Source organism: Vanellus vanellus, assembly GCF_965231255.1.
Source record: "Vanellus vanellus genome assembly, chromosome: 6".
In the NCBI taxonomy this organism is placed as follows: Eukaryota; Metazoa; Chordata; class Aves; order Charadriiformes; family Charadriidae; genus Vanellus; species Vanellus vanellus.
The window spans coordinates 15,507,459-15,631,365 of record NC_138911.1 but is presented as its reverse complement, the minus strand read 5'-3'; the positions used below and the strand labels follow the sequence as shown (position 1 = coordinate 15,631,365).

Sequence of the window (123,907 nt, the reverse complement as noted above, 5' to 3'; positions counted from 1 at the left end):
AGCTTGACTGAAGGAAAAGATTTGAAGATACCCTTCCTACCAAGTAAAATGTCAGAGGAAAGTTTCGTAGTCACTGTTAACCCAGACTCTTGTTCTATGTAGAATACTAGAGTATTAGTTGCTGTAAATCAGTGTAGCTTTAGTGGCTAAGACCAATCGATGATTTTTGTAAAATTGTGTTTAATACCTGTGCATAAACTAACAAGCAAGGAAATAACTGTCACTGTTATTTTTGTTTTCATGTCCTGTATATTTAGCCCTACTATTCCCTCATCAACAGTCAGTCCCAACACACAGAGAAAGGTTTTTGAAGGCAGTGCACCCGTGTACAGACAAGGGTATCTCCTGCAGCTGTAGCCACTGCAGTATTCCCTCACGGTGAATAGCCAGACCTGGGTTAACATGACTGTCCATTGTGAGGCTGCGTTATTTTTTCAGCATGTGCCTGCCTGCGCATTGCATGCCACGCTTGCTTTTGTTCCTGGCATGCTGGAGTGTTCTTTGGGCTTTTGCCATGCCTGTCCTATTAAAATATAAGTACTCAGATTCTACTTCATACTGTCCCTTAGAGGTCCTCTGCAGAAATGGTTTATCATCTGCCAGACTACAAAATAAATAGGCCCTGCCTAAACAAGTAGGATGAATCTAATTTTTTTTTCCTTATCTGTGGACCACTGCTGTGGCTTTGTGAATTCATAAGTATATAAGTAACTACAAATTACTTCCTTGTTAAGGCTTGTCCAAAGAACAAGTTTCCATTTGTACTGTATGACAGTGTGCCTGTAAATAAGTATTCATGACTGGTTTTCACTGAAGTTTGCCTGTGTTAATTTGTCGCTAAACAATGGGTTTGTCCCAAAATTATCCTTGTGTCATAAACTCAGTTTACTGTGTATGGCTTCTCTATGCTGTAATTACTGCAAGTACAGTTGTAGATCTCTAGAATAACCAAGGTAAGATGTCTTGTTGCATGTGCATATTTGTGGTCTTAGTTATTACCTACAATACAAATCAAAATGACTCATCTGAGATCCAGTTATATAAAGTTGTGCTTACCAGAAAGACTAAAAATTGCACTACAGCTAAACACATCTGTTTCATTATCTCTTTTTCTTTTTTTTTCTGCAGGACATTTTTTTAAAGAAGGCTACACTGGAGAAATGAAGTCTTTCGCCTGCAGAAACCTGCTGCTCTGTAAATTAATAGGAAATCAATGACCACATGAATTGCATCTTTATTTAAAAGAAATGTGAGCAATCAGACCTATAAATTGAACTAAAGACTTAAGATTCTTCAGGTAATTGGAGTCATTTCTAGTCATTCTATACACATACAGCAAGAAATTTTTGCAAGATCATTGAGAAGGACTGCCAGTGAGCATAGTTTGGTCTGTGAGAACTCAGTGTATTTGTTGCTGTTTTGGGGGGGCCAAATTCTGAAAACTATCTTCCAATTTTCCTGGAAATAGACATCAAAATGGCAAACGAAGATAGAACACAGATTTCTGTTCCCACATGCAACACTTGTGATTATATGTTCACAGGCCAGTTTGGGTGTGAAAAAGATTATATTTTTACTCCATACGTAGTGATTTTCCCTGGGAAGATGGGACTGTATATAGGTAACTTCTGTTCTCACTCATATTCTTCTGGCTGTCTTAACGTCCACTTCTGTTACTCAGTTGTGAGTTGTTTTGTGTATAAAAACCCTGCTGGTGGAAGAACCAGTAATACCAGGAATGCTAGCATTATAAGGAATAATTTTGGTGATGCTTACACAGTATAAAGAATCTTCTCTACCAGCAAAGTAAATAGCTAGCAAGTAGTCCAGATAAAATTGTTATGTGTAGTCACAGTTATACTACTGAGTATTTGTATTGGTGGGAAAAATTATTCCCTCGCATAGTAATGGGTGGAAAATCTGGGTGTGATTCACATTCTGCAGTTATGTACTTTGTTCTTAGTGAGGCTATATGTGTGACTAAACTGTCCAAGAAGTCACTAAGTGTAACATTTTGTTCTTGATGACAATATGTCTTCTGTTTAAGTAAATTGCTCAAAACCATCAAATCTATACTAATCTGGCTTTAAATAAGTATGATTACAGTTGTAGACTTAGTAATTTTGTTATATTATCAAGATATCTCCTTAAGAATGTCATTGTCTTCCTTCCTTGTATCTGCCAGTTTGTATTCTGTTTTTCATCTTGTGTTTAGATTTTCCTTACCTGGACTAATGAGATCCAGTTTATAGGTCCCTGGCATATCAAATTCCCACTGAAGTCTTGCCTTTTCAAGGTTTGTAAACCCTCCTTTCTGTAACACAGAAAAATATCAATTATGTTCCTGAGAATTCTGTACTTAAATGGAGATGATTAATTACGTTGACTTTCTTCATATGCAGTATTGTTCCAGTATGCCAGTTAATGTGTCTGGCAGGGTGCATACGTTAGAATGTTTAAAATTTTAATTCTTACAACTCCTTCATAAATAAAACTGCATTTGCCAAATGGAAGAAGTCTTGTTTCCTCTTTGTTTCTGGGTTTGTACATCATAATAATAGTTAACCTGCTAAAGTACACAGATTTCTGAGTTGATCTTTAATAATAGACCCATTTGCAATAGAATGCCACCTTTGTGGAATTCAAAAGAAAATTCACTCTGCACAGTAGGGAATTGTCACTCAGCTGAGCTGCAGTAATCTTTTACTGAGTTTTTATGGGAAAATCTGGTCATTTGATAATTGGCAAGCTACTGAGTGCAGCTGCTCTGGTTTATTTCATTTGCTAGGTCTTTGAGTGCATCTACCCAGGGCTGTAGACTTCCTAACCAACAGGCTAATCTAAATGCATCACGATTAGCACCAGAGGGAAAATTGCAGCAGGATGTACTCCTGCTGCTTTGGTTCCCAGTTGCCTACATACTGCAACCATCTGGGCTGTATGACAATGCAGATAGATGAGCAATGCTATCAAATTTTCTCTTAAGGGATGCTCTGAGGCTATGTACCAGCAAATAGAGAGCCATGGTAAAGAACCAGTAATGAACTTCAGCCTGCAACCAGTGCTTGATTGTGCTAATCACTGTCTTGGCACACTAAGAAACATAATACAGAAAACTTTAAAGGTTAGATATTAGAAATATTTTTACTGGTGTTGTTTTTTCAGGGACAAAAGGAGCACAGAAGACTGAGCTGGGAAATCTGTGGGAGTACCAACAGTTGAGTTGTAGCCTTGCTTCTTAGTCACAAAACAATCTTTCTTCTCCCCATCTACCCTGTTAACTTGATTTAGCTTAAAAGGCATGAGAGGCAGTTGAGGAAATAGTTACTGTGGGTTATTTCACATGTATAAGAAAGTGTTACTTCGTGTGTTCAACCTGTGTTAGGATGGCAGAGTTGCTTTAGGCAACATAAGGAGGCAGTGTTAGAAAAAAGGAGACTGACGCTTCTGAAATCTTGAAATTATGTTAAGCCATTCGTCAGGTAGTTTTTTTACTTTATTTCTGGCTTTCGGTGCCCTGGGTCTGGATCACATCTTCCATTCGCCAGCTAGCTCAAGGAGTTGGAGAAACACAGTTTTCAAGCAATTTCCCTTTCAGTCACTTTGGTGCGTGTAAGCATAGTATCCCATATGTAAATCATTTAAACATTTGAGTTGCTACTGCATTGTTTTCTGGTGGCTTTAATTGTTGCTACATGTGCCCATGCCTCACCCCTCTTCAATCAAGCCAGCTGTGAAAAGATAACAGTAGGGTAAATGGAACTTTCTCTTTTTTTCAGCCAACACATAGTTTTCTTGGGGAGTATGGAAACTCTGAGCTGATGCACATACTTCACAGACAGTATAATGAATGCTTCAAACTGCTTTTAACATAAGATGTTTTTTTGTTTTTTAATTTGCTGTAATCTCAGAGGGAATACATCTAGTTTCTCAGAGCTGTTTGTTTGGTTAAGACCACTAAAACTCACTATCTCTGTCTCTATGGGATAATAACCCAGAGGAAGAGTTTCTCAGAACTGTTAACAGTCATTCTTATTCTCTCAGGAATTTGTTGGCCCTGTTAGTCACAGCGTTGTTTTCAGCATACCCTTACAGTTGCTGAACGGGAGCATCAGTTACATTAGAGACTTGTGACTATCACATCTGTTCTGTGAGCCTGTGCGTGCCTGTGTGCAGGCAACAAAGGGAAGCCTTGTGCATCAGAACCATGACATGCATTACAGGATAGGAAATACCGTTGTTTATTACTCATGGGTATTAGCATTGGGAAATCTTTGATCTATTTATTACTGCTGTTCTACCACTTTAAAAACTTATAATTTGGCCATTATTTATCATATGACCATGGCATCTTTTAAAACTTGTAAATAGGTTTCAAAGAAGTTACAATTTTTAAAACATGCTCTATTCATAAACAATCTTATATAGATAGAGGAGTATATAAATGTACACACACTAAGATTTTTTTATTCAATTTAATTTGTGTACCACATGTACAAATAATATCAGCACTTCCCAAATATGAGATTTAACCTCTGAATATAAATAAGCTATCATAAACTGTCTTGCCTTTAAAAACAGGACTGAAAACTGTGGTTTCATGTCAAATGATGTATATCTAGTTTTAAGGAGCTTGATACGCAATAGCTGATACATGTTTTCGGTATGCTTTAGCTGCATGTTGACTTTGATAAAGCACGGTCAGACTCAGGGTAGCTGCTGTGGAATTCTTAGCCACTTTTCACCAAAGAAATGTCCCCCTGGGATCTGTGCTGGCGTGAACAACCTGTCAACTTTATACCATCTAAGGACCAGGTCTAGTGTAGAGAAGCCAGCGTCTTCACTGTAAGGAGCTGACCCTTAGGATTATAAATCAGATGAGTCTAAAAACCCTTATTATAAATTTATGATAATGTAGTAAGTGTTTGATCCCGATACTGAGTTTGTCCTCTAGTGCTTTTCTACCCATCTGCCCATTTTATCCTTTGCCATTGTTCTCGGGGAGGGTTCTGTTTTTAATGACCTTCAGAAATTTCTGAAGCAGATTCCAAAATTCCCTTCTTGCAGACTTGAAATCTGAGGCATCTCCAGGTGGGCTGCTCAAAAGTCATGCAAACAATTACCATGGAGATTGACTAGGATGCTTTCTTTCCTCCTTCTTAAGGAAGGCAGCAAAAAGTTTGCCACTGCTGGAATACTGGGGGCCTCTGCTGGAAGGCTTCTTCCTCTATTACTAGATCTGCATTTGCTGCATTATTGGAGAAAACAGATAACAGTACAGCACTTCAGTGGGGCTCAGGGTCTATCTATATTTACAACAGGGTAACTTGGGCTATTTTTGATCTTCTCTGAAAGCATCTAAGATGAAAGAGGAAATGGAGACAGACATAGGAAAAGCAATCAATAACATTTCTGTTCTCTATAAAGGAACTTTTTGAAATGTGAAGCAAGTTCAGCTTTAAGAGCATCATGGGTTACAGGTAAGAATTTGTTCTCTGGACTGTGATACTGGATGTGTATGATAATGTCCAATGAAGACGTTAAACTATTAGTGTAACAACCCCTGGAAGGAAGTTTTAAGGAATTAATTTCAAACAAGTACATTGCAGACTGGCAGCTCTTGGATACTTAGGTCTGAATGGCTGGTGTTCAACTCAGACTGTTTTGTCCACATGGAAAAAATGTGGGATCCGATGTACTGCAGATAGCTGCTTCATCCAGTATCGCAAAACCTGCTGCGTGATTAGCCATGGATATCCCTTACACATTTGAAAGGTAATTGTGCTTGATAGATAACTTCCCACTTACGGTAACCATAGACTAGAATGAGCAAGGCTCTGATCCAGCAAAGCACTTAAGTATGTGCTTAAATTTAAGCACATGAGCCAATCCCATTGACATAGGTTGAGTTCAATACTACTACTCAGGCTTAAGTACTGTGCTGGATTGGGGCCGGAAGTCAAACTCCGAAGGCAAAGGATGCCTTAGCCCTGGAGATGCTTGTTATGGAAAGTTGTTATTGTTAATGCTGAGGTTGTAGTATTCGTATTGAATCTCAGTTCCTCTTCATTTTCTCAAATAATCTTTAAAGGTTGTTCCTCCCATCAGCTCCCACTGCCCATTTTCTTGGCTTGTCCTCCTCTTATCTTTTCTCACCATTTCTCTTCCAGACATCAGTAGAACTCATTAGTCTTCAATAGCTAGAACAGAGTTTGTTTATATGGTGCTTAAAAGAAAGTTTGGAAGAGACTGAGAACCTCCCACCATAAACCGAATAAGATAGAAATCAAAGAGGTTTTTTGAGGGCAAGGACTTTTCTAAACAATAGGGAAGCGAGAGGGAAAGTGCAGCCGTTATTCTTTATATAAAGCTACCCCACACCCCGCTCCGCTCCACCCCCAAAAAAAAAAAAAATTTAAACTACTTTTCTCTGAGTTTTTGTTCTCTTCCCTCTGACTTTCACCTATGCAGTTCTGGATGCTTTAGCAAGAGAGGGACGGAGACCCCATGTTAATGCTGGCCACAGCTTGAGACTTTTGAGCCTTAATGCCACTTAACAGAGAGAATGTAAATAAGACTAGATAGAAAATAGTTGATTAGAAGCACTGGGCACAAAATAAACATTGATTAAAATCTTGTGATAAGTATTTCCTTGACAGGGTGAAATAGCTTTTCAGAGTTATCCTTTGAAACTTAGTAGATTATAATTTTTCAAGTAACAACAATCTTTTGTGTTATCCTCATTCCACCTCCCAGTATAAAACCTGAAATTTTCAGGAGACAGACCCAGGAACGCTTTTTGATCTGCAGCAATTCCGGTAACAAGGAAGGACAGAGAGAAAGAGAGAGAAGGAGAGATGCGCGTTTCCATTTTGATTGTCGGCAAAGAATTGTGATGAAGCAGATCTTTGAATGTGAATATCAACCTGGTAGGACAGAAGAAATTGCATACTGTTCCTTAGTGAAAATCAGGCAGATCCATCTTAGTGCAAAGGAGTGACATGCATAGCAGGAATAAAAAACTGAAGAGTTATACAAGCTGAGTGAGAGAATTCCAGTTCAGAGCAATCACTTACAATCAAGCTATTCATGCAGAAATTGTAGCCGGTGAAGAGAACAGAAGGAACTGGGAAGACTGAAGAGTGTTCTTTGTGCTCCTGATTCCAGGTTGCTTTTTTCTTCAGACAGGGGAAGGCAGCTTCCCCATTACATATCTCACACATCTGAGTATGAGTAAATTTTCTAATTTAAAATAAATCAGCGTTGTTATAAAGAAGTCAGTGCATGTGACATGCTGTGTTCTACAAATCATGCAATTTATCAAGACACAAAGTCCAGATTGAGAGAAAGACAACAGAAACAAGTCTGTTCTCCAACCAGCATAAAAATTTCGCAACAGTGATTTCAGAATTAACAGGTGGGTACAACATACTTTATAATGTTTTTTTCTCCTTGGAGTAGAGAGTTTAATTGCAACAAATTTGTGTTAACGCTCATAGGGCAGATTAAAGTAAAGTGGGTGAGCATATTTTTTGGTTGGATTTTCACAGGGAAAAGTTATTTGAGTGTATTAAGTTCCCTGGCCTACTTGTAGTGATTTATCCTAGATTGTATTGCTGCAGGAAAGCTGTGTGTGTGTGTTTGTTTGTTTGTTTTTGAAAAAAAAGTCAGTATTCACATTTCTATACGTCTAGCCAGACAAACAGATGCAGAGACATTGTTTTCTGTTGTGTCATTGAAGTGCTTCATGAATTACATACCTTCTTAATGATAAAATTACCTAGTACCGCCTTTTCTAATGGTATATTTAAATATCTGTGTACATGAACAGATATGTTTAAAATACTGTAGTAAATAGATGGAGAAAAGTGGCTAGATTTATAAATGATACAAACGGACAAAATGCTTACTTTTCTGTACGCTAGTACAAGGCAAGTGACTTTTATACGAGGCATGTCACCATTTTCCTAGAAAGCAGATTACACCCAAGGATTAAATATCGGCTATTCTTTCTTTATTATTGATGTAGTCTCTTAATCATGGGGCGATGACCAGTATAGTCAACCGTGTTCTCAGTAGTGGAAGAGAGTGGAGTTTTTATCTAATTCTAGCATGATGCATTCCTTATCTTACCATATCCTAAGCCTTCATGACCCAAAATACAAATGAATGGGGAAATGGGCTCTTTTATGATGTGGTGATACCCTATCTGAAAGAAGAGGCAGTCAGCATTTCTTAAAAAAGTCCTGGCCAGTTTCAGGATTGGGAATATGTAGAAAGCAGTCTTACTTTTTCTGCCCAGTTACATTGAGCATGTGCTGAGGATGCATCCCTGGCCCACGTGAGAAAATCATCACTTGTCAGTGCTCTCCAGCTGGATGTGGTTGTTCTTCTTGTCTCCACTGCGTTGCTGTTATGCTGTAGATGAAAAACAGACAGCAGATGATTGTACGTGAAAAACTTCCATGGCTGAGCCTCAGCGCATGACATCTCCCTTCACACTTGGACTGCTAAAACACAGACATGCAGAAAGTTTCCACTAGCTTGTATTGCCTTCTTATCAGAGAAGACAAATATAGCCTGGGGAAAGCATTCTGAGACAGGCTACTTACAACCATGAGAAAAAGAGAGAATTGGGAATAATTCCATATAGAAGGGGAGAATAGAGTCTGGGAATTGTACCCTACATAGGTGGTTCTGATACATCCACTTGTGGTATCAAGTGGGCAGACAAAGTGTTTGTACCTGCACGTGGGTTGCCCAGGTGCCTACTGAGGAGCCATGGACGTAGGCTGAGAAGTACCTGGGACTGTATTAGGGCATCAGGCTCCTACTGAGGAGACCCTGCAAACTATTTTCTACAAACTCTCTAGAAACTAAATCCTGTAAAGTTAGGCATTTCTCTTTACTGTTTTACAAACTGGTCTCATAGGCTATTCGTTCTAAAAATTATAAAACTGAACACAATGTTCGTTAATTTACTTATCCATTCTTATTATATTCTCAGCATGATTTTAGCTTTGTCCATCACAATTGTGTGCAAATTCAAAGCTTTTGCAGTCTTAGCACACTGCAAATTGCCCGTTGTGCTTGTGAGCCATGGTTGTTTTCTTAACTAATGCTACAGAGTGGAAGAGTGGAATATATGCTGTTATGAAAACATTCAACTTTGAGAAAATAGATTCTTTTTTTTTTTTCCAGAAAATCTTCTACAACAAAAGAATAGGGCTTCTCTTCTAAGAAGAGATGTACAATGCAAAGCATTATCTTTAGCATTGTGTTACCACCAGTCAGCAATTAAATTTAGCATTAAAACTAACCTGAATATTTACTATTCCCATCCACTTCTTATTTCAGCCACTTAAGAAATTCCTAGTTGTAAGAGTGGAGTAAGAGTACAAGGGCAATACAAGGGCAGGATCATTCCCTGAGGTAAGTCCTCTGGGTTATTCACAGCATGAAGGACCTGTAGCATTAGCTTGAACATCTGAGGTTTCTTTGGTATTAACAAGAGCCTCTACCTCACTGACTCCTAAGGACAAGCTATTTGTTGATCAGGGACTGGTAGCCTGGACCCTCTCAGTGAAGCCAGTTTTCTGTGTAGTAAGAAGATTGCTGTGGTGTTATGTGCTGGTCAGTTGCTTTAGCTCCTATTTGGAATTTTTCCTCTTTTATTTGGCAAAAAAACCCTAATTTAATGTGACCCCAACTTCCAAATAGTTTTAGCCCCCTCAATGCTGTATTATTTTCACGGAATCATGGAATTTTCAGAGTTGGAAGGGACCTCTAGAGATCATCTAGTCCAACTCCCCTGCTAAAGCAGGATTGCCAAGAGCACATTACTCAGGAATGCATCCAGGCAGGTCTTGAAAATCTCCAGAGAAGGGGACTCCACAACCTCCCTGGGCAGCCTGTGCCAGTGCTCGGTCACCCTCACTGTAAAGAAGTTTTTCCGTGTATTTGAACGGAACTTCCTGTGTACTAACTTGTGCCTGTTACCCCTCGTCCTGTCACTGGGAACCATTGAAAAGAGCCTGGCTCCATCCTCCTTTAACCCACCCTTTAGATACTTGTACGCCATAATAAGGTCTCCCCTCAGCCTTCTCTTCTCCAGGCTAAAGAGTCCCAGCTCTCTCAGCCTTTCCTCATAAGGGAGATGCTCCAGTCTCTTAATCATCTTAGTTGCTCTTCTCTGGACTCGCTCCAGCAGTTCCCTGTCCTTCTTGAACCGGGGAGCCCAAAACTGGACACAGTATTCCAGTTGTGGCCTCATCAGTGCAGAGTATGGGGGAGAATGACCTCCTTCAACCTACTGGCCACACTCTTCTCTATGCAGCCCAGGATTCCATTGGCTTTTTTGGCAACAAGCGCACATTGCTGGCTCATGGATAATTTACTGTCTACCACGACCTGGGCCTTCTCCTCAGAGCTACTTCCCAGCAGGTCCGCCCCTAACCTATACTGGTGCTAGCATTCTTCCTCCCCAGGTGCAGGACCTTGCACTTGCTTTTGTTGAACCTCGTTAGGTTCTTCTCTGCCCAGCTCTCCAGCCTGTCCGGGTCACGCTGGATGGCAGCATGGCCCTCTGGGGTGTCAGCCACCCCACCCAGTTTGGTATCATCAGCAAACTTGCTGAGGATACACTCTGTCCCCTCATCCAGGTCATTAATGAATATATTAAACAAGATTGGACCAAGTATTGGCCCCTGGGGGACACCACTGGTTACAGGCCTCCAACTAGACTCTGTGCCGCTGATCACAACCCTCTGAGTTCTGTCCCGCAGCCAACTCTCAATCCACCCCACTGTCACCTCATCTAGCCCATACTTCCTCAGCTTCCTAATGAGGATGTCATGGGAGACAGTGTCAAAAGCCTTGCTAAAGTCAAGGTAGATGACATCCACGACTCTCCCCTCATCCAGCCAACCAGTTATAACATCATAGAAAGCTATCAGATTGGTCAAGCATGATTTACCCTTGGTAAATCCATGTTGACCACTTCCAATAACTTCCTGTTCCTCAACGTGTTTGGAGATGACATCCAGAATGAGTCGCTCCACTACCTTCCCAGGGACAGAGGTGAGACTAACCGGTCTGTAGTTCCCTGGCTCCTCCTTCTTGCCTTTTTTGAAGATCGGAGTGACGTCAGCCTTCCTCCAGTCCTCAGGCACCTCTCCTGTTCTCCATGACCGTTCAAAGACGATGGAGAGTGGTCTAGCAATAACATCCGCCAGCTATCTCAGCACTCGCGGATGCATGCCATCAGGGCCCATGGACTTATGAATGTCCAGCTTGGCCAAGTGGTCTCTGACCCGGTCCCCCTCAACTGAGGGAAAATCTTCCTCTCTCCAGACCTTCCCCTTTGCCTTCAGAGTATGGGATTCATGAGGGACAGCTTTAGCAGTGAAGACCGAAGAAAAGAAGGCATTCAGTAACACTGCCTTCTCTGTGTCTTCCACCACTAGGGCACCTGTCTCATTCATCAGTGGGCCTACATTTTCCCTGGTCTTCCTTTTTCTATTGATATACTCAAAGAATCTCTTCTTATTGTCTTTAACTGCAGTGGCCAAGCTGAGTTCTGATTGAGCTTTGGCCCTTCTCATTTTCCCCCTACATAGCTTTGTTATATCTTGATAGTCCTCATAAGTTGCCAACCCCCTTTTCCAGAGAATGTAAACTTTACTTTTTTTCCTGAGGTCCAGCCAAAGTTCTCTATTTAGCCAGGCTGGTCTTCTTCCCTGTCTGCTCGTTTTTCGAGACACAGGGATGGCCTGTTCCTGCGCTTTTAAGAGCACCTGCTTGAAGTATGCCCAGCCTTCCTGGGCACCTTTGCTCTTCAAAACTGCCTCCCAAGGGACACTTTGTCCAATTTAAGGGTGGGGGTTTGTTTGTTTTTGTTTTTGTTTTTTTTTTATAGTGCACACTGATTTGAGGGTTTGATATTCAGTTAGACTTATCTATTGTTACAAATTTGTGGGCAGGATCTGTGGACACTTAATATTGAAAAAATCTTTTTCTCCCACTATAGAGGCCAAAGAGTAGTGCCAGGTTTCATTACTGGAGAGAGCTGTGAAGATGTCCTTTTTTCCCCTTTTGCAAAAGCTACTCAATTCCTCCTAAATACTGACAGTATAAAGAATCCCTATCCAGAGTAGATGATCTCTGGCTGGTTTGAAGGCTGAGGGTGTGAACTACAAGTGTGTTGTCATGAGAACATTCAGGATTTGCTGCTGCCACCTAGAAGTGTCACAGACTACAGTTATTTCTGTGCAAAGCTTCCATACCAACGAATGCAGGTACAGCACTTTGCTATACACAAACAAAACTGTACTACTCCAAGAGACAGAATGACTTTCAGGTTAAAATTGTCATGGAAAAAATGCGAAACAGTAGGGGGGGGTGGGGGAAGTTCCCACTGGCTGGGAGTTCAATTACTAAGTAAAGTTAGTAAATTAATTTTCTTTATATTTTGTATGGGTATTGATTGTTTTAATTCCCTTGAGCCTCTGAAAATCCCAAATGTAGTCTGCATGTAGGCTGAACTCAAAAAGAAAGCTTCCTGGAATAGGCCTTTGACAATTACTTAGTTATATGATCACAACGGAGAATAAACAGTCTTGGCTATACAGGATCATGCATTTTGTACATACTCGGGATCTTTTGTTGTTGTTGTTTTTTTAACTAATCTACAATGTGATTTTTTTGTCATTGCTTTATTTTAAGAGCTAAAACGAATGCTACATTGCAATCTATTCAAAATAAATAGAAAAAATTGTAGCGCAAAACCTCATTAAACTGCAACCCTTTTTATTTTTGTTAATATTTTGTATAACTTTGTCAAATAGCGGCACAGGAAACATACATTCCACATCCAAGTCCGAATTGATAGCTTTACATTCTAATTTAATTGTTGTCTCCATTTTACCTACTGGAACAATTGAGGATAACCTGGGACAATTCCCAGGTGGTGAATAAACCGATCAACTAACTACAACTCTCTAGTGTGCCTGAACAGAAAACCGTTTTCTATTCTGAAAAGGAAAGATGGTAGCTTCCTTTTGTTTCTAATAATCTTTAATAAATAATTCAAATCTTAATTTTCAGTCTAGTTCCTGTTTTTGGAAGAGTTCCTAGAAAGGCCAGTGACTTTTAGCCCTGTTATCTTTTAGAAATTAATGCTGGTTATGTGTTTATTTGTTAGTGCGTGTGATTTTTGCAGTATAAACAGGCAAAGTAATCTTTTATATACAAGAATCCATATACAAAGCAAGCACCATGAAGGCACTTAACTGAGTCAGTAACTAAAATAACATTTGCTGAAAGATACCACACTGGAGCCAGCACGCGAGTTGTTTATTGGCATGAGTTAGTCCACAGCACTCAACTTATTCTCCTGGGGAAAACACAACACTTGTACTACAAGTACTAGCCAAGGAGGACTCAAAATATTAACCATTGAAATGCTGGAAAATCAACTAAGGTGCAATGTGATCAGTGAGATCACAGGGTGATTGTAAGAGTACACCTATGTACAAGGATAGTCAGGAATGAATAAGAAGTTGGTGTAGGCCCAATTGTTCAAAAATTACTGCTACTTTGGTTACCTCAGCATTTCTCAGTGAAGCTTAAAATATTTTAAAGTGTTGAGCACCAACCAAACTAACTGAAGCTGGGGTAATTAATTGCCTTCCAAAACATTTATAGCATGAATCAGAGCTGTACGTTCAGTAAATAAGTGTGCAGGTAAGAGGAAAAGCAAACTTTTTACTTAGAACCTGCCTCTTTTGGGATGAGGAGTGAATGCCCGGAGGAGAGAGAACTGATGAGCGTGACAGTAACCCCTCCGCCTAGTGAGAGCAAGATGCAGAGTACTGTCACCCGAGGAAAGCACTGTAGCTGGAGCATATTGTCCTCGTTGTTGTGAAGAATCCTGGTGATGCAGGAGGGCAGTGGAGCATCAGGTGTATTCTTAGGTCACACTAGCAAGGGAAATAGCCTGCAGTCCTTCAGTTGATTCACCATGCATTTTGCGAGGTATCACCAAATGCACGAGCATTTGCTTAACACTTCAAAGCAGTGAGCGAAGAGCAAGCCTTTTCCCCAGGCTTCAAGTGCCACATGGTATGGCCAAGTCAGCACTGCTCTGGCTGTATTGAACAAGGAAGGTAGCGTTCACCTGAGGAGCTAGTTCAAAGCAAGTATAACTGCCTGAATGTTCTGCTGTATGTTGGAAAATGTGCTTCATAAAATGACTTAATGATAGAGGTCATGTATGTAGCTGAAGCAACAAGATGCCTGAAGAGCGTTCAAGGACTTAAGTATTTTTTGCCCTACAATAACATAGTGTGGCTTCTTCAATCATAGGTAAAGGAGAATGGCATTCTGTGAAGATCAAATGGAGAGAAGAAGCACTGATGACTATTCTTGCCATGTAAAATATGGGAAACAAACTGAACCTTTGAATGAGTGATATGTATGCTGCTTTTTTTGATGATGTAACAAGTGGATGCAGAAGAGTTCCCATTCATTAGTTTCAATGGAACTCTGTGGCACACACTTAAAAATAAGCTGTTCTAATCTAAAACACTTATCTGAGTGTTTGCCTCAAGATGATTGTCCAACAAAGAGCTTGTGTTTTGTTTCCACTCTTAAGATAGATATGCCTAGTCGTAAGTTCTTTCTTCATTTTTAATGAGGGAAAACAATTAAAAATTAATAAGGTTTATATAGAGAAAAACAGCCATTTCTGTGAACCTCTACAATATTATGCTTATTGCACAGTTTCCAATAGTAGTACTTTAGACAATTTTTACAAAGAAATTTCATTTGCTTTGTTGAAGAAAGAAATTTCATTTGCTTCTATGAAATGGTAGAATGGAGTTCTTTGTTCCACAAGAATAAAACAACAATTTTCTCTGGAGGTGACTTCCTCCATATTTTTTTTTTTCCTCTCAACCTTTCCAAATGTACTTATGAAAAGGATAGGTACTTTCCTCCCATTCATGGAAATTGCTTTCCCTGTCTACCTCCAAGAGCAGAATTTAATAGGAAGCACAAGTCATAGATCAATACACCTAGTTTAGCAAATTCTAAATCACAATAAACATTTGCTTTATTAGTTTGGGTTTTTTTCTGAATAAGATTTCCTGTTGATACTTTGTCCCATGAATGACTTTAAAATACACAGGAAAGTGATTTTTTCCTGCTTGATGCCTAAACTTATATGCCTAACTAATTTTGAACATGGGCTGTGTCTGTTCAGAACTTTCAAAAGTTTATTTTTCTTTTATATCTGTTTCTATGTGCAAACAAAAGCAAAAACCTGCAGAGTGATATGCAGTAGCAAAACATGATTTTTAGGGACAGACCACTTCCCCTACATAGCACTGTTGAGAAAGAGAGGTCAGTGCAAAACAGATGAATAAGAGGAGCAAGAAACAAATGACAAAGGTAGGAAAGAAAAATGAAAGCTTCCACTTAAATGAATATTCTTATCTGTTAAAAACAGCTATCAGGTTTTAAATTTGGAAGTGTCAATACTTTACTGCAAATACCAAAACCTGCCTGCATCCTGAAGACAAACTCAAATTCCAAGGCAAGCACAAAAAGTGATTTTTTTGCCTTGAATTAAAAATATTGCCCTTATCTGTCTGGAATTCAATTTCACATGATCAAGGTGCTTCCAAAGTATTTTCCAGACACCTGTTGAATGCGCTGGTGGCTGTCAGGATCTAATTTGATTTCTCATTTCTAATGGATGTGCTGAAACAACGAAGTAGAAAACTGACCTCTTGTGATATGGAAATACTCATAAAAGAGTAAGGGAAACAAGATCTAACGGGACTTCAGTGAAAAAATAGGTTGCATTTGCAACCTGCAGATAAACATAGATCTCTGCCTGTTGCTTTCATACTGTTCTTTGCCTTTTCTGTACTTTGAGAAGAAATTCTGTTCTCACAAAGCTTTAAAAAAAATACAGCTTTGAGAAAAATCCTATTCCTTTGTGACCTGCTCCAAAGCCCACTGGACACAGGACTAGCAAAGATAGTCTGGGTAAGTAGATTCAATCTTTTGACACCACAGGCCATCACATCTGAGTTTTTCATAAAAGGATCAAACTCTGCCTCAAAATTATTTTGTGAAGTCACAGAATAGCTTTCACCATTTGTGAGCGAAAAAAGAAATTGTCATTTGATGCTTTAGTGAGTGTAAGCAGCATTGGTCCAAATTCAGCACTCTGGATTTCATTATTAACAGCAGGGACAAAATTGTGGCACTGCTATTGGAAGTGTGAGTTCTTTAAAGAGTTTGCATGTGTGCATGGGTGTGTTTATTGCTAAGAATGCTCAGTTTACCAATTTCTGTTTAGCAAATGTTTTGATTTCTGTCAGTGTGGGTTTTTTTTCAGTATTTCATTAAGTAGTTAATTGTAATCCAAAACTCTTCCCCATTTCATCTGTCACCTTTCTGTTCAGGTTGCCAAGACATTTCTGACTCAACTTGAGCTCTGTGATGGGTGCACATCTGTTCTAGCACCCGGACTGAGACCATTAATTTTAAACCACCATGTTAACTGTGTAATCTTGGCTGCATTTGAAAACCATTGAAAAGATGAAATTTCAAATTGCAGACTGCGGAGTCTCCTGCTGTTTTGTGGTTTGAGAAATATGTTTTTAAAAATATGGTGATTGACACCTTGTAGTAAAGGAAGATGGTTTCAAGGTTCAGAGACTCTGCAGGGGCTGGGGATGGGAGCTTAGTTCTCTGATTCCTTTAGCAATTTTTGGCAAACTTCAATTTTTGTGTTTAGTTCTCCATACATAGTGAAGGTGATGATGATTCCTCCCCCAAATCTTACCCCATGATTTCATTCTCTAGAGTGTAAACTGTCAAGAGTTCTTCACTGCTATTTGTTCAGCTGCAACATAGAGTCTTTGTGTTACTTAGGGCCTCAGGAAATACTTAAATATAAATGATTTTAAAATTATCTGCATGTAAACTGCACATACTGTTTATTAAATAACTACTAGGATAACAGACATGAGCCTAACCAGAAGCTCAGATGAATGCTGGGTTCTGTCCAAAACTTAAAATAATTATAGTCTTTCCAGTGTGGGTGTAACTTTAACATTTCAAAATACATATACGCAGGATTTGGCTGGGGGTTTGTCTTTTAATTATTATACTTAACCACACTGCTGAAGCCCTAAAAGATCCTATATAGGAAATAATATGCTGCATGCAGGGGATTACTTTTTCTTTCCTCCTGTCTGACAGCAAGATCAATAAAAGCAGCATGACAAAAGTAATTTTCAGGTCTATTAGTGGAGCTGTCTGTCCTAGAAATCGAACGCTCTCTCACGTTGAGTATCCATAGCTTGATCATTAGCGGAAGAACAAAGAAATCTTTCATCTATGGGGTCATCTCCCCAAGAAGCATTTAGCCAGCTTGTCGCTTCTGCAATTTGAAGAGTTAAGCCTGGGTATGTGAGTATTCTTGGTTTGCGTTTCTGTTTGTAGGATGTGGCAAGTTGTATTAAATACTCAGCTAAGCAATGGGTAAGTGTGACTGGGAATGAAAGGAGCTCCAAGGTAAAGGATTTGGCTACGCATCTTAATGTTGAGTATTTCATAGCTCCATACCAGAGATATTTGAACCTCAGGCCTTGACTCAGCCTGTGCTTGGAAGCGTAAGCCAGGTGCAGACTTCTGATGTGATGTTTTACTCTCCAGTATTATCCACCAGCATGGATGTATTTGATTCGAGTTTTTGTTTGACTGTGGCTCAGCTGAGCATGTCTCCTGATCAAGGCAAAAAGGGTTGAAAAGTTTGATTTCTAGATTATTTCGGTATATATAAAATTGCTTTGGGAGTGATGCAGAATCCACTCAAATTAATGGTCTGATTCCCACAGATCGCAACAGTCTCGGTGGGGAAAAAAAAAAGTTAGGCTTGAACTCATTTTAGGGGTGAAAAAAGGTAAAGCACGAACGTAATAGCTGTTCAAGTTATGATGTTGAAGTCTCCTTTGAGGACAGCATACAGCTGTTTACACGATTAAATCTAATAATATCTTCATCACAGTGGAGAGAAAAAAGTTCAAAGCTGACAAGATTAAAAAAATATACTTTTTGTAGTCTACTGTTCCTCTGTCATCACTAATTTAGTGCGCTTTTTTTTTTAATGTTTTGTCTTATTAACGACGCATAAAATGCTGAATTATGGAGCCCCAAGAAACCTGGAACACTACTTTATGTTGCTCTAAGGTAACCGGGGGCGGTCACGGGGCTTTCGCCATGGTCTCCAGCCGTGTCAGGAAGGGGACACGACTCCTTGCAGCCCCCGACGCTCCCCAGGCCCCCTCCGAGCCTGAGGCCGAGCACCGGCCGTTGGGGGCTTTACCTCACCGGCCCCTCTCTCGGCCCCGAGCGGCGCGGGCCGTTAGGGCGGGGCCGGCCGTTAGGGCGGGGGCGCGAGGGGCGGGGCGGACCGTTGGGGCGGGGCCGGGGCCGGGGCCGCTCGGCGGCCGCCGCCGCTCGCCGACAGGTGCGGGCAGAGCCACCGCCGCCGCGCAGCCCGCGCCGGCCCCGCCTGGATGTGCGCGGAGGCGGTGCCCGGCTGCGCGCAGGGTCCCGCCATGGCCCTGGCTTTCTGCGGCGACGAGGGCAACTCCACCGCCTACAACGTGGACCACGGCGTGCTCAACAACGGCTGCTTCGTGGACGCCCTCAACGTTGTGCCGCACGTCTTCCTGCTCTTCATCACCTTCCCCATCCTCTTCATCGGTGAGCGCCTGCGGAGCTCCCTCGCCCTGTCCGCCTATCCCTTGCCCTCTACACCCCCGCACGGCTTGCCTTGTCGCCTCCCCCCCCCCCCCCCCCCCCCCCCCCGCTTTGTTTCGCCTTGCCGCGGGTTTCCCTCCCCCGCTTTGCCGTGCCGTCCATGTCGCGTTGCCCCCGCGTGTTCCCTTGCCCTACCTCGCTGTGTATCCCCCCTCCGGCCCGGCCCGGCCTTGCCCTCCGTGCCCTCTGCCCGCCGCGCCTCAGAGCAGGGAGGCGGGAGGCTCCGGGGAAGCGCGAGCCGCGGGATGCTCCGGCCACCGCCTCTCCCGCCCGCACCGCCCGCTCTCCGGGCCTCTCCCCGGTGATCGGTTCTCTCTGTCGGGGGGCTTTCCGAAGTGGGGCAGCCTGTGGGGCTCCATGCAGGTGAACACTCCCACCCCCCTTGCGCAGGGGCTGGATGGGTGCCGGAGGAGACTGCAGGATTTGCCTGCGGGTTTTGACCAGCGGCGCGGGAAGCAAAAAGAAATGTGCTGTTGAAAACCAGAAAACCTGGCAAGTAGGTCTTGTGTTAACAAATAATACTCCCTGTAATTACTGAAGAGTTACAGCAGCCGGACAGCCCTCCTCATTACTGGTAACGACTAGGGGGGCTGCTGTAACTCTTGCCGTATCTGCAGCAGATATTATTTGATAACATAAAACTGGGGTTACCAGTAGGTGGCCCGGTGGTTTAATACATGGGGCTGTCCCTGCTTCGGGTACCGTTCTGCCCAGCCTGGTCTGTCCTCCAGATAGCCATGGCACGAGCTGAGGGATTTAACACTCGCTTCTGCTGATCATAAAAGGTCCCGTGCTGAAATAACAGAACAACTGTTAAAACGGGGTCAGCTGAAGAACTGCTTAGGGTAACGTTTTTATCTGGCTTTTCTCTGTGTTGCTAATTTTTATCTAGATCAAGAGAATGAAGTACTTTAAAAAAACTGTAAGATAAGGATAACCCTTTAATTAAATGGGTTGAAGCGAAGAAAAAATAGTCTATGTATGATAGTGTTTGTGCGTATTTGTCAAAATGTTAATTTGTAGTTCATTTAAACTGTTAATGTATTTTAAAAATGTTTAATGTGTGTAAATTACTTGATAGTAATTTGCTAAAAGTGTAGGAATTTAAGGCTGTGTCCTGTCTGCATTGTTGATTTTATTCAGTATGAAGTGAAGCAATGGGGACACATTTCTGAAAATACTCAAATATGTGCATATTTAACAACGCAGTTTTGTCAACTTTAGTACACTGGTTTGTTACACATATGCTTTTCTGTATGCAGGAGCTTTGTATGTCACTCTTGTTGTTAAGAAAACTCCTTATAATTTTCTTTTCCTGTTTAGGATGGGGAAGTCAGAGTTCCAAAGTGCATATACATCATAGCACGTGGCTTCATTTTCCTGGCCACAATTTACGCTGGATACTGACTTTTATCCTCTTGTTTGTGCTGGTGTGTGAAATTGCAGAAGGCATAGTGTCTGATGGGTAAGTGTATGTCTACCTTCTCCTGGTAGCACTGAGCATTTTAAAGGCTTCATGGAAGGTATTTTCTCCCTAAATTCTCATCTAGACCATATTCCTTGTGGTTATAAATATGTAATCTGTATTCTTGGTGATTAACCTACCGACCTTGTATCAGAAATTCCACAGACCTTGCCAAGTTATGTACACACGCACAACTGACCTTAATCATTTTTAGTTCAGCTTAATGACACTGTCTTTCCAAAGAGTAATCGTAGATAAATCCTAACAATTCAAGCCAATGGTGGCATTTTTGTGGTATGTTTTATGTCCAAGGACCCAGTCCCACAGTCCTTACTCAGGCAGAACTCCCATGTGCACATTAGGTCATCCCATTCCCCTGCAAACTGTGTTCTGTTCATCTTAATAAAAGGAGTGGATCTACTGGGCCTCATCTCACACCCCACAGAGTTTCTTCTGATGTTTCTGCAGTACCTCTGATCTGTTACCTTGAGCAGAGTAGCTCATGTTATATGAGCACGATCCATCATCTGTTATTCAACTACGGATGTCTTTAAACAGTAATTTGTGGAGAAAAATTATTCCAAGTGAAACAAGTGATACAGGAGAGTGATTTATCATGAAAAAAGCTGATGTTGTGTAACAATGACTATGATAATCTTCCTCTGAAGAAAGGTCTGATTTTCATAACTATTAAGAATTTGCAACCCAAGGATTATGAAGTTGAAGCTCCTTGTTAAATAGAAAAAGAGTTCTCTGTTTAGCCACCTATATAACTGTTCACAAATAGCATGAAAGGCACTGCAGTATTCTGCTGTAGAAGCTGATATCATCATTATTATTATAACTTCTCTTAAACGTATATAAATAGGATGTTTCTCAGTGCCAGTTTTTTTAAAAAGGAATTTTTCTCATGCTTATTCAGAGTTATCAGAGTGTGGGATGCTCAGAGCAAAATCTCCTGCTTTGAGTTTTCTGTTTTATTTTGCTCTTTAGCAATCCCTCTCATTATGTCTGCTATTTAACTTGACTCAGAGTGCTGCTGTTAAGTAATAAGTGTCACCTGATGAGAATCAAAACTCCTAGCTATACTGGGGGAGTGCCAACCCACAATCGTGCCTCCCGAGCACTCATCGGGCTAGTGACTGCTCCAGTGAATAAAAGCACATTTTGAGACTCATCAGCTAAGACCAAAATGGATCACATTGGTAAGTCCTTTGATACCAATTGGGTGCCGAAGGCTTTGGGACCTCAGCAATAGATGCAGCCTATTGGATATATGGTTATATAGGGGAATTCTAGCAACGTCTGTCTGTGTAATAAATAAATTTTTTAAAAATCTCCCATTCCTGCAGTGTTACCTATTGAAGCTTAGGCTGTCTGAAGAAATCTGTTCTTGTTGCTTGTTTTTCCTTGCTGAGAATTCAGCACGGGTGTACCAAAACCCCTGGCATTACTAGGAATTCAGAGACTGGAGAATCTTTTCTTATTTTGCTGTATATACATACAAGTCATTGTTACAAGAGGAGTTAAGTGTGTATGCCACAGGTTGTCAGCATGACTCCAGACAGCTCTGTAGAGTTCACCACAGTGTCCGTGTGAGGGAGGGCTTTCCTTTCCTAGTACAGATGCAGTAAGTGGTCCTCCTGAGTTCCTACAGAGCTCCTAGACAGTTGGGATGTTCTGCTCTCAGACATGTGATGTCCTATGATGATCTCCAGCTCCCTGACAGCACAGCCCCTTTTATTTCTCCAAACTACACAAAGGTAGCTTTTGCTGCAGAAAGAACAAATCCGGAGATGCTAATTTATTTTCCATGAGGTTCAGAGGACAAGGTGTGAATTTCCCTGGGTGTTTGTGTCCTGAAGACTTTGTCTTCGTGCCTCTTCTCCTGGAGCTGGTTCGGAGACAGAGGAAATTGTACCTCTTGACAGCACAGGACACTCCATTACTTTTGTGAAAGAAAAGGGGAGGAGGAGATGGCAAGTAGGAGGGGAAACATGATTCTACCCACCTCTGCACAAACCAACAACACTGTCCAACAATTCCTGTATTCCAAAAGGGCTGTAGTTGGCAGGACCCCCTCTTCTGCTACCTGAAGCAAAGTGTCCAGAGAGTTTTGCTTTACAGGACAAAACTTAAGGGTATATGATTCTTTTGTAGGTTTTGTTTGTTGACTTGTGGTTACTGAAAACAGAACTCACTGTAAGTAATTCCCATGCTGGGGTGCTGTTCTTTCTCCCAAACTGGAAAAAGAAAATGAAACGTTTCCACAAAATGCTTCTGTAGAAAATCTTAAACTGTGCTGTCAGTTGGTCTGATATTTTGATGGACAGCTCCCATTTAGTTAAGCTAAACTAGTTTAGCTTAAATTAACTTCTCTCATTTTGGGGCTGAGCTGCTTATCTTAATTTAAACAACGTTCCAATTGATTTCAGTAGGAAATAGGAAAATGAAAAACTTCATTTTCAGTACAGGGGAGGAATTTGAAATCCAACTATGTGATTTAGGACCATAAATCCGATTGAAAATTGGAGAGCTTTACATCCATAACTCATTCTAGATAATCCTACATCAGGGCTGGGTACAGGATACAATTAAAAATTAAAGAGGAAACATTTAAATAGCTAAGAGGGCTTGTTTTTAATCGATGTTCACTCTTTTCTTTTTAAGGGTTTCAGAATCACGCCATTTACACCTGTACATGCCGGCTGGGATGGCATTCTTGGCGGCCATCACATCAGTTGTCTATTACCATAATATCGAAACATCCAATTTCCCGAAGTTGTTAATTGGTACGTCTCACAACTTACAAGACTTGGAAATGTGATAGTGGTGCTGTGTGTGTCTGTTCATTCTGTGACAGGTCATTGCAGTCTTGGTGCTAACTTATATGGATGAGGCTACACCTATATTCTGGTCTAAGTTTTCCTGACACAGTTCATAGAAATTGAAAGCATTGAAAACAAGTAGTATTCTCTATATGTTCTCAGGGATCCAATGGGCCAAAGACTTCTCTAGGAAAAACTGGATGTGTGGGAAAAGTAGCACATCAAATTCTTAACTCTAAAAGCTATCCAAGTTCCCCTGCTTGTTAGCATGTTGCATTTAAGCATGATGTAAGATTGAAGCCATCTTTGTGTGTGTGGTCTATGGAAATATGCAGAGTCAAGGGAAATGAATGATATCATTGCCTTTCAGTATGACCCTGGATATATTACTTTGCCTGCTTGGTTTTGCTTCCTGTTCCTAAAATTCCTTTTGTAAACTGCTTTAAGACCTTTTGAATGGAAAATGCTATGTGTAAGAACTACCTAGCATACTATATATTTTCTGCAAGATTGTAAATCAACTGTAGCTAGCTATAGAAAATCCATTACTGCTGACAATCATGCAGTTGGTGATGTGATCTTTACTGCTTAAGTAGGTTGCAGACTGGATGTCTACATGTTTAATCATTGTTAGTTGTTATTTCTTTGGTGGTCCTGGCTCATGGAGTTTTGTTTCAGCTGGTTTGCTGTATTAACGGATCCTGCTAAGGTTTGTCTTGTGTCATTGTAGCTCTGTGTATCAAAGTTCTGCTCTAGTTTGTGTCAGGTGGTAAAAAGTCGGTAACAACTGAATTTGAGAAAGCTTTTAAATATTTAAAGATTATTTTGAACTGCATGTTGTGGTAAGCAAGCATCCTCTTCTGCAGAAGGAGCCTGTAACTTCTGTATAAAAAGAAAAAAAAGTCATTCCTCTTCAAAAACTTCATATTTCTATTCAGGCTTAGCAACATTTTTGTCTTCTCATTTGGGACTGCTTTTCTTCTTGTACTGTTCATTTAAGTAGGATCTCTTTTGTCTTTTATAACCAGGTGGGGTAATTTAGTTACTTTTTTAATAAGTCAACATCAACACAGTCTATTTAATGCCTTCTCACAGGACTAGATGTTATGTCTCAGGAAAGCATTGCCAGCCTGTTACAGTCACCCACAGGAAGGAGGCAGTGATTTTCTTGGTGTTAGGGTTTTTTTTTGTTATTTCAGATGTGTAAAGCAATGCCTAATAATTTAGTGTCACTACCACATTCCAGCTGTTAAGTCATTGAGAAGGGTAGCACAAATTTAGAGCTGGTAGTTGATTACCCATTTTTGCATAATCTCTTCTCTGTAGAGATTTCTTTTATGATAATTTTGTTCAGTATTTAGAGCACTGTTGCTGGATAAGATCTGGACGATACTTGAATAATAAATAGTTATACCAATGAATACAAACACTTAAGTAAGTATTATGGATACTAAAGTTAATAATTATGAATTTTCATTTTGCAAGAAATTCCAAGGAACAGACTCCTTTAGAAAATCTAATCTTAATAGCTAACTCTTAGGCAAAAAAGAAAATCAGACTACCAGAGTCTTTCCCACTTGCTTGGTCTGATTTGAATTCACAAGCTAGGAGTCTTTGATTTTTATTTTATTTTTGGCTTTATTTTTCTTTTAATTGTCCTGTGTTTGTGAGAGAACTTAAGACAGGTGTTTCTGGAAGTCTCCATCCTTTATTCTTGACCGCACAAATTTATTGTTATCTAACTGTCAGGATTGTCACCTTTCAATGTTGATTGCAACTACTCTGTATTGACAATTGGGACTAGGCGATGGTAAATGTTATGTTAGCCCAGTATGAGATAGTTAGATTATACCTATACTCAGCTATTGACCCACTAGAGTGCAGTGTGGCCATGAATCAGCTTTCTTTTAGAGCCTAATGCAAATGAGGTAAATGGGAACCATGAGGGAAAGCTTAAGTTGGGGATAAACTTTTTGCTGAATTTATGAGAAAGGAAACCAAAAGAGGGTTTTCATTAGTAAAATGTTGCAGAGGAGATCTAATATTACACAGATAAAAGTAAATGACTTGACGTGGCATCTTCTGCTGCTTCTGAACAACATTATTATTATCTGAACAACATTATTTGAACAACATTATTATTCAATATATTCATCAATGATTTAGATGAGGGAATTGAGTGTACTATCAGCAAGTTTGCTGATGACACTAAGCTAGGAGGAGTGGCTGACACGCCAGAGGGCTGTGCTGCCATCCAGAGAGACTTGGACAGGCTGGAGATTTGGGCAGGGAGTAACTTAATGAAATACAACAAGGGAAAGTGTAGGGTCCTACATCTGGGCAGAAACAACCCCAGGTTCCAGTATAGGATGGGGAGCTACCTGTTAGAGAGCAGTGTAGAGGAAAGGGACCTGGGGGTCCTGGTGGACAGCAGGATGACCATGAGCCAGCACTGTGCCCTTGTGGCCAAGAAGGCCAATGGCATCCTGGGCTGTATTAGAAGGGGGGTGGTTAGCAGATCGAGAGAGGTCATCCTTCCCCTCTACTCTGCCCTGGTGAGACCGCATCTGGAATATTGTGTCCAGTTCTGGGCCCCTCAGTTCAAGAAGGACAGAGAGCTGCTGGAGAGAGTCCAGCGTAGGGCAACTAAGATGATTAAGGGAGTGGAGCATCTCCCTTATGAGGAAAGACTGAGGGAGCTGGGACTCTTTAGTTTGGAGAAGAGGAGACTGAGGGGTGATCTTATTAGCGTTTATAAATATATAAAGGGGGAATGTCATGAGGATGGAGCCAGGCTCTTCTCAGTAGCAACCAATGATAGGACAAGGGGTAATGGATTCAACCTGGAACACAAGAGGTTCCACTTAAATTTGAGAAGAAACTTCTTCTCAGTGAGGGTGACAGAGCACTGGAACAGGCTGCCCAGGGAGGTTGTGGAGTCTCCTTCTCTGGAGACATTCAAAACTCGCCTGGACACCTTCCTGTGCAACCTCATCTAGGTGTTCCTGCTCCGACAGGGGGATTGGACTAGATGATCTTTTGAGGTCCCTTCCAATCCCTAGCATACTGTGATACTGTGATCGGTGAAGTCCCATGTAACTGCAGGGCAGCAACTGCCACAGCTGCAGGATCAGTGCCTAGGCTTGCAAAGAGTTGGTAGCTGTATAAAGCAAAGGATAATGGATCCTTATCCAAAAATACTAAATTCAGTGGGGAAAATCTTATTGATGCAATGCAAAAGACCCTTAAGGGTGTGTTCATTAATTCTGAACAGGATAAAATTTTCCAATCCTGTGAAACTTTGAGATGTTTTATTTTTTTTTTAAGTCTTTTTCACAGGGTCCCAGTTGAGTGTCCAAACCATTGGAATGGTTTGATCTGGTCCGAATCTGTTTTTCTCTGTATGGTTTTGACCTGTAATTGTATTTCAGCAATCATAGCTTTTCCAGTGGAGCACTGTTTACCAGGGGGCTCTTGTAATAAGGCTAATTTTGGTGCTCTTTGCACAGTGCTGCAGAATGGATGCCTAACAGTTGTACAGTTTAGCAGGACAATTTTAGAATAGTTTTCATACTGAATTGGAAAATCTGCTTGCTTTCTTGATGTTCAAAATACGTAGTTGAATAGTAGCATCTGATTGCACGGGGTTTTGAGTTAGTATTTATTTGCTTTATAGATAGGTAAACCTCAGAAATTAAAAAGTAGGAGAAAATTATGAAATAACAATGGGATTTTGAGTGATTAATCTGAAAGGGATAGTAGTATGGGAACACATGATTTTTTTGATTTAAGAAAATTGTCTTTTTTTAAATCCAATCGTAATTATAGGACTGCCTTTACCATTCTTGACAGTAATCTAGTTTTCTAATTTAAATTTCTTGTACCTTGACATTGTAGCTAATTCTGTTGGAATTAGTTTATCTTTTAGAATGGAACTTCCTGTTGTTGTATAAATATAATGCGTATTGCTTAATACACAAATTTTCCCTCCAAACAGACACAGGTTAGTTAATAAATCCCATCCAGTTAAGTGTGTAATTTTTTGGATCTTGGGCTTAATCCAATGAAGATGTAGAACAGTTTGAGTTTCACATTGCTAAATTTTCAGTGGTCTGGCCCCAGGTGAGAATCTACACCCCAGCGTTGTGGCTTGAGGTAGCTTATACGGCCCAAGAAAAAATAAGGTCCTTTAGGCTGCAGGCATCTAGAATAGATCTACAGCAATCAAGGAAACGAAAGCATGCCTCTGTGGTCTGATCATTAGGTAGTTCAGGCCAGTGGAAGTTCTTGGTGATAATTTCTAGAAACTCTCAGCCAATATGCACTCACCAGCCAGATGATAAAAACACAGCTTAAAAGAAAGAGCTATAACTATATTTTCCAAGGAGCCTTATCTTGAGGGGCCTGTGAACATCTGACAGATTAGATTATATACATTTGTATTCCAAAGCGAGATGCTGAATAAGTTCAAATGCTTCTGGGAGGCATGACAGTGGGAGGTCAGTTATCACTTGAGAATGCTGTGGTTGGCACTTTCTAAAACTTCTTAGACGAAAGATAAATGAATGTTCTAATAAAATATTAATTTTTTAAAAAATCATATAGACCCTTATTTAAATCCTAAATAGGAGAATGGCCCTGCTAGTTCTTATTTCTTCTTCCAAGAGCTCTGGATAGGTACCAGTTGGGTTGGTTGTTTTTTCAGGTGTCCTCTGCTGGTGCAGGTTTTCAGTGTGCTATGCTTATGTAAGTCCTCTTATACTCTGAGAAGGATGTGTTCTCAGCCTGTTGTAAGAAGAATGAGACAAAATACCAGGATTAACAGATAAAGGTAGTTAGGAGTAGAACAATGTGGAATGTATTCTTGGATTAAGGGAGATTTTTGGAGTTGGCCATATCGCAAATAGGAAGGAATAGTGCCTCAAAGGTAGGAAACAGTCTGGAACAAGATGAGAAGATTAGATTCAATGCAGTATAAGTTGGGAAGATGGCAGGAAGCCTCACATAAGAAGGCTACAGTTTTCTAAAAAGGATTCTGTAAATATATCTCTTAAATCCTCACTGCAACTGCATCAGCCACTAAAATACAGTGCTGAAATACCTGACCTCTTAGTGCTTTCGTCTTACAAACTGGCCTATTAATTTTAGAGGAAGATAGACTCTGTTGGCAAATGTCCTAATGCCCAGTGCTCCTGTATTGTTCCATTTAGTCTCCTCATTTAAATGAGTTTTCAAATTGATTTCCGTAGAAGCAGGAATGGCAGCCCCAAATTCCATATGGACTCACCGTGTTGAATTTAGTTTTGCTTGGAAAGGATAGCTCCACAGTACATCCCCACAGAGATTTCTAGGGTGCCTCAAGGTAGCTGGAACCCCACAAATTCTTTGAAATTTGTGCAAGTTCCTGATGATTATCCATATTTGTAAGTTATACTTGCAGTTGCTAATGTCTTAGTTGAAGACTCTGGTGTTGCAAGACACTCAGAAAGCACATCCACATTTTTCTTGGCAGTTAGAGCACATTCCAGCGGTTGCACCATGGCAGATACAGCATCAATGAAAGATTCGGGTAAAAGAACATAACCCTAGAAGGTAGTTCCTTATGAATGGGGAACAGGAGCTGGTTTATGGTGTGGTGAATGGTATGGGGTGTCTTTTTGCATCACCAGAGTTTACTGCAGGGATTATTTATCTATAACTGACAGTAACGCTTTTAGATAAGAAATTCAGTAGAACTCCAAAAAATTAAAGTTGCATTCTACAAATTCCAGAACATCCTTCCTTGATGTGTCTGTGTATCTGCATTATAAATTACATATATGGAATTTGTGTTGAACAATAGAACAGCAGCAGTTTGGAGAAGATACTTTAATATCTGTTCCTGCATACATCCCAGAGATCTGCAGCGGGAAAGAGATACATTTTCCTTCAAGCCAAATTCATAGCAGTCTTGTAGCATTAATCAAATTTGAAGAGCATCATTTATGGCCACCTTCACTTGTGGGGCAACTCCCTCCCTTGAACTCATCATTTGGACACGTTTACAACAGATGGAAATTTACTTCAGCAGACTTTACTTTGTGAAACTTTCCAATATTGCCAAATCTAATAGGAACGGAATGTGGAACTACCATTGTCTAAATATTTTCATGTTTGTGGAATTGAATTAGTTTTCTGTTTTGACATGAAAAAGGCCACTCTCTGGTTTTATATATTATTGTGGCATTCTTTCTGAACGAATATTTAATACTGCTATTGTATATTTTTGCAACTGTGGCGCTGATTAACTGTTGTTTTTTTTTTTCCCCTACAGCATTGCTGTTCTACTGGACTTTAGCTTTCATAACTAAAACCATCAAATTTGTGAAGTTCTGTGATAATGGGGTTGGATTTTCTCAGCTTCGATTTTGCCTCACAGGACTCCTGGTTGTTCTATATGGAATGCTACTAGCTGTAGAAATCAATGTCATCAGGGTGAGGGTAAGTTAGTATCATAAAAGTCTCCTGTGTTTTTTGGTTGTGGTTTTGTTTTTTTTTTTCCTTTATTCCCCTTTCTGGGTGCTTAGTGTGAAATGCATTTCTAAAGGAGAAAGAAAAATCCAGTTCAAAATAGAAATATATTTGAGAACCGAAGGTTAATCCAATTTTATTAGGCCAGATGAATCCATAATTTCAAAAAATGCCAGACTCCATTGTAGTTAAATTAGGATGAATTTCATCGGTTCAAGTTTGTTCAAAAAATGTCTCTTATGATTAAGAGTTTCAGACATCAGAAAAGAGTATTTCTGATGCAAGGAAATTGGGTGAAATTGTCTGCTCTGTCAGAGAATATCTTACGCACACAAATAACATCTCTCATTTTCCAGGAGGCAGTCACAATAAGTGATTTACTGGGGCAACTGGGGTTGCTATCTAGCATCCCAGCTATTTATGTTTTTTGGTTGTTTTTTTTTTTTCCTCTGTGGTGTCTGCAGTCATAATCCAAATTCAGTGGTGGCTTTAGAGACTGCTGGATAGATAAATGCCAAGGTTCTTCCCTTCACCTGTCCCTCACTTAACTATGTGTACAGATCAAACTTAGTCTCAGGAGGGAAAGAAACTTTTACATGTAAATTTTCTTGTTCCCTCACATTAGTATATGAACAGCAATGTGAGTTGTGTTTGTCACGTGTTTGTGTTTTTGTGATTTTCTTGGGGGATTTTGTGTGTCTGTACGTTTAATTGATAACTTAGGACAAAAATATGTTTAAAAGCAGCATTTTCAGTAACATTTTTGAAAGAAAGAGTAATAAAAACTGCAATGCTGGACATTCAGTATTTATATCATAAATTAAAAACAGTGGCTTGGCTTGTGGGAAAAGTGAAATTCAAATGTGACATAGGAGAGATTTGCTCATAAACTTCCTCATAATAGAACTCCATAATTAAATGAGATTTAATCACTGTGGAATTCTAAGTCACAAAGAAGAATAAAAATTGTCATTGCCTATTGTCATCTTTTCTTTTTTTTTTTGTTGTATTTGTTTGGTTTTAATTATTAAAGGATGTCATTGATACATAAAATGAACTAGCCAGCGGTGTGGATTTTTTTTACTGCCTATTGTGTTTGTGGCAGAGTTTGGAGAGCCAGGCTTGTTGCTGCAGCTGCTGAAGGAAAGGATTGGGATGTGTGGAGAGTTGGCCACTGCTGAGGGGGAGGAAGGGTAGGGGAGAGAGAAAAAGAAAATAAAAATAAGGGGTGAGGCCTCTCTGCTAGCAGAAAAAGCAGATATTGGCCTCACTTTTTCTTTTTTTTTCCCACCTGCCTTCCCCCATCTTCTTCCAGAAGACAGAAAATTGACTTTTTTGACTTTCAATCCCAACTGTACCTTCTCCCTTTGTTCTGCTCTTCCCATTGTTCCTTGAGATGGCCTTTCCCAACCCCATCACCAGTTTTTCTAGGATCTGTGAATTATTTCTCCATCTATGGTTGGAGAAAACATAGCAGTGAATCATATCCAGAAATACTACTAAACTTACTAGGATTTAGGTACAGTCATGAGTAGAGTTTGAATGAAATACGTGATCGAGTACTTCTCGGAAAGGAAAGGTGTATTTTTAAGAGGCTTGGCTTTTCATTCCCAAAAATGAGCAATGTCTGAAAAAGCTTTATCTTGACAATAGGAAATCAGCAGCAGTCTGCTCTTGCTCTTTTGGCATTTAAGACAATGAAAACCGTTTGTTAGTGCCATATGCTCTCTCTAATTCAGTGGTTTCCCAGACTCATTCAGGAGAGCAGAGGTAGCTCCATGTTCTGAGGTAACTAAATGTGAGGCAGTATGGTATGGATGATGAGTCACTGTGATAGCCACAGGGCTGTGCCTAAGCTAGTATGTCCCATGTTGTGCTGTCTGGAGCTCAGAGCGAGAGGCTGGGGCTGTATTATTTGAAATGTAAGGTAAGTTTGGGTTTTTCTGTTTTGTTTTGGGGTTTTTTGTTCTTTTTTTTTTTGCAAGTATGCAAACTTGTATCCCATAAACAAAGTAACAGTGAATGTTTAGGATGATTTATCTCTAGACTGGTTGCCTCTAATTTTCCTCAGTACCTGGGAAAACTGGATTGCTGTATTTGTTGACTTTGAATGCTGAAGTTCCTTGGGTGCTTCTGAGAAACCGAGACTGATTCATTGATTATCTACGATGTCCTTTGTCTCGTCTGTTCTTTATGGACTTTTATTTTCTATGTGTTTGGAGTGATTCTTTTGGTATTTTTCTGAATTTCAGAGGTATGTTTTCTTCAAAACTCCCAAAGAGGTGAAACCTCCTGAGGATCTCCAGGACCTTGGCGTTCGATTCTTACAGCCGTTTGTGAATCTGTTATCCAAAGGAACGTACTGGTGGATGAATACATTCATCAAGACTGCCCATAAAAAACCAATAGACTTGAAAACCATAGGCAAGCTTCCTATTGCTATGAGAGCTCTGACCAATTACATTCGCCTTAATGAGGCCTTTGAAGCACAGAAGGTATGCAAAGCATGGAATTATGTCCATCTGCTTACTCAATGCTTGCATTTTTCATTAGTTTTTATGCTGTAAGCTTAATATAAAATTATATAAACAGATATGATGCAAATGAAATATCCATTAGCATACTTTCCATATACAAAGAGATGACATACTCAGTTGTACCGCATACAAATAATGGAATTTCTCTACCTAAACATGCATGTCAAACACATTGCTGGTTAAACATGTGTAAAATCCATATGGCCTCTGTTTTGATGTGGAAGGTAATTATGGACTGTATTCACCGAAGACCATTATTGTTCTTCCTAATAAGACCCTGGAATCATTCAATTACAGAGTCAATGTTGATGAGGCCTCACAGGACTATTCTTTTCTGTTGATTTCAGTTCCAGTTTGTAGGAGAATTCAAGGATGAAACTACCTCAGCTCAAATTCTGTTTGACTCCCTGGTGGGAGCTGAGTGTATTCAGGATTTAAGAGATGTCTTTTGCATCCTGTCTAGAAAGAGTGTAGGCTTCCAGTCTCTATGTTCACAGGAAAATAAAACCTGTCAGTTCCTGCCCTCCCTTTTTTCTTTCTCTCCCAGCAAGCCACAAACACCACACTTATTTGATCCCTGCTAAGGGTAGGAAAGAAATCATGGTCCTTTTTGTGAAGTGGAGGAGAGTACAAATTAATGGTCTGTTCTGACTCTACAAAAACAAATGAAATAATAGTTGTACTTCCTGTGCTTTTGTAGCTCAAAGATTGCAGGTGATTGTCAATGAATTAAAGCAGAGATAAAAATACCAATAATTTATCAAACATGAGGTTAATGTATAACATAACCCTTACTATGTTTTTTTATTCTGAGCAGAACAAAAGGTCGTCATCTCCACAAGGATCCAGGTCAATTTGGCGTGCTCTCTGCTGTGCTTTTGGAAGACCCTTACTTCTCAGTAGCACATTCCGTATTCTGGCTGACTTGCTTGGATTCGCTGGTCCGCTCTGCATTTCTGGGATTGTTCACAATGTCGGAAAAGGAAATAACACCATCCGCCCACAGGTACTGTCAAAATGTCATCAAGATAGCGGAGTCAAAAAAAGTAATGTTATGACTGTGTATTATTTGGCCTTAGTAAAGAAAGTGACTCTGCAATGTATTTGTGAATGCTAGAAATGACAGTATGTATGTACTGCCTATTATCCACTTTTATACCTTGACGGGGAGCAAAATATGTTACCCACGCATCTAGTCGGGCTTGCATTCTGGAAGATAACCTCATTCAAGATAATGGTGAAGCATATCCAGAATCCCACCAGTATCATAAGGATTTTAGGTACAGTCTTGAGTAAAGATTGAATCGAGTATGTGTCTGAGTGCTTTTCAGAAAGGAAAAAGTGTGTTTTTAATAGGCTTGGCTTTTCATTTCCAAAAATGAGTGATGTCTAAGAGGATTGAATCAGGCTTTTGTCATCACAATAAAATGCCAAGTAATTTAGCTGTGACAAAGAAAGAATTTCCACTAGTGTCTTTGGGGAGGTTGGTTTTGAAATATCAACTGAAACATATTTTTAAAGGATGCTACTTGAATGAATGTTCCCCAAGAAGAAACAGAAGTACTTCTTGATCAACCAAAAAAATAAAAAAATAAAAAAAAAAAAAAAAAAAAAAAACAAAAAAAACAAAAACCCAACAAAAAACTCTCAAACCCTCAGGAAATATCTTCTCATTATAAGGTGAGGTCACTCAGGCTGGCATTTCTATAATAAAGATCAGTTTATATCTGCAGCTTACTGTTTGATGTAAGACTTTATTTCCAAAGTTTGTTGACACTAATGGAAAATATACCCATTCACTCAAGTACACTTTGGATTAGGTCCACTGTAAATATTGAAATGCATCAGATGTATCGCAGAAAATTTAACAAAGACCTCAGTCTAAAATTAATTGTTTATCTATTTTGCAATCCTTATCCTAGTATTTGGAAACTTGAATATAGCAAGTAGATTCAAAGGAAACCAGTTAAAGAAGGAAATGAAAAAATTAAGACTTCAGGGCTATGTTGCAGCAAAATACCATGGAAACTTTTGAGCTTTGCTTCTGGATAATTTGTTTGGAACGCTGTTTCAGCTGAAATTAGATTGAATCACAATTTAAGGGTTATCCTATTTAATTTTCCTTTTAATGTATCAGGTAGTGCTTCTCTGAAAAATGTTCAGGTCTGGTCCAAATAGGCCCTAAACAGAGCCCATCCAGCCTTGGCATCCTCGCTGTGCCTAGCTAAGCAGTGGCCTTGTTGTTGTCATTTGCACTATTTCTCAGTATCACCTAACAGCCATATTCACTGATGGTGATAGTCCATGAGTGACGCTTAAGGGTGTGTTTTACCTTTGCTAAAAGGTCTCTGATAGGCTTTTCCTTCTGTTTTGACCTGGTTTATACACATTGCTTTTCTGTTAAGAGGCTAATTGCCTTCACATTTGAAAATTTCTTTTGCTGGATTCGATGAAATATCTTTCTAAAATGTACTAATGCTTTCTATTCAAACTGTCTGTAAACACTCTGGGGTGTTCAGGAAAACTCCCACATGTTTGCACATACCTATCCAACTGTGTCTACTCTGGGAAAAAAATACACCAGCTCTACTGCTAGGAATGTTATATCTTTACTTGTAGTGAGTCAAGAAAGAAAAATGTTGCCTTATTAATTGTTTGCTCCTGAGAGCTACGTAGGTGTGAGAAACAAACCTTCTAAAACACTGTCTTATGAAGGAAAGATATGTTGGGGGGAAACATTGTTTGTGTCTGACGTGCTGCTGAGTTTGAGGGCATTGGAAAGAATTGCCATACAGTGGGACAGAATCGGACAAGCAAAGCAAGCTGTGATTACAGTGGAGTGTCTTTTACCCATCCCTTGAAGTGATATTTCTTCAACTTAAATAGTTTGGATTGAGGAGATACTGTAATGACTCAACTACATCTTTCAAACAAATTCTGTTTGTGAAATCGAAGGCAAAGAGATAAATCTTAAGATATAATATTTTCTCTATTCTTCAGGCCCTTTGTGACAGATATAAACTGCAGTGGAGCTGGAACTCTGAGATCACGTGGGTGTCACGGGCAATATTAACTGCTTTAGTTGGTGCTGCACTTAGAGCACGACAGCATCTTAAATTCTGTCACGCTCTTCATGTTTATTTATAGCTCCAGTATCAATATTTATGGCCATCCCTGAATGTTCTTATGACATGAATTTCTATGAGTGTTAATCATTTCACACCGAAGAAGAGACTGACAGAATGATAACCTTTATATTTTGCTGGTAGTACCTTCCACATTGCAATGTTAGGATTAGCAGTTCCAGTATTAGGAATATCTGCTGACATAACACATTCAAACGATACACCAAACCTACAGACTCGTTATTTAAAACGTTCTAGAAGTCCTAGGTCCCAGTGCAGCAAAAGGCCCAGTATTGACATTTAAGACTCTGAGTCTAGGGTCTTTAAGTATTTAAATAGTGGCCTTTTGCTCAGCCTTTTACTGGTTAGAGCCTACTGGCACTTTTAAAAAGTGGTATTATCCTGAAGTTGTCAGGAAGGTGGGACACTGAATGTCCCTAAAGCCATTTCTGAAAATAAAACATCTAATTAGCTTCATCAACTTCTCAAACAAGGTTATTTGCCCTATATACAAAAGTTTCAGCAGATGTTATTTGCTTGTGTTCCCTGCAGGCTGACAAGTGTACTTAGACAACTATTGTAGTTTAAACACATAGATGCTCAGTCACTTTGTAAACCATAATGGCCTGATAATGCATATGAGACTTGGCAAAGGTCCTGGTGCTTTCACCAAGTGTGTTTGTCTGTGATGTTTATCTATATGTTTAACTCCTCCTTTTCTCTCAAGTAGGTACTAGAAAAAATAGAGACAATATTCATCTCACTTTTCCTCCTTGTTTAGTATATAATGTTTCAATGTGAATCAACACTGCACCAAAATCTCATTGCTAGAAAAGCATGATTTGTCAAAACATGATTGTCTGAAAAATGGTGTTCTTTTACATACAGAAAAAAAAAAAGTGGTATTAGCTGCACTAATTAGCAGTACTAGCCAGATGTATTTTAGTGTTTAAATTGTGCTCCTTCTGTTACTGCTTTTGATGTGATACTGCACAACCTGTAACCTTAGTGGTTCACGATTGTGACAATGCTCTAGCCTTTCTATTTCCTGTCATGTTATTATCCCTGACAATTGCAATTTCCCAATGTTGCACACTTGTATGTTGTTCTAGCTTTGTCTTCATAAGAAGCTTTTTTTTAGTTTTTAGCGTGTTACAGTGGCACCACTTTTTCCTGGATAACCCTGTATTGAAATAAAAAGAAATCCCAGTGAAGAACTACTAAAATAATAGCTGACCTGAGAAAGGGTAACTCAAAGGAAAGATTCTTACTGTTGCAAGTCAACAAGATATGTCTGAAGTGAAAACATCACAAATGTTAATGATCCTGGTTTTCCCCCAAATGGGCTTTTGATTTTCTTCTTTTTTTTTTTTTTTTAAAAAAAAAAACACCAAGTTTTGCAATTATACTGTTTTGTATTCCATTTTGTATTTGAGTGTATATATACTCTGCATAGGAAACAATAGGTGGCTGTTAAACTTGTACAGTTAAACACCAGGGGCAGTTCTTCCACCTTACGTGTGCCTAATGCTTTATGCTCATGAGCGTAAATATTAAAGAGTCTGAAAGATAAATAGGATGCATCTAATTGGCTGTGGACTTGGCTAGTTTTCGAATTTCTCTTCTTTTCCTCTGTCAAGGTCTTAAAGGTAGGACAGGAGAAGACTTGGTTGTACTTGTAATTTTCCAGACATCTGTGGTATGTTTTCTAAAGCTTCCAGGCTGAATGTAGAGCCTTGGGTCTTCCTTTTTATTCTTTGGAGATACAGCAAGAATAAATTTACAACCACAGTTACATCTTGCAAGGGTCAAAGGCAAGTTAACCTGATTTGAAAAGCTGAACTTGTAAGGCTGTAAATCATCTGGAAGAGAGACTCACTTTTACTGTGTCATAGACTTTTTGTAGTATATAATGCTGCTGTAGCCTATTTGAATGACTATAGCATAAGTAATAATTTAGCTCTTAAAATCCTCTTAAGGTGCAAATAATTAAAACTGTAGCTAAATGTCTCTTTATCTGAACATAATTGCTGACATGTACTATAATTATTCAGAGTTTTGCACTTGATACAGATTTAAAGAAGTATGCCCAGCAATTGCTTGTGTTCTATTGATTTGACTGTGAAGACTATATATGCTTGAATGCTTTCTCAGAGGGCTTCTCCGAGGGCTAATTCCTTATTTAGTTCTGTGGCCCTACAGACTGCAGCAATGTTTGTGTTCATCAAATCTGGTTGAAGTTAAAGTACCTAGCTGAATTGGAAAATACTATTGTCTGACAATTTACCTTCGAGATCAGGAAATAAATTATTGAATGAAATAGGTTTTTATTTCCTGTTTTCAAGGCATGAAACTCAGTACTGTTGAGTCTCACTGATGGAAATTTTCCATATTCTTGTAAGTTCTTGCACTGTATAGTTACATAAAAGTAGTATATGACTGTCAAGATGCCTCCTTATGGAAATAAGGAACGTTTGCATGAACAAAGATTTACAGAAATTGAATCATAATTACTTGCTTTTGTTTGTGTCCAGCCTTTGTCTGAATCTCAGTAGCATGTAACAAATGCCACCTAAGTGGCACCTAAGTGGGAATAAACCTAAGAAATCCACACAAGTCCATCTGTGTTGTGTAGTAGACAAAAGTCCTTTGATGGCTGCTTAGCGTGGCCAATGATTGAAGAAGATTCACCACGATTCATTTGGAAATGATCAGATATTTATGGAGAATGACTCCTTGGTGTTGATGAATGATATCCCAGGCAGCTCAACAGATGGTTAAACTGTTACATGGACAGATCAGACTACTTTCCTGTCAAGAGAAGGAATATTGCTATATGAGGTGGGAGGCACTGTGTCCGGAAACTTGTACTTGTATTCTTGTAAGCATGCACTCCTCTCATGGAGTAAAACAAAGAATCCTTTCCAAAACTGTTTTGCTTATTATCTTGTTTACTTGTTTGCAAATGTAAGTGTACATTTCTCTGCTTTTAAGCCTATAAATTACCCTACTGATGTCAATGGGATAGATAGTGTGCCTACTACTGCAATGGCAGGAGCAATCATGAATGTCAAAAGTGGACTAAAAAGAGATGGATGGAAAAAGTACCCTAAGGGTCTGGTTCCTCAAGAAGATGAAGTGACTTGTTGGGTTACCACTGCTGGAAGGACTTGCTCTTCCTCCTTTCACATTCCTTGTCACCCTGTTCCTGTTCCTACCATTGCTCTAGCTCTGGCACCAACTGGACACTTTTGTGGTCCGATATGGCCCATTAAACTAAAAGAAAAGCACCAGATTTTTTTTTTTCCTGGGCTGATTTTCTTCTGCCAGTGATTCAAATTGGTTCAGAAAGAGATCTAATAAGCTCTCAAACTAGCGCACAGTAGGCAACAGAAGCATGCAGCTTGGAGCAACCCAGGTGCAATTAGGAGGAGGAAGTCTGTTCCTCTTTCAGCTGGCTCAGCCTCATCTTAAGAAACATAGCTTTAAAAATTAAGTTTAGCCTTTGTGTTAACTTGTCATGTGGGGTTTCTATAAATAGTTAGCTGCAAGGTGCAGATCAGATCTAATAAAATGCACAGACAGTGAGAGTTTGTGAAGTTCAAGTGTTAGTCTTGAAAACGTCAGCAGCACAGAAACTGCGTAGATGAGAAGAAATGTGCTGAGCAAGGAATAAAACAGGAGTGTAAATGACAAGAAGCCCTCTGAGAGGGAATAGAAAGAGACCTCTTCCTAACTTTGCCTTTAATGGCAGCATAATCAGCAATAAAGTTTAGAAGAAGCCAAGGGCAGAAAGACGAAGGCAGAGATACTTTAGTTTCAGAAGGCTTCCCAGGGTGAGCCAGCCTCTCAATTAGCTGTGGCATCAAAGGTGTCTGCTTGTTAAATATAATCTAGAATAAATGTGGTGTTTTCCCAGTAAACTGTAGACATGCTTCAAATTGCACTTCGGTTATCTCATGAACTTGCTAGCAAGTAATGACCGTAAATAAAAATGCTGAACAAACCTGTTGGTTGCTGCACACCAAAATAATGTACATAGTTCCAGGAGTCGGAAGGATGTGTTTTCAGCACGGTTGTGAAGGTCACTTTAGTATTCAGTAAAATGAGGTGCTAAAATAAGGAGACTAATTTCTCTGAAAGAATGTTAACTGATCCTTTTTGACAATGGGCAGTGCACATCTTTTAGCAAATGACTATATGGAGTTACTCAAAGTGTCCTAGAGTTTTGGAAGGATATCAGAAATCCTATAAATGTCATTCTGCATTTAAATAAAGCTTTCTGAGCTGGGGCATTATATGACTGTTTACTTGAATTGATAAACTGAGATTTCAGGTAAGGTTGGGAGCACTTTCAAAGTAATAAACTTATTATCTCTGCTTATTAATTATGCAAAACTGGTAATTAAATTACCATTGCACCTGATTTCTAACTTTCTTTTTTTTTATAGACTAAAATTCTTGGTGTTTTCTTTATTTCATCTCAAGAGTTCCTGTCCAATGCTTATGTTTTGGCTGTACTCTTATTTTTTGCCCTTCTATTGCAAAGGACATTTCTCCAAGCATCATACTATGTTGCTATTGAAACGGGAATCAACTTGAGAGGCGCAATACAGGTAGTCAATATATTATTAATCTATTTTCATAGAATCATATGTGTATTTGTAGATACAAATTATAATTATAATCATTAAATTCTGAAACGCTTCTTTCCTGAAATGTATTGAGTGTAACCGTTGCCATTAAAGATTATGTTAACTTAGACCTGCATTCTCTTTCCTCTGCATCTTATTTGATGATTTTGTATAAACATTTATTTGTAATATCTACTGCTGTATTTCTTCCTACCTTTGAGCATAAATTTACTGATGGTAAAACTGAATGTAATTTTTGAAAGAATTTAGGTTGTGAACTACACCTCTCCCATCTCAAAGGCACATTTTTGTAACATCCCATGCAAATAATACAGCTTTAAAATGTCTTGTAAATATACTTTGGACAAAAAGATAGGTTGTATTCCTGATGCCTGGAGTAGTGTCTTATTCCATGGGTCAGGCCACAAAATCTACCAGGCACTGAAGAGTTTGTAATTACTGAACATAAGTAAGATTGGTAAAATGGAGTCCATAATCATTCTATAACTGTGAACAGCAGATCAAAGTTTTATGTAGTATTCAAAGATCTGTGCCTGGAAATGAGAGAATTAGGTGTAAGATTACAATATGATATTGCCAAGTGTACTGGCTGAAACCTACCCTCTGACAGCTTGAAAGACAGCCTTATAAGTTACACTATTTATCCACTGAACTACATAGATCCTGTGAGAGTTTGTGTGATAGATGGATGCTTTCAGGGCAGCGTAATTGTTTAATCCTCTTTTGATCTTACACTTGGTAGCACTTGTCAGCTGCCAGACTTCTGGATTCCATCCATTGGTTTTCCCTTATTAGAGTGAAGTAGAAAATTCCTAAAGAAATACAAATTTGACCCAAAATATATATGTATATATAAAATGGCATGTCTTGTATCAAGCAGAAGAGCTGCAACTAACTGAAAAATATATGGACCACAGCAAGTATGAAAGTGAAATTTTTGGAAAATAGTGATACATTACTTTTGTTTAAGAAAAGCTTTGTGTTCTCTGCACTGGATATTACACAGAGGCTGAGATAATGCCAGCAATCGGACCATTCAAACTGGAAAATTTCTGGCCATCGCTCTAAGCAGCAGGATTAGTCTTAGTGGCAGTCTCTGTGCCAGTATTTTTATACAATTTTTTTCTGATAATTTTTCCGTTTTCTTTAAACCTTTTCTGTCTTATCCTCCCCTGTGTAAACCTGCACCTGTTCAAAGTGCCCTTTTTGAGTTTATGCTTCATGATGGACAGTTGATCAGGGTGCTGCCTGTCAGCTAAGTCTCATGACTGCAAAGCATCACCATGTAGCCTTTTACCAAACCAGCTGGTAAAAGTACACTTTCATTATTGTGTATTAAATTATTTTTACACACGGTGCCTGATTCTGCATTAGGCAACTACTTAATTCAGTACAGAATTGGATCCGTTACATTAGTTGTCTGTGAATTAACCTTTGTAATGGGACTGAGTTTTCTAGCCAAAATGTAGCAACATTTTCAGCCACGAACACAGTTCTGAGGTTGGATGGGACTTGAATTCATTGCCAAAGAAAAATAACAACGATTATAATATATTATTTATTAGCACTAGTTACAGCAGGGGCACTCTGTGGAGAAGCTGGAGGTATAAATCAGAGTTGCTAATATGGTTCTTGGGTGTGTCGGGCAGTAAAGGTTTCATTCTCTTACTGATCCACAGGGATGGAAAAAGGGAGTACTTAGACAACCATTATGTATCTAATTGCGCTGTGGTTTTCGGGGGTGAACAATAACACAGTAGCTTAAAATTTTTCATTGTAACACAAAAGGCCAAACTTTAAACTCTTCATTCAGGTTACTGGGAGTGTTGGTTTCCCTCAGCATGCTGGACTAGGCCTGTGTTTTAGATGGAGCTAGAAAACTTATTTTAATTGCTATATGCCAACACCTTTTGATCTCTCTTCCAGACAAAAATATACAATAAAATTATGCAGCTTTCAACCTCTAACATGTCTATGGGGGAGATGACTGCAGGCCAGATCTGTAACCTGGTTGCCATAGACACAAATCAGCTGATGTGGTTCTTTTTCCTCTGCCCTAACCTTTGGGCTATGCCAGTACAGGTAAGGAGACTGAATGTGCCTTTGCTATTAATGTGCAGTGTAGTGATTGATGATTGCTTATGAATTTTATGAAAGTAGAGATATTAAAGAAGTTAAAGAATAATTTGAAATAAGATTTCAAGCTATTAATATCTAGAAACACTGTAGGTAATATATTTCACATCCGTGACAGGACTCTAGGTATTTAGGATTGCATTAGGATCTTGACTGCTGCCATACATGCTTTGCATTTGTAACAAGAATTTATAGGGTACAGCAGATTATGTTATTCCAGTGCATTCATTTATTGTATCAGTGGAGTTAACTAGAATGTATTGCAATTATTTGTCTTCTGAATCCCAGCAGAAGCACAAGAAGCAGCGGCTTATTCAAAAATATGATCGCTTAGAGATGATCCTTTGGACATTCCTTAAAATACCACTGCCTCATGTATGACAAAATCTAGTGTACAAAATTCCACAGATTCATTTGTTATATGAAGTAGTTTTGCTACTTTATCCTCTCTGGTGTCTTTGTCCTCCTGTCTCTAAATACCAGTCATCCCTTCAATCTCCTTTCCCACATGCATGACACAGGGCAGATCACCGTTCAGTCGCCTGTGACTCCTGGTTCCACATCCTGTAGCCTCATAGCATGTGTAATGCCCAATGAAATACAACTGTGTCTTTTCAAGCCTTTAAGATGAGGAAAATAGAGTCCCATCTCCGTGGGTACTTTCATGATTGCTTTAAATTAATATAAACCCGTTTTCTTACTGAAACAGGAGTTTGTATGTGACATCCAACATGGAAACGTGATATTTTTACCTCCTTCATTGGTCCAGCTCTATAGATTGTGCATTGTGTCACATAAGTTTGTGGAGCTACTGAAAAACTAATCTGATGAAAACTAGTCTTTTTTTCAGTGGGGTGGTATTCTTCTGAGTCTGTGAAGTGGTCAGCCTCACTGGATGGCCATGTGATTAAGTTTATGCTAATAAAAGAGTAGAGCAGACACAGAGTTGTAGGAGGTCAGAGTGATCTCAGTACAACCTTGGATCATTTTTTCAAAGTTCATGTTTACTGAAACAGTGGAAAAGTGCAAATTACTGGACGAGCCAGTACTTAAACCATAGCAACCTCCTGCACTTCAATTTAGGAATTTCCTGAGAAAACTGACAGTAAAGCACATAGTTTCATCTGATATTAATATAGTACTCAGCAATTCTTTCTGTTTTCTTCCAGCTATTCGGTGTATTTTTGTTGAGAGTGCTTCAATGCTAAAAGTAAATACAAACAAAAGAGGCAACAGAGTTTAAATTCACTCAGTATTTTCTAAAAGTATCATTTAATTTCAAAAACATGATGAAAACTCCATTGTATTCATGTCACAAAGATGGTCTGGTTCCAGCACTACGCAGATGCTGGTTTGGCTCGTGTGGAAGTCAGAAACCTGTCAATAATTGACCCAGCAACTTTGCATTTTGAGTTGCCTGCTCCTGGCCAAAAATGTAATAATTTTCATGAGACTTTATATGGACTGCAACTGGCAGTTCATATTTCCAGTCAGTTTCTAACATGGCTTTAGGAGTGTTGCTTAGGAGTTCCTGTGTCCATCAACATCTGATATTAGTGATTTTCTTCTATAAGATGTTGAACATATACATTGAAAAGTTGGGGATGGGGAAGAAAAGCCACCTATTCAGGTGATTATATAAATGATATGAATGTCCTTCAAGAGTAAGGCACCATCAGGAGATCTGGATTCTTTTCTGACAATAAAGATACATACTAGAATTGAGCTGTATATAGCTATACCTGTTAAAATATTAAGATTTAAAATTATTGTATTCATATTTATACAGGTCATAGTGTGGCTGCATTCATATAGTATAAATGCATTGATCTCATTCTTGTGCAGGAGTAGCTGCATTGGGGTATATACCAGCTTTCCTGGTCTACTCTGGAGAGGCTTAGATGCCAATTAAAAACATTTTATTTTCTAGATTTAGAAAAGGGATGAATATAGCATTATAGCATTATTATAACATTATTTTAAAGTGGGGGGAAAAAAGCAATCAAGGGACTTGTGCTAATATTGATTTCTAATTGCAAAAGAGAAGACAACTATAATGAAAAGAAACTGATATGAAATATCATATGAAGTATGGTTACAGGTTGGCAGTTTGTTAGTGATTGGATATCAGGGTATTTTTTATCCATTTACTGGAAGTACCCTGCAGTAAGAAGTCAGCGATTGTATACTGCTAATGATATTGCTGAAAGAGCTATGAGGCCTTAAGAAGATTCCACCCCTTTAATAATAACATTTAGGGTCCAGTTATCCCCCAGGCTTAGTCTCTGTTGTACGTCTGTTAGTAAAACAGGCTATGTAGGAGGTACCAATTTCATGTATGTTTTTTGTAAAACCACTCTGGCAGCTCAGTGTAGCGAGAGCTTTAGTGCAACTGAGAATTAAGCTGATTTCATGGCAAATTCTGTAACATCTTGCTCTAATGTGCCACAAGTCACGGACTCCTAAAGATTTCCTGACAGTCTTCTGAAAATATGATTATATTTGCATTAAAATTCACCCTGCAAAGCTCCTTAGCAGATCAGGACTATCAATGTCAAAGCATGCTCCTGTTTTGTGGGTGGTGCACACATTGCAAGGCACAAATCAATGAGTCATGGTGGTCACAAAGGTTTCTCCAAAACGTGTTTCCGCAACACTCATTCAATACCTTGTTTTGTGAGGCAGTGAAAGCAATTACTTGGATGCTCGAGAGATGGCTAATAAAAAGTCGAACAAGCTTCATTATTATTTAAAACAGGTTTTTAATTGTTTTGTAGCTCTTAACCTAACAATCAGCATTTCAGCATCTGCTGTGGATTTTGTAATTATCCTTGACTTAGAAGACCTCGCCATTCATAACAAGTTAGGATTTCTATACAGTCTAGATAATTTGAGCCCCATCTTTGCTCCGACTGGAGTCAATAGGAGCTTTATCATTGCCTTAAGTTACTGTTTGAAGGCCATTGAAATCCATGAAAAGAGGCCTGGGGATGCCCATTAATTGAAAGCTGCCCTCAGTAGGCTTGGCTCAAACCCTGGGAGCAAAATGAGGCCCTATAAAGGCTTTCCCCCGCCTCCATTTTATAAACACCCTTGTTTGATTTCATTGTGATTATTTAAAAATCCTGTATTCTCATATCTCTGGTTCATTGGCAGGGATAGCTTACAGTTGTAATGAAAGGATGTTTGTCTCTTTCAAAACTGGCCACAAAGCAGTTTCTGGCTGAAGGTATTTGCTATCTCCAATAAATAATCAAGACAAAATACCCAGAGCTATTGCTGAGTTTCTTGCTCGTGATATATATCTCTGGTAGGTAAGAGCTTTGGGATTTTAATGAAAGGGAAGCAAAGTGTTTCATTACACAGTTTTTTTTAAAAAAAAATATCATTACCTTCTCAGAAATATTAATGAGAGTCTTCCCATCTGCCAGATACTGTCTTCCCGCAGTTCAGATATTATCTACATACAGTTTATTCTTGACTGTGTAGTACACTGTACGATAAATATAGAATTACTTGCAATAATGCTTATAGATTTCAGCACTTTTCAGATACAAGTATTCACATACTTAATTTAAGAATATATATTTTTGTCTCATACATGATGAATATATTTTAAGTTTGCCCTTATCGCTATAGAAAGAAGATGAAAATGGGATCCTTTTTAATCTGTTGAAAACAATTTTTATTGCAAAGACTGACTCTTTCAATAGCCAGGATGGGGAAAAAAAAAATAACAGCTGTGAGTTAGCGACTCCCTCAGGATCCAATAGCTAAAATAGCTTTCCCCTTGTCTATGTGAGAAGCTGAGGCTCTGTTTCTAGAACCAGCCAGTCCCGTAATGTCCTTGACAATCAACAAGCGGTGAGGGAAAGCAGGGGGTCAGTGATCTGAACATCTCTTAACTCTGCACTGTTCAGTGCTTTCCTGTATTTTGAGTGCCTAGATTGTCTGCCCAAGAAAAAGGAGTTGGGAATGAATATAGTGATCTGTAAAGACCAAGACCATTTCATGTTTTGGAGGGGAGCTCTGCCAGGGCTATCTGGCCTTGCATTTTTCCTTTGGCTTCGTACACTCATGGATTTCCTGACTTCAGGAATTAAGGATTTAAGCAGATTGCTCACTTACTCGTCACTAAAGATTTTTAATTTACAATTTGACCTTTGCTCTTACTAGATTTGTGGTTGTATATACAGTAGGACTTTACTTTCATATTACTGCATGTTTCCTAAGTAAATACTGTGACTCATTTCAAGAGTCACATTTTAGATTAGTTCATCTGCAGAGAGGCATCAAAGGATTGTTAAGAAAAAAAAAAAAGCTCTATTTTCTCTCAGTGTGCCTTAAATTCATGAAAATGTCAAGATGGAAATGTGGAATCTAAGGACTCTGGTTCTGTTTGCATTTTTTTTTTCATGGAATCACCCAGTTCCCATAAATTTATGTGGGAATGGATATGCTGATGACTACTGAGCTTTGAAGTGATGGAAGATAGTGCTTCTGTGAGGGTTACGAGAGTATGCAGACACGCAATTATAGCAAGAATAGTAGATAATGCTTTAAGGAGATTTCCTTTTTTTTTTTTTTAAATTAAGGGAAACGATGTATGAAATTAACTTTCTATTACTATGTCTTCTGATTTAATTTATCAGCTTATACTGATAAATATATAGAATGTTAGTGCTCCAGATTGTTCAGGAGTCAGTCATTAGAACAGTGGTAATTAACATTAGCTTGTATATCTTGTTTGCCTTTATTGAGCTGCTTACAGTATCCCTTTCCATCCAAACTGTGGCTCACTAGATTCTCATTTATGCAAAGACAAACCTTTTTTTCTTAAGTAGTTTCTCTAACCTTTTTTTAGTAGTCATCACTGATATGTTACTGTGCATCCTTAAAACAATTCCTTGCAAGTTTGTGTTAGAGTTTGTTTGAATTGGATGTTCTTAGTGATATGATTTATGATGTTCCTTTTTTATGTACTGGTCAGCAATAATGTCATGTTAACATTTAAAAGATCAGTTGTATTTTTAATAATATTTCATATTAGCTTCTATAGTAAGCAAAGAAGCATTACTTTTTTATGGAAGTCCCATGTTTTGTAGACTAGTGAGTTCTGATCAAACTGGGAGATGTAATTTCTTCCCTGGTGTAAAAATGCTTAAATGTCAAAGAGGAAAAAAACAAACAAACAAACAATCGTAAGTCAAAGAAAAGGCATGCTACGTCATCTGCCCAGTGGGGAAAAATATTTAATAGTGACTGTAAAAGGAATATCTCAATGTGTTACTTGGATGTATATTTTAAAATAACTTTTAAATTTTATTTAAAGTGTTTTTCATAAATGTATTTTTAAGTAAAGTTATTTTAAATAGCTGTGGGAGTTATAGAAGAAATGCAAATCTGTACAGCCTTCTACTGTTTGTAATGGGGAGTCCATGTAATGGAAATACACAGAACCCACAAGCTGGGGAGGAACACTAGGTGGATGTATTTGGTCCTCTGACAGAATATCCTGACTGATCAAACTCCACTATGTCAGCGATGCAGAACATACGACGTTTGGGGGTAGGGTTAGCTGCAGTGGCTGTTGGTTTTGAACGTGCTGTCCAGTTACCCTGCGATTGGTCTTTGTGGTGCATACACAAAGTGAAGCCCTCCCAAGCCTTCCCCTCCCTTTCTTTTCTCCCAACAGATAATTGTAGGAGTTCTTCTGCTCTACTACCTTCTTGGAATCAGTGCCTTAATTGGAGCAGCAGTAATCATAGTCCTTGCACCTGTTCAGTACTTTGTAGCAACAAAACTCTCACAGGCCCAGAGAAGCACATTGGTAAGTGTCTTCAAACTCATATGTGGTATAAATATCATCTTTGGTAATTATGCATTGGTGTGTGTTTGAAATTACAAAGCTAACCATGAACATTGACCAAGAACTGATTCACAAACATTTTGTAATGTTCAAGAATGTAAAGTTCAAGAATGTGAAAACATGATAAGTGTAAGCAGTGAAAAAGCAGGGTTTCGGGTTTATATTTTTCAACAAGCATGTGTTTCCCTAAGAGCAATAGTAAATGGTTAGTAATCATTGACAGAAATGAATGAATTGTGCAGCGCAAGCTGTCCAAGGGGAAAGGAACTAGGAATGCTATGTCCAAACTCAGACCCCAGATACATGTGGAAATCTATCAAACTGATTTATTTAAATAACCTCTGGGCAGTCCTAACTCCCACAGCATGCTCCTCACCTTGGGAGCTTACAGGTCTGCTAAGTCACGAGCCGTTCCTTGATCCCTCACTTGGCTTGTTCTATAGTTTGAATCGCTTGCATCACCGCCGAGAAAGTTACCTTGGTTCATAGTAATCACCGTGCTCTGAACCTTATCCCCGCATGAACCTGTAAGGGGACCCAGACAGCTTGCTGAAATCTCTTCCGCCACAAATCATGGGTGGTAATGAGAGGTATTTGTGCACATTCCTGTGTAAAAGTAGTGCCTCCACAACAGTATACACCATTCTAGAAATGTAGACAGCATTCATCCCTGTAGCATCCAAGCAGACATTTAGCATCACCTAGAAATTCCTGCAGATGGGAGCAGTGTGTTTTGTGCTAGAAATGTCTCCACTGTGCAGCATAGTGCGGTACAAAGATCCTTGAGCTGGCCTGAAAACTGGAAGCAGCATAACATCCAGTTATGCTTTACTGGGAGTATGACTTTACCAGTGTATTGTTGCCCCCGAGCCAGCTGGCCCTGCTCAGAGCCAAGGTTCCCTACTGGATCGCAGCTTCTTGCTAATGTGGCCTTGCTGCTTTGAAGCCTGCCATCGATGTTTCCATATCATGTTGACTGGGAAGAGCGGTGTGCCCGGTCATAGCTTGTCTGCACGTTCTGATCTCCTCTGTACGTTGTCAGTGTGCCTGATGAGAGTGCTGCCAGTGTGCTGGGCAGTAGACGTCACGAGAGGCTGCCTCGCAAGTGATCGGAAAGCTGACAGCAGCGTAAAATTTTCAGTACAAGCTATATGATTTAGAAGTGCAAACCAACTGCCTGTTCACTTGAGCTCTAGGGAAGCTCGCTTTTGTGAAAAACAGTAACAAACCATCTGAATGGACAGAACTAGTAAAGTATACCTGACTGATTACAAGGGGCTGCATAAATTTTTTGTGTGATCCTTATGTTTACGGGACAGCTGCTTTAATTACACTCTTTAAGTAAATACATATGTAAATGTTGCAGGAGTACTCCAATGAGAGACTGAAGAAGACAAATGAGATGCTTCGGGGCATTAAGCTCCTTAAACTCTATGCTTGGGAACACATCTTTCACAGCAGCGTAGAGGAAACGAGACAAAAAGAAATGACTAGCCTCAAGTCTTTTGCCCTCTATACCTCCATATCCAGTAAGTCTCTTCTTTCATCCTAATCCACTGCTCAGCTGAAGTGCTGCTGCATTATTAGCTACTAATGAGTTTACCATTTCTCTGTTGAGATTGTTTCAGTTGCTTTAGGCTCTGATCCGTACTCCTCACTTTCCTTTTAGTCAGACTTTCCATTTAATTCAGTAGAATTTTGCCCGTATGGGAAATACGCTTAAAAGAGAAAGTTAAGCATTAGCTTTTCTGGAGAAAAGTGTTTCACAGGCTGCTTTCAGCCAGCAATATTCTCCTCTATAACATTGCATTCAGGAAGAAGCCTTTGTTGGTGGTTCTTTTTCTTTTCCTCCTGCATTTTGCACCATACAGTATATCATAAGATGTGACAGGAATTGTCTTTGCATTGAAGCTACAACAGATGGTACTTCCTTATTCAAAATTTGGATTTCTTATTAAAAAAAGAAGGATTCTTAAGAGCATTTCTATATCCTAAAAAGGTAAAATATGACAATCCTGGCAATGTCATCATTCCATATCCAGATTCTTTTGTCTCATGTTATCTTTCAAGCTGCTTTAAGGCATTTATCATACTTTTTAAAAGACCTAGGGCCAATTGAACTCTGTATTTGAGGAGATAATATGCAGATAATATGCAACACCTGTATAATTGCTACTGTAGTACTTTAGAAATAATTAGTAAAGTCATATCGAAGAACACTGTTTGTATAATCTGTAAGATATTAATGAAATGGAAATTTTTAGTGAGAAGTATTCAAATGCCACAAGCTATCTGTATAAATACCTTCTAGACTAATAAGGAAGGCTACTCCTTAGGAAAATAACTTCCAGTCTGGTTAGTATTATTTGATTTCATTCACCCAAGAGGCATGCAGCTGACTTTCTTCCTGCCAAATTATCATATAGGAAATGTGCTCTGAGGGAAAGATCCTGATCCCACTGAATTTAACTGACATTAAGTGAAGGTTTTCATTGACTTCTGAGACCAGAATTTCTCTCTGGGGATCCTGAGCAATCTGTGCATGGAGAGTAGTTTCCATTTTGACATAAAACAGAATTTAGCTGGAGTAGATTGTGTGTCCGGAAACTCCATCCTACACGCAGATCAACACAGATGGGCTCCCTTTGTTTGCATTGCTTCATGTGGCATTAAAATCTATTTATAGTCAGAGCCACAGGTTCAGCTACAGGACTGGAGGAGCTGTGGAGGCTTATTTGACTTTAAATCCTCACAGTATCATTTGTAACAGCTACAAAAAGGTGCATTCATCCCAAGAGTACTGACTATTCTGGTAAGAAATGGTGACATAAATATGAAACCATATTATTAAAAACAATTCTAAATATGTACTGATGCTTCTTGAAACAATTTGCATTCTTCTTTGAATTACGTGTCATATTTACATTTATGTAAGACATGGCAGATCAGTTTCTCAGCTGGGGTAAACCAAGAGAACTCTTTTATATTGTTACTGCATATCATTTTGGCTTATAAAGAGATCCTGTAGTTTCAGCCTGGGAGTTCCTTACGCACTCTGTCTTTAGCAGAAATTACACTGATCTTTGCAAAGTTGCACTTTAGCAGACTACATAGGGAACATAATATAGGAGAATTTGCTGGTTTTCTTACTATAAGTATAAATAGAATGTCAGGCATAATCAGCACAAAGTGTGTTTGCTAATATTGTAGTGAACTTATGATTTCATATTTTAAGAAAAAAAAAAAGAGTGAAAAAGGCAGATGACAGCCAAGACTATGGATTATTGATTGATAGGAAGGCAGACACTTCCTAGAACAAAAAGAAAGCAGAAATGAAGATTATTTTTTTTATATATACTTTTTTTAATGTACAGTGTTGAATAGACTCTGGAATACTTTTCCAAGTATACCAAGCTATTAACATGAATGAAGGAATGTGGTGGGAGCTACTTCTAGTCATGAGGAATAGATTTGCATTGGATTACAGTAAATATACGTACAAGGTTTGGGGTAGTGTTGGCTAGACCACAAGAAAATTCCATTTCAAGACCACATAGAAATTGGATCTCATCTGCCTCGCTCCTGTGCCTGGATCCAGTTTGTACATATATGGAATTGTTCATGTGTACTAAAAGAGCTATTATAGGCATTAGCTCTTCCTATAATTTTAATGAAATGTACCCACCATAATCAAAGCTGGGTTGCAAAGTTGGTAGTGACACCTTTTGAGTTTTGACAGTGAATTCTTTTAACTGTAGTAAAGAAGATTCCTATGTGATTTTTTTCATACCAATTAGTAAGATTATCCTATGTTTAGTTTTTCAGGATTTGGTATACACTATATACTCAGAAAAGGCAGAGAAAGAAAGGAATGTTTTTTCTATTTCTATGAATTTTTACCTAATCTGTCAGAAGCAAAGTAACTCCAGGCTTGCTCACAGGAAAAGAACAGTAGTTACTATCCTAAAATATTCAAAAATGACTGAAAACATGTTTCCCGGTTTTCAGTCTGCCTTTTTCCAGTAACAAAGTACTTTACACCAAGACACCAAAAGTCTTAGCTGCAAAAGAAACCAAAAGTCTTAGCTGCAAAGAAAGTTTGTTAGAAAACATTTTATTATTGTGGATGCTTGCATAATTGAAAAAAATAAAAATAAAAATAAAAAAATACTCAAATTCCAGTGGCTCAATAATGCCTTATGTGTTTGCTTGAAAGAAGAAGCTTGAAGTGAAGTCCTTAGATGTACTTTTGATCTCACAGAATAGCAAAATTCAGATCGACTTCTTGGGAGCCACCAAGTGATCCCAGCTGTCTTAACTGCAGTGGGCTTTGCCCATCCTACAGTATATTTAATCTGTGCAGCTTTATATGTGACGGGTATGACCTCATACTGTAGACAGCAGAAGAGCAGGCTCCATCTCCAAGAAGTTTATCAGCTTTGCTAGATTCCCCATCGGATTCATTCATAAAAGCAACTTCATGTACTGCAGCAGTCTCAAAGGCAAATTATAAATGCAAGGATTTAGTAGAATTAGGTAGTCCATAGTTGCAAACAGCAAGCTTCACTTTTTCAAAATTTCTATATCATAACTACCTCAAGTTTATACATACTGTGAAAACTGGGCAGGAAGTAGAATCATTAGGAGAAATGAGAGTCTGAATTGAAGCTGCTTTTTATTCCAACACAGAAAAGAACATTTTCCTCAGAATTTTTTTTTTTTTTTTTTCCCTAGGGTGAGGAGTAAAATAGGGATTTCTAGGCTTTGATACATATGCATCTTTCAAAGGCTAAGTTTTTATTTTGGAAATATATATACATATATACCTATATTTTCAAACACTCTCCTCTGTCAAGGAATTAGAGCTACATGAAATAACACAGCTATTTTATTTATGCTTGAATACAGAGTTTACAAGTATGGTATGGGATTCATTAAAGACCTTCTAAATGTAGGAAAAAGAAACATCTGACAGTATGTTAAGTTCTTCAGGGGGTTTATGCCCAGAAAAGGATGGCCGAATGGTTAACCAGAAGTACTTTTGGGTCAAATGCTGACGCTCTACTTCAGATAAAGTGACTGGGGAGTGTTTTTACTGTCTGAACATTGGCTGTACCTGGTAAGAGAAAAGATCAGGCATAGTTTAAACCAAAGAGAAGTTGCTAGCTCGCCTTTTTCTTTTTTGTTACACGTGTAACATTAATTCTATTTTAGCTATAGATTCTATATTCTTTCTATTGTTTGCTTCATGAAATAAAATTGAGTGAAGGTAAAAATGAAAGGTGATGATTAAATAATATCCTCAGGTTGCGACAGAGGGGACTGACATGTAGGGTAAGATTGTAGCTCTGGTTCTTACTCAAGCTCCCAGATGGATAACTGGTTCTTATTGCATTCTTAACACATATTCCTGCCTGATCTAAAAGAGATCCTTATACAGAAATGGTATTTGCTTGCTTCTCCCCATCCATCTGTTTAATAATGTCTGAATGCTGTAGTCTTTGAGTTGCTATAGTGAGGGAATCTGGGGCACCAAGGCAGACACTGTTTGAGGTCAGGGAAGAAACTGGTTCATTGTTTACATTTTAATAACTCAGGGCCCAGCTGAATTCAAAGCTTTACCACATTTAGGTACCATTAGAACCTGTATTGAGCTCCTGAGGGTATTCACAAAGTAGCCAAGCCTGACAAAGCAGGAGTAATTATGAGTAAATCCTCCATAAGAATAAACTAAATCAATGATACATCGCAGGGTTGCCAGTCTTTCCTTACCCTTTGAACTGCATCCTGAAACCTGAGGGGACCACAAAGCCATGTGCTTAAGAAGTGGTGCCCCAGAAGTAGGTAACAACTTGACGTACGTGCCAGTGGCTCTCCCAGGAGGTCCTGCCGCCAGGCTGTAGGATGGGGCAGAGCTAGGTGTGCAGGCAGCCTGCAGGGCAGCCCCAGTGCTATGATCTGTGCAGCCTCTGCTGGGTCTCCTTTCCTCTTGCTGTCAGGTATTCAAGTCACCCACCAGACCTTGTACCAGCTCAGCCTTTCTGTCCATCATGAGATGGAGACCTGCAGCGTCCCTCGCCTGAACTGTGTGTGAGCTGATCGCTCACATGATTGTTGATTAGTCATCTGTGGTAGGGTGCACTGCTGGATTCTGTCTGTTCTGATGGCGTGAAGGGGAGCTGTAGGCATTTTAAAACAACGTACTGATCTGTGTAGATAGTTGTGCACTTTTCCTATCTAAAGCATAGAAAATACCATTGTAAACCAGTGCTAGTAGTATTTTAACATTTAGCATGTCTGAATGGGAATTGTTTCTAAATGTTCCTACGTGTTTTCCTTCACAGTCTTTATGAATGCAGCAATACCAATTGCAGCTGTACTTATAGTAAGTATGGACTTTTCTAAGTAGTGTTAATTACAACTGCATTTTCAAGTACAAGTGATGTGGAAATGAGGAAGGAGGAGGACAGGCCGCAAACCTGCTACACATTTGCAATTCCTCTGGGAGAGAATGGAAAATGCCCACTTGTTGTCTGTGACCAGAAGCAGCCATGAGTATGCCGCACTCCCCCAAACTGTTAAGAGAAAAATTCTGTTAAGATTCTGTAAATGAATGCTTATGAAATACGGAGTCTTTGTGCATTTCTTTCTTTATGACGAAACACTGATGATGTCTGTATCTTTATAGACATTTGTGGTCCATGCTCATCTGACAAGAAAGGCTGACTTCTCCCCATCCGTGGCATTTGCCTCCATCTCCCTGTTTCATATTCTTGTGTCTCCGTTGTTCCTGCTCTCCAGTGTGGTTAGATCTACTGTCAAAGCATTAGTAAGGTGAGAACTGTAAACTTATTAACTTTGCTACCACCTCTCTGACTTTTGAGAATGTGTCTATTGCTCGTTTTCCAAACGCAAGTTTAAAAATAGCGTAGTGGTTATTTATGTTGTTGCTGTAAACTGCTTCCCAACTTTTTACTGTGCGTGGTTCCCTTCGTTGTACCATGTGGGTCATGTTCTTTGCTGATACAACTGTCACAACCAATATTTTGTGGTCCACAGCTAGTACTTCATTGTGTAGAATGAGCTGAGCTATAGTGGTACTGCATGCAATATATATGTGGTAACAAGAAAGGAAGTGAAAACTTACTGAAGATTTAGTTTTGTAAATCACCCAAATTTCCCTCCATCGAGCATGTGGAAGGGAAAAAGGTAATCACAGAAGCACATGTATTTCGACATGTATCACTTGGGCTGTGCTCGTCCCCCACCCCTCTGCCTGAGATGTTGCCTGTTGGTGGAGAGTTAGACTTAAATAAACAAACAAACAAAACCCATAAAAATCACTAAGTGTGGGAGTAAGTTCATGACTAAATGTCTGCTCCAGACTTGATGAATTTTTACTTTCTTACAAACATGTTAGTCTGAGTATTCAAAAATTGAAATAACAACCAGTAGAACTGCTGTTTCATTGTGAGTCTTACTTTGAGTATCAACAGATTTGTGTAAAAACCTCTTAATGCTTTTCCTATGTGGTGTAACTCTACCTGACTGATAGGGGAAGAAGAGAGAGTTTGGGCTTCTTACTTTATTAGGGCCTCTTTTTGACCTCCAGTATAGCTGTCTTAAGAGCTTGTCTAAACTATGGGACAGATACTGGATGCCAGCCCTGGCTTAATTGCCTTTGTGTTGCTTTGGAAATGGAAAGGAGACTACAGCAGGAGGCCAACATTGCCCTCACTGTTTTGATATTCCCTGACAGTGCAAAGTTGCAGCTGTGTCCTCTCTAACAAGTGTGAAATCTGAGAGCATCAGCGGCTGGCATGAAATGTTTGCAGCCATTCTGGTAGTCCCTAGAGTCATGGCTAAGATTGCAGCCAGCAAAGTATCTGGGGGCCCGCACTGGTAATGGACATTTATTTTGGCTTGTCTAAGAATTTATTTGTAAATGAACTGTGTGCCTGTTAATGCTGCAGAAACAATTCTAAAGCAATTAGTATCAACCAAATATTACTTGTTGCTAGCCAGGAGTTGTTCATGAGTTATTCTGTAGTTATCTTCTTGTTAGGAGGCTATTGCCCTGCCATTCATAGTACAGACAGGAATCCCCTGGTTCAAACTCTGTAACAGAGTTGACATGATCCTTGCTTTCCTGGCTGTCTTCATCACAGTAACCCAAGTAGTGTTCCAGAGTGCGTTGCTCCTTTGCTGGTGCTACTCTAGATGTATCTTCTGAGTGCCCCATCCTTCAGTGCAGTATTTTGGAAGCATGTGTCAGGTATTTTCAACCCATGCAAATACATACTTGCTTAAAAAAATCAGTGTAAAAAGCAGGCAGTTATTCAAAAGCTGTGTTTGTGCCAATTGAGCACAACTAATGTTCACTTTCTACAACTGCATCTTGCTGTTACACTTTTCTGCTAATAAGTAGCTCGTCAGTAAGATCGAGTAAAGGTAACCTAACTTGATAAAGTTGTAATTCAGCTTTCTTTAGGCTAAGATATTCTAATTGGTTTTAGCATGTGTACAAGACAGGTTCTGTAGAGACAGAAAGGAACTGTGTGAGTGAAGATGATGCAGCAGTGAAACCAGCACGTTACGGATACTAAGAGGGTGTTACTGGCTTTGCATCTCAGGCACTTCACAACCCCTGCTCTGTTAATATTGGCTACAGTCTCTGATGCCAGATGCTATTAAGGACAATAATCTCCACAAATAAACTTGTCAGTATCTTTTATCATTACACATGTGCCCAACTGCAAAGCATCCTCATGGATTGTCATTGACACTATCAGAACAACTGTGTGATTCATTGCAATGATAAAATAATTTAAAGCTTCTGTTCCACATAGGGCCCCTGCAAACTTTTCAAGTTATGAGGCCAGGGTATTTGCTTCTGGGAGGGGAATCTGTTGAAAGTTTTTAGGAAGGTGAGAAGCTCTGTTATGTCTCTGAAAAGTTGGGGTTTGAGTTTGTTGGGGTTTTGGGTTTTTGTTTTTTTTTTGTTTTTTTTTTTTTTCAAAAGAGTGTTTGTGCCATTGAAAATTAAAACTAAGCAGCCAATTGATGTAATTCTTAAATGCGAGGTCTTTAAGGACAAAGGTGCAGTGTACAATTTTCCATTAGCAAAGGTCAAGTAGCAATAGTGGCTTTATGTATCTTACTGGGTTTAATATGAAACTGCTTTTTCAGTCAGCTGTGCAAATAACCATGTTTCAATCAATATGTCTATTCTGTGGCTTAAAAATAAGCTCCCCCGTGGAGATATTGGAATACTAGTGAAATTGTGAAGTCAGCAAGAGCTCTGCAGAGAATGTTTGTGGGTTGTTTTTTTTTATTCTTTAACAGTGTAGAATGGTGTGGCATTCTGAAATACGAGTTGCTGGCTCTAACAAAAGATTTTCTCACAGCTGTGCTGTTTTTCCTCAGTAATTGCCACAGGAGAAGCAATTCCAGCATAAAGCAGAGCATTGGGCAAAGGGCTTACAGAGACAAGTTTTGGCACTTAGAGTACAGCCACCTTGATATGTAACCAGAGAGCAAAAACCAAACTATTAGATGGTCTTGTTTGGGTATGCATGGTCCAAGAAGATGTCTGCTGTTTTCTTTTCCTCCCCCTCTAGACCCTGGAGCAGATACACAGTGGACTTTTCTATCTGCTCTTTATACCTTCAGAGCAATTATTGAAATGTCAGTGTAATTCTCCTATGGAGACTGCAGGTGCAGCTGAATACCGGTTCCATCTAGGCAGCATCCAAACCATCATTTAGTCCATTCAAAGACATTTAAAATGTTCTTTTAAATATCTGGTTCACTGAACAAAAAAGGTAAGATCGTTCCTAGCCCTGTTTTCCAGAGTTTTGTGCAAATAGATACCGATATCTCTAGTGATGGGGCTTCTAATTTCTTCCTTTGGTATAATAGACCTTCCCATTAAGAAATTTTGGTCCTGCATTGAGCCTGAATTAATTATTACTCCTCTTGTTCCATTCCAAATAGTTATTCTCCCCCTTTTCAGTTGAATATATTGTAGCACCTGCTCTAGCTAAATTCACCCCACTGTACATCTTAGTCCTCAGCGGCCATTAGCAAGGGGGCAGGTTGGCAGAAAAAATGTAGTACTAGTTCTCTCCTAGGGAGTCCCCAGGTGGCTTCCATCTCTACTTGCAGGACAAGTGCTAACTGTACAGGGAGTCCTGGACTGCCTTGGTCCAGGCACTGTTTTTGCACCAGTTTGGTATCTCATGAGGGTCTTAGAGGAAACTAAGTCTTTATCTGAAGAAGTCGTCCGTGGCAGTGGAATGTGAAATAAATTCTGGGGGTTTTATTTTTATTTTTTAAGATTTGCATACTGACAGATAGCCACGTATCACTATGCTACTGTAGCATTGTTTGCCTGTTTCTCCCCAATTAGCCTAAGGCTAAATATTGAAATCAATCTTTTTAGTGCTTGTCCATAAATTTATTTTTAGGAACTTAAGGCCTTCTGGCACTTTATCATTTTGGAGACTGATAGTTAACTTATTTCCAGCTAATTGAGCCCTTTGATGTTGAGTTCATGATTCAATCCACTTCCTTTACAAATTTCATTTGCTGTCCCTGTGAGTAGATTAGACATACATTTTATAAAGTCAGGTACAGAGATAAAATTGATGTCATGGTCTGTTAAATGTCATCATAAAGGCACATTATCTCTTAGCTAATTAAATCTTAAGCAGCTTGGGAAGATTTTATGCATTTTCCTTTGTTACTGGTCATCAGGATTCCCTTTATAACTCATCTGTTGAACGCTGCTCTGTTAAGGTATATTCCTTTATCATGTTACCTCGTACACTTCATATTTCATCGTAGCTGGTTGATTTTAACTCATGGTGTACTGATTTCATCAGACTCCTGGTGTTCATAAGGCTGTTCAGTAGAACTGTCTGTGCAACACTTCAGTAACATGAGTGGCATTAACTCTACCTCAGCATGTGGCTTCAAAATGAGCTATGTTGAAGCTGGTCTGCATCCCACCAAATGCCTGAAAAAAGTCTTTTGTGTAATCTCTCTGGTGGTATCAGAAAACAAAGGACTTGAAAAACATCTGCACAAACCATTAAAATATCATAACTGTTAGTAGGCAACAGAGCAGGTTTTGTCAACTTCCTTGCAGTAACTTCTCATTGCACATTTTCATACGCCTGTAAACAAAGTGAAACCAAACAAACAGTGGTTAAATACTAAAAGGGCTGTTCTATAATAAACATTGCAGTGAACAAAAGTTTTGTATTCCAGGTTGAGGTGTAATTCCATTTTTTTTCCCTTTTAGTGTGCAGAAACTGAGTGAATTCCTGTCAAGTGAAGAAATTGGAGAAGAGCATGATAAATCTTCAGAGTTAAGAAGTGCAGATAATCACAGCAAATACCAGGCAGTGGTGAGTAATGATGTGTAATTGCAGGTGAAGCAGATGAAGTAATTTGTACCCAGAATAATTTTTTTACTTTCTATTTCCTACTGATTATTTCTTGCAATTGCAAAAACTCTTTTTAATACCCTGAACTGTATAGGTCATAACATGGTTGCTTGTGTTTAGGACGTTTTGCTGGTACTGCCACCAATTACTGCATATTTCTGTCTTTCTGATTTTGCACAGCCACTCAAGGTCGTTAACCGCAAGAGGCCTGCCAGGGAGGACTGGAACAATTACAGCTCTCACCTGAGAAGACCTATTAACATCACAGAAGCAGATGATTTTTGTGTAAAGGTGATATGAAGGTCACTCTGATAACACTTACTATAGTTTACTAATTGTCACTTTTGTATTCTGATGGTGGTTTCAAATTCAAGAATCAACATTTGATGTGAACTGTCAGACACTTGTGCTCATGTCAGAGCTTAACCTCCACCTTTCTTTTCCATGTCTTCCATTTTAAGAATTGACTGCTGACCTCTAAGTCATTATTAGCTGTGTATATCCCTCTAGATTTTGCTCTGCAATTTTCTGTTTGAGGTGTTTAAGTCATTAGCTCTGTTCTTATGACATAAATTTCCAACTTGGAACATAGAACAGCCCAGGTTGGAAGGAACCTTGAAAGATCATCAGGTCCAACCTTTTACATGTGTCAGACTCTTTCTTCCATTTCCAGTGCCTATACAGAAAAATGGTATAAAGAAAATGGAAAAGAATTTTTTTTAGACATTCCTAAAATAATCTTGTCATGGGTCTTCCCTTCTTCTTTTGGAATTCCTAGTGGCCTTTCAGGATGAAGTTAAAAACCCCAAAGACCTAACTTATTTGAAGAAAAAATTAAAATTACCCACACCACTTTGAAGACTGTTCATCTTGATTTGCTATAGAAATAACCAGAAGTAATAAAAATCCTGTTGGTTGTTATAGTGATGACACTGTTTATTTAGGAAGTCTATGGCATTTGCATTTCCAGCACAAGAGAATGAATAATTCAATTTCATGGGACTAAGTAGGACAACTGGTAGTGCTTTCAGGGTGGTTTGGGTTTTTTTGTTTGTTTGGTTTTGGTTTTGTTTTTTTTTTTTTTTTTTTGGAGGCTGTCATCTGACATGCTGCCTTGGTGCAGGTTCCTTCTTGAATAGACTTCCAGGAAAACAGGAGTATTTGAGACAGGGGTTTGGCTAGGGTGTTGGATCAAAAGACAGCCTGGAGTGACGACAAAGGAGTTTGTCACAAAGGAGAGGCCAGAGCAGTAACCTCTGTAAGGACAATGTTTATAAGTTCTTGAATAGAAAGCCAGGACCAGCTATAATCTTTGGCTCCATCTGCTGACATTGTTGGCACTGGCGGCACCTGGGTCGGGGAACTTCTGCAGTTATTAAATACTGTCTGTCTGTAGCTGATTGTCCATGAAGAGGCATTTGTTGAGAGGATCCTCTGGCTGCCTTCAGTAATCTAAAGGGAGGAACACTGCACTTTCTTTTGCTTGTTTTTTCAGGTTGTTTCACCAGATAAGAATATCACTTTTTTTCTCCAGGGTAGGATAAAAGCGTCCCATTCCACTCTTCACAGATAAGAAAATGTTGTACCTTGCATTGCTGAAAGGCTTTGAAGGTTTCAGTGGCTCTGAAAAAGTGAGAGAAAAGGGTCCTATATAAATACAGGCCTTTTAAAATTGTTTCCTGTTTCCTATTTTTTACAGTATCCATGGAAATCTCCTCCATTTAAGGTCCTGAACAGGCTTTGTTTCTTGGTTTTAGTCTTTTTCAGTGAAAGATTTCTGTAGCTAGCAAAGTCTAGGTTACCTGAGAATCATATTGGAAATAAAAAGGCAAATACTATAATAGGCAGCAACGTCTAATTTCTGTGGAAAGTTCTGCAGATCAGCTTGGAATTTGGACCGTGTAATTGCTGTATATGCTGCAGTGTGTCTAGAGTGACATTCACTGCTCTTCAGATAGCAAACCATGACTCTGTACATAATTTAATCGTGTTAGAATCATTTCTCTTATTTCACGTGCCTACCTTACAAATAACAAAACAAAAGAAACCCTAAATAACCACTTCTTTTTCCTCAGGAATTTTCCATAATTTTCTAATTGTGCTTCATTGAGTTCAGAGATTCTTGCACATCAGAATACAGGCCCTTACAGAACCAGTCACTTGAAGATGTTTCCTGCATTGAGCAAAGGCTAACTTGGTTCCTATGCTCAGTGTAATGAAAACAGAAAAAGCATCTCTGATGTTGAAAAAAGTCAGCTCTAAAGCTGGTTTTCTGTTTCTAATTTCTCTCATCTTGGCATAGATCACAAATGGATTTTTCACTTGGACACCTGAAGGTCCTCCAGCATTGTCCAACATTGATATCCGAATCCCTCAAGGTACAAAATGGCATCAGATATACAGAATGAGATGTTTTTCCTTGAGCATTTGGTAAATCGGGAGCTTATATATACACCTTCCTCTCTCACAGGTCAGCTAACAATGATTGTGGGACAGGTTGGCTGCGGTAAGTCATCTCTCTTGCTAGCCATACTTGGCGAGATGCAGAAGATCTCTGGGAACATATTCTGGAGCAGGTAGTGCTATTTAAAAATTCAAGCTTAAGTTGAATAGTAATGCAGAAAAAAGCCAAATTCTACCCTGGGAACCTGTTTGTGGAGTCGGGATTTTGTAGGTGTACAGTCAAAATAAAAACCTTACCCTAAGTGGCAGGGGAGCACATGAGAGAGAACCCCCAGCCAGGGTCAAACAAACTTTCTGTTCCATTAATAGGAATAGATAACCATCTTTGGGCATTCTGCACTCCAGCAAAGTAACCTGAGTGAAATTATAACTAATTTGGAATCAGAATTAATTAGCTGAAAGTGTTGTGCTGCTACAGAATGGCATTTGCACTTTCAGGCCTGAGCTCGTGTCTCTGAATGGAACTATAAAGGGGTACTGGCTCACGAGGAGTAGTGCCTGGCTGTGCTTTTAGATGTGTGCTTCATCCCAGCACTGGTCTAGTGCCTGAGAAACTGAAGAGGTTTTCTGTAGGTGGCAGTGACCTCAGGGTACTCCCCCAGTGCATCCTGCTTGATTTGACAAGAGGGAGATAGTCATGTCCTTCCCTCCTTTCCCAAGAGGACACAGCAGCTGTGCTCTGACAGCCAGTTATAGCTTATACTTGTGTCTAACTCTTGTGCTGGTTATAAAGGGAAGGGAAAAAAGTGCTACAACTCCAGCAGCTCTACTGTTAAGGTTTAATGTCTTGGCCCTCAAACTAAATGACAGGTGGTATAATATATTGCAACTCCTGTATGTGGTTTCCAGTAAATTACTGCCATCTCTAGTACACTGTCTGATCAATGCAGGTGAACATTTTTGGCTCGTTTATTTTACAGTACTAGACTTCCTAGCCACACAGGCTCTACTTTACCTTTTGGGATACAATTATTTGTAAGTAAAGCTTGACAAATTGTAGAAGAAACTAGAGAAACAATTAATTTTATTTCCAACTGGTTGGGAATGAAGGAACAACAATGCAACTGTAAGTCAAATCCGTGCCCTCTGATGGACAGAGGGTCATTGTTACCCAGTGGGTTCTGCACTGATTTTGTGAAACAATTCTCACAAATTGCTTGAGTGTTTGTAGAGACACTATTTCTATCCAGCCTTCATGTGTAAGCCAGTCACACTATTCAGAATTGCACGTACTTTAATAGTAATAGTATATGGAGGGAAGGTTCCCTATTTTGTAGGTGGGAAAAATGAAACATAGGAAGGTGACCCTTTCAGCTGGTGAGGGAGACAAGAACAGAAGCCAAAGCTGCAGAATGTGATGATCTATCCGTTAAAACATACTTCCCTAAGCAGAAAATCAGAATATAGTGAGGAACTATACAGAATCCCTGCAGCCTTATTAGGTGAACTAATTTCATTTCAGCAAGGCTGTAATTTTTTACAGATGACATAACATGATTAAGAAGTGTAATTTGAATGTCTGATGCTAAACTAAAACAGATGACATGATGGTTCTGATCAGACTGTGTTTTTAAATAGCACTTGTTTAGAAGTATGTGCTTCACACAGTGGAAAGGTCAACTGGTTTTCATGTCTTCTATATGTGCCAAAGTATCACAAGGTAAACTTCAGTTGTTATCACATTTGCTTTGCTATCTGTCAGATATGTATAAAGGGGGTTGTGGCTGAAACAATCTTAGCACTGTACGTGCTGGCTGCACTGGGTCAGATCATGTTTTGTTTCATCTTTCAGAGCTGCTGCCATGTGCACTGGTTTATTCAGAATGATAGATGCAGTCAGTGTAGGCTGCACACCTGCGTTGTAAAGCTATCAGATGAAACCTCCCTTAATTTGATAAGAAAATATTAATGCCCAACCAGGTACATGCAACATTATCCCGGGTTCAAGGAGAGTAGTCTTATCAAGTAATCACCAGAGCTCGTAGCCTTAGCTCAGTCAATAAAATGTGTTACCAAAATCAGCAAGATCCTTGTTACAGCTCTTTCTTTGGGGTGAGACGAATGCTTGGCTTCAGTTATTCACATTACAGAGTAGTCCTGAATTATTTCATTTCAAATTTCCTTCCCCTTCCCTTCCTCCAAGGTCACAGCTATGAAGATGAAGGATACATCCTGCTGACATGTCACTCAGTGCTCAGGAAATCTGGATTCTATTCCTGGCCCTTCTCTTGGTCTAATGGAGAGCCTTGCACAAGTCATTTCCCTCCTCTGTGCCTCCATGCTCTATTCATAAAACAGGATTAACTGCCTATCATCTTTATTTGGTTACTATAAAAATTATTTGTTTCAAAACATTAAAAAGAAATGTAATTTATTCCAGGTCTAGGAATTGGCTAATGAGAAGTGAGTACTGGCTCATTTGTGGTTTTATTTTGTTGTTTGTATTACAGTGTGTGCCTGGAAGATTCAGCTCACAGATTACTGCCCCTTGTCCAAAGCAGTCTGAGAGCATCTCAGCATAAATATTTTATAACATGGTTAGAGATTAACAAAAATAGAGAAATCATTATTTACATTTCAAACAGATGGTAAATAGTATTGATTTGACTGGTTATTGAGTAAATAAATATAGTACATACCATGTTAATTTCTTGTGGGCAGTCTCTCACTTTAAATAGTCCCAGTTCAAGTCGAGGGGGCAGTTTATAGAAGTCTTTAGAGTAAATATCAGCAAATTGACCTAAATGAGAAATAGTTTGCTCAAACAAAATGTCATTTGTTTCTAAACAGACATATATACTTCCATGTGAATCTGGAGTCCTTATAATGTGAAGGAAGTGCTAGATTTTTTAAGGTTGTTAACAGTAGATTTTCTTCTACTTGATGTGGAGTTGACTTTTAATGAATTGACAATATTTTTAAAGTTATTTTGATGCATAAAAAGTACATCGATTTTTATAAATATGTGTTGACTGGAGTTTTCAGAAACATCCAGGTACTTTATTTAAATTGGAAATAGACATCTGAAGGCTTAGAAATCTCAGTAGGCACCTATTTGCATCTTTAGACATCCATAGGCCTTGAAAAATGAGATCTAGACCTCATTATCAAGCATACATTACTTCAACATTTCAACACTGGTAGGAGATAAATGCATCCTTAATTGCTGGGAGGATGCAGGAAAAGGGGGAAAGGAGGGATAAAACAACGTCAAAATGGGGAAAAAGTGGGTTGAAATGGCTGAGCTAAAACTCCACATGGAGAATGAATTTTTTTCTAGCTACAGAACAGAAACATGGATCAGGGAATTGATCTATGAGTACTTGCATACGAAAATTGTGGCACCTGTGGCTGTATAGCAAAAGAACATGGTTAAGAGAGGAAGTCGGGACATTGCTGTGCACTGCTGCACCTCGTGTTACTTAGAGAATCAGTCGTGCCCTGTGAGCATGGCACCTTGCCCTGCTTTCTGAGCAGAAACTGGAGCAAAGTTGCACACCCACAGTAAGCACAGGTAAATTGTGCTAGCCACCAGGGACCCTGCCTGATCTTTGCTTCTTGAGCTACACTGATGGATTATATGAGCTACGCGATTTTCTGCCTCTCTTGCAGGCTGCTGTAGGAAAAGAGCACAGTGGAGGGGAGTTACTGTCATGCACAAATACTACATGGGGCAAGTTGTCAGGGTGTTCCCTGGTAGAATGGATGCTTGGCCTTCTTTGGGGTGGTCCATGAAGCAGGAATTGATGTTTGTTGTTCAGGGTCCTTGTGTTGTGCATGGAAGGGCTGAAAAAGATATTCCCTATTTCAGCCCTGTGATAGTCTCTGTAATGACTGTGTTGCTTCTTAATGATATGCAACAGGTTCATGGGTTTTTGGAGAAGGTGCCACTGAGGTCACACTGTCACTAAAGACCAGTGGAGTGTGAGGCAACTGGAAAAGCTTTGTTCGGTACACTGACCATTGGAATAAAGGTGCTAGTGGCTGGCTGACTCTCTCAAATTCTACAGTGAACTGAATTTAGATACAGTCATATTTGGAAACGTCTCAAACTTTTCAAACTGCAAGTGTAGTTTTCTTTCCTGGATATTTATAAGCAAATGGTGTTAGCATAAAGTTAATGAGACTGTTCTCTTTAGAGCATGAAAAACTTTGTTCCTCCTTGATTTTGTTTATACCACTTGACATGCAGATTTTTCATTCTTTTCAATGGAACTGAATTTAGCATCAGTAGTAAGTATGGCCAGTCATCCTGTCAAAACAACTCTCTGTGAACATCTTGGTACATGTTCAAAAATAGTGAAAACAAAACCTATCTGTCCCCAAGACCTGCCCACGTTTCCTTATACAGGCACATCCCCCCCCAAGGACAGGGCTGATACAGAACGCAGCATATTGCAAGTCAACTGAAGGCAGGATTTGGGGTTCAAAGTAACCCATCATATGCTGCAAAGTTGCAGTTACTGCCATGGAAAAACACAGTATCACAAATTATCCGTTTGATTTCCCTGAAAGTGTCCTTTTTTCAACTGCATTCTTGTCACACTAGGACTTCTTAGTTCTGTTAGCAACTTCAGGACAGAGCGGAGGTGATTTTATTTGTTGAGTCAAATTAAATGTCTATAAGGAAAAAAAACTGTCACCAATTTTTTTTTTAGCTGCTAAAATCAAGTCAGTTTGTGTAGAACGAACAGATGCTGTGCTGCAGCTCTGTGATAAATACTGTTTGCAGTCTGTGCACTAAGTGGAATTTAATAGGTTTTTTTTTCTGGGGCAGATTGCCTGTGCTTACTTAAATAAACAATCTTTGCTTTCTATTTGTGATGCAGCTGTACTTCTGACAGTGAGACGGGGGAAGATGTCAGGTATGGTATTGTATACGTTTATTGGTCTTCCTACTAAATTAATTGCAATAAAAGGAACCAAAGGTTTCTAAAATCTATGCTTAAGATTTTCCGAGTCAGAATTCTGAAAATCAGTGAAACTTTCACTGTCTTAATTAGTTTAGGATACAGTTTTTGAAACCACCTATGTGACTTATGAAAATAAGAGATGGATTTCCTTTATGGAAACATTGCTGTTTGGTAATTTTGAAAATTATATTGTAACTTTTCTGTATGTCTTTGAAAATCCTTCTCTTAAAGTCTGAAACAGATTATTCCCTAAAGCTACACTTTAAACAGTAGTATCAAGTATTGCTTTAAAGGTTTCATTTATTAAAGTAAATTCTCCCCATTACCCTTCTCTTAATTCTTTACAACCTGTCATAAATTTATTTTCTCACCTAGCATTCTTCAGGCACACACAAACTGAGAAGTGTGGGGAGTAGCACATCAGTCCATCTGATGGGATCATTGCATGGAAATTATTTTCACCCAATTAACATAGCTCAGCTTGGATTTTGGCAATAGCTACCAAATCAACTGAGAGCAAAGCTTTCTGACATGGTTGTCATTTTAGTGTGGCACACAAACCTCCAGAATGGTAAACCTTGTAAAAGTGACAATCGTATCTCTGCTGAAGCCAGTGAGAACTTTGTTACTGAAATCAGCAGAGGAAAAATGTCATATGATGTCCCTTTTCTTGACTTATGCTAAACTGTGTGTCTTCTACTGACCAGAATATTTTCTTGGTTTTGTGACACACCAACTATTCTACTGCCTTTTCTTTAGATTTATCAGCCTCTTCTGTCCCATTTACCAGACTTGTTCCCTGGTTGTCAGACCAAGTCCTGCAAAACTTCTGCTCCCATCCATGTGTAGTCTAAGAGGGAGTTTCAGATATCTAACAACTAAGCCTTATGGTAAAGGATACTTGGAAATCTCACAGTTCTTTCTGTATAAGAGAGACTGCAATTTCTGAGTCAAGGTAAAGTGAAACCATTTGAACCCATTAAGATACAAGAGAAATACGATCAGAATTAGTCATTCACATGTTTGTTATGGGGATGGAGAGCAAACAGTAAGATAACATGCACAACAGTACGGCAAGCATATTAAAAAGTAGGAAAGAATATTAGACTGTGCGAAACAATTACATTATCATAGGCTCTGGGAATCCCAGTTATGTTGGGTAAGTGCTGTGGTGATATGTCTTATGGTTTTGTTGCACTAGCATCCTGTGGGATGTTTTTTGTGTTCTCAGAACAGAATATTTTGAGCCAAAGTCTGGTGGGGTCTTGAGCATTTGCTCATAGATGTTGAATACTTTCTACAGGGTTGTTTAGCCCTTCTGAAAACTGAAGCTTTAACCATACCTTTTTTAGGTCAATGTCACATACTGCAGAATTTTAGCATACTTCAGAGTTTTATTTGTTATTCCATCACTTTGTTGCATTTTTAATTATAGAATAGTGATAGTATTTTAAGGTATTATTTGCATTGTCTAAAATAATTGATTTTTAAAAGAAAAACCTCTTGTGTTTGTTTTCTGCAGCCCAGAGAGAGAATCTCCTGTTGACACGGAATTCAGGTATAACACTTTAAAAGCTAATGGGAACTCCAGAGGTCCCTTCCAACCTCAGTCATTCTGTGACTCTGTGAACATTCTTCAGAAGTGTCTGCACTTAATGAGTTGTTCCTCCTTAGAAGGCAAATGGGTTGTCTCTGTATGCAGCTGCTGCAAGATTTAGAAGTAAAAACAAGCGAGTGACCCTTGCAGTTTAATAATGGCAAAAAAGTATGCTTTTGAATACTCAGGACTGGCAATATCAGAATGTTCTATTACCTATTATCAGGCTGAAAATAATGGAAGCTTTTTTTTTTTTTCATGCAGTAATAGTGTAGGACAGGACAGTACACTTTTCTGTCAGATCTGGAGAAAATTTGATTTTAAGTTGTTGACTGAGAGTAGAAATTCATGAATTCTGCAGAGTAATAAAGATAAAACTGTAGTCAGCAATTCAAAACACACAGGAAAGGGTCTGCAATGTGTTATTTCCTCTGCCATTATAATTGTAACTCTATTGCATTTTAAGTGCATCTATTTTCTTTTAAAAATCACCAACATTTCAGACTGGGTAGGTTTAAGGCACCAAGATTCATATATGAATGTCCCTTAACTAGTTGTTTAGTGATCTTGAACACGTACTGAGCCTACTGGACTTAACAAAATGAATTGTGAAGATAGAGTTAGACTAAAAACTTTAAACAAACAATCTTGACAATGTTCTTTCTGATTTTAAATTAATGAACAGGCTTAATCCTATGTTAGCTAAAGCACAGGGAGCTCAGGGAAGGTTTTCCCTATTTATTCTAAGGTTGAATTTTGCTGTCTGCCTCTGTGATAATTGAGAGGCTAAGGTCAGTCTATCTTGTATTATCAGAGAAAAAAAAATATATTCCATTGATGAAAACACATGTTTATGCAGTCAGGGGGTAGGAGGCAATTATTTCCGCCTGCAGAATAAATTCCTCATAAGTCTTTGTCTGCTAAGCCATTTGTTTGCATTCAATCTTTTAAGTATGAAACCTTAGGTAGGCTCAAGGTAGGCTTTAAGAGGAAGTGTTACACGCTCCATTTCAGAATATTTTGTTCTCTGGATTTTTGGCCACATATTTCTCATGGTTTCAGTAAAAGTTTTGTTTGATTGCCTCTTTACTGTAAGAAGTACTGTAGACATGCAATAGATTTCTTATATAATCAAAGACTTGCAAGCTTTTTGCTTCTATCAAAATATGATGTGCCCTGATATGTCATCCTAGTGTCAATTTGCAATTAAGATTAATTTAGAGGGGTTTGCTAAATTCTAAATCTGTAGTGAATTTTGGCAAGATCATTGCTTGTTCCCAAATTGCTTGCAGTAATTAATTCTCACTGACAGCCTAAAAGCAGAACGTAAGCCAAATGTGAACGGTATTCCCAGACATTGTGCTGGTTCTCAGCATGGAGTACATCATACTGGCAGTACCTGTATCTTCACTGAACAAAAGAACACTTTTTATAAAAGTTGTAAAAACTTTTTCCTTAAAACTTTGCTACTATTTTTCAAAAAAAAAAAAAAGAGAAGTAACTTTTCAATTGCATTGAGAATTAAGAACAGCACTGTTTCAAGCAATGAAAAGGAGGGGAAGGGAATACATATTCAACTCAGAATGCTCAGAACAATTTTTACTCGGTCATTGGAATGAGAATTTCATACTAATTGAAAAAATGCTTTCCCTCTTGAGGCAGAACTGAATTAGATTTTGGGACTGTGGGCTGCACTGCTTAGGAGATTTTCTTTCTTTTTTTTTTGTTTCTGTTTCATTTTTCAATAAAGAGAATTCATAAAACGTAATTAAATTCTAATGAGCCATCAGACATTTGAACTTGGAAACATGTTAGCAGGGTAGCATAACTGTGTGTTCTTTCAGGTCATCAAAGAAAATTGGATCCTATAATGACTTCTAAGCAACCTTGGTGAAAGCCTGAAAAAATGAGCAGGGCAAGTGACCTTAACTCCTGATAAAAAAAGATAAAGTGTCTGATGGCAGCTCATAGTTTGAATTGCATTCAAGTCCATCTAGAAAGAGGCTGCTGTAATGGCTGACTAGCAGACAAAGGCTACGTTTGGGTGAGAGGTCCTATCTTTTTATTGGATTAGCTGATACAGCTGAAAGGAAAACAGATATGCTTTTAGGTGTATGATCCCTCTTTTGGCCCTTTTCTGGAGAAACGGTGATATGCCAATGAGTTTTCCAACAGTATCAGTTGCTCTAATAAAAAATGCTGCCTTTCTCTTAGCTCTGCCTTACTCTGAGGTCTTTAGTGCACAATAGCCACAAAAGCACTGCTACTTCACTAGCAGGCACATACTTTTATTCTTAAATAGCAATAAGAATAAAATATGCATGGTGAGAACCTGTTGACCATACCCTTCTGATGGTACATCATGGGGTCAATTCCACAGGGGGTAATTTAGCAAATATTTTTTGTCTGTGTTCTTTTTTTTTTTTCTTGTCTTAAAAGACATAGAAAGATTTTACCTACTTGTTTACTTTATGACTCAAGTTCTCTTCTTAGAATTGGGAAAATAAGCATGTTGGGGGCAGGGGGAATTGCCTTTGTGCATATGTGAAGCTTTTTTTTTTTTTAAACACCTTAAAAATATCTTTTTAGAATGTCCCTCCTGAAATGTGTGGCCTAACTAGTGATCTGCTGTACATTTTATTTTTTTATTAGTCTATCCAAAGAGCTGAGATTCAGTCTTTGGTAATTTTCTTCCTGCCATCCGTGCTGCTCAAGAGGCAGCTTTACTGAGCTAGCCTCTCCAAAACCCACCTCACTGCAGAAAAAGAGGGAACAAACTAAAATTCAGTTAAGTGAACAATTTCAGTATTCTGTTGGAATATTAACATCTTATGTATTTCCTTGATGGGAGAGATATTGATTGTATTGATTTTCCTAAAGAGAGAAATAAAAGAATGCGTTTTTGAAGACTTATTACCAGTTTCTTCCTTTACAAGAAAATTGTTTCCAAAAACGTCTACTGTACTGGTAAGCTGGAAACTCTGGGATTTTGGGTTTTTTTCCAGGAAAAGAGGATCAGTGGCCTATGCATCACAGAAGCCTTGGTTGCTCAACGCCACGGTGGAAGAGAACATCACATTTGAAAGCCCTTTTAACAAACAGAGGTAACGGGTTTCAGCGCTGCGACGTGCTTTACTCCCCTTTTAGCTAAATAGTGGAGTTGCACAGGCCTCAGCTCACACACGAGTCCCCTTCTCCCTCTAGTAACATAGCACATACTGCACCTGCCGGAATGTGACAAAAGACCTTGAGTTCTGTGCAGTCCCCCTTTGACCATGGTTTTCCTGAAGGAGGCAGGAACAGAGTTCAGTCTTACTTGAACTTAAGCGTAGAAGTGTTTTCATTTCCAAGGACTGTGTTTGTTTAGCATACAGTATTCTATTCTTACACCTAATTGACTGGTTTAACTGTCTTAGAAGGACATTAGCTGTTTGGGAGTGGGAATGTTGTTTATTACAGTTTCAGTGTTTGGTACATTGTGAAGGATTAATGGACTGCCTTTTTATTCAGTATAAGTGCCCTCCGAACAGTCTAAAATATTTAAAAGTTAATTGCTGGTATTCCATCTCCTCTGCCCTTTAAGAGAAGCCGTTGGCTATGTATTCACATCCTACACACATTTTTTTCTGTCATCCTTGGATATTGAAACAAGAAACAAAGGCTCTGGGCATGAGGAAAGCTAAATGCTAAACAATAACGATATACCATGGAAGAAGTTGTGCTTGTTTTGCTGGTTTTAACTTGTAAATGTTTTTAATTAGGAAGAAGACCTAAGATGCTTTTTCTTAGCTGAAATATTTACTTGCCTGTGACTGAAAGAGATCCCATTAGAACAATTAGTGGCTAACAAATATGTTTTCCACTATGTGATTTTTCCAGCTGGTTAATTTTTGTTCCTTTGCAGGTAGGAAATGTGCTTCTTTAGCAGTATCTGTGTGGATTTTGCATTACCTTTTTTGTTTCCACAGGTACAAAGCAGTAATTGATGCTTGTTCCCTCCAGCCTGATATTGACATTCTCCCTCACGGAGACCAAACCCAGATTGGAGAGAGGGTCAGTAAACAGCTACAGGCTTCTATTTTTGTTTTAAATATATAGAGGAGTTTTTATTATTTTGTTGTGTTCTTAAAATCTTACTGGTTATTTGGCAACAAGTGTAATCTTTTAGTTAAGTGTACATTTGGGTCATTAGTCTGAAAGCTCGTTGCTCAGTAAACATGGAAACACTGTCATTTATGTGAGATGTGATGATTTAAATGTGCTGCTATCAGAATGTTTGACTAATTTTGAGGCCACAATATCAGATATCCTGACTTCACAGTGCATTTTTTGGTTTCTCTAGGAGTAACATAAATAATTCATAGATTTGTAGAGCCCCTTCATTTAAAAAAGGGCAGGTATTTAATCAACGGCAAACTAAGCTTTATCACGTCAGGGAAGATTAGGGAGTGACAAGAAAGGAAACAGAAGCCACAAATTTGTAAACAATTTACTCTGGCATATACTGGCACTGTCACAAACAAACAAAAAAACCCCAGAACCACAACAAACCACCCCCCACACAAGTATACATTTAAGGATACATTTCCATGTCTAATCTCTCCACTGGCTAGCATGTTAATTTTACATGGATTAGTTTCTAACCCAATTCATTGTGTAGCCAAACAAATGTTTTTTGACAGAAGGATAGAAGTGGAGGGGAGGGAGGGGAGGTAGCATCTTTTGGCAGCAGTACTGGCTTATGAGAGTTTAAGGTGTTTATGAAACTGCAGGTGGATCACAGGAAGTATAAGGAACTTAGAGCAGGGTGGTAGCAGGGAACTAAGGGCTGAAAACAAGAACAATAGCAACCAGGTAATGTTCACCTCGCCATGGTCTGACCTCCCAGCTAGCAATTACTGGTTACAATAGATAAGGGAGCTGATACAGTGTGACAGCATACAATTATAAAAATAAATAAATAAAACAAGACACGGCCAGACTCATAAGGCTAACCTTTGAGCTGAAGTCTAGTTTAGGCTGCCTGCAGAATATCTATGCCACCTATACCATTATGTCACCACAAACTATTAAACGTTTCCCGTCCCTCTGCCATGTATGGAATAAAGCTCCAGACAGAGTGCTCTGGCTTTTCTAACAATTTGTGTGCTGTATCCCAGCTGAATTGCAGGCCCACTCTTGAAAAATTTCTCTGTGTTTCTTTGTCCAGAATGTCTTCTGTGCATAATCTGATTAATATATGAATATTCAATTGATGGTTTTATAACTGTCTGATTGTTTTTTTCCTTCATATCTCCAGGGTATTAATCTGTCTGGAGGGCAGCGCCAACGTATCAGTGTGGCAAGAGCACTTTACCAGCAGACAAATGTTGTGTTCCTGGTGAGTAGGTACCATTGTGTTTATGCTGCAAATGGAAGCATGAGATGTGAGCATTGAAAGTATTTCATGGGTAACACAGAACATTGTGCTTCACTGAGCTAAGCCAAATGTGCACTGTTTATTTTATACCCATTGCAGCTCGCCTGCAGGTAAGCATTTTGCAAGTGCTGCAGACAGACAGGTAGATATTAGGATACAAATTGAAATGCTGATACTTCCCCTTTCTAGTCTATTGAAATTTCTTTTTGACCCTTGTGTTTATCTTTGGTACTAAGAAATTTAATAGTCTGAGCTATATTCATGAAATTCCTAATGTATCTCAGGCCTAAAATTAATGTCGTCCTGTGTCTGGGGTGTTTCCTTTCTGCAACAAACTAAGCTGTCTTCCCACCCTGAACTGCTTGCTGTATATCCTGTCCCAACTTCAACAGAAGTGCTATGGAAAAAGGAGTGAGAGCAGGCTCTAAAAACAGTAGGTGGGAAAACAGATGCATCCTACACAGTTACTAGTAGTGAGCTTGATAACTTTCCAATTTAGGATTTCCTTCTTAAGCTCAGTTTTCAAGAAGCTTTGAATCCAGCTGTTATGACAGCCAGACACGAGTCGCATAGGATTAGAAAAGCTGTGCACATTAGAGGTCATCTCTAAAAGTCTGCGAGGTTACCTAAACCTTTCCCTGTAATGAGGGTGATCAATATGTGCAGGACATTTCCAGGCAATGACCAGAGTGCAGAAGGGCAGAGAGCAGCTAGGCCAGGTGCTGCAAATCAGCAGATCCAGTATTGGGCTGTAACTTGGCTTAGTCACTGTTATCCTTTTGCGCAGCACACTCAATAATCTCCTAATAGTAGCAGGTTCTCTTATGGCTTGATAATGTAAAAGTGTCTACAAATAAACTTTTTTCCAGTTATTAATCTTTCAAAAATAATCAGGTATCCTATACGTTAGTATTTGCAAACACTCACTTCTTTTAAGACTGATTTTGTAAAGAAATGCTTATGAAGCTTCTCTCTCACGAGTGTGCACTTCATATTCAATAACCTTTCATATTCCCTAAGCTTCTTGTGATCGTTGTAGATGTGAAAAAATGTCATATAATAATTCATTACATATTTTATTAATGACATTCATTCAGCATGTTTAATTTGTTGCATGTTGGGCTAGTCCTGTAGCATAAACTGATTTTTTTTCAGGTGTCTTGTAATCAATGTATCATTATAACCATATATGGTGAGTGCTGCCTTAATAAACAGCCTCATCTGACTCTGCAATGCAATGTCGTGTTCTGCAAACTGGCATTTACAGTTTGCAGAAGTGCAGCATTGCATACGAGGTGGCTGTGCACAAACACAGTGCTCAGAATGATGTTTAGGTCTGTGCCAGATCAGAAGAGTGCAGCAGTAAAGCTGACAGCATACATCCTTGCTCATCAAGCACAGTGCACACACAGTTACACACGCACTGCTGAGAATAAATTCTGTATCACAGTCTGAAGTTACTGTATTTCCAAAGCACTTTTTAAGTGCTCTGTGTGATGATGCTCTGATTTATTAGAATTTCAGTCCTCATATTTATATTACTGTAAATTTCAGGTATTTTGGGGTTTGTAGAAACCAAAGTATTGTTGCATGAAAGCAACAATGCTAAAGTATCTAATGCAGTCACAATACAAATTGTTGTAAAATTGAGGGGAATACAAGTTCAAAGGGATTTTCTGAAGCACTCATTTTTGTTTATACCTCTCCCTAATTAACTGGTGGTAATGATGTCACTCAGAAAGCAGAATTAATTCAAATTCAACCCTAAAAGGGTTTTTACTTCCATATAAATAGGATTAAGTAAGCAAGTCCTGCAAAAAGATGGTATACATTAGTTTATGCCTAAATTAATTGCATATAATTAATTGATTCAATAAAATAACCTAGGCTGTAAATCAAGCATCTGAGCAGAGTCATCAAACTGATCAGTATTTCTCCTATTGTGATTCTTTGTTAATAGAGTTTTGATTTATGGATTAAAAACAAACAAACAAACAAAAAACAACAAACAAAACAGAAGGCAATTATGTACAAGAGAAATAAAAACGTGCTCTTTGTCACTGTCCCTGGAGCAGTTTGTGTAATATATGCCGGAGACATATGTTGCTGCATTGTCTTGAGTCTGACAGAAACAATGTACGGCAGTTACGTGGGCTATGAAATGCATCTGTTAAGAGAGGAGCAGTTCCCAGAAACCCTCAGGAAATCATAGCATTACACAGCTGATGTTACTGTATGTCTGAGTAGTCATTGCAAAAAGACAATTTAAGGTTTGTTGTTATGGAATTTAACAGAACCGTTCCTCAGAATTTTGATCTGATGGCCTCATTTGATTGCCTATATTGATCTAAATTGTTTTACTGGTATTAAAATCTTTCGGTTTCCTTAAATCCCATAAATGCTGGTTCCAAAAGCTGATCTCTTTTCCTCGTGACAGGATGATCCATTTTCTGCACTGGATATCCACCTGAGTGACCATCTCATGCAAGAAGGGATCCTGAAAATGCTACGGGAAGACAAGCGGACCATTGTGCTAGTAACTCACAAGCTGCAGTACTTACCCCATGCTGACTGGGTAAGAAAGCTTTTCCCATTTTTTCTGAGAAGGCAAGAATGTGGCATGAAATATCTTGCTACCATCAAGGCTTTTGCTTCATCTTTCCACCAAGTGGTAGTTTAGTGAGAAGAGGTATAATAAAGATCTTTTGAAAAATAACAGTATTTCCTTGCAGTTAGTACTTTCACCCTTTGTATGTTGGCAAAATGTTAAGAAACATGTAGTATTCAGTTGCTTTGTTAGGTTTCTTTGTTATACCTTGCAGTTTACAGAAAAAAAAAAATGCAGGTATGCTTTCTATAACAATTTGCAATTGCAAATGTCAAAGATGAAGCAAATCAAGATAAGGAGGTTTGGTTTTTTGGATTTTCTTTTTTTTATTTCATTGGTTCACACTAGCCTTGCACGTAGTTCTCCTACAGTTATCCAGCTACAACATCACAGGTCTTCTTGCCCACAAGGATTGATGACTGCAGTTATGCCTCCTAGCAGGACTCCTCTCATTTGCAGCTTGCACAGACTATAGCAGCAGTTACTCTGTCTCAAGAAATAATCATATTTCAGCTGCTTTCTCTTCTTCAAGTTGACTTGCTATAAAGTTGCACATAGACATTAAGCTTGTTATGATCATGTTTTTGGTGGGCAGCATTTATCCTTTATGGTGTTTGTTGTGACCTTGTCCCTCAGTTGTACACCTTTAAGAATTGCTACTGTTCTCAACACAGTTCTGGTTTTCCAGTTAGCGTCTCTCAGGCTACAGGAATTTTCTGTTTTCTTCCCCTTCCTACGAGCTCCATCTTGGCTTTTTCTTTTTCAATTAGAATATATTGGCATTTTGTTTAATATGCACAGCTATGGCCTTGTATCTGTATTATCTTTTCCATTTTCTTTATGAATGCCAGACCCATTTCTAGGTGTTTGTGTTTTATGAGATACTCTGAGAATTATTTTCTTTTTTATTATTTTCTAATGGGGTTTCAGTAATGTTTTATGAAATATACTGTTCCAAAGAGCTTGTAGGACAAGAAGGATAATTAAGTTTATAATTTAAAAATATTTATTAAGAAATAGCTCAGGGGTTTTTCCTCAGCACAGGTCTCATTAAGCCTTAGCAAGTCTTACCCAATGGAGTGCAGCAGGAATACTTGTTTTATTAAGGAATTTTAAATAAAAAAACAATTTGAAGCATATCTGATGGCCCTGCAAAACCCTCAGAAGAATTCAAGGTCCATCCCAATTACAGGTTTCCTCTATTAATTGACCACAAAAGGATCCTTTTTTGCTTTATTTTTTCTTTTTCTCTGGTGTAAATTCTTAGCAATAAGTGGAAATCCATGGAAATTTCCAAGTTTCCAGGGAGAGAGAAAAATAAATACCGCATTAACTATTTTCTAATGATGTCATGCGGGTTTACAATCCACACACCTCATTTTCCAATTCCCCTTGTCAGATCTAAAGTGAAGGTAGTTACACTGTGTATATTATGTAGTTACACTGATATAAACCTGGAAGCCACACCTTTCAGATTTTTTCTTGCATATATATTTTTTTTCAAACAATGTCCACTATTTATGCTTTTAAAAGCTTTAGGGATTCAAATTCCCTAGCTTTTCCTTATCAGGCCCGTGATACCAAACAGACGGTGGAGCCAGCATGCTCATATCTAATTGCCTGAATGAGGGCAAAACAAGCTGTGCATAGTGTATTGCTGAAAGCCTTTTCCTTTTAGGAGTTAAGGGAACTCTAAAATCTTATCTTGCTAATGACTTGTATTTAGGAAGAGTAATGCACTCTCCTGTCTGCTGATGGGGACCCATTCTTCTTTATTAAGTAAACAAGCCTTCCTTTCTCAAAGCATGAAGTACAGGAAGTTTCTGGTTTTTCAGCATCTTGAGTAAAGGGGATAGAGTTGTTGAGAGATAACTTCACTGTCTTTTAAATTAAAAGACAGATTTGTTCGTGGAAATATTCTTTATTTAAGAAAAGAGAAAATTCTGTCCAGGTGTGGCAACATAGCTTTAAAATAAATAGAGATACGTGGCTATCTATCTCACCACTTGTGTTTCTAACTTTTTAGATAATTGCAATGAAAGATGGTAACATCCAGAGAGAAGGAACACTCAAGGACATTCAGAAATCGGAGACTGAGCTCTTTGAACACTGGAAGACATTAATGAATCGGCAAGACCAAGAGCTGGAGAAGGTTTTTGATGGGCAGGGCAATCAACATTTGCAAAAAAATTGACAGTTTTTTTTTTTTTTAGGTTGAAAGCATTAGCAAGGATTGACACGTTGTGTGTGATTTCTAACTTAGTATGAATGTAGTATTACTATTACCATTATTACTGGTCTATTAAGAGAAGTTCCTTCATCTGGACATCTCATACTACCTTGATGTTGTTGCCTCTGACCCATTCTTGTTAGTGAAATCCTGACAAAATACTCTTGTCTAAGGAATATTAAATATGGCCATTTTAGGGGAAAAGCACAGGTAATGTGCAATACTAACAACTACTTCTATAAATATGCATGAATTTACTCATTGCATTGGGTAGAAGTTTTTCAGATGTGCATACATCAAGCTCTCTAAATCATTAACGCATTTTGTCTTTGATACTACAGCACAGAGAGAATATTAATCTTAGTTCTCTGTAATTCAGGGATGTCTGTCCAAGTTAAGATTCCAGGAGAGTTGGGATTGACAACCTGAAATTAATGTCAGATATCTAATTTATGTCCTTTGGTTTTACCCAGAGGTAGCAAATCCATCACTTATGACTGCCTGCTGTAAGATTCTCACTTTTCTTTTTCTCTGATGTTCTGATTGGAAACAAGTTTTGTCACAGCTGTTAGGTTTTTTTATTAATTCTCTGGTTGAAAACACACAAACTATTTCTTTTTTAGGAGACTATTATTGAAAGAAAAACTGTTTTGGAAAGAACAAATCTCCGGAGGACTATGTATTCCCGTGAAGCTCTGCTGAAAGATGATGAAGAGGATGAAGGTAAAAGGACACCCTTTTAGCCCAGTACCACTAGATTACTGTTTCACATTTAAATTATTTTAGAATGAATTAGCGTAACTAAAACTGGCAAGAGAATATAATCATTTTTCATGTGGGTCATGATTTGGAAGAGTGGTGTTTCCATTGAGTTTACCTCTGGACTACAATGATTTCAAACATCCAGAATGCATAGCTTCCTCCAAACTTTTGAGGGTTTTTTTCTTATACTTGAACATGATTTGATAACAAAAGAGGAATAATATTGAATAATTTATGCAGGATGAGCTTCAAACCTGTCAATAGCTAAGCAATCTTGTTTAAGGTTTTACTGAGGGAAAAAATGCAATTAACTTTATTCATGCCAGTACTTTTAACTTGCAAAAACATGGCTGAAGACATGCTTTACCTGGTGCTAAGGTTTTTTGCATCTTTTTAGCATGCATTGCTAATACTTTAGCAGGTTAATACATGCATGCCTGAGCAGGTAATTTCACCTCAATGCCACTCTTTATCCTGTGTAAGACAGCCTGCTTTGTAGCTGCCACTTGCCAGTCCCTATGAAAGGTGTGTACGGGTAAGTCAATGTGGCTGTACATTTTTCATGCTCATTGCAGAAGAAGTAACAGAAAGTGATGATGAAGACAACCTGTCTTCAGTGCTGCATCAGAGAGCAAAGATGCCATGGAGAGCCTGTGGCAAGTACCTCAGCGCGGCAGGAATCCTCCTTCTGCCACTGCTGGTTCTGTCCCAGCTGCTGAAGCACACAGTGATGGTGGCCATTGACTACTGCCTGGCACGCTGGACCTCGGATGCTATTTCTGGGAAGACAGAGCTAGAGCTGAAAAACTGCTCTCGCTGTGAGGTATTCTTCTTATGATGTAACCAGTGGTGATCTCCCACTGTCAACCTCTGCTCCAAGATTTGTATGCGATGTGCTGTATTTCTAGTGATAGAGCCACTCCAGAGTATTTTGAAGGTCGATGCATTTTCAGATACACAGTGCAATAAAACTAACAGCTAAGTTTTGTGCATTGTTCTCCTTTTGCTAGATTTATTGTATTTTCATCATCCAGCTGATATGCCTAAACCTAAAGTAATTTTGATATCATAGTTCTTTTTTCTTTTTCTTGTACTGTTGCATTCTCACTGCAAGTAGGGCTTTCAGGTTTTGCAACATATGGAAAACACAGACTTTTAATATTTTTTTTCTTTTTTTATGGTGAGCATGCTTTTTTAGTTGATTTTTATGTGAATTCCACATGGAACTGACCACAGTGTTACTTAGCAGGGTACCCTGTATTTATAAAGCAGTAGTGGAGGGATTTTGTTAGAACTGGGATTGTTTTCTGTATCAGCATGTAGTGCCTGCAAATCATCCGCATTAATGTTTGGGAGGTGCAGTGTATGATTTCACTGAAGTCACACCTTCATCTCTGAAAGATGCATTGTTGATGCTGGGTTTTAATATTAAATTAGTATATTAAAATAGAAACTATTATATTCTGTTCCTATTCAAAAATAGACTAAAACAACAAAGCCGTAATAAATGCTTTGAAAATGTTTTTTTCCTTCAGATGAAATTATCAAATATATCTTTTCAGGATGTTTTGTAGTATTCTGTGATTTTTAAATTTCTGATTACTTTTTGATTTTCATGCAAACACTCCTCTCTCCAAAGACTAATAAATCGTGGCTTAAGATGGTTGAAAATCATTGGCAGTTTAATTTAGGGAGGAAAAAGGATTTACTCCTTGCATTTTTTCAGTCCTGTGTTTGTGTTTTTACAATAAATTTTAAACATAACTTACAGTGAATAATTTTTTTATTCTTTCCTTGTTTTTTAGGATTTCAACCATTCTCCATATTCAAAAGTTTTCAGCATTCTCTGCTGTCTAGGGATTGTATTGTGTCTTGTCACATCAATAGCAGTGGAGTGGACTGGTTTGAAAGTCACCAAAAAGCTACACTCTGCTTTACTGAATAAAATTATTTTGGCTCCAATGAGGTATTACTGGGATTATAATACAAATTGTATTGTAGTCACTTTGTGTTTCTCACTTCAAGGCAGTTCTGTACTGTACTTCGAAGCATAGTTTTTATTAAGAAATGACTGTGAATCATGTTTTCTTTTAATGTGTCATTGAAAATCACCAGGTATCAACCTACTGACCAATTTTTGAAAATGGTACCCGGGTTTCTCGGGTTCCTAGCCACTAGTCAAATGCCTCTCCTGCCTGACTCTGACTTTAGAGATTTACTTCCTTGCGTGTTTAATTTCTCTTTGCTGTTTTTAATTAGGGACAAACCACAATTATTAATTCATATGTTGTACCGTTCATTCATAGCATGGATCACAATCTTAATCATTGGAAATATTTACTGTCCGGCAGTGATTATGCAAGCCTATGAAAGATAATGAGCTTAGACAAGTGTCATCACAAGCATCATTAGAGTACACTGGGATGCACAGATACCAGTAAAGACCTTTGTTGTCCTGCATAAGTTTTCTTTCTAATGCATGAAAGGAAAGTTGTAGCTTTATTCAAACCTGCATCTGTCACTAAACATTAGGAAAAATACCTTCTTATTTTTAAGCTAACTGTATTTGACCAAGAAATCATGGAGAAATAATGTACGTGGAAAATCTCAGATATTTTTTTAAAAAAACTTTTTTTCAGGAGAGAATTAGACTTCAGGTTCAACATGAGTTATAGAACAGTTAACAATTACAGAGCAATAATGAAGTTTGCATTTTCCATATCCAAATATAAAGGAAAAGTCTTTTAATATATTATTCCAACAGTTGTTCTTAGTTATGCATTTCTGTTCCCAGAAAAATGCAAGACTTGTGATTTAACTTTGTTTGCATTTTTCATGAATTGAAAAGGCCTCAAATTGCAAATCTGAAAAGATTTTTAAAAATGTAATCATGTGATTTGCATAGCTTAGGCAGTAGAGGGAGCTGAGGACATGCTTGCTGTTGTGGGGTTACATTCAAGACTGCCATTTTATTGGAAAGCCATGGTTACTGGGAAAAATGAGAAGCTTCACTGCGGTTGTCAATTTGCTTGTGTCTGTGATTACAGTACCTAGCTCAAGGAAGACAAAAAAAACCCCAAACTATTCTACTATCTTTCCCAATCCTTGTCTCATTTCAGGTTTTTTGAAACAACACCTCTGGGAAGTATATTGAACAGATTTTCAGCTGACTGCAATACCATCGACCAGGTACTGCATAAATATATTCAAACTCCCAAGTTATCCTATCTTTCCCAGTATAAAAGACTGGATTTTCACTTCTTAGAGACTCATTTAGACGAAGTTCACTGATGATCTATAATTTTGATTACTATATCAGTTTGCATCACAATTTCCTTGGTTCAGAATGAATTCCTCATCTTAAATGCACATTGAAAAACCATTTATTTGATTAAGATGCCCTGTATAGAAAAGGGAAGCAAAATTAGATCAATAGTGACATCCCCAAGTTAAGAGAATCTACTTTTTCTAAAAGTGAGTAAACACATTCACTTGAAGCACATGAGAAAATGAAATGAGAAAAAGGCAAATGCTGTTGCCCCAAATAGAAATGACTGAAATTCAAATGGTCAGTATTTACCCCAGACTGCACTGCTAGTTCATAGGTCTGATGCAAACGCTGAAAATTGTCTATTGCATCCCATCTATAATCCTCTGACAGGAGGATTGTGGTCCGCAATGCAGACGTGAAGCAGCCACACAGAAATCCCTTCAGACTTTCCCCAAACCCAGCAGTCAATTCAAAAACAGACCTGTATACTTAGTGCTTCAAATCCTCAAAATTTTTTTCCTTGTGTAAGTATATATTATGGAAGGTTCTGTGTGCTTATTGTTCTTTATCTATACAGCACATTCCAGCTACCCTGGAGTGTTTGAGTCGTTCCACTTTGCTGTGTGTATCAGCTCTTGCTGTCATATCATACGTCACACCAATGTTTCTCATTGCCCTGGTTCCCCTTGCAATCATGTGTTACTTCATCCAGAAGTACTTCCGAGTCGCATCAAGGTAAGAGCATAAAGCAGTATCATTCTGGCCATAGAAACATCTTCTGCAATGCATGATTGCATTGCAGAATTGCAGTGCTGGGGAACTTCCGGTTTAAATTCGGCCCCGTCAAAGCCATGGCCCTGTCTGAAAGTGAGCCAAATCCACTATAGTGAAAATGTGTCATTTTACAAGTGCTTTTCTCTGCAGCTCTTCCAGCAGAACTTCTGGGAGGCATGAGCAGGGTCTTTGTCTATGATCAAAGTTTCTTAGAGTTCACAGGACACGAAAAAACCAACCGGATTCTGTTCTCCCCAAGGGCTGTGTGCTGGGTACATTCAAGAAAATGTGGTGACAGAACAGGGAAACTGTTGTCTGCCTATCCAAGTGAAAGTGAAAATCTGTAAAATCAGGGAGAGGCTGGAGAATGCAGTACAACCATGGTGGTACTGCTGCCCTGGTACTGCTGCCCTTTAAGGATCCAACATGCACGAGCATGCATCTTGCTCTGGATGACTTTCAGTTTTTAACATGTTGGAAAAATTTAGCCATATCTGGTTTTCCTCCTTCTACAGTCATACAGCTTCAGCCCCAGTGGCGCTCAAGAAGCATTTGCAGCAATGCTGCATTTATCCCTTCGTGTATGCATGGATTGAGAGCAAGTCTGCAACCAATTTACTTCCTGCTGAAAGGAACCAAGACTAAATAGGATTTCACCCCACATGTGCTTCCACCAATTTGATGCCTAAAATTGAGAAGCACAATCTAATGAGTGTGGGCTCTCAGTTACTTTACTGAGTGTATGAGTTATATAGCTCAGTGAGAAGTTGTGCTGTCATCTGGGGAGAGAGAGGGGAGAGAGAGGAAGTTGCATTTTGCCTTTTGCTTAACTAAAGCTCTTGTCTGAATCTGTTTCAAGAGAATAACTGCACAATAAAACTGGATTTTTACAAAATTCTTTTCATAACCCTCTCTAGGGACCTGCAGCAGCTGGATGACAGCACTCAGCTACCATTACTCTCCCATTTTTCAGAGACTGTTGAAGGTCTTACCACCATCCGAGCCTTCAGGTATAGTTTTTTAAGAAACATACATTACCTTGCTTTTGAATATTTATCTCTGATTCTGTTCTGCAGTTATAAGTAATTGTTATTTGGATCACCTGGAAAATCCAGAGTTCCCTGGTAAGGGGGAACTCCAAAACATTGAAGAACTTTAAGCATTTTGCATGGAAAGGAGTTACTGTAGAAAAGCAAGCTAATGTGTGTCAGCTGCCCTGTGGTAACTCTCCATACACTTGCACACAGCCTGAAAAAACACTTGTGGCAAATGTGATTTAAGAAGCTAAATTATCTTGCAATTACCACAGCATGCAGTCTGGCAGACAATGCGTTTGGACAGTTTCCATGGAACAACTAATATGCACTAACTTGTTATGCCAGAGTAATTTGTGTATGAGTTGATGTCCTGGTAAGATAAACTGCACGTAATAGTGACTTCAGAGGATGCAATAGCACCCGAAGTTATTTTTTAGGTTGCTAGTTGAAAATGTGGTTGTTTATACTGATTTTGAAAATACACAAGCTGGAGACAAAATCTTTCATCACCTGTTTAGTTTCATTTTTCTGTCCTCACAAGCTCAAAGGAGAGCAGCCCAGGAATACCTGATAATGTACCTGGGTTGTGTCTCTGTGCTACAAAAATGGCAGTCACGCTGATACTAGTAGAGATATCAATAAAACTACTGGTGAGCTTACCAACTGTTTTCCCTACACTAGTACTATTCTTGTCTTTTCCCAATTGACTCAAATGTGATCAACTCTCTTCCACACCCATCTCTAGAAGTCGGTTAACTTTTGTTGTTTTGTTGGCTAATTATTACTGTTACCATTCGATCTTTGAAATGGTAGTGCTTATTCCCCCTAACCTGTAATGTTAATTTTATAATAGAACTAATGCACAAAGTTAGCTTTTTTGAACTATTTTGAATAGGCTATAAATAGCTCAATGAAAGAACACCCAATTTAAGAGTTTGTTTCTTTTTGACTGAAAGTAGCTTCCCAAAGAGTGGTAGAATAGCATAGTATTTTTCATTATTAATTACTGTTACTGGATATTTAGTTCGTTAAGTGCCAACAGTGTTCTCTAGTTTGTAGCTATGTCTATGTTCAGTTTTAAAGAAATCCAGTTTCTAACTGCTTTTATCAATTATCCGTGTATTCTTCTACTTCATCAAGAGATCTTTAGAGTATTATGGCTGTATATTTTCAGGTGTTGCTACAATAGATAATACTTAATGCCATCTAGCTAATAGTTTCCAGTCATTTGGAGTATTTCCTCTTGATTCTTCCTGTAACCTTGAAATGAATTCCTCTGTCAAAGAATTGTTTGGTGCTTCCTTTTTCTTAAATCCTGCAGTAACTGATGTGTGTCTGACCCAACAGCCACGTGCATGTGCATTCAGTAAGTTCTGTATTCCATCTGCCTGCCAGCCTTCAGCATCAGCTGGTAACCTAGCTATTTTTAGGACTGTGTAGCTTTTCAGCTGCCTAACATATTAGCAGGAGTGGAGTTTAGACTTGCTAGCTTGAGCATCCCTAAAAATAACACTAATTCAGGAATCCAGTCATTAAGTTAGGAGGTGCCAGTTGTTCCTGGAGTGTCCTTACCCTTGGCAACTCTCCATCCTGCACTTACTCAGAATGTGTAAGGAAAGAAATGTACAAAAAATTCAGGGGGAGATCAGAAAGACAGCTACTGCTGCAGCTATAAATACACCTTTCAGCAGATGCCCTGACCTGATTTATAGTTTGCTGTCTGGCACTTCAGATAGCGTTGGTGCTAAATAATCAATAAAAAGTAAATGTGAAGGCTTCTGCAAAGAGTGGTCTGTATTCGGCCTGGTAATCCGAGGACACTCTGAAGAGAAACTCTGATATTTCTGCAGTACTGCACCAACAGTGGTAACTTTGTCTGCATCCACATTCCACATGCATATGCATGACTGACTCATGATGCATACCTCACATCTTCTAAGGCATATCTGCATCACATAATAGCTCATGGTATAGAGATATGAAAGTTAAATGTGACTGAATTGGTTCCAGAAGCAGTACAGCCATCTCTGTATGGTAGGACATGAGGGTAATTAGTCCTGAGGAAAGGCAGGGCTCGCTAGCTCTGACACCGCGTGATGCTAATGCTTGCTTTCAGGAACAACCATTCCAGGCTATGCAAACACACCAACACGTTCAGAGCCAGCCCAGGCCATTCTCCATTGCACACAGTAGACATGTCTCTTACGTCTGGGCACATGGCTAAGTTGTGAACAGCTAAATTATTTCTACAAAGTGGCACTTATTTCTTTTCTTCAAAAGCATAATTATTTATGTAAAGTTGTGACTTTATTATACTGTACTCAGAAGAAGGATTAAGATACTCTGCAGTGAACAAATTTGAAAGCTTCTCTAAGCCATGTACTTCATACTTAAACATTGTCATATCTTTCTCTCATAACAGTATAAGGAGAGCTGAGTTTATAAATGAGTAGTGCTTGTTGCAGCCATAATAGCTCAACGATATAAAAAGGGTAAAGTTTTATGTGGGGAGATTAGCAAGTTTGTTAAACTTGCTAATGTAATAAAGGGGGAGAAAAGGCAAGCTTTGGGTGCTTAAACTTGATCCACAGTGTGCTTGGACTTCTGTTTTCCAAAGTGCTCCATTTGTTTAATGATAAGGACAAACATGTTTGTCTAACACTGGAACTACTATGACTGCAGGTACTTTGAGTTTATACTTTCTAAATTGTTACAATTTCTAGGCACTACAGTAATATAAATTTTAAAACTTGAGCTTGTATGATTAAGTGAGAAGAGGAACTGCATTCTGCAGCATTAATACTTCTTTTCTTGTATAGAGTTTTAATTTTTTTAGTTTCAGATTTGTTTCTCTCACAATTACCATGTCATAAAATGCATTTAGAAAATGCCCAGTGTGATCCAGAAGTCCCATATAGAGTTTCATCAATGCAATAACATCCATTTACTCCTGAAGATACTGTACAAATAGAGTTTGCATGTGTCCAATACAAGTCTATAGATGATGTCACTCTGAACTATTGATAGGCTGATTTAGAACCTGCGTCAAATTGTCCATAGGCATATACCCCCAGAAATTAAATTTTACTTTTCATTTTTCCAAGCCCCCAAGGCCTGACACGCTTTCTTTTTCCTGCTTTCTTTTTCCTGCTTTCTTTTTCCTCCTTTCTTTTTCCTCCTTTCTTTTTCCTCCTTTCTTTTTCCTCCTTTCTTTTTCCTCCTTTCTTTTTCCTCCTTTCTTTTTCCTCCTTTCTTTTTCCTCCTTTCTTTTTCCTCCTTTCTTTTTCCTCCTTTCTTTTTCCTCCTTTCTTTTTCCTCCTTTCTTTTTCCTCCTTTCTTTTTCCTCCTTTCTTTTTCCTCCTTTCTTTTTCCTCCTTTCTTTTTCCTCCTTTCTTTTTCCTCCTTTCTTTTTCCTCCTTTCTTTTTCCTCCTTTCTTTTTCCTCCTTTCTTTTTCCTCCTTTCTTTTTCCTCCTTTCTTTTTCCTCCTTTCTTTTTCCTCCTTTCTTTTTCCTCCTTTCTTTTTCCTCCTTTCTTTTTCCTCCTTTCTTTTTCCTCCTTTCTTTTTCCTCCTTTCTTTTTCCTCCTTTCTTTTTCCTCCTTTCTTTTTCCTCCTTTCTTTTTCCTCCTTTCTTTTTCCTCCTTTCTTTTTCCTCCTTTCTTTTTCCTCCTTTCTTTTTCCTCCTTTCTTTTTCCTCCTTTCTTTTTCCTCCTTTCTTTTTCCTCCTTTCTTTTTCCTCCTTTCTTTTTCCTCCTTTCTTTTTCCTCCTTTCTTTTTCCTCCTTTCTTTTTCCTCCTTTCTTTTTCCTCCTTTCTTTTTCCTCCTTTCTTTTTCCTCCTTTCTTTTTCCTCCTTTCTTTTTCCTCCTTTCTTTTTCCTCCTTTCTTTTTCCTCCTTTCTTTTTCCTCCTTTCTTTTTCCTCCTTTCTTTTTCCTCCTTTCTTTTTCCTCCTTTCTTTTTCCTCCTTTCTTTTTCCTCCTTTCTTTTTCCTCCTTTCTTTTTCCTCCTTTCTTTTTCCTCCTTTCTTTTTCCTCCTTTCTTTTTCCTCCTTTCTTTTTCCTCCTTTCTTTTTCCTCCTTTCTTTTTCCTCCTTTCTTTTTCCTCCTTTCTTTTTCCTCCTTTCTTTTTCCTCCTTTCTTTTTCCTCCTTTCTTTTTCCTCCTTTCTTTTTCCTCCTTTCTTTTTTTTTTTTAGGTACGAAGCCAAATTTCGACAAAAACTTCTTGAATACACAGATTCCAACAACATCGCTTCCCTTTTCCTTACAGCTGCCAATCGCTGGCTGGAAGTCCGCATGGCAAGTAATTATTTTTGTGTATACACAATTTATTTTACTTCATTGCAAGCAATCTGATGAGGCATCCAACAGTTATCCAGACTCATCTGGATTTTAAAGCTATACCTTTGCCTTTTATATCTGTATCTCTCTATCTGTAATGAACACGTGCCCAACCCATCCTGGAAACTGAATGGAGTACAAATTTTCCCCATAGCCTGCAGCTGTTTCTCCAAGACAAGAATAGTTTTTATAGGTCACCTTGACTCCTCTGTGTGACGAGTGATCAGAGCTGGTCGAGCTGTGTCGCCAGCCAGGATGCCTTTATGGGACTGGGTTAGTCAATGTCAGCAGGCCTTTGCCTTGTGTCTCCCCAGGAACATTTCAACATCTTGGAAGCTCTCTTAATAAACAAGTTTGTTCCCATTTTTGGGTCATCTGCCAAAGAACGCCAAAGATTTTCAGGTGCCCGTTTCCCCAGTAAAGTGGCCTGACATGAGAAATTATTTATTAAAAATCATTCCCTAAGAAGCAAATCAGGAATTTTATGTTGTGGATGGTGATATTTGTATCAGACTTTGTTAGATGCAGGTGTAATACTGCTGTTGGGGTAACATGGGCTCATTTTATATGTGCTAAGTGTATGTTAACTCATTTTTCATGTCACACTATATACCTCTGTTTTGGACTCCATTTTAGCTAGTTTGTTTTACTACTTAAATTCAGATATTTATTATGACTTAAATAAAACGTTATTACCTTTTAATATGGTCAGTCCTAGACCATCTGAAGTCCTTAATTCTGATCAATGCCTGTATCACTAAACAGTACAAACATAAACGAGTGACAATTTCCCTCCTACACAGTTTGTTTTCTAGTCTGTTTCATAATTTTACTCAAAAATTTGTCTGTGGGAAGTCAAATCACTAATGGTTTAAATTAAAGCATCAAAAGCCCATCATGGGTGGACACAGTCCAACTAATAGATATGTGCTGTGCAAGAACAGTGTGTTTTGACAAATATGGATGGTAGCCACCCAGCAGCAACTGCAGGGCCTCCCAGCAGTGAATAATCAGCTGCAGAGAGGATTCATTCACAGAGGGGGTCACATGAGCGTTTCCCTCCTACCCCAGGTAACATCAACTGCATGGTTTCAGCCGCCTCCATTACATGCTTAAGATATCTGTGTTGCTTTCTCCAGAAGAAGATAAGGAATGTTGGTACAACCTCTTCTGTGTACAACAGTGTTTCCAAACAACACAGCCATGCTAAAGGCAATGAGAATGGGTTCCTAGGCAGGGTCTGTATGGAGTTAAGTGGTGTTTTCTGCCTGTATTTCAAACTGTGCAAAGTTATAAGAACGTTTTAATCATTTGTCGACTTTTAGTGATGGAGCTTATTCATATTCCTTCAGGAGTACATTGGAGCATGTGTGGTACTCATAGCAGCTGTCACTTCTATTACCAGTTGCCTGTATAGTAAACTCTCTTCAGGACTTGTAGGCTTGGGACTAACCTATGCTCTTATGGTAAGAATCTCAGGACCCTTTTTGTCTCTCCCAAACATATTTTTGTAATTCTTCAGGGCACAAAGATGAACAGGAAGATCGAAGGTGTCTGTACATCTATAGTGGGTACTGTAACATCACTGAAACCATGTGTTAAATTCAGTTCGCATTCAATGGCTGACATATTTGAGTGTATGCTTTCTTCAGGTTTTAGATAAGACATTCATTAGTTCAAATATGTCAACAAAACATAACCTAATTGCATCATATTTTTATATTGTCTTCCATTGTGAAGAATATTTTTTCAGTGCATTAATTTTAATTGTGCCCCAGTACATCATTCTAGACTGTGAAACCTTAAGTTACCAAGATGATGTGTTTTCACCTGTCTTTACTATTCCCCTCCCTCTTTCCTGTTGGTGTAGCTCAGATCTCCATAGTACCGAAGTATCTGTGCGCTGCAGTTAGGAAACCTGTAGTCATTGTTGTCACCCTGTTGATGCGTGCCATACAGTTCATTCACAATTTCAGCTTATTAAGGCTGAACAAGTGTTACTACAGAGGAATATAAACTGCATGCTGGTCAAATGTTGCAAACTACTAAAAATCTGGAATTTAGTAGTGTATTTGCTTTACATCAGGTGTCTAACTATCTGAATTGGATGGTTCGTAACCTGGCTGACATGGAGATCCAGCTGGGTGCGGTGAAAAGAATCAATGGCCTTCTCAAAACAGAAGCTGAAAATTACGAAGGGCTACTTTGTAAGTGCAGTTTTGTGCAGCATGCAGAAAGAACTTGCTGAAATTTTAATGCTTTTGTAGTGTATTGCCCTGAAAAATATAGTAAATCACTTAATGAGCTGATTAATTTATTATGAGAGGGTTAATTTGGGTTTTGAGGTTTTTTTCCCTGTGCTCCCGGTATAGCTTCCTCACAGATTCCCCAGAACTGGCCAGACAGAGGAGAGATCCAAATCCAGAACCTCAGTGTCCGATATGACAGCAACTTAAAGCCAGTGCTAAAGCATGTCAATGCCCACATCTCTCCAGGACAAAAGGTAAAGAACTGCAGTGATTCTGAGCAGCTCTTTAGACTAGTACATCATAGAAGTCACAAAGTTTAAAAAACATACTACAGTATGTTTTGATGACTGAGTTACAGATAATTTTTTTCTCTAAAAGAATGCAGTGCACTAGAAAGGAGCCTGTGGGTTTCTTAGTTTGGTGTGTTTGGACATAGTTAGAGTAAGACATTAGAACTACACACCACTTCTCAGTATCCCAGTGCCCTGCTGTCAGCACACAGTGCCAAAAGATGCAACAGTGAGCCCTTACTGTGTTAGACCCACTTTCCATCAGTCCCGTGTGGCTCTCTTGCCTTTATTCCCATTGCTGCCACTCTCCTATTGTTCCTGTATATAGTACTGGCCTTGATTTATCCCTAAATGCTAATACCCCTAAAGACACAGAGTGAATTTAGGGACTCTGTTATGGCCAGTTCAGTTTCACTGAACTGTCAGGAGGACATGAGGATCATGTGGGTCAGAACAGTTCCTCCATCCACTCATCTTAAGTGTCAAATACAGACATTGTCCGTTTTTGCTCACCTGATGTTAATCTGCTTTCTGTGTCACAGATTGGGATCTGCGGTCGAACAGGCAGTGGAAAATCCTCCTTCTCTCTTGCATTTTTCAGGATGGTTGACACTTTTGAGGGTAAGGTTGCATTTTTTTTTCATATCAGTCAAGCTTAGCACCTGAAGGTCCTTTGACAGTCCTTTCCTTAACAGCAGCACCTTTGAAGTGTGATTTTTGAATCTGCAGGACACACTCTCTGGCCTTGTTTAAATACAGTATCATCTGTCACCTAACAGCTGTGCCATTGATAAGCTGGATCAATAAAAATTCTACTTGGCAGAAGCAAAAGTCCTTTTGTGCTGTTAAATCACAACAGTAGGAGCAAACCATAAAAGGGAAAGGTGTTCAAGGACAATGAAGGATCCAATGAAAGCACAGATAGGACCCACTGGGCTCAGAAAATTCATCAACTGGGGATTGCAGTTTGTCCTGCTGCCCTGGAATTTCCTGCCGTATTTCCTGCAATGTGTGCCATGTCCATGTACATCATGGAGTGTCTTCGTGTGCATCTCAAAAAATTTTAGCCTCACTTTCCCAGCTACATCACCCACAGGACCCTTATGCAGAGCCAGACAGTTGTACTTGGAGGTAAAATTTCAAAATGCTCAATAGTAACTTGGCTTTCTGAAACGCTTGTTCCCCCTGGTAACAACAGGGTAACAGTCCCTGGTTGAAGTAATCTCTTACCTTGTTGTTTGATAGATGTTCATAATGGTCAGGCAGATAAGTAGTGTGTCTAATCATTCATAAAATATTACAGGTATACTTTGTATTCTTCCCAGCTGAGGCTTAGTCTCAAGACAATTGTGCATGCTGCTTAACCAAAACTTGTTTCATTAGTGAATAAGGAGGTATGCAATTCAAGGCTAGTTTCTGCTGTACTGTATTGCAAGCTGAAACTGAGCCATGCCTTTGCCAGCAGCTGTGTGGCATGATAAACAGTCTAGCAGACTATCCATTTTCTTTTGAATAGGAAGAATTATCATTGATGGTATAGATATCGCTAAGCTTCCCTTACAGACGTTGAGATCCAGGCTGTCAATCATTCTCCAAGATCCTATTTTATTCAGCGGAACAATCCGGTAAGCATTAAGTACCAACAATAAAAAACATGTAATGACTTATATGCCATTATATATTATAATTATACCATATAATGATTTTTACAGAATTGCTGATAGCAAGCAGTTCAATTCCAGTCTCCTCAGTTGGAGTAGGGAGGATCACTGCCTTCTGTCTGTGGTTCTTGCCCACCCTTGCCAGACTGCACCTTCCCAGCGCCTGAGGCTGGTCAGCACGCTGTCAGCAGAAGGCATCTCATGCCTGGGAAGTAGTGAAAGTCACTATTTATTCCTCCAGGATCGAGTAATCACTTTAGCTCACTGATCAAATACCTACAGCCACCCAGCACTTCTTGAAACCTTCTTTCTCCTACATCTATTTTCACCTGTCTGCCTTAAAAAAAAAAAAAACCAAGATGGAAAAAAAGCAGACTAAAAAATTAATGTAGAAAAAGAGGAAGCAATAGAACAATATGAGAAGTACTGGGGGAGGTCTCAGTTATTTTAACTGAAGCCTCTGTGTTGCTTTTCTAGTCTTTGAGACATTCTTTCATCTGTGAGAATTTCTGAGAGAATCCTCTTTCTCTGAGAGGATGATGCAGTAGAATCAGTGGCAAAATGCACCACAGTTTCCAACAAATGTCCTTCCCTATGTCCATGGCATTTACCTTAGAAAGGAACAGTGCAATCCTCAGTGCAGTTACATCACCTGCAGTTACAGTTTCTACATAAGTCATTAGAGTTCACTGAAAATGGTATAGGCTTCTGTGGTTTGCTAACTCCACACAAATACTGTTTCCAAGATTATCTCCTGAACTTGCCTGAATAGAGCATGATTCATTCATGTCAGAAGATGAGGTGACTGCATACCTTTGTTTTATTAATTAACCTATTAAAAAATGTATTTAATCCAGCATTGGTCATTCACAGCACATACATTAGGAGTAAGAAGTAAAAATAACAAGTGTTACGCATCATTGATTCTTTTATTTCTGATTATTATTGTATATATTAATATGATACGAGATTCACATTTATTGCTATAATTTCTGGGCTAAATTAAGATAACATTCATCTGCTCATAAATCCAAGATTTGTTCAGTTGTAGTAAAGACTTGTATTTCATAATTCAGTATGAAGCTTGATTGTTCTGTTTAGCATTTCTATAGCAGCAAAGAACAAAGAGACATTGGATTAAAAAAGAGAGATGGTAGAATTTTGGCCTTTGTTAAAAAATTAATGTTAATTTAAACTGATTATATTCACAGCTTTTTTTCTTCAGAGCTTTTTCTAGTAAAACATGAGAATTTCTTTACTTTATTCAGAACAAAATAAATTCTAAAACCACAAAGATATCTGCAAAACAGGAAGCTTTTCCCATTCTGCTCAACTGAAAGAGTCAAATTCTGTTCTTAATCGCATTGGTATAAATGTTGACCAACTCTGCAAAATTCAGTGGATTTATAGCGATGACAAATTAGAATCAGGCCCAGATTTTTAGCATATTATTCTGATTATTTGCAAGTTTGTTTCCAAGCACGCTGAAAGAAGAATACATTGCAGAAGTTTATGTTGACTGATGTTCTTGAATCTCACATGACTGTAGGTTTAACTTGGACCCTGAGAAGAAGTGCACTGACAGCATGCTGTGGGAAGCATTGGAAATAGCACAGCTCAAGCATGTGGTGAAAGCACTCCCTGGGGGCCTAGGTAATAAGACTTCTGTCTTGAGAAGATTGCTTCCAGTGGTCACGACACTTCTGTTTCATATTTACTATTTATTAAAAAGGTAGTTGCCGAAGAAAAAGCTTTTTAGGTTTATGGAGGGTGACAAAAAGTGCTTGCCTGCAGGCAAAGGTCCTATATCCATCTAACTCCCTTACCAACTGCACCTGTGGGCCAGAATCCTGTTTTTATTCAAATCAATGGTAAAATTATTATTTTATTTCAGTACGTCTCTGTTGTGAAGCATTGAGGTTTACAGGTCCTGTGAATCATAGAATCATAGAATTAGTGAGGTTGGAAGGGACCTTTAAGATTATCAAGTCCAACCATTAACCTACCCTGATAAAAACAGCACCACTTCTAAACCATGTCCCTAAGCACCTCATCTACCCTCTTCTTAAACACCTCCAGGGATGGTGAATCCACCACCTCTCTGGGCAGCCTATTCCAATGTTTAATAACCCTTTCAGTGAAAAAATGCTTCCTAATATCCAATCTAAACCTGCCCTGACAATCTAAACCTGCCCTGACATAACTTGAACCCGTTTCCTCTTGTCCTATCACTTGTCACCAGGGAGAAGAGGTCAGCTCCCATCTCTCTAAAACCTCCTTTCAGGTAGTTGTAGAGGGTGATAAGGTCTCCCCTCAGCCTCCTCTTCTCCAGGCTAAACAACCCCAGATCCCTCAGTCGTTCCTCATAAGGTTTGTCCTCCAGACCCTTCACCAGCTTTGTAGCCCTTCTCTGGACACGCTCCAACACCTCAATGTCCTTCTTGTAGTGAGGGGCCCAAAACTGAACACAGTACTCGAGGTGAGGCCTCACCAGTGCCGAGTACAGGGGGATGATTACTTCCCTACTCCGGCTCACCACACTATTCCTGATGTGGGCCAGGATGGTGTTGGCCTTCTTGGCTGCCTGGGCACACTGCTGGCTCATACTCAGCCAGCTGTCCACCAACACCCCCAGGTCCTTTTCTGCCAGGCAGCTTTCGAGCCACTCCGCCCCCAGTCTGTAGCGCTGCATAGGGTTATTGTGAACCAAGTGCAGGACCCGACACTTGGCCTTGTTGAACCTCATACCATTGGCCTCAGCCCATCTGTCCAGCCTGTCCAGATCCCTCTGAATTCAAATAAGGTGTCAACAAGTCAGGTGTTGTCTAGAATATGTTCTTTTGTATTTTCCAATAGTCGTGTCCAGGGAGGAAGATTTCAGAAGCTTAAAGGTGTGAATCATTTGGCCATGCAAACAAACAAACAATCAACAAAAAAAACACAATAAAAAAAAAAAAAAACACAAACAAAACCCCACCAACTTAAAAATGGTAAGTTATACAGCCTTAGGGTAAAGAAATGATGGATGCCATTTTGACAGGAGGGTACAGTGTCCTAGACTGCATGACAAACTTGCTCTTAAACATCCTTAGCTACTTAGCTACTTTGATGTCTAACAGATATAAAGAATATCGTGAGACAGAAGTACTGATTGTTTTGAACAATGGAAATAAACAGGAAAAAATGGATCACCCGCAGCTGTAGACCTAGGAAATGTTACTTTGAAAATCTTTATGCTGAAAGTGAGACATTATTTTCCAAGTATGTGCTCTACTCTGATTTGACCCTCTTGTACACATGCACACCCCCTAAATACTGTTTTTGCTATATCATTTCCAGATGCTATAGTCACAGAAGGGGGAGAAAACTTTAGCCAGGGCCAAAGACAGCTGTTCTGCCTAGCAAGGGCTTTTGTGCGGAAGACAAGCATCTTCATCATGGATGAAGCCACAGCATCTATCGACATGGCAACAGTGAGTTTGGAGTGTTTCTGATTTCTTGTTTTCCTTGAGGGGGAGACAACTGCTAATTCACAAAGAAGAAGGTGGAAAGGAGTTCTATCTACTCTGTAATATGCTTACACCATATTTAGTGCGGACGTGTTTACAAGTCCAAATAGTTGTGAGTCATTGCTGACTAATCTAGAGTTTTTAAATCATTTTACTAAGGGTTTAATAGTTATTCCAGCATTGCTTGCATTAGGAAAAAGAAGCATGCTTCAGTTTGATTTCCTAAAGTAAACAAAGCTTTGGAAGGTCAGCTGGGATGGTCAGTGAAGGGTAAATGAGCAAGCAGACAAATTTCCCCACTGTGGTGGACAAGTCAAGTCAGGAAGTTAGAAGGCCTGAAAGGAGAGTCAAGGAAATAAACAGAGACATAGAAAAGACATACTGGATTATTGTATTAATTGCCTGAAATTGCTATACAGAGGCTAAACCACACAATAATAGTGCACTGACTGTATTTTAGCCAAATAGAACAGTACATTCTTAAGATATTTTTTTCCTCTGTTATATTGTTAGGAGAATATTTCAGTCGTCTTCATTCTATGAGTAAAGAGTATAACTGGAGGGGTTTATTATAACAGCTACAATTTTTAGTTCTGTAGAATATTAGTGTTGGGTGTCAGTAACATTGAGATTTATACTGTACACAGCCCAGTTAAAACACATCTTGAATTCTAACATATTGAGGATATAGTTCCTCCCTTGTGATACATATCTAAAGAACAGATAATAACAAATAAAGGTGTCTATGCTAGTGACATTTCTAAGCAGTTTGGTAAGCAACAACATGTTTCCTAAATAGCAAAGGATGAGTACTTGTTGAGTGAGAAATATGTATGTTAAGACCATCTTAAATATCATCTCCACTGTTAAATATGCCAGGTACAGCACACTCCTTTGCTTATCCCTGCCACCCCTAGGTGTTAGATGTCCCCAGCGTGCTGGGACATTCCTGGGCTTCCAGCAGGGTGAAGAACGCACTGCAGAGGCGCCAGCATGTGGGCAGCCTGGCGGGACCCTGAATTCATCTTTGACTTTCTCACTGTAAAACTGAGGTCAGGATAGCAGGGGTTTGGGGACCAGAGCACAGCTCCGTATATGCATTGAAGCCCAGAGGCAGTGGGGGTGGCAGGAGCGAGCAGGACTGTTTAACTGGAGACCAGGCTCTGACTTAGTTCTGACATGTAGTTAACTTTTCATTTCTCCAATGAAGAATCAATAAAAGCATGGAATAATCAGTGGCTACTGAAGTCATCTTAGTGTCTGCGTGTCTATCATGTAATTTCCGTTGTTTAAAAAGCAACAAATGTTTTTCTTTACATAGGAAAACATACTCCAGAAGGTAGTCATGACAGCGTTCGCTGACCGTACTGTGGTTACAATAGCAGTAAGTACAGTCTCTGCTGTTCTAATGCAAACAGGAATCAGAAATGCCACATCAGTCAATTCTTGTCAATGTTAATAAATGCATTAATGTGGCCATTAATCTTTTTTTAATGCGGTTTTTAAGTGTAAGCTTTCTTTTCAATTTTAAACTACTTTCTTATTTAAATATATAACAACAGCTTCTTAAATGTGTTGCGTGATGCTAAGTCTGGTTGCCTGTAACGGCATGTAATCTAAGTATGCAGCCTATTTTCTGTTACCCATTTTAGGCTAATTTAAAATATAATATGACTTTGACTACTGTGAAATCTAGGAATAAGTTTCATCAGGCTACAGCATTCATTTAACAAAGGAGAAGTAAAATTGTGTGATATTTCTGCCACTGGATAAAGCAATTATGTTTCAGAATTTAAACAAATAAGTGAGAATCTTACTAACTTTTAAAAATAAACGTTCCATCCCTGTTGACAGTGATTGAACTTGTTTGCATATTCCTTAAGTGATTATACAAAGATCTCAAGTATCTATAAAAAAATTATTTACAAAAGAGATTTGACCCAAATCAAAGCAGTTGGCTCAACAGATATGTCAGAAGCCATATATATCTTTCAGTCCTCTGATTTCTAAAAATACACGTATTGCAGTGATGTAAAATAAAGTCATTATACTTCTTGACTTGTGTTTAATTTTTAAATGTTAAGAAATCTATGCTCAGGAATCTTATAGCATCTTCTTATTTTCACATAGCAAATGTGTAATAGAAAACCTGATTTATCTTAGGGTATCCATTCTGTGTGTTATAAAAAAAGCAAAAGAATCATAAGCATGAAATTTCCTGATTTCTCTGCATGAAAGTTGCACTGCATTTTGCATTTATGTATCTTTTTCGGTTTCTGAGGGGTTGGCTGAGAAAGTTTTATTAGTCTTTCACTCTCATAGTGAGTTTTAAACTGCACAGTTCAAACAGCATTTTGGAATGAACTTACTTTGAACGTTTTTACTTCCAAGTGTAAATGGGGTTTACAGCAGGTGGGTTTCTATTCAAAATACTCTGTAATAGAAACATAATATGGGTTGGGGGGAGTAGTGGTTTGGGTGTTTTGGTTTATTGATTGTTTTGGGTTTTTTTTTTCAGAGAAAGCCATATAATCCTCATTTGTGTTTAGGAAGAATAGGAATAGCAAGAGTATAGTATTGGGTCTATATTATCATCTGTGTTACTTTACCAGGATGGCAGCACTGATTGTGTTATACTGAAAGAGATCAGACAACGAGGGCAGCAAGTACAACTGGAACGTGACATTTCAGTCCCTTCCCCCTGCCTGTGGACTGGATAAATGTCACAGGACTGCAGCAGAGATATTTGTAGATGCCATCAGTGATTATTTCATGGAACATCTGGCTAGGAAGCCACAGAAGGAAACACAAGAGTTGTTTTGGCAATGAAGGTGCCTAAGATCTGATCTGGAACCTTATGGGTGAAAAGTGACTGTGTAACAGGGAACACAGTATTGCAAGATTAAATATCCCTGCAGGAGTAATGCAGACCCAAAAAATCCAATGCAGTTACACTAAACTTTAAAAGGTGGAGTTCTGTAAAAATGAGGAGGCTTGCTAAAAACAAAACCCAAAAATAAATGGGGGAAAAAAGAAAAAGCTAAAAGAGGAAGCAAAGAAAATTGAATCTACAGGGATCATGGAAATTACTAAAGGATTTTTTAAAAAAAATCCTAGAGCCAGTGCATGCTATTTATTAGGAAAGGCTTGAGTAAGGATAGAAAGAAGCTGCTATGACTAAACAAATAAAAAAGACTATTAGAAACAAGAAAGCATTCTTGTAAAAGCTGAACTCATAGCCAAATAAAGAAAACAGAAATGATCGTAAGTTCTGGCATGTTACAGGTGAAAATGCAGTAAGGCAGCCAAAGAAAAGTATGAGAGCAGCTTCTGAAAGCCATCGAAACTAATAATGAATCCATGAATCCCCAAAACACACTGGGAGCAAGGAGTCTATCAATCTATAGGGCCATTTGATGATCAATACATGAAAGGAATACTCAAGAAAGATAACGGCATTGCAGAAAAGCTAAATTAATTATTTTCAGTATTCACTGTGGAAAAAAACGGGGAGGTTTCTTCCCAATAAAATAATCAAATGTTAGTGGTTACTAGAAAAAGGGTAGAGAACAAAAAAGAAAACATCATACCACTGTGTAAGTCCATAGTTCGCACATACCTTGAATATTGTGTGTAGTTCCCGTTTTCCCATCCCCATAATGACACATTACAACTGAAAAATGTTGAGAAGCACAAGGATAACCAGAGGTATGGAACTGTTCCTTAGGAGGAGCAGCTGAGTAGGCCAGGCCTCTGCCTGCAAAAAGGACAAAGTAAGGACATGTAAGAGAGGTCTGCAAAATCATGAGGCAAGAGGAAAGAGGCACCAGATGAAGCTCTGAGCAGCAAGGCCCAGAGCATACAAAGGGGGTACTTGTTCATGCAGTGGGAAGCAGGCCTGGAAAAATCTTTTCCAAAGGATGTGGATGCAAAACGTTTATGAAAGCTCAAGAGAAGACATGGGCAAAGTTTTAGGAGATCTATTCAGTTTTACAAATAGATAAACGCACCAAGCTCTGAAACCCCCCTGATCTAGATGTAGTCCAGGACTGCGAGACTACTCACATGCAATATCACACTTGGCTGCCCTGTTCCCACTCTTCCTGGCCACCTTCTTGTGGCAATGTGTGGTGGCAGGACTGTGGGCTAGGGACATCATAGGCTGAACTCATTACTCTTCATACTCAAGTATCACTGTGCAATGTAGGTATCTGAATATCCATGTGGCTCTCAGTCTGCATATTTATCTGCAGTATTTGTGCAGTAAATTAGGATGAAAAGTAGGATAAAGAGCCTTTAATCAAACTTGAACTTGTCAGAAAAAATAATTTCTGGAAGTCTGTCTTATCCTGGAATATATTTGATAGATACACTAAACTGGCATTTTGTTTATTTGTTTTTCAGCACCGTGTGCACACGATCCTCAATGCAGACTTGGTTATTGTAATGAAGAGAGGGGTTATTTTGGAATATGACAAGCCTGAGGTTCTGCTAGAACAAGAAGACAGTGTCTTTGCTTCTTTTGTACAAGCAGATAAGTAATAAAAATAAATGAAGCATTTTAAAGTATAATTGTATTCTTTTCTAAAAATGTAAAATACCTGTAAATAAATATTATTTCATAATAAATTGAGGTTTTCCTTTTTTAATAAAATGAGCCATTTTCTCCATCTGAAGTAGTAATGAATTATCCATGTACTTTTCCTTTTTTGTATACTACTATTCTTTTTATTTGCTACCAAAGAATCATGAAATACAGTTGAAAAAAAACTACATGGGTGAAATATGACAGGATACACATCAAACAAACATAACCAGCATGGAGATTTTATGTAACTCTTAAATCTCTCCAGTCATTTTATTAACATGTTATTTTTTTGTGTCATAACCCTACTGTAGATAACACTTATGACTGACTAAATGCAGAAGGAAAAATTATATACCAAAGGTATTTCTCAAAAGCTTGTATCTCTTTTAATCATATGACTCTGTAAAGCTTTAATATCTAAATATAAAATCTATAAAACTTTTCTTATATTGTGGTTTTTTGATAGTGTCTGTGTCTTTTGGTCTCTCATTTAATACCTTTTTGAAATTAATCACAAACTGATTCCTTTAGTCTTTTTTAGGCTGCCTCACTTCTACCCCCATTGAATCATATTATATGGATTCCACACGGGATTGAGCCAAACCATGGGGAAGCTAAAAGGAGGCAGGTTGTGATAAAGTATCAGTGTTTAATGCACAGTGTTTCTAGACCGGTATATATGTAGCAATTCATCTGGAAATTATTCCCTCAAATCTGGTAAATAAACAGTATTAAACCTTTCTCTGTAGCTCAGAGCCATGAGAGCTTGATTCATTGTCTCTTGAGTTCCACGTATTTCAGCCACTGTCACATTTGTGATCTTTACCAATAAATTATGTATAGTTATTAAGATAACTTGTGACCACTGAAATTTAGCCTAATGTGGCTGGACAACTACTTATCCCTGCACTATCGATTCATTGTGACAGTCATTCCTGAACTTATGGGTTAGAATGTCAACAACCCAGTGGAAGGCTACAATGAATTTTTCACTGTTATTCTTTTTATAGCAACTTTGGCTTTGCATCCAATTTTGTCCTCTTCCCCTTTTTTGAAGAATTCCCAGCACTTGGGAAAACTCCTTTCTCGTTTTTAATCTCTTCACCCTGCTCAATTAATTTGGAATCTGTTTTTTAAAGACTTTATTTTCTAGAAAAAGGCATCTCAGTGTTCTCGTGGGATATGTGGTATTTTTAATGCATTACTTCTAGCACTGCAGCAGAGAGCAAGGAAAACTGAAGAACAGTTCTTGCTGTTTAAGTAGCGTTACCAGTTCCACAGCGGAGTATTTGCAGCATCTGCCTGCTATTATTTATGCAATACCTCAGGGCATTAAACTGGGGCCAGAGAACATAGAACTAACAGGAGAGTGTAGGATGAACCATGGTAAAAGTGGGGAGTTATGCAGATGAAATGCACAAGCTCCATCATTGCCTAGTACAGATGAAGAGAGAAAATGGGCAGTTGAAGGATATCTCCTAGGAATCACTTTGCTGGGCAGCTTCAAAGAAAAAACAGCTGCAGCGCTATTGGTGTGTGTTTTCACTCAGGGATACCAGGCATCCATTAGAGAGAAGAAGAAGAGGCAAGAAATGGGAGACAGGTGACTATCCTTCCAGGGTAGCAGAAGGGCACAGTGAGTGCAGAGCAAGTTTCTGCTACAGCTACTGCGCGTGCTGTCTCCTAGCTGCCCAGCACTGGTCTAAGGCAGGATCTCATCCTGTAAAGGCTTAGGAAAACAACACTCTGCAGGACATCTCAAACTCATGCTGCAGAGAGAGATCCTCAGAAGCTTTGCAATCGTTTGTGGAAGATCTTAAATCCTAACGGCAAGAGAATAGATACAGAGACATGAGGTTTCATAAGCTTTTAATAAAGTGCCTGGGATTTGACACTGCAATTTGGACTAGCTCCTATTCCACAAACTTCTGACAACCTTACCTGGAAAGGAATGCAAGGGAGTAAAGGACACAGCATACCCCTAAGACGACTGTATGATGTCTTGCAGTATTAAGAAATAAGAACTGAAAGTACAAGTGTCATACATTTCCATTGTAAAGGGAGGTTGTATTTCACAAAGCAGCTTTGCAGGAGAGTAGGGTAAGTGATCTGGTTCATATCCAATGATATGGTACTACACTGCTGGGCAAATATGTGTGAACAGGGAGGCCTCTTAGCTACCTACCTCTTGGACAGAATACACTTCACATTTCCTTAGCACGTTTTATCTAGTCTTGTTTATATGGGGCCAAGTCCCAGGGAGTTCCTGCCCCTTAACTCCAACAGGGGCTTTCAACAGTGACCAGAAGCAGAATCCAAGAAAATTATTCTATGGTGGGAGGCTCACTACCATTATCCAAGTCATTAAACTTGCTGCCTCAACATAGGCCCTGCAGAAGTTGCTATTGAATCAAGCTCACAAATGTATTTTGCATGGCAATAAGGCACTACTAAGCAAAGTGCTGTACTAAAATGGGTGCAAGACAGCCCCAGAGCAGCTATGTGAAGCTGCTGAGTGGAACTGCCATGTCCAGACTTTCGTTTCTCCTCTGGGATGGGACTTGGCTCAGTCCCAAAAGTGTTAGTGGCATAGGCTGCCCATGCAGATGCAACCAGGGTTTGTTTTATTTTGTTTGCTTTCTAGAAATGCTCCCATAATGCAAAAACCTTTATAGCATTTATCCCCTTGTTTTAGTGTGGCTATTTCATGCTGTTCTACTTATTTCTAAGGGAATGCTGTTTCCTTGGAAGGCCAGGAAGCACAGCATGCCTGCTACATTAGCCCTCATCCCAGCTCTGCTCATCCTTTCCCCTGTGGCTTTGTGTAACAAACTCCAATCTCTTTTCTTCTGTCTACCTGCTTGTATAGCAAGGTGATTTGTGAGGCTTAATTCATGTTAGGCTAACACTGTGTAGCCTTTGAAAGAAAGGTCTGCTTCTAAAGGCAGAATAATACCATGGTGCAAACTAAATTTTAATTTAACAGTTAAAGTAATATCTTCTTTGATAGCCATTAAAGTTAGGATAAATCAGGGCAGGGGGGAGTTATGAAATGTAAAACCTATTTTGTGGGTGGAAAAACTTACCCCTCGTGATTCAATACTACAGAGTGGGATTGTTCAATCCTGTGAGCCCCATTTGTTCAGCAGCAGTTAACACAAATATGTTGGCTCACTCAGAAGATCTGTCACTTTTTTCTTTTAAGTATCTGTCACTTGATCCACAAAGACAGAGCTTCTCTTTATTCTACTCTAGAAATTCTTCAGCAGAAGCCACTTGCTTTGCTGTCCCATCTCAGCCAACAAGTGCTCAGAGGTGAAGGAAAAGAATTGGCAAATGACAGTCCCAATAAAGAACAGAAGTGGAAACCAGAAAACACCCTTCTTGCTCTATAGAGTTCAGGATTCCTAAAACCAACATGTGAGCAAATTCATGCAACACTCCTTGCTGTAGTAGGATCTGTGGGTCATTCCTAGCACCAGACTATGAAGCAATTTACTTTTCCCTTTAAAATACTCCTCCCCGACACTTTTTTTTTTAATTCTACATTCATGTAGTTACCGCCCTCTGGAGGAAAAGATACAGAATAAGACAATGATTAATAAAGAGTAAGTAAAAATGGCACGTAAGACATGACTACCTCTTGAATACTTATGTCCATCTCTGCAAAAAAGTGTGAAATGTTACCCATGAACTGCATGGTGTTCATGGTGTTATAGTGCCTCTTTATGCTCATTTCAAAATGCTGGAAGTAACTACGAGCTGCCATCAGCTGTAGAACTACACCTTTGACACGTAAATATTCAAATTACTTAATCAATTTGTTTTATTTTAAAATGTTTAGAAATAAAAGTATAAAAAAATACTTTTTTTTTTTTTAGTTAAATTGTATATATGAACCATGTACTTAACAAAGTAAAAGTGCAGGTGCAGGTGACATATTCACAGCAAGCACACAAAAAATGTCTAGCGACAAAGCGATACAGAGAAAAGGGAAGTATCTTTGGCTAAGCTTCGTGGCCTGGCAGCCAGGTGCTAGGGGATCTTGTTGTTATTTTAGTTTTATTTATCAAAGCAGCAAGAAAGACAACCCATAACAAGAGAAAGCGTGGAGTATTGGGAAACTGAGCCCTCCAAAAGGAACGGCCATGCAACTATTCATACATAAAAAGTAAAAATAGTCTAAGTAATACTAATCATTTAATCACAAGACCTATACTGACTGCTTAGAGAGCTCAGAGCGATTACTTAAAAATACTATTCTGAAATCCCTAGGTGGGCCCCTGTAAGTAGCCGTAGGTGGTGAAAGTCCGTTTCAAGCCCAACTGACTGTCTCCCATTCATCAACTGGGCAATTGCCTTTCCAGGTAATCAATGCTAATAACTGCTTACAGTGTGTACCAAAGCACTTAGAGCCAAAACTGAAGGGAAAGTCCATGGACACATACAATTAGAAAAATATAATCATAAATCCACTGGCACTAAAGGAAAATCTCTAACCCAGAATGTCCTAGATGCTTTAGCAACTCGACAATGGTGGTGTCTACACTGAAAGAGAAATAAACTATTTAAATCAGAGTAAGTAAACACATGAATGAGAATACTGCTATTTAAACAGTGGAGCAGTCACACCAGAGTGGTTTCAAACAATGCATCATGCAAAGATACATCCTTATACGCATGCATTCATATGTACACAGACATTATACTGCCACACACAAGTTCTAGCTTCCTGCCTCCTTTTGTAGCCTCTTCTGGTGATTTTGATGTCTATCTGGAAATTCACGTCACTGTGGGTTAACCATTTGCAGATGGATCATTCATTTGCAATATTTACTGCTGTTTGGACTGTAGACATTTTCCTTATCTGTCACAGCTCACATCATTTCACGAGCTCCTTCTTCCAGACAAATCCCTCCTTAGTCAAGGCTAAATAACTCTAGCAAATTTTCTAAGTGGGAATGAGCCCCTATAGTTCCATGTCTCTGTTTAACCATTACGTCCTTGGACTTGCCCTCCTCAAGCGAATTTCCTACCACTGCCTGCCTGATAAACTAGATGAATTGTTTCCTCCTACTTACAGAGCCACGTGCAACTGAATTTCAGGATTTTTTTTCTTTTCATTAGATTTCCTTAAAAAAAAATAACTCCCCAGTACCATTTTGTTTTCTATTTCACGGAATAATCGCCCAACCTGAAACCACACCATCCTGCGAAGTAGCTGCTGTTAATGGAAGCCAGGTACTGGCAGCAAATCCATCCCCAAACAAATATTTACAGAAATTGGCTCTGGCGAAAGGGGATCACTCTCACCACCGCTGCCTGAAACCTGACCACCCCCTTCCTCAGGAAAAAATAAACCAAACCAAAGAAAACCACAAAAGCAACAAAACCCAAAACTGTGATAAAAAGGTAAAGAAACGCACCCAGCGCTCACCGGGGAGCAATGCAGAACTCGGCTCCCCCCTTCCCTTCCCACAGGGCGACCTTGAGGAGCGGCGCCCAACGGTTTTTAACCGCCTTCCGTTGCGCCCGTTGCCCAACGACCGTTACGCGGAGGCGCGCGCGGCTCCCCCCGCTACCACCGCCACACACGCGCGCGCGCGCTGCAACGCCTCAGCCCCTCGTCCCTCCGCTTCGGGCTCGCCGAGGGGTCGGTACCGGCTCGGGCACCGCAACACAGAGGCCGGGCTCGACCGCTCTCAGCCTCGTCGGCGCCGCCTGGTGTCCGCCGTGGGCCCCGCCACCTCTCCGCCGCCACGCTGCCGGGGCCCGGCTACGGCGGGGGCTGCGGCGGCGCCGTGCACCCGCTCGGCCCCCGCGGCGCGGCCGTCCCCCGTCCGCCATCCCCCCTCCCGCCCCCGGCGGCTGCATGGGGCGGCGCTGAGCGGCAGAGCGGCGGCGGGGAGCCATGCTGTCGAGGAAGGGGATCATCCCCGAGGAGTACGTGCTGACCCGGCTGGCAGAGGATGTGCCGGATCATGCCCGGTACCGCGCACGGGAGCGACGGGCGCGTTTCGTGGGCAAGAACGGTGCCTGCAACGTGGCCCATAAAAACATCCGGGAGCAGGGACGCTTCCTCCAGGATGTCTTCACCACCCTGGTGGACCTCAAGTGGCCCCACACGCTGCTCATCTTCACCATGTCCTTCCTCTGCAGCTGGCTGCTCTTCGGCATGGTCTGGTGGCTCATCGCGTTCGCCCACGGAGACCTGGACCACAGCACCCGGCTGCAGCGCAGCCCCGAAGAGGGGGCGGCAGGGGCCCCGGACAGCTTTGTGCCCTGCGTGACCAGCATCCACTCCTTCACCTCTGCCTTCCTCTTCTCTATCGAGGTGCAGGTGACGATCGGCTTCGGGGGACGCATGGTAACGGAGGAGTGCCCAGCCGCAATACTGGTGCTGATCGTGCAGAACATTGTGGGGCTGGTGATCAACGCCATCATGCTGGGCTGCATCTTCATGAAGACCTCGCAGGCCCACCGCCGGGCCGAGACTCTCATCTTCAGCAAGCACGCGGTCATTGCCCTGCGGGAGGGAAAGCTCTGCTTCATGCTGCGGGTGGGTGACCTCCGGAAGAGCATGATCATCAGCGCCACCATCCGCATGCAGGTGGTGAAGAAGACCGCCAGCCTGGAGGGGGAGGTGGTGCCTCTCAACCAGATTGACATCCAGATGGAGAATCCTGTGGGGGGCAACAGCATCTTCCTTGTCTCCCCACTCATCATCTACCATGTGATAGACAAGAACAGCCCCCTCTACGACATCTCCCCCCTGAACCTTCACCACCATGAGGACCTGGAGATCATCGTCATCTTGGAAGGGGTGGTGGAGACCACCGGCATCACCACTCAAGCCAGAACCTCCTACCTGGCGGATGAAATCCTGTGGGGCCAAAGGTTTGTGCCCATCGTGGCAGAGGAAGATGGGCGATACTCTGTGGACTACTCTAAATTTGGCAACACGGTGAAAGTGCCCACCCCTTCCTGCACTGCTAGGCAGCTGGAGGAGGACAAGAGCATTATGGACACCATGCCATTGTCCCCTAAAGGCACAATAAGGAAGAGGTCTGTCAAGCTAAAGCCCAAGTTTACCATAAACGATGAGCCTTCCTGATGCCTTTTGACTGGGAAACTCTGTTAGGGCTTTATGTCTGAAAGATCTCATAAACTCAAAACACTGAGGTGGCCTCTTTTTTTTAAATTCAGGTTGGTAGCACAAGGTATGTTCTGGTGTTATTTATTGTGGGATAAATCTAAAGCTAATTATATTTTTTTAAAGTGTGAGAGATTTCAAGCATCACTGGGAGTAGGAAAATATGGTCTGCAGCTTTAAATTTCAATTCAGACTGTCCTATTTAATTGCACGATTATTTTGCATTGATTCATCTGCAGGTAATGACATTTTCTTGAAAAATAGGTATATATTTATCCTCAGAGATTGCAGTACTTAGGGTCTTGCAGTGTCCTAAAGTCAGTAGTTTTTAACTGTTTTTTTTTCTAACTTGGAACAAACAATATAGAAAAATAAAATCTTAATAATTAATAAAGTAGGCTGGATTTAAATGATAACAAAAAAGTCAGGCAATGTTATATATGACACAAGACCAGATCTGTAAGTGTCTCTGTATTATACTCCATATCTCAAAGAAATTAACTGCCAGATTTGCTTCATCCATATTGTATGGAGCCACTCCTGCCACATGCAATATGAAATGTATTTGAATATTTACTTTTATTTATTTTAAAGCCCTTTACACTTCCGAAATAAAACTTTCAGGAATACTTTTTCGGACTGTACATTTCCAATATTAAGCAATGCTTTGCCTTTAAAAAGGCAGGTAGTATACAAGTGAAATTAATTATAAATAGGAAAAATTCTGTATTCTAATTTCTAAAGGAAGAGAAGCAACATCACATACACACACAAAGCCACATGGCAATAAGATACCCAGTAAAAAAATTAATCTCTCCCTTAGGTCAGAGTGAATTCTGTTAGATAATCAGGGAATATAAATAGAATTAGATATTTTAAAGGAAAGGGCAACGCTGAGTGCTGAAATTATATCTTCATGCAGTAGGCAAAACCTTTCACTCCTTTCCCTTTTGTAAAATAAGCCGAGGGTTTTGTGCTTAGGGAAAGGAGGGATGTGTAAGGCAGCGTGGTCACTTCTGGGATGCTGCTGTGTCACAAAGCATACTCCTGATGAGGAAACGGTTCCCTTTCCATTTACATCCTGACCTCCCTACACAGACGGTGACTGCCTTGGTTTTTAGCTGAATTCAAGATCTGGCATTTCTCAGCAAACACGAAGGAGCCGTATTCACCTCCTCAGTTCCACTGTGACAATGGGAGCAATTCCCCTCAGCACACTACTGCAAATCCTCTATCTGGGAATAGTAGTGACAGCAGCAATTTTATTTCTATGCAGGGTTATTAGGAGATAGCAGCAGTATTAACTACAGTGTGCTATTAACAGTGCAAACGGTCACTCAAGTAAAAAAAGATAATGTTGTCCAAATAAAACCTAAGTAAGCATTACAGAACTGATCCAACACCTCGTGGCACAAGCTGTGCAGGGAGGCATCACATTACTTTGAAACCCAATTATTCAAGGAACTCCTAGTATCAAGTTCTTGCGTGTTGTGTAATTCACGACAGACACCTGAAATGGTTTGTGTTGGCAATAATATGGCAAATTTTTGATGCCTTGTCAGTGTAACAATATGACAAACTCATTCAAAAGTGTGACAAAACTTCCATATTGACTGTGGAATATTTTCAGGCATCTGTAATAAAATGAAATAATGTTTGGGTAAAATCAAAGGTTGTTTAAAAATGATAAAATAGTAGTTATATTTTCAATATTTATGATTTCAGTTTTGTGAAGACCTGTATCAGCATTATCAGACTGCCAGTTAAGAGAATAAACGCCTGTTCATTTTCCAAATTCCCAATACACCAATACTATTTTGTGTACAGCTCTAAAAACGTGGTATGTGTTTCACAATGAAAAGACAGTCAAACTAGCATTGACAAGGAGTCAGCAAAGAAAACTCGGAAAGGCATATTTTACATTTGTAATCATAAAAAAAATCCTACTTTTTAAAACAGAGAATGATTAAATGCCTTTGATGATTAAATTTCTTCTGTAAGACTGAGTCTAATTGTCACATTGTTTTCCGGCTTTCCCATTTACTGCTTCTGTTTCATCGCCCATAGGAGGGGCGCTTACAGTAGAGCTATTTGCATTTCCTAGACACCTTTGTTCCTTTGAGAGTTCATTGTTCTTCATCCTTTGTCACACTGCTCTATTCTTACAAGAGTCATAGATAACATATTAGAGTTAGTTTTCCAGTGGCTTGAAATCTTTGGCTTCTCTGTAGTCTCCTTAGTGCTTTATTTGAATGTGTAAAATACACCTTAAGGTTTTGACATAAAACCTTTTCAGCTCTGGTAGCATTTTAAAGCTCTTGTCAAAATTTGACCTAAATGTGAAGCAATTTCAGCAGCACTACCATGCAACTATTTTCAGGAACTGATGCAAGCCTCTTTTTCCCTCAGGGAAATCTGTGCTACAGAGAGGTAGAAAATTCTCTTTGTTCACTGGGAGATGGGAGGGGAGAGACAGGAGGAAATGGTTTGCATTCGCTGGACTGCTTTCAGGACCACCGTTTATGTCACTTCTCCTACAATATCCTGCCTAATTTTCTGAAGTCTTGCAATGAATAGGCTTCACAATATTATGAGGAAATCAAGATTTGTACTATTAAAATCACCATAGCAAATGATTTCAGACAAAGTGTTGGTGATTTTGAATGTCAAGATTCTTCTAAGTTTATTCTGTTCTTTCACCATTTAAAATATTCAGAAGCATTTCAGGGGCAGAGGAAGGAAAAATAAATGTATTTATTTTATACTAGGGATATTCTTTGTGAGGATCCTTCCATTTTGTCATTTACAAAGTATTTGGGAACACAAATATCTGAAATTGTTCTTAAAGCCGTACTTATGCTGACCACCCTCATTCTTTGTAGGAAGCTTCTGAAGAAGGCATCAGTATTATCATTTGACGTAGAAAAGTCCTCATTCTTAGCAATGAGCAAACGCTGTGTTTTCCGTAGTTGAAGTCCAAAGTGCGGCTTTTGAACTTTCTCTCTCAGCCTACTTCTGCTTTTTGGTAGGTGGTATTGCAGTTGGGATCCTGCCGAGGGGGAGTGTGCTGTGGCTCGCACCGCTACTACTTCTCCACATTTGCTCTGCACAGAAACCAGCATGAGGGAAGCTGGGGGCTACATGCTTGGGGCTTGCCCTGGCTGAGGGAAGGACGTGGAAACAAGAAGTGGGAAGCTATAGGTTTTGTAGCGACCCACTGCTGAATTTGGGGTGTGGTGGAACCAACTGTGTCCATGCGAATTGCCTTGCATGTCCTTCAGAGACCAGAGACCATTATAATTTTATACTCATAGTTCCTACTGTTTAGTGCATTGGAATTGGAGTTTGTTAAGCTGTTTGGATGGACAGAAGGATCACAGAGCTTATTAATCAGAAAAGGAGACTGGAGAACACTTATGTTATATGCCATAGTTTTAAAATACTTGTAGATTGAGCTGCTGAGAACAGAGGCACTGGGCCTATCGGTTTCATGTTGCCTTTCCTAATGAAATCAAGTGACATACATATACAAAATTAGAGTATAATAAGGTCTGACTTTGTCTCTTTATCTCCCAAGGCACATGATAAGTATAGTGTTGTAGCAGTGTGCTGTGGTAGAAAAATTGCTCTGAAAAATAGATACACACCAGTAGTGAACTCAAGAGGCTGCATATTAAGGCAAAAGAGGGTCAGGGACACAAAATAAATATATTTAAAATCCGCAGGTAACAGTGGGAAGACAATGTCAAGAACTAATAAACTATTTTCTTTTGAAGCCCTTCACACCAGCAAAGGCATGATGCTGCTGAGATGAGAGACCAGAGACCTAAAAAGCAGATATGAGAGGCTGGTATAAGTCTTTAACAAGGCCAGGGCTTACATGCTAGTGTAGATTAGCAACGGAGTCAATGTCAAAATTCAGCCTGCCCAGTAAGGCGAGACTGCAGGCAGGGCATGATCAGTGTTGCTCAATCCAGTGGGTAAATATTGCTGCGTGTTGAGCAAGGTACAAATCACAACAGAGCCCTCTTGGAATCAGTGTTAGGAGGGCTTTGTGGCGACTAATTATTGTGTTTAGTTATTTATTAATAGCTAATAATTTCAGACTAATGAATAATTAATAGTTCTTTGAAAACTGAATTTGCTTCCTCATGTTTACCTTCCTCTTCCACTCTTTCTTTGCACATTGGTCACCCCTAAAGGTAATTATTGTAGGTCTGCCGGCACAGATTGTTTTGATTTGGGGTAAAGCACAAGAGTACTTCAGGAAATAAAATACAAAAATAAAATAGGTATTAGAAACACAAAAACCTCTGTGAAATTGCCAAGCTTGCAACTTTCACAGTGATTCCTTCTACAATGCATGGAAATACCTGTTCCTAGGAACTGGATATTAATAAACTACCATAGATCATTCCCTATTGCTAATTTTGCAGGTCTCTGTGGAAGGGAAAGTGGTTTAGCTCTTCGGGTTTGGGTTGTGGGAGAAGAGAATAAGGTTCACTCCATTTTAGGCTCCCTGGTTACACCTTTCTCTCTCCCCATGCTCAAAGTCATACTGGTGTTGCCCGTAAAAATCGGAAGGATCAATGCTCTTTGCAGTGCATGTTCCCATGTGGCCCTGCATTCATCCAGGGCCATCTGCCCCATCCCAAGGTAGATATCTCAAACCCCAGTCCACCCATTTCAGTGGATTTTTGGATCAAAGGATGTAATCTTCAAACCTGCTGAAAGCACGTGCTGCAGCAGAAAGAGGGTTTTAATCAGCACTGCAGACCTTACTCAAGCAAAGTTGCTGTGAGAAGACCCTTGTGTGAAGGAGGCCTTGGGTAAGCTGGACCACAGCAGGCAGTGGTACGTGTGCTCAACGTGGCTGGTGACTGTCTAACTGCCTGTAACAACTGACTCAGTGTACTATTTTTGTTTCAGCAAAGGAGAAAGATACATGATACAAACCTCCACACCCCCCCAAGGAGAACTATTAAAAGAGCAGAAGACATTCTTGAGAGGCTGCAGATACCGCTGCTTCCATCCTGCTCTTAGCACTGCTGGGTGCCTATGGAGGATAGTATGCTGCATGTTTTTCTGGCTTACACGCCTACTTTAATACATAATATGACTTTATAGAATCATCACAGGGGAATGACTCAGTTTAAAAGTAATTTTCAAAAATCAAAACCTGCAGCCCCTCGTTTCCACTTGCCCCTGTCAACCTTTGTGCCTGACAGATGGAAGCCTAGGAGAGGTATCCTAACCAGTTGTCTTATGGCAAAGCTGAGCAATCAATCCCATCTGAACCCTCCCGACGGCGGCCTCACAGAGAAACATGTCTCCTCTTCCCTCCCCTCACAGGAGCTGGGGCCTGCCCTGGCAGGAGGCATTGAGTGTCCCATCCCGTCCTGCCCTGAGGGTAGTGAGGCCTTGAGCTGGGAGCTATGGCAGGAGGTGGGAGCCACCCTTTTCCTTCCCTGACTGTTCCTTGTTCATTTGCTATTTTAAGTGGCAAAAACCTGCTTATTGCTTTGCATTTATGTTTTCTCTGCCCAAGAGAGGGTAGGCACAGTGTATAAATAGCACTGTTGTTAAAGTCATAATAATGTTATTCCTGAGTGGAGCTGAGGCACAGAGATTGACAGTGAGCATCAATGCCAGCAGCCTCAGCCCTTGACTTCAGTGAGCTTTAAATCAGGCCCCCATGTTAAATCCTGGGCCTTTAAGTCCAAGAGAGCTTGCCAGGGAATTCATTAGCACCAGGATTTCCCTCTTAGGATTGGGCACTATTAGGTTAATGGAGTGGGCAGCTGAAACAAATAGTCCCTGATGGTGCCTTTACTGCAACAGCAATGGTGTTCCCCATGTTTTGTGTTAAAAGCCTCCCTCTGCTTCAGCATGTCCTGGGACCTTCTTCTTGTGCCTTGTAAGTGAAAAATATTGTTTTATTTCCTTTTCTCTAGCATGAGAGAATATGGCCTTAGTATATATTCTATAAACCTCTATGCTGAAGCACTTGAATGTTGATGTTGTGGTCTGATGTAAATTTGTCCTGTTTGTCAACTACCTGAATGGAGGTTGTAGTGAAGTGGGGGTTGGTCTCTTTTCCCAAGTGATGAGCAATAAGTCAAGACGATATGGCCTCAAGTTGTGCCAGGGGAGTTTTAGATTGGATATTAGGAAAAATGTCCTCACTGAAAGGTTTATCAAGCATTGGAACAGGCTGCCCAGGGAAGGGGTTGAATTGTCATCCCTGGAGGTATTTAAGAGACCTGTAGATGTGGCACTATGGGACATGGTTTAGTGGTGGACTTGGCAGTGTTATGTTTACAATTGGACTTGATGATCTTAAAGGTCCTTTCCAACCTAAATGATTCTATGGTTTGAAGTTCTCACTGTCTCCTTGTGAGTGAATATAAGTAATGGGGACAATATTTTCCACACTCGGCCTTTGCCCAGGTGCATTTTTCCAGTGCTGTTAGCTCTACTTTAGCTTCAAAACTTGAGGGGAAAAAAAGATAGCAAGATAATGTTTGTTTCATTGGATGGGTGGAGAAGAGAAGCAGTGAGATGAGCAGGAAGATCAGAGTGTTCTTCTTGCAAAATGTATGGATTTTGTTGGAGCATAGTGCCCAGAGAGCAACTTCATTATATAAAATGATGGCAAATTTTGACCCTGAGGGTAAAGAAGTTACCCTATGTGGCCACCCCCAGTGATGTTTTAGAAGATGACTAGTGCTCTGTGCATGTGCTGAGCACTGATTACATGACGGTGGTTTGATTTAAAAGAGCTAATGGCTGGCTTCACCAACAATGGACAAAACTCACGCTTGCTGAGAATTTATCTAGAATTATAGGCAGTAAACAGGTATTTTTTGAAAGGCAGTATCTATTTTTAAAAATGTCTCTGTAGGAAGTAGCCATTATTTTCTCAAATTTTCTTCTATCAAGTGTTGTCTGGACATCCATAGCTGAAATATTTACACTTAGAATTTACCTGCTTTACTAAATGGATGCATTTGATAGTGATATATGATCATTCAGATTGAAAGGTTGTTCTTTCATGTTTACTTTTTTTTTTTAATCATGGCACAGCTGTCATTCCTTTATTTGATTTCTTTTTCTACTTATTTTGTTCTTACTGTACATAGCCTGAAAAGTATGTTACTTCTGTTGTGTTCTTGAACAGCATCTGAGGAAAAAAAAAAATAACATAAAAAGTTCCACAGCATGCCATAGCTCTGTGACCCACAGTCACAACTCTTAAATTACAGTACTACCATTCAAAATATTTCAATGGTATCACAAGTGTTTCTACTGTAATGTGCAGATCTGTCTTCACTGAAGAGAGTTTATTTCCTTTGTTAAGTGGAGCTCAATCAAGTTTTGAAATGTAGGTTTTCTCAAGAGTTTCATCTTCAGTAGAAACCTGACATCTGATTTTACGTTCTCTCTGCTTTTCTGTTTTGCAAGTTACACAGGAGGTGAAACCAGATCCATCCTCATAGTCCTTATTTTCTACTTATTCTTCAACTGAAAAGAGTCCCTTGAACCAGGTAGCTAAATTCACCCTGTTTCTCTTCCTTCCAGATACACAGCACTGAAGTGTCACATCCATGCTATCCTTTGGATGTGCAGTAATGCGCTTTATCTTTGAAGTGGTAACTGCTTTTTGGCTAGATGGACCAGAATATTTTGATTTTATTTTTTCAGAGAGAAGAAGATAAATGTCTTGATACCAAAGCCACTCCATAAATGTGTCATGATGGCTGGGTGGTTTGTGTTCTACTATTAAAACTGTAATTTTCACATTTCAGTGATGTCCCGTAACATTAAATAACTACCTGGAGACTAGTATAAATGTAAGACTCCCTGCCTCCTTATTCCCCTTGTTTGGACTTGGCCTTAGGCAGACCCAATGTGAAACTGTTGTGTGTTCAAAAACCTTCTCTGTATCTCTGGGAACCTCTGGCTGGACTGCCAAGAGATCCCTTACTGCATCCTAAGGTCTTTGTTTAACAACTACTAGTATTAACCTGGGGACAGCTTCTTTGGTGGTGGTGGACAATATACATCCTGTCTGTTTCTTCCCCTTCTACACAGGCGTTATTGATCCCAAACCTAGAGTCCTGTAGGAGATCTAGGGGAGTGCAGCTGCTGTCAGCCACGCTGTCACTTGTCATACCTTCCAGTAACGTTTGCCTGGTGAGGCGAGAATTGTGCTCAGAAATGATATTATCAGAATGGCCTTTATAGCTTTGTTCTGTTTTAAAACTAATACTTTAAGGGTTCTCCGGGGCTCTGATTTGCAGTTAGAGGCAGTTTATTAGCAGCCCTATTATGTTCTTCCACAAAGTAGGAAGAAATACAATTATTTACAATAGTAATAATCTTATACTGACCTATTGTAAAGGGAGTTAAAAAGCATTACCAAATTTACACCAGTCCACAAAATTTTCAGTAGTATGTTCTCATTACTCAATAGTCAGCCATCACTGGTTTTCACATTGATTCTCAAAGAAACTGCTCCGAAGTGTGCTAAATTCAACAGATGTCTTCTTACTGACTTAAAATCTGGATGCAGTTCAGAGAATGTCTGGTGTGCTGACACTCATACTTCATTCATTTTTTTTGAAGCATTTTAAATGAGAAAAAAATTACTGATCAGGATTACTTGAGAGGTTTGATTTGGTTCTGAGCGAGTTATAGTGGAAAATTTCTGTTAGTTCATTTTTAAAGTTTACAATGTAATGATAACTCATTCAGTACGTAACTGTGGGATGGAAAAGTCAATAATTTCCACATTATTCTGACATATAGAAATACTTCCTTAAAGATATAATTTCCTTTAGGTATGACTTCAATATCTCTAATAACTTTGTGGGGTGTCTTATTCCATTATCCAGCCACACTAAAAGAAGCTTGAGTATTTACAAACTAGTATCCAAATTTAAACTAACTTCTAAGAGATAATAGTCAATAATAAAACAATAATTTACCTGCAAGCTTGAGCTGAAAGGCTTGTTCTACACAGTGTTGAGCTGCTGGATGAAAAACCTCGCATCTTAATGTTTTAATATTGTCAGATGCCTTTGGAGAGAACTGTAGTTTACTCATACAAAAATATAATCCATTTTTTCCAATATTAGTTTTTATGATTTGGTTGGCTTCAGGTAACCATCCAGTCTTTGTGGGTCTGATACATACATACAACACTCGATGTTGTCAGGTACAAAGTTTGATATGGAAAATTCAAGACAGACAGCCGTATTGATTGTGGTTTGCGTAGGAATTTCTCTTATCTCAGAGACAGCAGGAGACTTTGCTAAAGTAAGAGAGAAAGTCTTCCATTAAAAAGCTGCTGCAGTAAAATATTTTTGGGACACTAACCCAGGAGTGATTTAGTACAGAAGAAAGAATTGCAACAGAAAAAAGTATATGCCTGCTGCTCTTTGAGGGCTCTGTACCTGGACTTAGTAAGACACTGCACTTACATATGTATATACGTAGTGTATAATACTGCATATATTAAAAGAAACAAATTTCACTCTTTGTTGAAGGGCGTGGGGGGCTTTCTTACAGCAGGAGTAAGACCAAAGTATGAGTCCTATCAACATGATAGCAATTAAGCAATTGTCTTGAGTAGGCTGTTTTCAGCCCATTCACCATGACTTCCACCAACTAAAATATTGTTACTTTGCTACAAAATAAGAGAAGATGTGTAGTTTGAGGACAAACTAGTTAAGAAGTGAACCCCAGACAAGGGTTTTATGCTAACACTCCTCAAGAATGAAATTTAAAATCTATATTGCTTTCTCACCACTAGAGTTTTACAGCAAGATAAATACAAAATTACATCTTGTGGTTGAGAGGGGAGAGGGAAAGTGAAATTGCTCCTGTCAGATGTGATATTTCCCAGAAAGCAAACTGGTGGTGATATGGCTGGATTAAAGATAACAGAACCTCAATTTCTAGCTCTTATTTTTTTACCAGCCACTTTACTTTTAGCAAATTTCATGGTGGGGAATATAACATTCTTCACTCATTTGAAATAAAACAATTCAAGGAAAGCAAAAATCCAAGTTAAATTCAACCTTTGTTTATGTCAATTTGTTGGAACTTTTGCAGGACTCTCGGTGGCAAAAATAACATGCCAAGTGAATATATCTATTGAAGCACTGCGTGGACTAATTCGATAAAAAGCTACAACCAGGGTCTCCTGGGGCTGAATTATGCTTGCACAGTGACTCATAAGTTATACCTTCCTGTCCCAAATGACTCTGCATACCTGACACAAAATTATTTCCCCCCTCAAGTTACATCAAATAGTGCTCTGTACTGCCCTTAAAGAGAAGGGACCCATAGATGTATTATACATATCTGGAAGCCTTAGAAATATCTCTTTTGTGATGGGTTTCTCCAGACTTTGTACATAACTTTGAAAGCAATTTTTTTTTTTTTTTTTTCCAAACATGAAAGCTGTAGGTGTCATCTGAAGCACAGGTTGTAGGTAGAAGTAGTTGCCTGAGTGGCCTAGTAACTCTTGTCTGATGTTATCCTTGGTTATATCCTCCTCAAGTAATCACGGGATTTGAATCTCGTCAGGGCAGAAATCACTTACTCTAAACACACAGACACAGAGTGATGATATAGTGTTTGCTAATGCTAGATAAGCAGATAAAGATGTGGAAAGGAGGTCAAATAATCTTGATTATTTAGCTCTTTATAGCCTTGGTATTTATACGTTTGATTATTTATACAGGAAGCAAGAGGGATCTAGTCTCAGTAAGAAATACAGTATGAGAAATAATGTTCTTCTGACAGCTTAAACACAACAAACCTCTAGTCCTCCGGATATGTACTTGTTTATAATAATTTTGTATTCATCCAGCTACAGGGCTGCTATAACATGTAATTATGTGTTTTATTACATTTTCCCTGGCTTATGAAGTTCCCAGCTTCCCCTTGTGAGTCCTTCTTGCGGTCCCCAAAACAGCTATGCCAGTCCAATTAGAAGGCGGTGAATTATGGAGTAAAAGCAGTTTTCCTGTTGCAGGAAGAACAATCTATTTACTTTCTTGTAAAGCATCAGTGTTGTCCTATTAAAAAATACTTCCTCAGGAAAATACTTCACAAACTCCAAGAGTTATTGTTTCCCCTTTTTCTTTTTTTTTTTTTTTTTCTTTGGTAAGACTTTCTTGAACCCTTTTAAGAGAGAGAGAGACCATCAAATCTGCTCAAAAGATTATTCTCCCTGATTTTTCAGTGGGGTAGGGAGGAATACACATGCTGTGGGCACCTTGGAATTCTCAGGCTAGCTCTGTTTCTCAGTCTGAATCTAGAACTCGAACTAGATTTAGGTCTATATATGGAACACTTTTCTTTCTTTTGCATGCATTGGTTTGCAAGTGCAGTGCTATGATGGTGTCTCACATTGGGACAAACAATCAGAGCTCAGTGGGATTTTTTTTTTTTTTTCTTTTCGTAATACTTTATTAAGCTAGATCATGACAAAGCCTGTGAAGTCTTATCAGGAACAGTACTTTTGTTGCTCCTTAGATTCAGCCCTAAAAGCTCTCTATTTCTGGCGTGTCTATGCATGTAAATCTGGACATCCAAGACACAGCTGCACTGATCTCACTCCGGAGCACTGATTGGACGCCACAGCAATTGGCATGTCTGTAAAACATTGCACTACATCCAGCTTTGATAGGGCTTAAAAGCAAATCACTGGATTTCTTTAAATTTTATCAAGATATCATACAGCACCACAATGTCCTGACTGGGGGTTCCCCCCCTCTCCCCAGATACTGAGGACCATAAGCCCCAGAGAAACCTGTGCTGGAGGCCCAGAAGATAGGCAAAAGGAAAAGGCTTGGGGGAGGATGGGTTTCCCAGTTGCACCAGGTGTTGCTGTGAAATTCCCCTGAAGAAAATCCAAAGATGTGTTTGAAGGGTATTTGCTTCCCCAGTTAGAGAGATCTGTTGACTATGAACAACCAGAGTTTGAGAGATTAAGCTGCCTTCTGTGAACAGAACGTGCCTTCTCTGGGGAAACGGTTTCCAGACATCTTAAATAAGATTTAGGAAAATGCTTGCTTCCTTGTAGCTCCTGAGGGCCTGTGAGGGAAATGACCAGCTATTGGAGAACTGAGCATAGCAGTTAAGACAGTAATACTATATATTTTCTCTAAATAGCTAAGAGCAATTCTCTGTGAGCACACAGGAGTAACTGTGTATTCATGTGAGGGTGTTTGGGTTGGAAGAAATGACTGCCATAGCCCTGAAGACAAAGAATACCTATCCCTGTAAGAGTGCAATGAAAATTTGGGAGTCCTAAAGCAGACACTTGCTTTGAATAATTATCAGTTTCAACACCAACTGTAGCCCTACCAACTGTAAGTCTAGACAGCTATTGTCTTCCAGAAATTAAACAATACCCTCAATGCATGGCAAAGCAGTTTCCTTACTACGACAGTCAGTGGCATTGTCTGCTCAAGAGGATGCTACTTAAGAGTGTCATAAGTGATTTGGATGGGAAGCTCTGCCCTATCGTGCTTGCATATGTTTGGAGAAACATGAGCAGTGTGTAGAGCCATGAAAGTGCCATTCTCTTCTACAAGTGCCTGAAACTGAAAAGCTTTCAGATCCTCCTCATCCTTTATCAGAATTGCTTTCTCATCTTGTGCAGTGTTATGTTGTGTGCTACGCTGCACGTTACTCCAGAAGAAAATTTGTACCTTTCTCTCTTGTCGATACTTCAGATAAAAAGTTTAGTATTAATGATTTGGGATGAAAACTCACAAGCTGGTAATTCAAACCAGCTTCTTCCAAATGTTTCATTTCTGTGCTTCCTTTGAATGCTAGTATGTTTTGAGGAACTGCAAGGAAAAAAGGGATATATTTGTTTCTAGATGCACATTAAGCTAAAAAGAGCGAGAAAAAGAAAGGAATGCCAATTGTTCCCTCTCTTCTGAATGAGTTACATACAGTCAGCAGTATGAATGCTGTCGGGAGGGGCTTGGGATGGTACATGGCTTGCTTCTCCCCCGCCTCTGTCCAGGCAGGTGATGCTGTGCTGGAAAGGTATTCTCCGCTGCCCTGCAGATGTGGCAGGAGCCTGCCCTCTGCACTGCAGGGCAGTTTTGCCCCTTCCTTGCCAGCTGTGGGCAGATGATATCCTCCCTCTCCAGCTGTGGGAGTGCTGGCAAGCCAGTGGTGGGAGCTGCCCCAGGAACTTGCCCCAAGCACTGGGCAGCTTGCAGCTAGCTTCTGGGCAGCATTGAGGAGCTGTGCACCAAGGAGAACAGCTATGTGAGAAGGGAGCTGCATTCACACGGTGTAAATGGCTGCCTAAAAAAAGCTTGAATTAGCTTTCAGTTTTTTTCATAAACACAAGTTAGTTCCTCACTTTACAGAGGTTCAGATCCTATACCATGATAGTGGATAAAAATATTTTGTTGCTTTATTGCTTAAAACATGCAATTAAATTCTCTTGATTGAAGAGCTGCAATTATTTAAATAATGTTTAGTCCACCGCTGCTGCCAGATATGTGATGGTACAGTCAGCTACAGCCAGCCAGCCTTCAAAGTTTCTTCTACATGAATTTGTTTGCAAAAGGGTTATTTAGGTGCATAAATGTGTCACTGTTTCTTTTTAATAATGAATAAACTGTATCATCAAGCAGTTGGGAGTTACCACTTTGAAGTTCTGCAGATGACACATGCGCATCAGGCATGAGCAGGATTATGTATATTAGTCACTCTCTTAGTCAAACTGCATCTTTTCAGTTAGTTCTTTGTGGCAGTATGTGAATGCATTGCATATAATCCCAGTACTACTTTCTCCCTATTTCATAACTACGATGTTGCAATTATTTTTTTAAAAATAAGTAAACAAAAATGCTCTGGGCATAGTTGGTGCAGCACTGCTGCAACCCTGGCTTTGTCCTGAGGAGCCCAAGGGACATCTGAAACATTTAGGACGTGTCTAGACTGAAAGATGAGCTACAACAAAGCACATATAAGCCAGCAGAGATCAAATAGATACGATGCCGACTGGTGATCCCTGGCCCTCAGCAAGGCTGGTGCCATGCATGCAGTCAGACAGCTGCAGGATCCAACCCGAATCCAGCCAGCACAGTCTGCGGTGCCATGTAACAGCACAGATGGCGTAGCAATCTCCAGCCTGCCTGCAGCCACCAAAGTACCAAATGAAAACATTGCTTTTAAGCAAGTGGGAACAAAAGCATGTGTGTTGCTTTTGGGAGCAGTGGCTTAAGATGACAACAGTGGTAAGAAGTATTCCAGTGCAGGAGCTGTAGTGGCTCATCCCTCCTATTAGTCTTAGAATAAAATCATTTGCAAAAACAGTTTTCAATGTAGAAATTGTAATACAGTCACAATAGAAATTTGCACACTTGAAATCACTTACATGGTTTATAGTGCTTAACGTACAGGGAAGCAATCAGTCCAACCAAAAGACAGGCAGCTGTTAATCCAAAGACCAAGCCAACTAAAATGCAACTGGGGAGCTGTAAATAATTAATAGATAAATTAATAAAGAATATTCTGATGATACTGTAATTGCCTGTAGATTTGAACTAAATCTACCCATCAGGGCAGATGACTGGCTGGTAATTTTTCTGAGTATTTCTGAGTATTGCAATCACAGTAGAAAGTTAAAATACGCTATTCAGTCTAAATAAGTATCTGATTCTTATTAAGAATTATAAAACTATTGTAATGGAAAATAAGCTGTGGGTTTATGTGTAGTAAGCAGCATAACGTTGAATGCCAACAATGAAAGAGGAGATACAGAGAAACGCTGATCAAAAACTTAAGGCATGCCTTGATGACAACATCGTATTCCTTTATCCCAGTTCCCACATTTAACGTCATGATTTTTATCAGTTTTCTTGGCTATTCATTGGTGATCGTGCTTCCCTGGGAGCTTCAAGGACTGAATGAACTCGCATCCCTAAGCTGGCTCTCGTATATGCAGTTTTTACCTTTAGAAATCCTGGGGAATAAAGCTAATACAAAACAACTTACCAACTGCCTCCAAAGAAGCTGTTCCTTGGGCAGCATCAGAAGTGACAATGAGTTGACATCTGTATAATCCGGTTTCCTCCAGCTGTATTTTTGGCAGAAATAGTACAGCACTGCCTTTTTTATTTCACTGTTGAACATGTAGGATCCTACTCTAGGAAGACTCTGGTTTCCAGCTATAAATGTAAACAGTATATTTTCCTGGTCATTATCTTGGGGTTTTAAATACTGAGTGATTCTTATATTGTTATTCAGTTGTGATGTACTGTACTCAGAGATCAAGCATAGTACAGAGGTGTCTGTATTCAGGAAGAGCATCATTAGCTTAGTGCTCATTTGCACTTTCAGGGCCTCTTCCAAACAGAAACAGCATAATGTAAGAAATGTATTCTTGTAAAAGAAGGGGGGGAAAAAGCCCTTTAGAAACATGGCAGCTGTTGTTTGGCTTTTGGGGGATCTGTCAGTTTTCAACATCCTATTTTATTATGCCACCACTCTGCTTCTTAAGTAGCTTTTAAAACTGCTCAGTAATCCTTGTCTTAGGCTCCCTCTAGTGAAGAAACGGTATGCAACTGAATGTGCTG

General features: G+C 39.3%; 2 protein-coding genes across 2 annotated transcripts; both read left to right on the top strand.

The window, feature by feature from the left end:
* The first annotated feature begins 18,623 nt into the window (after positions 1–18,623).
* ABCC8 (ATP binding cassette subfamily C member 8) lies at positions 18,624–101,169 on the top strand. Its single transcript, XM_082484892.1, has 39 exons — positions 18,624–18,786; positions 20,167–20,308; positions 22,979–23,100; positions 29,450–29,616; positions 31,899–32,141; positions 33,001–33,189; positions 39,760–39,924; positions 41,890–42,045; positions 47,795–47,929; positions 49,335–49,497; positions 54,313–54,353; positions 54,657–54,802; positions 59,277–59,382; positions 59,602–59,712; positions 61,724–61,799; positions 61,892–61,997; positions 66,714–66,749; positions 68,320–68,355; positions 71,400–71,498; positions 72,363–72,447; positions 73,694–73,774; positions 76,251–76,388; positions 78,448–78,573; positions 79,275–79,374; positions 79,989–80,236; positions 81,219–81,379; positions 82,533–82,602; positions 83,262–83,419; positions 84,376–84,468; positions 88,687–88,789; positions 90,184–90,297; positions 90,918–91,038; positions 91,204–91,334; positions 91,913–91,991; positions 92,887–92,995; positions 94,581–94,684; positions 96,371–96,504; positions 97,862–97,924; positions 100,945–101,169. The coding sequence occupies exons 1-39, from the start codon at positions 18,639–18,641 to the stop codon at positions 101,080–101,082; spliced, it is 4,743 nt and encodes a 1,580-aa protein (XP_082341018.1). The 5' UTR covers positions 18,624–18,638; the 3' UTR covers positions 101,083–101,169.
* A 5,811-nt stretch (positions 101,170–106,980) lies between these two features.
* KCNJ11 (potassium inwardly rectifying channel subfamily J member 11) lies at positions 106,981–108,242 on the top strand (the record flags this gene model as incomplete). The annotated part of the gene is made up of 1 exon (XM_082485973.1): positions 106,981–108,242. Exon 1 carries the CDS (start codon positions 107,040–107,042, stop codon positions 108,240–108,242), a length of 1,203 nt encoding a protein of 400 aa, XP_082342099.1. The 5' UTR covers positions 106,981–107,039.
* Between the last annotated feature and the right edge of the window lie 15,665 nt (positions 108,243–123,907).

Coding starts and splice junctions, on each gene's coding strand:
- ABCC8 (XM_082484892.1), top strand. CDS start 18,639: ATGGCCCTGGCTTTCTGCGGCGACGAGGGCAACTCCACCGCCTACAAC. Junction 20,309..22,978: donor GAAGGCATAGTGTCTGATGG/GTAAGTGTATGT, acceptor TTTCTTTTTAAG/GGTTTCAGAATCACGCCATT. Junction 54,354..54,656: donor CAATTGCAGCTGTACTTATA/GTAAGTATGGAC, acceptor GTATCTTTATAG/ACATTTGTGGTCCATGCTCA.